Source organism: Melanotaenia boesemani, chromosome 1 (genome assembly GCF_017639745.1).
Source record: "Melanotaenia boesemani isolate fMelBoe1 chromosome 1, fMelBoe1.pri, whole genome shotgun sequence".
Taxonomy (NCBI): Eukaryota; Metazoa; Chordata; class Actinopteri; order Atheriniformes; family Melanotaeniidae; genus Melanotaenia; species Melanotaenia boesemani.
The window spans coordinates 2271496-2394510 of record NC_055682.1 but is presented as its reverse complement, the minus strand read 5'-3'; the positions used below and the strand labels follow the sequence as shown (position 1 = coordinate 2394510).

Here is a 123015-nt window from a genome sequence, read left to right as displayed (position 1 = left end):
GAGGCATTCAGGGACATTCTGGGACATTTAGAGAAATTCAGGGACATTCATGTACATGTCCGGGTGTAGCTGTCCAGGTGTAGCGGTCCAGATGTAGCTGTCCAGGTGTAGCTGTCCAGGTTTAGCGGTCCAGGTGTAGCTGTCCAGGTGTAGCTGCTAACTGCTGGGATAGACTCCACGTCTCCAACAGATAAACATGTTTTACCTCCATCCTGACTCTGAATTTCCTAAAGAAGCATTTTCCTCTAAGTTCATGTTTCTCTCCTCTAGTTTCAAACAAGCTCTGGAAACATCATGGAAGGAGATGATTGATTGATTGATTGATTGATTGATTGATTGATTGATTGATTGATTGATTGATTGATTGATTGAGATTTTGTGACTATTGAATATTTATTAAGATGATTATTATTATTGCTACTATTATTTTTATATTTATTATCATTAATAAATCAAATAATAATCAATCAAATAATGAATAATTAAATTATTCACATATTTTAAATTTTAAACATGTACTAAATTATATTATTATTAGTGCTAATGAAATAATCACTAAATAATATTTAATTTATTTATTTTATTTTATTTTATTTTATTTATTTTAATATTTTATATTAAAACTTTCAATAAATATTTTTATTATTCATGACAATAAAAATCCAACAATAATAAAATTTTACGCAACCATAAAATACTTTAAAGCTGAAGTGAAACTTTCTCTCAGTTTAACAGCTGAAGCTGAACTTTAATGAACCGCGACTCTGATGCTGGACCTCTTCCTCCCCAGCAGCTGTTTTACCCAGAAACCCCTGCGGCTGCATCACGTGACAGGCCTGCAGCGCCGAGCCAACATGGCGGCTGCAGATCAGCAGCGTTAACACTGCAGAGGAAAATGATTCAAAACAAACAAAGAGCAGCACGAGATGCAAAGAGAACAGACTGAAGACAAAAAAATAAAGAAAAGAAGCAAGAAGCTCAGAAAGTAAACGAGCAGGAAACAAGAAAAATAACGATGAAGAAATAAAAAACTTTATTGTCCCTCCTGAGATGTTCTGCTTCATGTTTCAGAATCCATTCAGACTTTAGGTTCAGGAGATGATGATGATGATGATGATGCTGCTCATGAAAAGTCAGAGGCTCAGTGTCGCCACCTGCTGGACACAAAACTTCACTGTTGAACTCGTCATAAAGACTTGGGTGTAATTTTTTTCTTTCCTTTATTGAGTGTTTCCAAACAGAATGTTTACAATTTAAAACAAGTACAACATGCAAAATATAATCACACAACGATCAGAAACAAGAACATAGAAACAGAAAGAGAAAATGAACAGAACAGAGCTCAATGAGATATTTAGAAAGTTTGCAGATGAGCGGTTTCAGGCAGCTTTAAGTTATTTCAACGCTCAGACTTTTTAAAGGGAGAAAAAGAGGATTTCATTTCATGTGTGTAAAACTTTCATTAAGTCATCAGTAAGTTGATGTTAAATGATTCCTTCTTAGTGGAGTCAGAGTTTCTAAATCTAAGGTCAGACTCAGAAACCCTCCCTCAGATGTTTCTTCAGATCTATCTGAAAGTCGGAGCAGAAGTCAGACACATGCACACATCAGACGTTCCACACTTTCAGTCATTTAGGAAAAAATTGCACTTTTCACTTAAACCAGGATGTATTTATAAATGAGACAGTTAAGAGAATATTGTAGCGGTTCCATAGTGGTTATGTTAAGAGCAGTGTTATTTGCCCATGGTTCTAGCTAATGTTACAGGTGTTAGAATGTTTGAGGGGAAAAGGAGGGGGAGTAGTTTTCTTTTTTTTTCTCTCTCTGGGTTTTGGGTGTACGGCATGGTTACGGCCAACAGTAACCGTTATTCAGAGCAATAAAGCTGTCATTCTCGGAGAAATTTCCACCTGTCCTTTACACGTCCAGCAGGACGTTACAATATTTATGCGTCATTTTGAAGAGCAGCTCTTTAACCTTGCTGCGCTGTATGAGTGTCCAGCGAAGAGCAGATCTCCAGGTTCCCGCCTTGTCTGGTCCTGCCTCCGTCCTGGACTAGACAGGATGAAACCAGATTTCTCCAGTGACCATAAACCAGCCTTGTTAAACAGTAAATCCCACAGAGGCCTCGCTCCGTCCGGTGTTCAGCTGTGTTACTGGCATCCTGGGGCAACAGTCTGACCACGTCTCCATGACAACTCAACCCCTCTGGTTTCACTGGCAACCCAGCGAGATGAACCCTTCCCATCTGGAACCCGTTCAGGATCCAAACTGCACCCCTACTGGGACAGATGCTGCAGCACCGCAAAGGACAAGAAAATAAAAGTTCTGCAGTTTATTTCTAAGTTTGATTTCCAACAACTCATTTCTATTCTTTCCAGGTTCCTCTGTGTGGAGTCAAACCTACAGAGCCGTACCCCCTTTATCTAAAGTTCATTATGGTTAATAAAGACCCAATAAAGTACTTATAAATATAAATATAAATGGCAGCAAAACATATCTTAACTACACATTCACTTATTTTAATATAAATACATGAGACACTTTTTACATCATATAAGATACACCTGTTTACACTTTTTAATTAGACATTTAGAGAAATATGACGTCAATATGCCTCTTAGATAAATAATACATGCAGTCTCTGGTCCCTTTTCCCCAAACCTTGTAAATATATATTTTTGATATTTCATAAGATGAAGTCAAATTTAATCTGATTTATCCATTATTTATATATTCACATAGAACCTAAACTGAACTGGCCTGCCTGCAGTCCAGACCTTTCACCAATACACAACATCTGGAGCATCATGGAAGCAGAAATCCAGCAACCAAGGTCCAGGACTGTTGACCAGCTAGAATCCTGCATCAGACCAGAATGGGACAACATTCCTCTCCTAAAACTCCAGCAACGGGTCTCCTCACTTCCCAGATGTTTCCAGACATGTTAGAAGTAGAGATGCTACACCATGCTGAACACCACCCTGGAACTACTTTTTACACCATGCTGAACATCACCCTGGAACTACTTTTTACACCATGCTGAACATCACCCTGGAACTACTTTTTACACCATGCTGAACATCACCCTGGAACTACTTTTTACACCATGCTGAACATCACCCTGGAACTACTTTTTACACCATGCTGAACATCACCCTGGAACTACTTTTTACACCGTGCTGAACATCACCCTGGAACTACTTTTTACACCGTGCTGAACACCACCCTGGAACTACTTTTTACACCGTGCTGAACATCACCCTGGAACTACTTTTTACACCGTGCTGAACATCACCCTGGAACTACTGTTTACACCATGCTGAACATCACCCTGGAACTACTTTTTACACCATGCTGAACATCACCCTGGAACTACTTTTTACACCGTGCTGAACATCACCCTGGAACTACTTTTTACACCATGCTGAACATCACCCTGGAACTACTGTTTACACCATGCTGAACACCACCCTGGAACTACTGTTTACACCGTGCTGAACACCACCCTGGAACTACTTTTTACACCATGCCGAACATCACCCTGGAACTACTTTTTACACCATGCCGAACACCACCCTGGAACTACTTTTTACACCGTGCTGAACACCACCTTGGAACTACTTTTTACACCACGCTGAACATCACCCTGGAACTACTTTTTACACTGTGCTGAACTACTTTTTACACCGTGCCGAACATCACCCTGGAACTACTTTTTACACCGTGCCGAACATCACCCTGGAACTACTTTTTACACCCTGGAACTACTTTTTACACCGTGCCGAACATCACCCTGGAACTACTTTTTACACCCTGGAACTACTTTTTACACCCTGGAACTACTTTTTACACCGTGTTGCTGCATCAGATTTTCCATCACATGGTAAAATGTCTCTGTTTCATCATCTGAAATGTTGTTTTTCTTCTACTGGGAATAAAATATGACCTGATGGAATTTAGAAATCTCAGATTGTTAATATTTTCTGTAACATCTGCTGAAATATGACGGACAAACCAAATTTTCTTTGTGTTTTCTGGACATCCCAGCATTTAAATAATAATTAAGAAGTGAACTAAAACAGGAAACTTTCTCTACTTCTTTTTCGTCCTGCCTGCATTCTGTTTCTACTTGTTTCATATGAACCCGTGTGTTTTGTGTTAATTTAAATTAAAATAAAAAGTGAATAAAAACATAAACAGGGAGGTCTAGTTTTCATCTTTTATTGGTTAGGTCATCCAGCTACCTCACCTTCAAATAGTTACATTAAAATTCTCTTGAATTAAATTAAAATATCCTCAAATAAAACACAACTAAAAGCAAAAACTCATTCACACATTTCACTTAAAAAAGCAAGAAAAAAAAAAAATCAAGTTTCCTCCTAAAAGGCTCAAACCACGACATCAAACCAGGAGCTGAAATGTTACACACTGAATCTATGACTCTGTAAAGATGCTGCAACAAAGACCTGAACACACACACCGCTCAGGTGTGTCCTCCCATCTTTAAATCTCTCCGGGGTTTCCCCTCGCTGTCTGCAGGGGCTAAGTGAGGGCCGTGAATGGATCTGGGTGGGGGTGGGAGCCGGTGGGGCCGGTTCCTAAAAACCGAAGGTGTTCTCGCCGCTGTAAGCCACGTATAAAAAGCCGTCCTCGTCCTTCTCCTTGTCGTACAGCTGCCCCATCGTGATGCTGGAACACGGAAACACGCCGTTAGCACCGCTGGGCGACACGGCTTCAAACAGCCAATAGAAACACATAAAACAAACGACTCGGGATCATTACTGACATTTAAGGACAGAGGATCAGAGCAGTTTTTTGCTGGTTGGTATTCTTGATTCAGGACAAAAACACACAAAAATATGGAATAAATTAATGTGTTAAAAGTGATTTTAGTAGCAGCTACATGAAGGCAGAGGAGAAAGTTATTCTCATCCCACAGAAAGGAATTAGTTTTTGGGATAAATTTGTTTAAATAAACGTTAGAACATTTAATTGTCATTGAGACTGAATTTCTAAAGACTGAGTTTCTTATTTAACCCTTCAGTTTCTGAGACCTTTTCCATCATTAATGGTAAATATTTTGTTAAAAGCTCTGTAGACCACAATCTGCTACTTGTCTGCCTGGTGGACGCGTAAAGCTCTTTGGGCTCAAACTGCAGCTAATGCTAGCTTCTTTGCACTAATGACCAACGTCATCCTCAGAATGGTTACCATGTGACCTGAACAAATAGTTAACAAGACAAAAACTGGGCGTGAAAGCTCAGGGTGTGTGGACCCCGGGACCCTGACCTGGACTGAGGCACCGTCTTGTCCACGAACAGGAAGATGGCCTTCTCCGACGGCAGCTGGATGCGTTTCCTGATGATCCACATGAACTGAGCCACTGTGATGTCCGAAGGGACCAGGTACTTCCTCTTGTCGATGTCCACTATCTGTGATCCAGACACCTTCTCAACAATCACCTGAAACAGAACCAGGCAGGAACCAGGTCAGAACCCGTAGGCTCTCCAACCTCTATGAGCATCACATGCCGTTCACTCACCGGGACCCTGTCAGGGTACTTGCTGCGGATTTTGGCGGACTCTATGCACCGATGTTCTGCAGAGCACAAAGAAGCAATCTGTGTTTATCAGGTCGACGTGAACAGAGAAATACAAGGTTCTGAGTTCCAGAAACTTCAGCCTCGTTTCCACCTACGGGTCAGGTCGGGGTGGGTCAGGTCAAGTTAGGTCAGGTCAGGTCGTGTCGGGTCAGGTTGGGTCAGGTCAGGTTGGGTCAGGTCGGGGCGGGTCCTCCTCCTTCGGCTCCGAGTCATGTTCTGGTTCTACTCTAAGGAAGGCGCTGCGCTGGCGTCATGCTGTTACGTAGCTGAGGCATCTACTGCTATCCGACTGATGCTCCGCTTCTATGGTTGCTGTGGAAACGCGACAAGGTTACAGTTTACAGACCACATCTGCACCCTAACCGTCCCGACCTGACCCGAACCCATTGGTGGAAACGAGGCTTTAGAGAGAAGCTGCCTTCTCATTTAGCTTTGAAGCATGTTGGATGTTTGGATGAGAACCTGAACAGAACAAGTCAGACTCCTGCTGTGAAGGACAGACATCAATACCAGGAAGGATGAGCAGGATGCTGCCGTCCATCAGTGAAACAAGCTGTGAACGACGGCACTGTGGATGTTAGCACGACTTCTCGTTAGCTCTGACAGCGTTTACTTCAAGTTCTACATTATTTTAGTTCTAAGTTTGATGCTTTAGCTGCTGATTTAATGTGTGTTTGAGTAATAATGTGAAGCTGAACGATAAAACATCTGAAAATCTGTTATACTAATAACTAAGATAAAAAATCCATTTAAAGGGGACATGATGCAGATGTCTGATAAAAACAGAGGTGGTAAGTAGATTTTATTTATACAGCACTTTTCATACAGTTTGGTAGCTCGCAGCGCTTTAAACAGGAAAAGAAATAAAAGCTTAAAGTCTGCGTTTTTCTCAATAACAGGCAGAAATCTAACAGGATTAGCACACAGTATAAAACTGCACTGGGAGGAAAGTAAAGTTAGGAAAAACAACATTAAAAACAAACTAAAATAAATAAAAAACATTAAATTGATGCATGAAAAAACAGACTAAAGAAAGAAGAAAAAATTAATAAATTAAAACAGACAAAATAAGAAAGAACAAACTAATTAGATGAAGATTTTAACAGAGCGAAATACAACTAAAGGTAGAATACTAATAAAAATACTTGAAACAAACTAAATTAGGATGAAAATCTTCTACTGTCCTCGGGGCGTTCGTGGGCCGTAGGAAGAGAAAATTCTCTCTCCATGAACTCCACTTTGCTGATTATTAAAAGACCTCGTCAGTTCAGATAAATACTCCAGACTTTGTGGGAGTTTATTATAAAATAAAAAATCTAGAAAACTAGAAACTGACAGCGTCTCCACCTGCTCAGGAAACTTCCGGCTTTCTGTGTCAGTGAAGACGTTTTAACTGTGGTGTAAAAATCACCGGGTCTGTCCTCGCCTTCCATATTACCTCCTGGTTCAGCCTCCTATCAACACAAAACTCCACCGTGTGATCAGTCAGGCCAGTAAAATAATCACCTCACCACAGACACCTCCGTCCCACCCACTTTACACCTGCTTTCAGGGAGACGTTACAAAGTCCCACTGGCCCGAAAAACCGTCTACAAGAATCCTTCATTCCCTCTGACATGACCGTTCTGAATAATATTAAATATTATTATTAATATTAAACAGGAACAAGTCGTCTCACCGTTTTCTTTCTAAACTGAATGTTTTAAATGTTTTTTTCTTTTTAAATGTGAGCCCTGTCAAAGAAGAATTTCTGTCACTGCTTGGGAAAAAGTTCTGTCCATCTATCTGTCTGTCCGTCCGTCTATCTACCTGTCCATCCGTCTGTCCATCTGTCTGTCCATTTATCTGTCTGTCTGTCCATCCGTCTGTCTATCTACCTGTCTGTCTGTCCATCTACCTGTCCATCTATCTGTCCGTCTATCTACCTGTCCATCCGTCTGTCTGTCCATTTATCTGTCTGTTTGTCCATCTGTCTGTCTATCTACCTGTCTGTCTGTCCATCTATCTGTCTGTCCGTCTGTCTGTCCATCCGTCTATCTACCTGTCCATCTGTCTGTCCGTCCGTCTGTCCATCCGTCTGTCCGTCTGTCTACCTGTCCATCTGTCTGCGATCAGACCAAATGCTGACTTCCAGCTGATCTTCGTAGCCGAGGTTAGTCTGCAGGACTGAGTCCATCCCAGAGTCGGAGAACATGGAGCTGCATCGTGTTCTTACACTAACGCCAGAGGTGATGCACATTTTAAAGAAAATACTGTTTTTAACTCACCTCTGGTTATTTTTAGAAATGGGTTAAGAATAAGTTCTGGTGCCGGAAGCACCAGCGCTTCGTCTGACCTTTGTGGTCAGATTTTGACTTAAAGATATTAATTACAGCATCTGTATGGGAAAGATTTCTACAAATTCCCTCTAAATCAGCTCCACAGCTGGACACAGGTAATCTGTGATCCATCTGCCAAGTCTGAGGTGGCTCAGATACACAAACGTGGAGAAAACCCAACATGGACCAGTAACACGTCAGCTGCAGGCCCAGATTCCTCTGCTGGGATGAAGGTGTTGTTGCGTCAGTCCGGACACACGCCAACAGTCACCTGGTACCTGGAAAGACTGGAATCAATGAATGATCGGTCGTCAGAAGCCCGGAGGCCTCCTCCCCGTCCCGGTGACGCCTCTCCGGCCTCCTGTTTACATCAGGAGCAACAACAAGTCGAGCTCGAGTCACCGCTGCCGCCGGGACTCAGGCCGGACTGGAGAACACGTCTCCGTCCGGACACGAGAGGAAAAAACACGGTGCTTTGTTCACCTGGACCGTCGATCAGGAGATCTGGTTCTGACATGAGCTCCCAAGACCGTTACCAGCCATTTTTAACCTGTTAACGACCCAAACAAAGCCTGAAGCCTGAAGCCAGGCCAGACCGAGCCGAACCGTGTGGACGAGACTTTCTTCACATGAAACCCCAAATCACTTCCCCACGGGCCAGTGAAGAGAGTCCGATTTAAAAGTAGACCTGCGTGGACATGTTTACCACTTTTCCTCCCTCCTCCGTTCTTACCCAAGGAGTGATCCTCTTTGAACATCCATTTCATGTTTGCCGTTTCCGGGATGTTTCGGTTCGAAGCAGCAGAATTTTCTAGGTTTCAGTTACGGTTAATAAGCGCGTGAACCGCGTCGCGAGCTCGCCTCTCACTTTAAACTCTTCAGCTGGCGAACAGAGGACGCGGCAGCTGTCAACACTTAGCAAAACAACAAAGCTCGAGCCTCTTCTTCACCATCAGCCTGCGCAGCTCCGCCCCGCGTGACGTCACCACGGACCGTTCCACTCCTGAAACAGCGCGGGGGGGCGGAGATCAAAGCTGCCGCGATACCGCATTTAAACGCTTAAATACGCGAGATAAAAAGCGCTCAGATGACTTTTATTATTGTTGAGCTTTTGCGCTTTGTAGCAGCTTTTTGACAAGTTTCCTGGAAGAAGTGTGAGGTCATACCTGCTGAACATAAACAACCCGATGGATCAGACCATATGAACACCATTACGCTCTCAATGCGAAAGCTGCATGAAATTAGAAACTTAGAGGATAATTTTTAAAATTCAATTTCCTTATTATTAAAAAAAAAGTGCACAGCATGTTTCCAGTGGTACACTCCAAAGCTTTTCTAGTCTAAGATGAAGTACAAGGCAAAGTAAAGATGAACTTTTTTGTTCCACTAGGGGGCATTTGTCTGCTGCAGCTGATAAATGATAAAATTCACACACAAAACTAAAACTCAACAAGTATAACAACAGATAAAATACACGAAAATACACAGGATACACAAAAACATGTAGTTAGTAAAACCAGTAAAACAGTGATTAAATGCATTTAAAAACTATATAAAAGAATAAAAATTGATAAAAAAAAAAACAAAAAAAAACAAAAATAAGGCACAGCCATTAAAAAATAGGGTTATTGATTTGTCCCTGGCTTTATCTGTTTGTGAGGCCGTCTAGAACAGCAACACCTTTCATGTTAGTAGTACTCATCCAGTCTTTATTCCTTCATATTTAACTTTGCTGTGACTTTTAACAGTGGTTTAAATTAAATAGATATTCATGTCTCAGACTTTCTCTTGAAAAGACAGAGTGGTGCTGATGCTGGGAGTCTGCTGCTCAGGATAAAGGAGACTTCTGACTCAACTGGTGACAGATTAGTGCACATGTGGGTGGCCAGTCCCATTTTAGACATTTTCCTTTGGGTGAAGCGAGTTCTGTCAATAACTTCATATTGTATAAGCTGCAGACTGGTGTTAGTAGTCATAGAGAAGATTTCATTATTATTATTTAATTATTATTTTTTTAAACGCTTGTCTCAGGTCATTTCATTTAATTTAGTAGTTATGGGGAAGGTATTTTAACAGATTTGTACCCAGAAGTTAGCTTAATTTAATTTATTTTAATTTAATTTAATTCTTTTGTGTATTTATTTCCATCCATCCATCCATTTTCTGCCACTTATCTGGAGTCGGGTTGTGGGGCAGCTACCTAAGCAGGGAAACCCAGACTTCCCTCTCCCCGGCCACATTCACCAGCTCATCCGGAGGGATCCCGAGGCGTTCCCAGGCCAGCCGAGAGATGTAGTCCGTCCAGCGTGTCCTGGTTCTTCCCCGGGGCCTCTTTCCGGTGGGACGTGCCCGGAGGCATCCTAACCAGATGCCCGAGCCACCTCATCTCGCTCCTCTCGATGTGGAGGAGCAGTGACTCTACTCTGAGCCCCTCCCGGATCACCGAGCTTCTCACCCTATCTCTAAGGGAGAGCCCGGCCACCCTGCGGAGAAAACTCATTTAGGTCGCTTGGATTCACAATCTTGTTCTTTCGGTCACTACCCACAGCTCGTGACCATAGGTGAGGGTAGGAACGTAGATTAACCGGTAAATCGAGAGCTTTGCCTTTTGGCTCAGCTCTCTCTTCACCACGACAGACCGATGCAGAGTCCACATCACTGCAGACGCCGCACCGATCCGCCTGTCCATCTCCAGCTCCATCCTTCCCTCATTCCTGAACAAGACCCTGAGATACTATTCTATTTTGTAGAATCCTGTGAAAATATAAACCATGTTTTTGTTTACCTGCAGGTTAAGAAGCTGCAGGTTATCTTCATCTTCCTCCACCACGTTTGACTGTTGTGTTACTACAGCAGCCCAGAAGGGACAAACTAACACTGGCTCCCCAGGAGGCCGTTTACAGATTGTCCTGCGCACCTGGATGTGGAGGATGAGGAGGGCTCTCCATCAAAGCATTCTCCTCTCTGAACCTTTAAATCGTGTAAATCTCACGAGTCAAAAACAGGATTTTAAACTGTTTTATTTCAGCTTTACAGAAAACATTTAAAATCTCAGACACGATAACAGAAAGAGCCTGGTGGTGAAGAGGAGGTCCTACTTCTCGCCGTCAGTGGACGGAGCTTTGGTCTGGTTGTCAGGTGGTAGCGGTTTCCCGAGGTGGTGTCCCGTGGTGAGGCCGAAGGGCCGCGACTCCAGCTCCTCCCTCGCCTCGGGCAGGAGCAGGAACCCCCCCTGAAATGTGAGGTCGAAGAGCTCGCAGGGAGCAAAGGTCAAAGGCTTCTCTGCCAGCAGGCCTTTGAGCCGCACTCGCCATCCGTCCAACATGGCCGTGCGCGCTTCGGGGGGACAGTGATCCGGACTCCAGAAGATCTGAGGAGCCAGAACCTGAAATCCACAGAAGTGCAGAGTCCCGTTCTGGAAGAACAAACAGAGTTGTTTCTGAATATTCACAGACTGTTTCCATGACGTTTCCATGACATTCTGCCTCCTCCTCCTTCATTACGACCTGACACAGCATAAAGTTGTTCATTCACATCAGTTTGTCTCTGTACACTGGACTCCAACGGCCTCAACGGTCGGTTTCTCTCACCTGCAGAGGCCACAGAAGCACGTTAATGTCTCCGTTGATCCCGTCAGGACGAAACATGGACTGAGTTCCTCCTGTAGTGAAGGACAACATGGCCTTCTTGTCCTTGAATGAAAAAAGAAGAAGTTCGGTTGTTAAAACTGTCACAGAGAAAAATATGGGGCTATTATTGTAGCAATATTATCTACAAATCCGTGTTGAAAGTCACAAATGCATACAGAGAGTCGTGTATCCGTATCTTAATTTGTGTGTGCACAGTTGGATTCGCAAATGTGTAAATAAATCCACAAATGTGTGATGAGATTTCTGTGTCTGTACAAGAATCTGCAAATGTGTAAAACAACTTGTGTGTAACCCGGTTTGCAAATGTGTAAAAAAATTCCACAAATCTGTATTTAAAGTTGCAAATGTGTAGACCAATCTGTAAATGCGTGCTAAGATCTGCACATGTGCAGACCGATCTGTATCCACAGAGAGACATGAATGCCTGGAGTATTTCAGCTACAAGACCCAGAAATACAGACAAATCGCTGGTTACGAGTCAAGCAGCTTCTGGATTGGCTCTCTCTACACACGTGGATTTTGCTACACTTGTTCCGTGAGAAATCCACAAATGCGTGTCAGGATTCGTATCCGTAACGCTTGGGTTTGCGTGCCCTGACCGCTGGCTCACAGGCTGCCTCACTCCGGCTGCCGTTGGTTCGCTTGCTCTGCTGCTGGCGGTAATATAATTACTGCGGTCAAGCCAGCCGCCTTTCGTTTTCGCGTAGTCAAGCCAGCCGCTCCTACATTTTCAGTGCGCACCTACCGTCAGTTTACGGTAAATGCAAGCGTACTGCTGCAAGGAAATTATTTCCGGTTCACAAAATAAAAGCACGAATTTAAATGTGTATTATCAAGTGATGTTTTAAGAAACTGATTCACGTTAACTGTAAACTATCGGGGTATACTGCTAACATTTACACTAAATAAATACCTTAGAATGTATGGAGTTGAAAACAGTTTTATCTATCTATCTATCTATCTATCTATCTATCTATCTATCTATCTGTCTGTCTGTCTGTCTGTCTGTCTGTGCTAATAAACATATACTGAGGCCTTAAAGCAAATACTAAGTGGTGTATGTTGACCATCCTTGATAGCACTATCATTCTAGACTGCTTTGGGGTCAATAGGTCACATGACCTGGGAGTTATTGTAATAACTTTTGAAATAACATGAAATATATATGTGTGTGTATATATATATATATATATAATACATTTTATTTAAAAACTCCTTTCAAAAAACCCAAGTACACTTTACAGGAGAATGAAAACATTTAAAAACATAGGAGAGAGAAGTATACAAAAAACTAACAAGCAAAGCACTAACAAGCAAAACAGACGACAACAGTGTAATGGTGAGTGAAAAACTAGATGGCATAGGACTGTCTGAACAAGTGTGTTTTCAGTTTAGATTTAAAGAGAGGGAGAGAGTCTATGGCACGAAGATCAGGGGGGAGGGAGTTCCAAAGACGGGGAGCAGAGCGGCTGAATGCTCTACTCCCCTTAGTGACAAGGCGGGCAGGGGGAACAGAAAGTTGAAGAGAGGTGGAGGAGCGGAGTGAGCGGACAGGAATGGAAATGTGTAGAAGCTCAGATATGTATGGTGGAGCCTGATTGTGAAGTGCTTTGAAAGTGATAAGGAGTATTTTGAAATTAATTCTTTTTTTTATGGGAATCCAGTGAAGTTGTTGCAGGATGGGGGTGATATGATGAGTGGAGGGTGTCCGGGTGATGATTCGAGCTGCAGAGTTTTAAAGGAGCTGCAGTCTTTGGAGGGCTTTGTTGGGGAGACCAAAGAGAAGTGATTTACAGTAATCAATTCGTCAGGTGACAAGGCTATGGACGAGAATGGCAGTGGTATGGGGGGTAAGAGACGGACGGAGACGGGAAATATTTCGCAGATGAAAATATGCTGACCGAGTGATATTATTAATGTGGGACTGAAAAGAGAGTGTGCTGTCAAGGACAACACCCAGACTCTTTACTTGAGGGGAGGGAAGGATGGTTGAATTGTTGATGGAAATGGAGAAACTATTAGATTTGGAGAGAATATGGGGCGTGCCTATCATTAGGACTTCTGTTTTAGAACTGTTGAGTTCTAGGAAATTGGAAGAAAACCAAGAATGAATTTCTTGGAGACAGTGGGTAAGGGAGGTTGGTGGAAGTGAGGAAGATGGTTTGGTAGAGAGGTAAAGCTGGGTGTTGTCCTTGTAGCAATGAAAATGAATATTATGTCGACGAAAAATGAAGCCAAGTGGAAGAATGTAGATGATGAATAGTAGGGGCCCCAGGACCGAGCCCTGGGGCACACCAGCAGAGACAGGGTAAGGGTTGGATTTGTGTGATTTAAGTTGAACAAACTGTGTGCGGCCAGAGAGGTAAGAAGTTAACCAGGTGAGAGGGGTGCCGGAGATACCGATAGATGACAGTCTGTCAAGAAGAGTGCGGTGAGAAAGTGTCAAATGCTGCTGTGAGGTCAAGAAGGATGAGAATGGATAGTAAACCAGAATCTGAAGCTATAAGGTCATTGGAGATTTTGAGGAGTGCCGTTTCAGTGCTGTGGAGGGGACGAAAACTGTACTGAAACTGCTCGTAAATATTGTTTGTGATGAGGTGGTTATGAAGCTGAGAGGCAACAGACCTTTCAAGAATTTTGGAAATGAAAGGTAAATTGGACATAGGGCATAAGTTATTAAAATTAGTGGGGTCCAAACCGGGTTTTTTCAGGATAGGTGTAACTGTAGCCGTTTTAAGTGCAGGAGGGACGATTCCGGAAAGTAAAGAGGAATGAATGATGTTGGTAATGAGAGGAGCAAGAGAGGAGGAACAGGTTTTGTTTTTTGTTGTTGTAATTAGGTTACACATGTTAAGGAAATGTTTTTGTTTTAAAACTATTTGAAAAGTGCCTTTAAGATAGTTTGATATTGATGTGTAAATAGTTACAGTAAATATATATATGTTTACCATTTTTGGTCATTTAAATATTATTGTCTTTGTTTATTTGTTATTATTATTATTGTTGTTATTTTCAATTTTATTGGTACTATTGTTGTTCTTATAGTGATGAGGTTACACATGTTGAAGAATTATTTTTCTTTTAAAACTATTTGAAAAGTTCATATACCATTTGACCATTCTATTTATTTTATTTAATTTTATTGTTCTATTGGTTTTAGATCTACTTTACTTCCAAATATATATTTTGATAGACATTTTGAGAGTGACATGTGTAAATAGTTAAATGTATATATTAACTATTTTATGGTCATTTCCTAATTCAAATTGTTATTATTACTAGTATTATTTTTATTTATTATCATTGTGTATTTATTGATGTTGTTTTTGAGGTCATTTTAATGTTAGATATCATTATCATAATTTTTTTCCCCACAATGCTTAAGTTACACATGTTGAAGAATTGTTTTTGTTTTAAAAAGGTTTGAATTTGAGATATCTGAAGTCCTTTTACTGTGTGACCACTGTATATATTGTATTTCATTTCATTATTCTATTGGTTTTTGATCAAATTTACATAACAAATGGGAGCATTTTCGGCTCAATAGCTTTGAGGTCATGTGACCTATTGACCCCAAAGCAGTCCAGAATGATAGTGCTATCAAGGATGGTCAACATACACCACTTAGTATTTGCTTTAAGGCCTCAGTATATGTTTATTAGCACAGACAGACAGACAGACAGACAGACAGACAGACAGATAGACAGATAGATAGATAGATAGATAGATAGATAAAACTGTTTTCAACTCCATACATTCTAAGGTATTTATTTAGTGTAAATGTTAGCAGTATACTCCGATAGTTTACAGTTAACGTGAATCAGTTTCTTAAAACATCACTTGATAATACACATTTAAATTCGTGCTTTTATTTTGTGAACCGGAAATAATTTCCTTGCAGCAGTACGCTTGCATTTACCGTAAACTGACGGTAGGTGCGCACTGAAAATGTAGGAGCGGCTGGCTTGACTACGCGAAAACGAAAGGCGGCTGGCTTGACCGCAGTAATTATATTACCGCCAGCAGCAGAGCAAGCGAACCAACGGCAGCCGGAGTGAGGCAGCCTGTGAGCCAGCGGTCAGGGCACGCAAACCCAAGCGTTACGGATACGAATCCTGACACGCATTTGTGGATTTCTCACGGAACAAGTGTAGCAAAATCCACGTGTGTAGAGAGAGCCAATCCAGAAGCTGCTTGACTCGTAACCAGCGATTTGTCTGTATTTCTGGGTCTTGTAGCTGAAATACTCCAGGCATTCATGTCTCTCTGTGGATACAGATCGGTCTGCACATGTGCAGATCTTAGCACGCATTTACAGATTGGTCTACACATTTGCAACTTTAAATACAGATTTGTGGAATTTTTTTACACATTTGCAAACCGGGTTACACACAAGTTGTTTTACACATTTGCAGATTCTTGTACAGACACAGAAATCTCATCACACATTTGTGGATTTATTTACACATTTGCGAATCCAACTGTGCACACACAAATTAAGATACGGATACACGACTCTCTGTATGCATTTGTGACTTTCAACACGGATTTGTAGATAATATTGCTACAATAATAGCCCCATACACTAACACATCAGCTGCATCTACTTGAGCTAATCCAAGCGAGGCTTACATAGCCTGGCTATGTGGAGGTCCTGAGGAACGTAGGAAGCCCTGACGAGTGGATGGTGGAAAAGAGGAGCAGCAGGAAAAGAGAGCAAACCGAGAGCTTCATTTTCTCAGCAGCTGAACAAAGAAAGCTGATGGAGATCAGTGACGTGCGGTGGGTTCATGGCTGGTGAGGCACCGACTCCTCTGGAGTCACATTTACATTGTAAGAACTGAAAAGAGCTTCTTGTTTCTGTAATGACAGGTTACGCCAGGAGGAGGCGTTGTACACGGGGTACGTGGTGGAGAGAAGAAGAATAAAAGATTGTCTTGCAGAATCCTTACGGTTGTTGTCCTTGCGTACGGGGTACAGAGGAACAATACATGGTGTCAGAAACCCGAATCCACGACAGACAGAGTCCAGTGGTGCGGACGACTACCGGAGCACCTCACCGGTACAGAGACCATGAGAAGAGAGGATAAAGAGGAATGACCGAGCCGGCAGATGCTAACAAGCTAGCGACAAGCTAAAACAGTCAACATGGACCACATATTCACTATCACGCCACCGGGACCGTTCGACTTCGAGCCCAGTTCCTGGCCCGCATGGATCAAAAGGTTTGAACGTTTTCGACTTGCGTCGGGATTAAAAGATAAAAACGGCGCTTATCAGGTGAATTCTCTCATCTACACAATGGGCGATAGGGCCGATGATATCCTGACATCACTGCAGTTAGCAGAAGATAAACTGGATGACTATGATGAAGTGAAAACCGCATTCGATCTGCACTTTGTGGGAGTGCATAATGTTATTTTCGAAAGAGCCAAGTTTAATAAAAGATGTCAGGAGGCCGGCGAATCTGCAGAAAACTTCATCACCTCAGTGCACAAGTTAGCTGAACACTGCAACTATGGCGTCTTACGTGAGGAAATGATCCGAGACAGGATCGTGGTCGGCATACGTGATGCAAAACTGTCAGAGAGACTACAGCTCAACCCAAAGCTAGATTTAGCTACAGCCATACAACAAGTGAGGCAACATGAGGAGGTGAAAAAGCAACAAACAGTCCTGCGGTCAGCTCGTACACCAGGACAAATGGATGCAGTGTCCCACAATAATAAGAGACAAAGTTATAAGAAGTCTCCCCAAACTGTAAGTCATTCCCGGTCGCAGCCTGCATCTCCCAAGTCAAAACCGTGCGGAAGGTGTGGAAAAACCCCCAAACATCCATGGACTGAATGTCCAGCAAAAGGCGTTGAATGTAGAAAATGTCAAAAGAAGGGACATTTTGCAGCTGTGTGCAGATCAGCTCAAAAGCTAGAGTCGATAGAAGAGGACAAGGCAGCAGCTTATCTGGGAGCTGTTGAACATCCACAGTCATCTACATGGACTGAAATGCTCACCATAAATGGCAGCCAGCTGCGCTTTAAAATAGACACAGGTGCATCAGTGACTGCTATTCCGGATTCAGAATACACAGAAGACAAGTATGGCAGTCACACAACTTCGTGCAGACCCCTGCTGGGCCCGGCCAACCAACCCCTGGATGTTAAAGGACAAGTGCATGCTGTCATTCAAAGAGGGACTAAAAAGATTGAGGAGGAGATTTTTATTGTGAAGGGCCTGACAACTCCTTTGTTGGGGTTCCCTGCCATTCGCAGACTCCACATGATCCCTCAGCTCCATAGTGTAGCAGATGCAGAGTCACTTTTCCGCTCAACCTACCCAGATGTTTTCGAAGGGTTAGGCAAGCTAAAGGGTGAATATAAGATCCAGCTGAAAGAAAATGCACCCCCCTACGCCCTCTCTGCCCCCAGACGAGTTGCTATTCCCCTTCGCACAAAAGTCAAAGAGGAACTAGATCGGATGGAGGGGATGGGGGTCATAGCACGTGTTGAAGAACCAACAGAGTGGTGCGCAGGCATGGTTCCCATAGTGAAACCGACAGGGAAAATGCGGATCTGCGTGGACCTTACCCACCTGAACGAGAGCGTCATCAGAGAGAGACACATCTTACCAGCAGTGGATGAAACACTAGCCAAGTTGGAAGGTGCCAGAGTTTTCACAAAGCTGGATGCTACATCAGGCTTTTGGCAGGTACCACTCCATAAAGATTCGATGCTGTTGACCACATTCATCACGCCAGAGGGCAGATATTATTTCAAACGCCTACCCTTTGGGATATCATCAGCCCCTGAACATTTCCAAAAGAGGATCTCTCAGCTGATAGATGGCATCGATGGTGTCCTGTGTCATGCTGATGATGTCCTTGTCACAGGAAGGGACCGAGCAGAGCACGACGACAGGCTGCACAGAGTCCTGCAGAAGTTCAGAGAGGCTGGACTCACCCTGAACGACAAGTGCCAGTTTGCCCTGACAGAGATCCGCTTTCTGGGCCACGTCATAAATTCCCATGGCATCAAGGCGGACCCGGAGAAAATAAAAGCGATCCTTGAGATGCCGGAGCCTAAGGATGTGGCCGACGTTCGCCGTTTTATGGGCATGGTGAACTTTGTGGGAAAATTTTCACCACGCTTACCTGACCTGACGAAGCCCATCCGCGACCTGTTGAGGACGGAAAACAGCTGGACATGGGGAGCACCCCAAGAAAAAGCATTTCTAGAGACAACAAAAGAACTGGGGTCAGAGATGGTGTTGGCCCAGTACAAGCCAGATCATGAAACAATGGTTTCAGCTGATGCCTCCTCCTACGGACTAGGAGGAGTGTTGACACAGAAACAGCACAATGGTGAGTGGAGACCCGTTGTCTTCATTTCCAGAAGTCTGACCAAAGCTGAATTAAGATATGCCCAGATAGAAAAGGAGGCTTTGGCTGTAACCTGGGCTTGTGAGCGCCTGCGAGGATACATAAGTGGGCTGGACTTTACCATAAGAACCGACCACAAACCGCTCATAACACTCCTGAAGTCCAGACCGCTGGATGATCTCCCGCCGAGGATCATCAGATTCAGGCTCCGGCTCCTCAGGTTCACCTTCAACATTATCCATGTTCCAGGTAAAAACTTGATAACAGCAGATACCCTGTCCCGAGCGTCGCTTCCAGCAACAGCCACAGAAACCGAGCAAGACCTGGAAAAGGAATGCAAAGCTTATCTGGATAGCATTGTAGAAAGTCTGCCAGCCACGCCAACAAAGCTGGAGCAGATTAAGACTGCGCAAACCTCAGATGATGTATGCAAACGTCTCTCTCGTTACGTTGCAAGAGGCTGGCCTGAACACAGACGTGATGTGCATGAACTACTACTCCCATACTGGCCTGACAGGTCGGTCCTGCATGATGGAGGAGGTCTGCTCATGAAAGGCGAGAGACTCATAATCCCTGAAAGCATGAGAGCCGACATCCTCCATAAACTGCATCAAGAACATCAAGGGGTCAGCAAAAGTCTTGCCAGAGCAAGGGAGTCAGTCTGGTGGCCAGGCCTCACATCAGCAGTGAAGCAAATGATTGAAAGATGCGGAGTCTGTGCACGAGAAACCCAGACACGGATGGAACCCCTGCTCACAACTGATCTGCCAAGCAGGCCATGGCAGAGAATAGCAGCTGACCTTTTCCAATGGCAGAATGGACATCATCTAGTCATAATAGACTACTTCTCACGTTACATTGAAGTTTGCAGCCTACAAGGGAACACCTCAGCAAAACAGACCATCGCAAGATTTAAGGCTGTGTTTGCCAGGTTTGGATGCCCCGAGGTGCTCGTCACAGATAACGGCCCACAATTCTCCTGTCATGAATTTGCACAGTTCGCCCAAGATTATGACTTCCAACACGTGACGAGCAGCCCCCGTTACCCTCGCAGCAACGGGGAGGCTGAACGGGCCGTCAGAACTGTAAAGTCTCTATTGATGAAGGAAGGAGACTTTCACAAAGCTCTGTTGGCCTACAGGGCCACTCCATTGGCACATGGGCATTCTCCGGCTCAACTCCTGATGGGGAGGAGAATTAGGACCCCAGTCCCGGCGTCTTTGGAACAACTACGACCACAGTGGCCAGATCTCAAGAGGTTCAGGGAAAAAGACGCAGCAATGAAGGTGCAACAAGAACACACCTTCAACCAGAGACACCGCACTCGAACCCTGCCACCTCTCCAGCCTGGTCAGCAAGTATGGATCAGACCCACACGCACTACAGGGACTGTTGTGGGTCCTGCAACAACACCACGGTCATACGAAGTGGAGACCCAAGATGGAGGACGGCTACGACGGAACCGTTCACATCTAAGGGAGGTACCACGGTCCCCAGCACCACAGGACAATGTGACACAGGATGGGACAGTAACTAGGTCAGGGAGACTGTCTAAGGCTCCTGTTAGACTAGACCTATGAACATACACAAACAGTTAACACAAAAACATGAGAAGAAGAGAAATATGGTGATTGTCTGCATAAAAGTAGAGTGTTTTGATTAGAGATTATGTTCTTGTTTTGTGAACCAAGAGTAAAAGCTACAAAAGAGCTTGTTAGTTGTAAGAAGTCTTTCGTTAGTTCCTGTAATTACTCTTGATGTTTTGAATAAATCTCAGGACACTACTGAAGTTATATCGTAGAGAAATGAGTAAAGTAGCCATACTGTTTATTGCACTTCATTTTCATAAAGGTTCTGAAACAGTTAAACATTATCTAAAAGGGGGAGATGTAATGACAGGTTACGCCAGGAGGAGGCGTTGTACACGAGGTACGTGGTGGAGAGAAGAAGAATAAAAGATTGTCTTGCAGAATCCTTACGGTTGTTGTCCTTGCGTACGGGGTACACCACCCTTGCACCACCCTTGGGTAAGTTCATTATGGTCAAAACCAGTACTAGTGGTGGGATAACAAGAGCCTCTACCAGAGGTGATTGTGTAATACCTTTTAGACGCACTACTTTCAGCCAGCAGGTGTTATCAGTCAAGGGTTCAGAAATCTGGAATAATGTCCCAGCTGCAATAAGAGTCTCGACCACTTTCAATACTTTTAAAATGAATTTGAAATGATGGCTCAAGGGGAACCAGATCTGTGGTGTTGTGCTCTTATGTAAATGTTACTGTTGTATGTCATGATTGTGTTTTATTGTGTTGTTTTTACCATGTCTTATGAATTGTCTTTGATAATTTGATCTTAGTCGGTATATTGTGCGAAGCTGTAATGTCATATAATGTTTTTATCTCTTTTACCTGCCAGCAACTACAGATGTAAAGTAGCCTTCAGGCTAATTCTGGCATATTTACATTTATATGTTCATAAATATGCAGTGTCCCTTCAAAATAAATTAATAAAAAAAAAGAAAGAAAAAAGAGAGTACTGCCTGTCTCACCTGTCTCACCTGTCTCACCTGTCTCACCTGACCGCACGTCACTGCTGTATAAGATGTACTGGCCCTGCTCAGTTTATTAATTACCCAATAATCAATATACATCATCATATTTTGTGAATATATCATTGTGTGTGTGTGTGTGTGAGCTACATTAACTCTGTTCCACCAGCAGCAGCATCTTACCAGCAAAGTGAACCTGCAGCAGGTGGAAATAAAGAACCAGAACATGTCTCAGAGTGGGAGGAATCTTTGTTCTAAACGTGTTGAGCTGTAAATATGTTGCTCTGTAGATACCGAGACAACGTCAGAGACCAAGACAACGTCAGAGACCAAGACAACGTCAGAGACCAAGACAACGTCAGAGACCACTGCTACTGGTGGTCCTCCCCCTGAAAACCGTGGGTCTGGTGGTCTGAATGAGCTTTGAATGAAGCGTGCGCCCTCTGCAGGGTCATTAATAAAAGGCCAAGCCATGGTAACCAGAAAGGAACCCTGTCTCTATCTATCTCTATCTTTCTCCGTCCATCTCTTTAGACCAGCTTTCTCTTTCTCTCTTTAAACACCCTCGGCCTGTATGGACGGGGCTCAGCTGATCCCAGTTTTACTGCCAACCAGAGGCAGTGGAGGTCGGGTTCCTGAACCTGGGGAGGGTTAATAAGGTGTTAATTAGTTTAATGAATGTTCTTTTTCTTTAATGTCAGTACGTGTGTAGTTGTGTTTCTTTAGTTAAACTGGAGCTAACAGATTTATTGATTATTCAAGGCAAAGTAGTGATGTGATAACAAATGTTTTCTTTTTTTTCTGTTTAGTTTGTTTTTGTTTGTTTGCTTGTTTGTTTTTTTCTACTTTTATACCAGAACGAGGGCGGGAGTGCAGCCTTCTACCAGGTAGAACTTTCTTTAAGGAGTCTGTATCAGACCACTGAGACACAGCTAAGCTAAGCTAAACGATAGCCTGCCCCCGAGCAAGCTAGTTCTGGTGCATCAGTTACCATGGTTACTCAGCGGGCATTCAATAAGCCACGTTGATGGAACGGAACTCTGGCTTAAATGAGTCAGACTTATCAAGATAAGCCCAGCTTTACCTTCATCCAGCTTCGTGGAATAACCCCTCTGGTTTAATTTCTTCATCTAAAGGATGCATCTGTCCCTAAAACTCTTCCTCTCCTAGCCTCCTCTCACCATCTGATTGGTCACCATGGTGATTCACCCGGTAAGAAGTAAGAAGGAGAGTTAACCCTGAAGTTACCACCATAAGAGAAAGTCCAGTTTCATAGTACAGGCCTCTGATGTTTACATCCTGATCAGCTGATGTAAATCCTGATCAGCTGATGTTTACATCCTGATCAGCTGATGTAAATCCTGATCAGCTGATGTAAATCCTGATCAGCTGATGTTTACATCCTGATCAGCTGATGTAAATCCTGATCAGCTGATGTTTACATCCTGATCAGCTGATGTGGTGTTGGTTACCTGGAAGATCCCGTTTTTGTACATCTTCTGCAGGGAGAAGGCGAAACCCTGGGTCAGCACTCGGTCCATCCAGCCCTTCAGGATGGCGGGGACACTGAACCAGTACAGAGGAAACTGCACAACCAAGACCACACATGTCACATGATCTCTCTCTCTCTCTCTCTCTCTCTCTCTCTCTCTCTCTCTCTCTCTCTCTCTCTCTCTCTCTCTCTCTCTCTCTCTCTCTCTCTCTCTCTCTCTCTCTCTCTCTCTCTCTCTCTCTCTCTCTCTCTCTCTCTCTCTCTCTCTCTCTCTCTCTCTCTCTCTCTCTCTCTCTCTCTCTCTCTCTCTCTCTCTCTCTCTCTCTCTCTCTCTCTCTCTCTCTCACACTCTCTCACACACACACACACACACACACACAGGTGACGTGTGTGTCATATAACCTTCTCTTAGAATTTTTTAATTGGATGGATGGATGTTTGGTTTCTAGATGTGCTTTGTGTTGCCTTCAGCATGAAAAGTTTGATCCTCTTCGTTACCGTAGCTGTTGACCTGCAGGACCAGAGTTTGACACCTCTCCCATGGAGCATGAATGGGCCTATAGTATTTAAGACTTCATCGCTGGATACGTTAGCTAACACTCCACCTTGGGCTCTCGGTTCTGAATCGTTACCTCCGTTTATAAAATTGTTCTTAATTAACTGGATTTTATTTGAGCAAGATTTTAGCTTTTTAGGGGTTTGCGACCACTTTCATCCCATTTTTTCATTTAAATCCTTCTCCATAACTTTCTCTATAGGCTAACAGCTAGCTGAGTGCCTTCTTCTGTTTATTGGAGTTTGCTAAACAACTGAATGATGCATTAACGCCACCACATGGTGGGGAGCTGCATTGCAACAGCGCTTCCTCATGGATACCAGGAATATCTTTCAGGTCTTTCACTGATAACGTCTGCGGCTCTCTAGGTGCCGCTCATGGCCTAAACATGGCTCCAAGGTCAAAAGCTCTGACATCAGGGGCGTGGTCTCTGTCACCTGGAAGATGATGAGTTCAGCCTCCAACACTTTGCGCTGCTCGGCTGTGATGTCATCGCTGAGACGCCCCTCTTTCCAGGCCAGCATGGTCTCGTCTCCGTACTGGAAAAGACTCGGGTTCTTCAGGTCACCTGGACACAACACACTCGTTCAGGGTCACAGAACTAGTTGGCATCGTCGCCACCTGAGCTGAGACCTAGGGTAAACCATAGCCTGATACCTTCTGCACCCATCACCACAGCCTTCCCATCAAATGCACCATTTAACATGTTTACAATCTCACTACGATATGACAAGCCGGCCTCATAGCATGAGGAAAAAAAAATGTGAAAAAAAAAAAAAACTATTTTTGGTTGTGAGCCTAGTTTTCACACAAACTAAATAGACTGTTAAACAAACTGGAAAAAAACACACCTCAAGCATGCAAATATGCACAAAAGAACCCATCACTGCTCTTACAGACTCATCTTGTAGTCATAAAATCATGAATGACACATCTGAGGTCAAACTTTTTGCTCCTAAAACCCTCACTTTAAAAGCATTCCCTCGACTTCCACTTGAAGGAGCTTGGATTAATCTTAGACTAGAACTTTTCGTTGAAGTCATCCTTTCTCAAAGCGATGCTGACAAGCTGGTCCATTCAGCCTGGACTACTGTGAGGATTCTCCCTGAAAATCTTCCAGCTGATCCCAAACTCTGATGTTACAGTTCAGACTGGAACGTTCGTTTTTCTCCTGTTCTTCTGGCTCCCAGAGAAACTTTGAAAACTGTTTTAAAAACTTCTCCTGGCACTAAAAGGTTCCCGATAGCCACACAAGAACCACAGACTGCAGGTTTCCTTTCTAGTGGTTCCTGGAATTTCCAGGTCCAAACAGGAGGCAGAACGCCTCTCCTGCAGAACCGGCTGCAGCCAAGACGGCAACAAATATGCAAACAGTGGTGTTTGTTTACAACGTTTCTTCTTCTACTGTTTCTGGAACGTCAGACAATTCCCAGCATGTGATTTATTCCATTCAAACGTGATGCATGTTAACACGTGATGCTGGGAATAACTTTTCCTGGATCCATGGAAACCGTACATGTCTGATTGGAACTGGAACCCGAATGAAGAAAATGTTAACGTGTCAGTGTATAAACATGTAAACATGTAAACATGTAAACGTGTAAATGTGTAAACGTGTAAACGTGTAAATGTGGAAATGTGTAAACGTGTAAACATGTAAACATGTAAACGTGTAAACATGTAACCACCTCCATCACTAGAACATCCCTTGCAGCACCAGAGGAACATGTGAGTCTGTGTCCACACTGAATGTGGAGGAGGATGAAGGACTCACCGATGATGTCATCCCGTGTGGCGCTGGCTCGGAAGTCCATGGCGTACAGGTCGGACACGGAGACGCTGAATCCCTGCTCCGTCAGCTGCTGGACCGCCACGTCCCGAGCCGCCGCGTTGAAAGAGCCCGAGCTCTGGTGGGCGAACACGATCAGAGCTGTTTTCTGAGCTGACACACACAAGCACACACACATTTCATCCATGTTGGATCCGGTTTCAGCAGCTCAGGAACAACTAGAAGTATAAACTCATGTAAGACCCAGCAGCTGGATGCAGGATTTCCATGGCAACGGGATGCATGGCCTGCAGCTCAGCTGTTTCAGAGTTCCGACATCAGAACCGGACTGAACCGGACTGAACTGGACTTAACCAGACTGAACCTGACTGAACTGGACTGAACTGGACTTAACCAGACTAAACCGGACTCAACCAGACTGAACCAGACTTTAGTCTCTCTTGTTTTTAAATCTCATGAAGTCTATTTAAACTCAGAACGCTCCTCTATAATTCAGTTTTGTTTCCAACATTTTGTCCTTGTGGAGCCTTTGGAGTGACCTAACACCCAGTAAAACTTTATTTATAAACACATCTAAAGCAGAAACAAAGCCGACCAAAGTCCATTTACTGCTTCTACAGAGAAAAAGTTTCTTTTCGTTTATCAGAGAAGTTTTAACCCTTCGACACCTGCTGCCTCAACGAACTGCTGATGGAATTTATTTCTTTTTCTCTAATTAACCGATTTTATTTATTTATTTGATTTTATTCAATAAATAATAAATAATATTTATTGATTAATTATTAATATTTAAATATTTATTTGCATTTAACTTTTTTCTCCAATGTTTATTTTGTTTTCTGACCTTTGATTATTTTATTTCTTTTTATCTCATTTTTTATTTGCTTTTGCTCATCGTTTATATATATATATATATATATATATATATATATATATATATATATATATATATATATATATATATATATATATATATACACACACACACACACACACACACATTACATTATTTATATATTTAATTTATCATTACTTATTAATTGTTATTTATTTATTTCATATTTACTTGCATTTTAATTTTTTCCAGACTTTTTCTTTTAGTAAATTTTTTAAAAAAGGAAAAAATGACGTCTTTACACAGATTTTTTTCCCCGTATTTATTTTGTTTTCATATAATAAAGACCCAAATTTATTTATTAAAATGCATCGTATAAAAACCTAAAATGCTGCGTTCAGGTGTTGCAGAAAGACAGATTATGAACCTGGAAATCCACCTCTGTAAATAGTTGTTTTCCAAACTGTTGACAAGTAAACATCATTAATTATCAGACCAAATGTAATCTTGATACCAACAACTGTGTTTAACCTTGTTTTTAATTATTAACGCTCCTGATGCTTCAGATAACAACGTTTGAATGTTTGAACATTTTTAACTAAGAATCTTCTCTTCGTGAAGTCGCTCCTGTGTTTTTCCTTTTATTAAAATCATGATTTATTTTTAGCATTCTACCAAATTTAATTTATCTTTTTAAATATTTTTTAGTATATTGTGTTTTTATTTCATAAAATCAAATCAAACTCAGAACCTACGTCTCTAAATCAGTTTTTTTCCCACATTTCTAAACTGTTAACAGGTAAATAGAATTTATTATCAGGTCATATTTAGGTAAATAATCACAGCTGTGTTAAACTTATGAGTTAAGAATAACGACAAAAAAGTTTTAAAGCTTCTGATAAACAGAATTGTTTATAGGAACTAGTGCCGCCATAAACCGAGCAAAGTCCTCCAAGACCTGTTTGTCCGGAGCAGTCAGCAGATCTACAGGCAGATAAGAGAAAGCAGTCTTACCCATGCTGAGTGAGCCGGACCTCTCTGCAGAGCCAGCCTGCGTCCCGAGCCTTCTTATACACCCTGCAGCCCTCCTAGCGTGAGAAACTCGCTAAGATCGGATATCAGGAGGATTGAATGTGTCTAGACGTCACAACAACGTGCTGGAGGAAGAAAAAAGAGCTGTCAGAGTGCAGGACTGGTTTAGGTCGATGTTGTGAGAGGAGGAGGAGGAGGAGGAGGAGGAGCATTGTGGAGTCTCTGATAAGAACCTTGTCACTTGGCCTGGAAAAGAATGTTTGGGTCACTTTCAAGGGATTATCCATCAGGGTCATGGGGCTTAAACGCTTTATTCTTACTTCATTCACCTTGTTAGGAGGAAAGTGTGTGAAGGCATCAGGTCAGTGAAGGCATCAGGTCAGTGAAGGCATCAGGTCGGTGAAGGCATCAGGTCAGTGAAGGCATCAGGTCGGTGAAGGCATCAGGTCGGTGAAGGCATCAGGTCGGTGAAGGCATCAGGTCGGTGAAGGCATCAGGTCAGTGAAGGCATCAGGTCGGTGAAGGCATCAGGTCGGTGAAGGCATCAGGTCGGTGAAGGCATCAGGTCCGTGAAGGCATCAGCAGACTTTCATGAGTGACTGGCTGGTTGTTAGGGTGATGGAAGCGGGTGGAGCAGAAGGAAACCTCCACACAGGTTACAGGGATAAAACACAGAAATGGGCTAGTTGTTGGTTTAATCTGAGACGTAGAGAAAAGTCTGAAACTTTGAAAGGAAACGGATCCATATTTGAGACTGAGTGTATTTTTCTTCATGTACATAAAATTGAGCAAAAACTAGAAATAAAATGAATGTTTGGTAGATGATTTCTTTCCTTTAGTAATTTCAGTCAGAGTTAGACATGGGAAGTAAATAAGTAAATAAGTAAGTAAATAAGTAAGTAAGTAAGTAAATAAGTAAATAAGTAAGTAAATAAGTAAATAAGTAAGTAAGTAAATAAGTAAATAAGTAAATAAGTAAATAAGTAAATAAGTAAGTAAATAAGTAAGTAAGTAAGGAAATAAGTAAGTAAGTAAATAAGTAAATAAGTAAGTAAGTAAATAAGTAAATAAGTAAATAAGTAAATAAGTAAGTAAATCAGTAAGTAAGTAAATAAGTAAGTAAGTAAATAAGTAAGTAAGTAAGTAAGTAAGTAAATAAGTAAATAAGTAAGTAAATAAGTAAATAAGTAAATAAGTAAGGAAGTAAATAAGTAAGTAAGGAAATAAGTAAGTAAGTAAGTAAGTAAATAAGTAAATAAGTAAGTAAATAAGTAAGTAAGTAAGGAAATAAGTAAGGAAATAAGTAAGTAAGTAAGTAAATAAGTAAATAAGTAAATAAGTAAGTAAATAAGTAAGTAAGTAAATAAGTAAGTAAGTAAGTAAATAAGTAAGTAAGTAAATAAGTAAGTAAGTAAGTAAATAAGTAAGGAAATAAGTAAGTAAGTAAGTAAATAAGTAAATAAGTAAATAAGTAAGTAAATAAGTAAGTAAGTAAGGAAATAAGTAAGGAAATAAGTAAGTAAGTAAGTAAATAAGTAAATAAGTAAATAAGTAAGTAAGTAAATAAGTAAGTAAGTAAATAAGTAAGTAAGTAAGGAAATAAGTAAGGAAATAAGTAAGTAAGTAAGTAAATAAGTAAGTAAGTAAATAATTAAATAAATAAGTAAGTAAATAAGGAAATAAGTAAGTAAGTAAGTAAATAAGTAAGTAAGTAAGTAAATAATTAAATAAATAAGTAAGTAAATAAGGAAATAAGTAAGTAAATAAGTAAGTAAGTAAATAATTAAATAAATAAGTAAGTAAATAAGTAAGTAAGGAAATAAGTAAGTAAGTAAGTAAATAAGTAAGTAAGTAAATAATTAAATAAATAAGTAAGTAAATAAGTAAGTAAGGAAATAAGTAAGTAAATAAGTAAATAAGTAAGTAAGTAAAGTTTATTTTGAGCACATACAGAACCAAATGTACAGCCATGAAAATTCGAAACACAAAAAAGAAAAATGAAATAAAGTTCATGCTTGAAAAGGGGCGGGAAGAAGTAAAACTTATTAAACCCCGCCCCTGTGAGGGGTTGTAAGATTCCATTGATAACTTTCTTTACAACAGCCATATCAACACCATCACAGTCTACAGAAGTTTTATTCTTACATTTTAGACCTGTTTCAGTTCTTTTTCCTCCACTGCAGTGAGAAACACAGAACTTATGTTTCTATCAACCAGACAGGGATTACCCAGTACCCGGAAGGTTTCTGCCAATCCTGGTCCAGTTCTTACAAAGGATTTATTAAAACAAGCAGCCACATCATTCATATTGTAGTTTTCTGTTTCATTTACAATAAAACATGTAGGGTAGCTTTAATTGAGGGGAAGATTTTTTATTACTGTGTTCAGGATTTTCCAGATTTTTCTAACGTTGTTCTTGTTATTATCTAATAGATTTTTATATTATTCTTTCTTTGCTGTTCTAAGGATATTTATTAACTTGTTCTTATATTTTTTATATTTACTTTCAGCCTCTTTAGTTTTTTGTTTTATAAATTCTTTGTAGAGTGAATTCTTTTTTCTACAAGCATTATGCATTCCCTTTGTTCACCGAGGAAGACCCACATCTATTAGTTTTTATTCACTTTCTTTAAGGGACAGTTTTTGTCATAGAAATTTAAATGCTCTCAAATTCTTCATATGCTTCATTTAGGTTATTATTATTATTATTATTATTATATACATTATCCCAGTTGTGTGCAATTAGGTCATTTTTCAAATCCTCTATTGCTTCAGTTGTTCTCAGTCTTTTGTATTTAATTGTTTAAACATGATCAATAAACCTGCCGTCATTATTAAACACTGAATGCTGGTAAATGGTCACTGATATCACTTATTAAAATTCCACTAGTTGTATTTTTGAAGACGTCGTTGGAACATATGTTGTCAGTAAGTGTTGCACTATGACACGTCATCCTGGTGGGTCGGTGATTTTAGGGTACAAAGTCATGCTGTATAATTTCTGGATGAACTCTTCCGTCTTTCTGTGTTCCTTCGCATTAAGCAAATCAATTTATTGATTTATTGAAGTCCCCACAGATTATTATAGGTTTGTTTGTTTTAGCTGCTAATAGTTCCTCCACCAAACAGTTCAACACACGAGCCTGGTGACCTGTACATGCAACTTATAATCAAGTTTTTACTTTTTCCCTGTAAATTTCCACTGATACACACTCAAGCATATTGTTTATCACCACCGACATGTTCTCTATAACTTTAAATTTCATGTTCTTGTCCACAAATAATCCAACTCCTCCTCCACCTTTGTTTCGGTGTGTGTATGAATTCATACCCATCCAACTCAGAGTTTGCTCCTTTGTCCTCAGTAACCATGTCTCTGAGACAGCAGTAATACTGAATGGTTGTTTGAACTGGTTTAAAAAGTTATTGATGTTAGTGAAGTTTGAACAAAGACTTCTACTGTTTACATGTATTACTGATCATTTTTTAACCTTGTTAATTTCATTATATTGTTCGTCAGTATTATAACAACATTCATTACTTATAGAGGTGAAGAAGTTGTTATCTGGGTCAACATTACATTCCATATCCTGTCTGGTATGACCGGTGTATTGAAATGTTTGTAGCTGCACGCCGTCCTGCTCGTTTCCTGGAATATATTACTATTGTCTTCAAGTGAAGATGACTGACTTCTTTGGATGTACGCCGTAGTTTATGCAGGAGGTTCTTGCCTCATTTTGCAGATGAGGTTTATTGATTCTTGTCCAATTCCTCCAAACTTTTTACCATCAGAACTTTTGCTTCTTCTGGTGATCCATTAAGCTTAATTAATATTTTCCAGTTTGCAGTCCAGGTGTGTTGAATTTTTTTTTATTTTCCTCAAATATCTCACCTTTTTGGTAATGTCTGCATTGTGCTTTGTCATGTGCTCATTGATGTAAACATTTGTCCCTTTAAGTTTCCTTCCTTCTTTCAGTAGATGAAAAAATAAAAAAAAAACTTTCCCAGTCTGGAACGTTCCCATTCCTTCTCCCAACACGTCCGAGGCGGTGAGGGGAAAGGTGATGAAGAGTTTCAGGGTCTTGGTTGGTTCAGGTCAGGACTGCAGTCCAGAACCAGTCCAGAACCCTCTTCTTCCTCAGCCGTGCAGCTGTAACGCAGCAGAATGTTCTTCACCATGCTGAAAACCCCAGACCATCAGAACCCCGATCCCACCCCAGACCGTCAGAACCCCGATCCCACCCCAGACCGTCAGAACCCCGATCCCACCCCAGACCGTCAGAACCCCGATCCCACCCCAGACCGTCAGAACCCCGATCCCACCCCAGAACATCAGAACAACCCCAGACCATCAGACCCCCGATCCAACCCCAGACCATCAGAACAACCCCAGACCATCAGACCCCCGATCCCACCCCAGAACATCAGAACAACCCCAGACCATCAGACCCCCGATCCAACCCCAGACCATCAGAACAACCCCAGAACATCAGAACCCTGATCCCACCCCAGACCATCAGAACCCCAATCCCACCCCAGACCACCAGAACCCCGATCCAACCCCAGACCATCAGAACCCCGATCCCACCCCAGACCATCAGAACCCCGATCCAACCCCAGAACATCAGAACAACCCCAGAACATCAGAACCCTGATCCCACCCCAGACCATCAGAACCCCGATCCCACCCCAGACCACCAGAACCCCGATCCAACCCCAGACCATCAGAACCCCGATCCCACCCCAGACCACCAGAACCCCGATCCAACCCTGTCTGTAAAGGCTCCTGTTTGATCTCTCATTGCTCTCTCTCTCCTCCATCCAGCAGCAGCAACCACAACTTGGTAAAACCAGTTTTTGGTTATTTATTTATTTTACATTATTAATAAACAAAAATGATCTATCTCATACTTCAACCTCCATTCACCAAGGCTGGAATCAACTATTTCGGGCCTTTTGAGGTGAAATGTGGGAGGAGCAAGGTCAAACGATATGGTGTATTGTTTAAATGTCTTACTATTGTTGCCCATTCACCTGATACTGAGTCACGCATTAATGCATCCAGAAAGGTTGTTGCAAGGAATCTGTTTTGAGATCAGATAATGGTACCAACCTGGTGGGTGCAGCAATCAAAAGTCAGGGGTCAGAAAGCCAAGTAATCCAAATCAACAACCAAAGCAGAGTACCAGACGGGGAGCAGGCAGAATCAGAATCCAGGTCCAAAGTCAGATCAACGTCAGGCGGGCGGGCAGGCAGGGTAATACAGGCTGGATACGTGCAGGGAAGAACCAAGACGATCTGGCACTGAAGGGATGTTACAGAGCTGTATAAATAGTGCTTGGGACAGGTGGAGCGCATCAGCCCTAATCAGGAGCTGACGGAGATGAGGCATTCAGGGCGGCTGGAAAAACTGAGCCTCACACCACAGATCATGACACTAACTGATCCTAAAGGAGGATGTGTACGTCAGGAAGAGATGGAAGCAAGTACAGTACTTGTCAGACATCTTTTGGAAACAATTTACAAAGGAGAACCAAGAGAGAAGTGTTCAGTTACCAGAAGAAATGTGGCGCCCTCGTAGTACCGAATTGAATAGCCCTGGTTTAGAGGACACTTTCTGATTCAGATGGACTCGTCAGACGTGTGTCTAAATCTAGTATACTAGAAAGGCCGGTAGATAAGTTGTTTGTTACTTGAAATGGATGTGTAAATGTAGATGTTCACATTAAGTGATGTACGTCTATGCACAGATTTAACATATGTTATATTTGAGTCCTTGTGCGTTTAATTAAGAGTAAAGTTAAAATAGACTTGTGTTGTTAAAACTAGTACAATGCTGTGTTCACATATAGTTATAGCACTCTTGAGTTTGAAATTAAAGAACACTTAAATGTTAGAAGATGTAATTGTTCTGCCCTAGCTGCTAGCGCCTAGCTGCTAGCATCTAGCTTCTAGCACCTAGCTGCTAGCGCTTAGCTACTAGCGCCTAGCTGCTAGGGACTAGCTGCTAGCGCTTAGCTGCTAGCGCTTAGCTTCTAGCACCTACCTTCTAGCACCTAGCTGCTAGCGCTTAGCTACTAGCGCCTAGCTGCTAGGGACTAGCTGCTAGCGCCTAGCTTCAAGCTGCTAGCGCTTAGCTACTAGCACCTAGCTGCTAGGGACTAGCTGCTAGCGCTTAGCTGCTAGCGCTTAGCTGCTAGGGACTAGCTGCAAGTGCTTAGCTACTAGCGCCTAGCTGCTAGGGACTAGCTGCTAGGGACTAGCTGCTAGCGCTTAGCTACTAGCGCCTAGCTGCTAGGGACTAGCTGCTAGGGACTAGCTGCCAGCGCTTAGCTGCTAGCGCTTAGCTGCTAGGGACTAGCAGCAACAGTTTGGGGCCAGAATGTAAGCACCATTTTTGTGATGGTTACAGTTTTGTTAAGGACCTTTGAAATAATTTGTTTGTGAACAGATTTACATTTATTTATTTATTAGCTTTTTCTCTTCTAATCTAAAATTGTAACAGGAACTGATATTTTACCAAAACCATTTCAGGCAGTGAATATCATTAAAACATCTGAACTCTAAAACCAGTTAACCCTGAAGCTCAGCATTGCTGGAATCAGGTGAGCCATCAACATTGTGTTGTTCAGGCTCTATGAGCTTCGATACGACAAGAATGTGTTTTTCAGGAATTTCATCTGTTCAGACATGCCAGGTCACACAGATTAACATCGTCACTGGTCAGCTGTAACACTGATGAAAGAAAAAAGTACAATAATTAATTTCTGAGTCTGAAGATCCAATCAGCTCCATGTGAGACCAAACTGAGCAGCTCTGTTCTGATGTGATAAGTACAGCCTCCTCCAGGTTTCAGGTTTTAAGATAATAATAATGATAATACGGATTACTTGGTCTTTACTAGACCTTAAAACAAGTATCAGATTAACAACCATGAAGTCCAGATAGTTTCTTCTCAGGATTAGCCTGACCTGGATGAATCTCCACCAGCATATCCAAAATATTTCCAGACTTCCAGCCCAGTCTCAGGAGGAATGGGATGCAAACGGAAACGTTTGTCCACCCATCTAGTCCAAAGTTTTTGACAAGTTTTGGTAGGCAGTTGATTTGTGTTGGTTGGTGGCGACAAATTACAAAATCACATTCAGCTGTTTTCTGACCTAAACATCTTTCTTTATTTTAATTTGTTGTTCATTGAACAATTTTCCAAATAAAAGCACAACTTTCTTCATCCAAAGAAGGAAAAACAAACGGTGGTCACAAGAAAAGATAATTTCATTAAACTATGACGTCGTGGGACCACCAGGGGGCGCTGAGACAGATTTGGCTATGTGTGTGAAATTATTTCTGATGACAGACGCTCAGTTAACACAAGAAACAGAAAGTTGTGAAAGAACCACAAACACACAAAACAAGCATTAAGAGGCAGAAAAGGGGGGGGGGGGGGGGGGGGGGGGGGGGGGGGGGGGGGGGGGGAGTGTAAACACAACCTCACGTGACACAGAATGACAACAGAAGACCATGAAGAGGTCAGAGGTCACGTGCAGGAGCCCAGTGACAGCAACACACATCAAGACGTCCTCATATGGACATTCAAAGCAGCAGCTTTGGCTCCACCTGCTGGACAGGTTGTGAAACTGCAGTAGAGATGCTTCAGGTCGACGGTTTCAGAAGAATCTGGCCTTCTTACATTCTCTTCCTGTTTACACGACAGATCCTGTATTTCAGTCCAGTCTGAAACCTGCTGCTCATCCTCACTGAGACAGTGGACATAAATAAAAACACAAAGGAACTGAGATGTACTGCAGAGCCCCTCCACTCCAATCTAAGCACTCACCCAGTTACAGCTGGTTTTCACACAGTTCAGCTCAACCTTTAGCATTTAAAACAGACAGAAACACAGTCATGCTGGTCCGAAATGTCAAGGATCAAACCACAGAACCAAGGACCAAACCACAGAACCCGTCCCCAAGGACCAAACCACAGAACCCGTCCCCAAGTACCAAACCACAGAACCAAGGACCAAACCACAGAACCCGTCCCCAAGGACCAAACCACAGAACCCGTCCCCAAGGACCAAACCACAGAACCCGTCCCCAAGTACCAAACCACAGAACCCGTCCCCAAGGACCAAACCACAGAACCAAGGACCAAACCACAGAACCCGTCCCCAAGGACCAAACCACAGAACCCGTCCCCAAGCACCAAACCACAGAACCAAGGACCAAACCACAGAACCAACGACCAAACCACAGAACCCGTCCCCAAGAACCAAACCACAGAACCAAGGACCAAACCACAGAACCAATCCCCAAGGACCAAACCACAGAACCAAGGACCAAACCACAGAACCAGGCCCCAAGGACCAAACCACAGAACCCGTCCCCAAGGACCAAACCACAGAACCAAGGACCAAACCACAGAACCAATCCCCAAGGACCAAACCACAGAACCAAGGACCAAACCACAGAACCAGGCCCCAAGGACCAAACCACAGAACCCGTCCCCAAGGACCAAACCACAGAACCAAGGACCAAACCACAGAACCCGTCCCCAAGGACCAAACCATAGAACCAAGGACCAAACCACAGAACCAGTCCCCAAGGACCAAACCATAGAACCAAGGACCAAACCACAGAACCAAGGACCAAACCACAGAACCCGTCCCCAAGGACCAAACCACAGAACCAAGGACCAAACCACAGAACCAGTCCCCAAGGACCAAACCATAGAACCAAGGACCAAACCACAGAACCAAGGACCAAACCACAGAACCCGTCCCCAAGAATCAAACCACAGAACCAAGGACCAAACCACGGAACCCGTCCCCAAGGACCAAACCACAGAACCAAGGACCAAACCACGGAACCGTGCCTGACCCAGAGTTCTCCTCCACAGGTTTGTCCTCAAGGTTCTGCCTGACCCAGGCTATCGTGCTTTCGTCTTCCATATGTGATGGAAACTGTAAGTCTGTCTGCAAAGCGCTTCGCTCAGAAAACCAGGTTAATCGTTCCTTGTTGAATCGGTTTTGTCTTTCAGCTTGGTGGCATGGTTCGGTCAGACCTCTATTACACAGAAAAACTCACTAAAGCAATCTTTTTACTTGCTGTTATATTAATTTATAGCTTAAGTATTTTCTGTTTTAGTCTCTTGATCTAGTACCTGTCTCGTCAGGTTCAGTGTTTTGTTAGTCAACACCAAATGCTACCATTGTTTCTGCAAAACAAATCTACCCACAGGCATCAATAAAGGAACCTTGAACCTTGTCCCCAAGAACCAAACCACAGAACCATGGACCAAACCACAAAACCAAGGACCAAACCACAGAACCTGGCTGCAAAGGACAACACAAAATGAGCTATTAATCTGAATCAGGTGGGCTGAAACAGGGAAACATCTAAAACTTGCAGGACAGCGGCCCTTGAGAACCAGAGTTGTCTTCCCTGTTTTAGAGCATCCATGATGCAACACAGCAGAGCATTTCTGTCAAACCCCTTCACAAACAATACACCCTTTCAACTGAAACAAGGATATCAGCTGGTACAAGAAAGTGTTACAGACAGAAGAAATACTCTCATTTCCGCAATCAAGCTCATCTGGTTCTGCATCTTTTCTTTTACCTGACAGAGAGATCTTTGTCTTCTCATTCCCAGTGAATACTTTCACTTCACGGCCAGCCTGCATTCTAGCAGCAAGATCAGAGTTTAAAACGTGGCGCAAAATCAGTAGCTAGACGCTTCTCCTCTGTTGTTCCCCGGTGGTGGAACCATCTACCAAACTCCGTCCGGTCCGCAGAGTCCTTATCCACTTTTAGAAGCAAGCTAAAGACTCAGTTGTTTAAGGAGCATTTCCACACTTAGCTTAACTCTTCTACTCAGAATGAGGTAGAAAGATTTGTCCAGCTCTTTGGCTCAACCAAGTACTGAAGGTACTTATACCCAAGATGATGTTGTGTGATGAAATCATGATCTTGTATTTAAACAAAATTACTTAAAGAATATATATATATATATATATATATATATATATATATATATATATATATATATATATATATAATATATATATATATATATATATTTATTGTATGCACTGCCTCCAGCTCTACATGACAGCACCTGGTCCAACTGGACTCCAGCAGTCTGACTACCACTAAATTATGACATCCATCTTGTTTGAATTCTTGCTTGTGTTGTTCTTACTCTCAGATTTAAGTCACTTCGGATAAAAGCGTCTGCTAAATGACTGTAGAATAGAATGTAGAATAAAACGCAGACATCAAACATCTGACATCCAAACAGGTGTTCAGGTGAATGCAGGTGAACTCGTTGCTGCAGCAGCTGAGTTGCACCAGCTCTCGCCTGGTGAAAGAAAGGTCTAAATCCAGATTTGTAAAGCTTTATAGTGAGGGGGAGCGGGGAGGAGGCAGCGGGGACCTTTCATCTCCTGCTGCTGAAACGCTGCCAACACACCTTCAGGAATGTGTGCTTGCTACACAGAAACTAGAGGACATGCCTGCAACGACGAGCTGGTGTAAAGATTAAACATGAGATTAATATCTGTCACTCATTCAAAAATAAGAACACATTCCTGGGTTCACTACGACAGGAAGGGATGTGGAGGCCTTGGTCTTTTTTCCTGTTCTTTATTGTCATTTGCTACCTGATTATATTTGTGTGTTATATAGTTTAAAAGGTTGCATTCTTTCAGATCCTCACTGAACATAAAACATACATAGATTACAGACGATCACACACTCGCTCACACTCACCCCCTCCCCACTTCCACACACCCATATGCTGAGGTCCACTTCTCTGTATGCACAGAAATGTTGTTTGTTCTCTTTTTTTTGTTGCTCTGTTTCCTGCTTTTTATTTGTTGGAACATGTTTCTCTTCAGACAGTTTTTTGTCTTATCTTTGTTTTTGGATTTTATTTTTTGTTTGTTTGATAAGTAAAAATAACATATTTCTGTTTTTATAACTTCGCTAAAAGACCAATAAGCTACATCCTATTTGTTCAGACCTGAACTCATGTTCAAAACAGTCAGTTATAACTTTTCAGCCTCAATCAGAAATGAAAACCCTGCCTGTCTGTCAGGAAATCACTGTAGGTGTGTCTCACATGCAAACCATAAAACAAAAAACCCAGATGGTAAAATAACCTTTGGTCCAGGACCACCATATGGGGCCCACAGGAGACTTGCCATAATCCAAGCCAGGCTGGCAGCTGACATCTGGTCCATGTGGACCGAGCAACATTTGCCAGTGCCGTAACTGAGCCGTAAGCGCCAGAAGTGGCCCGGATTCGGCCCAAACATGCCCCGCTATCTGGAAAAAGAAATACAAAACACACAGTTAAGTGAAATAAAAAAAGAGAGAAATAAAACTGAAATTTAAGGAGATTTTGTCACTGCTTGGGGTTTTGATGGCAGCAGAGTAGACAAATTCCTTTTAACCCTTTTTCACGTACTCACTGAAATATTGTTGTGTTATTATAATGTTGGAGGATATTACAAAACTTTAAAACTTTTATAGAATTATACAGTAGTAAGTAGTCCGGATTTTCTTTCTAGCTGCTACTGAGACAGTCTACCAGCAGCAAATCTGGGTTCAGGGTTGCAGAGGAACAACTTGAAGCAACAATCAACAGCATGTTCACAAGGAAGGACGAGGCTCCTTAAAGGCTGATAATAAGTTGGAATCAACCCCACATATCTGAAAGCATGACACAGGGATATCAGAAACATACTTGCAGTAAATACTCTGCAAGCTCAGCTGCTTTGTTTGACTTTGTCTCATTTGGCAGCTGTCCAGAGATTTACGGAGTTATTTACAGAGAGTTACCGGAGCCCAGGTTAAAATATCTCCTGAGAAAGTCCGGACTCGGCACTGCCAATATTCCCAGTCTCATTAAACCTCTCCATAATATGTGTGGGAAATTTCAGGACTGACCAGTAAAAGAGGAGTGAGGGAAGGAGTGGGAGAGATGCTGCAGATCGGCTGTTTAAACCCAACACGACAACCTGCTGCTGCTGTGTAACAGTTTTCTGGGTTTGAAGAAACTCTTTTACTTTTCTTTGCATAACATAATCAAATTTAGCTAAGTATATATACTTAGCAAAATGTGAGCTTTATGACTTTGTTTCTGATTTCAGAAACTGATGGTGCATTGTGGGAAGATGTTGATGAACCAGATCTCTGGGAATGCCCCAGAAACTCAGTTTCTACTAACAGAAAGTCCCGTGTCACATAGCTGTGGTTCCTGCAGCTGATGTCTGGCTTCCAGCTGAGAATCAGAGCCGACAATCCAGTCAGATAAAAAGGTAAATGAATCTGAAAGATGCTAAAAGCATAATCTGGCTGCACATGATTGGTCATGCAAACAAATGTAAAGCACATGATGGCTGTCAGACTTACTGCTGCCAGTAGGTGGCGCTCTGGCTGTCAATCATTCCTGATCTGCAGATGAACTGAAACGGGCACATGTGCTGATGTTTGAGCTGGAGCAGCTCGTGTATCTTTAACATGTTACAAAGTGAAAACTTGGGACTCGGAGCCTCTACGGTGAGGGAAACGCGTGGTTCACCGGGCAGGGGAATCGAACCGCTGACTTTACCTCAGCTGAACCCAGCCATCCACCACAACCTAACCTAACAACAGAATTAGATTGTTCTGGTTTTGGCCATCTGAGTTACACACCGACTGCAGAGCTTCCACAGCCACACACACCTCAGAGGGATGATGTAACTATGGGAAAACACTCGAAGGCCAGTGACTCAGCTTCCAGCTTCTAGGTGAGGGCGGCGGCCTCAAAACAGACAGACAGGAAGTTGTTTGGCTGTAGATCAGAGAAAAAAGGAAGGAATTCCACTTTCACTGAGCGAGTTCATAACATGTCAGGAAATGACCGGCGATCTTGTTTGCATTTGATAAATAAATAAATGTTAGATTACAATCACATTTTAAGGTCATAAAAGTGTGTAAATGATCATCTTTCCTGTCGCGCCACCAGCAGGTCAACATTTCAGCTTAATACACAGAGAAGAGCCTCCGTCACCTCCATCAGGACCTGGTTCACCCACCCACCCATCCCTCCATCCATCCCTCCATCCATCCATCCCTCCATCCCTCCTCCATCAATCTATCTCTCTATCCCTCCATCCATCCCTCCATCCATCCATCCCTCCATCCCTCCTCCATCAATCTATCCCTCCATCCATCCCTCCATCCATCCATCCCTCCATCCCTCCTCCATCAATCTATCTCTCTATCCCTCCATCCATCCATCCCTCCTCCATCAATCTATCTCTCTATCCCTCCATCCATCCATCCCTCCATCCCTCCTCCATCAATCTATCTCTCTATCCCTCCATCCATCCATCCATCCATCCATCTATCCATCCCTTCCCCCATCCACCCATCCCTCCTCCATCAATCTATCTCTCTATCCCTCCATCCATACCTCCACCCCTCCATCCATCCACCCATCCCTCCATCAATCTATCTCTCTATCCCTCCATCCATCCCTCCATCCATCCATCTATCCATCCCTTCCCCCACCCACCCATCCCTCCATCCATCCCTCCATCCCTCCTCCATCAATCTATCTCTCTATCCCTCCATCCATCCCTCCATCCCTCCTCCATCAATCTATCTCTCTATCCCTCCATCCATCTATCCATCCCTTCCCCCATCCACCCATCCCTCCTCCATCAATCTATCTCTCTATCCCTCCATCCATCCCTCCATCCCTCCACCCATCCCTCCATCAATCTATCTCTCTATCCCTCCATCCATCCATCCATCCATCTATCCATCCCTTCCCCCATCCACCCATCCCTCCTCCATCAATCTATCTCTCTATCCCTCCATCCATCCCTCCAACCATCCCTCCATCAATCTATCTCTCTATCCCTCCATCCATCCCTCCATCCATCCATCCATCCATCTATCCATCCCTTCCCCCATCCACCCATCCCTCCTCCATCAATCTATCTCTCTATCCCCCCATCCACCCATCCATCCGATGGCTCAAACCTGATGCTGCATCAAGGTAGAACGTGACCTGCCGGATGAGAACCTGGGTGTAGGAGCTGGTGGTGTAACAGAGGTATGAAGTCCTGCACTGTTCTGTGTGGCTGTGTGACGGCAGGGCGTTTAACTATGCATGTGAGGACTTTTACAACCGTGGTCATGGAGGAAACCTCTGAGGAGGCCCCATGTTGATCAAATAGAGATGGAGGGATGTGTGACAGAGCAAAGGAGGAAAATATGATCAGCTGGGTGAGAAAGGAAGCAGGAAGATGAAGCGAGGGTTTCACAGCACGGAAAAGGAAGCAGAAAACAAGGTGGAGCAGATTACACAACATAGACCTTTTTGTTTCTGAGTCACTTCTGAAAGTTTAAAAAAACCCAACATTTTTCACAAAAAGCTAAACAGGCTGAGTTAAGTGTTTTTCCAGGATAATCTCACCTGCTCTTTCTCTCTCACACACACCCAAAGCTTGTCTGCAGGCTGGAACCTCCTGCCATCCACACAAGAGCCATCACCATGGCAACAACCCTGCAGACCGAGCAGGTAACGCTCCCAGCATGTAGAAAATCAAATAAACCAAAAAGCAAAAAGAACGAATAAGAGCAACAAGCTGTCACAATGCCGTGGACGTGAAGACCCAAGTTCAGGCTTAAGAAGGCGAGAGGTTTTAATAAAATAAAACTAAACTCAACATAACAACAACAGGCACAACTCTGACATGGAACGGGCTGCATCGTAAACACAAACAGAAGCAACAATGGACTCGCCAGGAGGAGCTGAAACCAACGGCTTAACTACACGATCAGACCAGGCGAACTAATGAACAGCAAACAGAAAACAACACAGGACTGAACATGAACATAAATACAAGAAAACAGTAAAGCAAAGAACGTAAACCATGAATCACAACACAAGTATGTAAGTATAGATAAGAAATTCATGAACTCTGTGCTTTGGCTAAAGAAAAGCAATAAAACTGAAGAACTTAACAAAATAAGTGGTTTTCAACTAAATGAGTACATGACTACATAAATAACAGTCTGCAGGGACGAGGCTTCGCCACAACCTCCAGTTCCAAGGTCAAGTTATGTAGCACATTTAAAGCAAGCCAACAAAGTGCTGCACAGATCTGCAGATTCAAAAGCAAAATATATTATAAAACCTGATCAAAAAAACATAACGACTAAAAGGCCGGCACCAGAGGACATCAGGGTCCGAGAGGGCTCATAATTTAAAAGCAGGGTAGATTAAGAAGAAGGCCATCAATACATTTATTAAAGAACCTTAAAATCAATCCTGAAACACACGGGGGGAAATGCAGGGACTCTGTAACTAGCGTAGTGTGTTTCCACCCTGTCAGTGGCGGATTCCTGTGTGTCTAAATACAGGCTGCAGAGGTTTTATATGCAGCCGGCTCAGATGGGGAGGAGTCAGCCGACCTGTTGCATCACTGCATCTGACTCTGGGTTCTGTTTATTCAGCTTCACGTTCCACAAAGTGTGATAGATTTTCCCCTGCTGGAACCATGGCAACTGCAGATACTGTGTGGATCAGAGCATTACAAAACACAAAAGATCCACATTCCTGCAGGCTGAAGCTACGAAAAGCAGTGAAGGAAACTCCCAGAGAGCCATGACAACAATAGAAATACATCCAGTAAAAATGACAAAAACATCTTTAAGACAAAGCTTCTGAGACGGAGACTGGTGGTGGCAGCATCGTGCTGTGGGGCAAAGCATGGTGGTGGCAGCATCGTGCTGTGGGGCAAAGCATGGAGGTGGCAGCATTATGCTGTGGGGCAAAGCATGGAGGTGGCAGCATCGTGCTGTGGGGCAAAGCATGGTGGTGGCAGCATCGTGCTGTGGGGCAAAGCATGGAGGTGGCAGCATCGTGCTGTGGGGCAAAGCATGGTGGTGGCAGCATCGTGCTGTGGGGCAAAGCATGGTGGTGGCAGCATCGTGCTGTGGGGCAAAGCATGGTGGTGGCAGCATCATGCTGTGGGGCAAAGCATGGTGGTGGCAGCATCATGCTGTGGGGCAAAGCATGGTGGTGGCAGCATCATGCTGTGGGGCAAAGCATGGTGGTGGCAGCATCATGCTGTGGGGCAAAGCATGGTGGTGGCAGCATCATGCTGTGGGGCTGGGAAAAAGGTCAGAACTGAGGGAATAGAGCTGATTTAAAAACAGTATATTCTTTTCCGAAATCTTTCAGTCAGCTTCCGTCTCTATCAAAGCATCAAACATGTACTAATTCCACTTATTTTAACCCTTTAAATGCAAGTCTGTTGCATGTCTTCACCTTTATGAAAAAGAATGAAAAATATATTTTCCATAAGTTTTTCTTTTGCATTTTCTAGAATTCTTTTATTTAATAATTCTTTAATTAGAAACACTGCTTTTGATCTTTAGACGAAATAAATTTATTTTTTAAATGGAAGCAGTAAAATCATGTCATTAAATTGGCAATTAAAGGGTTACAATAATTTGAATAATTACAAATTTGATCATTTTGATTAGGAACAAAGTTGATTTGAGCAATAAATAAATAAATCTGTAATGTTTAGATAACAGCTTTTGGGTGAGGCTTTTTGTCCTCAAATGACCTTAAAAGGTGGTAAATTTGTCCTGTTGACCTTCAGGAAAAAGTTCACTCAGAATATCAAAGATCTTCAAGAGAAAAACTGTCTTACAAAAAAATAATCTCATATGAGGAAATACGACCAGAATGGAGGCCAGAAAATTCAGGGAAAATCACCTGAACGGACAAAAAAGCCCATAATGACGTACAAGGGTTAAACCAGGCCACGTTGGTACTAAGGGGCCCAAAGTGGACCAAGAAAACCTCCCCCCACCATGACACCAGCAGCAGCCTGAAGCGTTGATCCAAGGCAGGATGGATCCATGTTTTCATGATGTTTCCAGCAGATTCTGAGCCGAGCATCTGAATGTGGAGCTGAAATGGAGACTCATCAGACCAGCAACGTTTCTCCATCTTCTATTGTCCAGTGTTGGTGAGTGTGTGTGAATTGTAGCCTCAGTTTCCTGTTCTTAGCTGGCAGGAGGCACCCGGTGTGTCTTCTGCTGCATCCTGGTCCAGACAACTGCTGCTCTGGATATTTTCTCTTCTTCAGACCATCTCTGGAAACCCTGGAGATGGTTGTGGGTGGAAATCCCAGTAAATACTCAGACCAGCAACCATGTCACATTCAAAGTCTCTTAAATCCTCTTTCTTGCTCATCCTGATGCTCAGCTTGAACTTCAGCAGGTCTACACGACTGAGGCGATGCAACAAATAAAACTCATAAAAACTCATCATGAACGAAGGACTTTTAGTAGAATCACAGAATGGAAATTCTGTCATTTCAAATCATTTAAAGAAATAAAAACTAAAACCAGAGGTGATGTGTTAGGTGTCGTCCTGGTCTGATGATGATGATGATGATGATGATGTGAACAGGGTGATGAAGAGGACTGTTTCGATCCAGCGGAACGCTGAGTTGTTTCACACAGTACCAGACATTATGAAGGGAGGTTCATGAAGTCCTTCCCCCGAACATTACACGCTTCAGAATTACATAAATCTCAAGTTACAGTATTTTTTTAGTGTCCGGTCTCCTCCTGGTACAATAACTTCCTTTCATCTCGTGCATGGCCTGGACTTTCTGTTTCTTCAGACTCAAGCATAAACCAGCACAAAGAACGCGGCTGAGTATGTTTTCTAAATCCAAATGATTCAGATATAAAGGTTGGTACGTAGTAAATACAGAGTACATACAAAGCTGATACTAAAAACACAGTGAATGATCATATGATTTTCCTGACAGTGCAGATTAACTAAACATGGACAAGTTGCACACGCTCATTCAAAGGCTGAAAGGAAGTGAATGAAGTTCACCTGTACAGGTGGATATGTTTTTATCTGCTATCGATCACGGTAGTAGTTTTTAGCTGTGTCCATAGCGACCCGACTGACTGAGCTCAGTAGAAAATGAAACTGTTCAGCTTCATGATAAAATGGATTTCAGGGCAGTTCCAGGTTTTTTCGTTGTTATCAGCTTCCTTTAGCCGGGCCGAAGGTTTGTAAAAACTACCTGCTGCCTTAACTTTTCTTTTAAATTGCTGTTTATATTCATTTGCTTTTTTATTATATTCCATTTTATTCTAGTCTGACTTTGAACATTGTTTTAACATTTATTTGCTTTTCCAGCTACTGAAAGCTTTAAACTTCTACTCTTTGTGGATTCTTTTGCTCTGCGTGTGTGTACAGGTTGTGAATTTCCTGCTGAGTCATCGTTGGCTGTAACACGTATTTATCCTCCACTGCAAAACTTTTTAAGAATTTCATTTTACGGATGTAAAATTTGAGCAGTTCATTTCAACCCTTGGGATGTAAGGCTGATGGAGGCAAATCATCAACTCAGCTTCAGTGGCAGAACAGAGTCACGATGACGTCACGGGGGAGGGGCAGTTTATCCTACGTCACCCAGATTGAGGAAGTTTGTTTTCGGGGATATTCCCATAGAAACGCCGGAGACGGTGCTCGGACCTGCAGTTCTAACGGTATATAAACGCTCCAATGGAGCGGCCGGCCACTCTCCCACCTGTCCGGCCTCAGGATGACTCGGATCCGCCTACAAATGGTAAATGTGGTTTAGACCTGGACCGGTTTGGCTCGGCACGGCGTCTCTCTCACGTCTGTTTGTGGCTCTTTGCAGATCAGCCTCTGCGCCATGCTGCTCCTCTCCACCCGCGCCGGCGCACACCGGCCCAAACCGTGCCGGGATGCGGCTCACCTGGGCGCGCACGAGGACAGCTCCCATTGGACCGGGGACGGGTCCAGGTGCATCAGTGAGAATGAGCTGAGACGGCGCGAGGAGAAGTTACAGAACAGGTATAACAGAGTGACCTCCAACCAGGTGGAGGGGATGCGCACGTGCGATCAGCTGAAGGAGAGCAGGGACACGTGCGAACAGGCGGTCGATGATGTGCTGAAAGGAGAAAAGAACGAGACGAACCTCCGGTCCCTGTCACCGTGGGAATATTGGTGAGTACGGATCCCGGAAAGGGACAAAACCCCTGACTGAGAACAAGGAACAAGAACAATAATAAATCAGTTTCAGTTCAAAGGGGACATTTATGTTACAGCTAATTATTATTATAATTATTATTATTATTATTATTATTATTATTATTATTATTATTATTATTATCATCATTATTATTATAGTGAATTAATGAAGAATACTTTATTTATCCATTCTGGGAAGTTGAAAGTAAATACAGTATTTAAAAGTAAAGTACAACAGAGCAGCTTTAAGTACAGTTATTATTATTACAGCATAGCTCTACTATTATATTTACTATTATATTATATAAACTTCTGTTTTTCAAGGCATTTCATTGTGTTTGTTTCTTTGGTTTTATTTCCTTTTTATTTATGTTGAAATAAAACTCTGAATCAGCCATAAAGCAGGTGCGCTTTAAGAGCGAGGTAGCTAAATTCAGGGAAATGTAAGTAGTTTATATACAGTGTGTTAAAGATGTTTTCATGAACTTTCCCACATTTTGTCCCGTTCCAACCACAAACTTAAATGTATTTTAGTTATAGTTTTCTAATTTCTTTTACAAATAAAAATGAGGACAGTGTGATGTCCATTTGTATTCTGAACTCCTGAAGAAGCACTAAATAAAATGCAGCTGACATCAGAAGCCACCTGGTCGTTAGCCAGAGCCCACCTGTGTGGGATTCATGCTCAGAATAAATCCAGCTGTTCTTGGAAGGCTTCAGCGGTTGGTTAGACATGATCAGTGTATAAACAGCATGATGAAAAGCAAGAGACGCCCCTGACAGGTGTGGAGTTTGCAGCAGATTTAGGTTGTAAAACAAGGCCGAACATCTCAGAGCCACGTTCAGTCCTTCATCTGAAAATGGGAAGAACATGAAACAACTGCAAACCTGGACGGAAACCAGTTAGAGGCTGCAGAAGACTTGAGACGGGGACGGAGGTTCACATCCAGCTGGGGATGCAGTGGAACGGATGACCCAGTCAAAGTCCAGACCCGAATCCAACCGACAGTCCGACTGGTCCACAGATGCAGTGCTGGTAGAGAAAAACAAAGGTTGTCCTCGGAAGGACTGACCTGGGAGGCTGAATATGAGCCACACTCACATCTTTATTTGTTGGAAAGTAGTTGAAAACCATGAATCATTTTCTGTGTGTTCGTCTGTCACATAAAATTCCAAATAAATACACGGAGGTCTGTGGCTGGAACGAGACCTTTCAGCAGGGGTGCTGCTAGACAAAGGGGTTGCTCTGGGGCCCAGGCCCCTCATTATTCAGGTCACATTTTCTAGCATAAAGACCTGCTGCATTTATGTAATGAGCACCAATAAGTTCCACCTGCTTCCCTTTGCTGAAACGACTGCTTCTGCTGACAGTTTCTAATCTAATCTAATGTATAAATTAAAATGGATTCAAATAAAAAGCTTCCAGTTGAATATGAGGTTATTGTGGTAAATGCAGTCAGATTATGTTGTTTCGATCTCACGTGAATTTGGAGGTTCGCTTTGAAAAACCAGCATAATAAAATTCAAGCAGACTTTGATCATATTTATTTATATTTGCAGAAAAATATATTTATTAGTGATTGTTGGAAATGTGCTCCAACAAATATGCTGAAAAAAATGTTGGAATTTAATCTCCAGTAAAATGTCGCTGAGTCATGTTTTGTATTGAAGCTGCTGTCTGTGATCTTCTACAGCGTGTCTATAAAACATGCAGGATGAACATCTTTCTGGTGGTGCAATGAATTAAATAATATTTATTTTATTATTGTTATTACAAAAAGCCATTTTCAAGATAAAATAGTTCATTATAAAACATTAAATCTGACTCATCTGCACCGACGGTAGGTCATAATGGCCAGACTCTGCCTTATTCATCCTTCATTATGGCCTTTCATTTGGGATATTCTCTATATTTATGATCAGTTTAAACTCCCAGTGAAATAAAAGAAGATAACGTGGTGTTAACATGATGGTTTTTGGGTCTGTTGCCTTCAGGTTTTCAGGCAGAGCGATGGCAGCAGCATCTTCCCGATCCTGAGATTCCAGGAAAGCATGTCCTGGTTGATCTCTGGGAAAGGGATGAAATATCCATACCAAGTCAAACTGTCGTTACGGCGACGTCTCTGAGTAAAATAATTAGTGGTAATAACTTTGATGAATTTCTGGTCCTAATTAATCGTGTTGCTCTTAAACGTGCAGCTGATATCAGCTCAGACTGTTAGTCCAGGTGAGCTGCTCACCTCTTCTCTCAGAAACCAGGAAGCAGCTGCTTCTCTCTTCATTTCCTCTCCTTTATTTCCTCTTCTGGTAGACAGATATGACTTTTCCTGCCTGCTGTGGTGTCCGATCACTCATCGGCTACCGGTGCAGGTGTGGACTAAACCACTGTGCACCGTTTTAATGGTGTAGAGGGTCTTCAGAGACCATCCAGAATTATTGTAAATGTGGACTTCAGCACAAAGTGGAGATTTTATTTTCATGAAACTTCCTTATTTTAATTCACTTATTTGTGTGATATGACATGTTATTTGTTCTTGTCACTGTTATATCATCGTATCCCTCATTGCTGGATGGTTCACTCCTGGGATTATACCAGGGAATAACGAATAACAACGTCTCAGGCAATGGAACCTGGAGGAGAATGAAACAGAGGAACCATCATGGAGGACAAGCCCTGCATGGGATGTACCACCGAGAGAGAGCTGAGGGGGTGGAGATGAACAAGTCCTACTGGTGGCTAGAGAGGGCAGTGGAGGTCCAGATCTACCACACCAGGCAGGACCCCAGGTCTACCACACCAGGCAGGACCCCAGGTCTAACACACCAGGGAGGACCCCAGGTCTACCACACCAGGCAGGACCCCAGGTCTACCACACCAGGCAGGACCCCAGGTCTAACACACCAGGGAGGACCCCAGGTCTACCACACCAGGGAGGACCCCAGGTCTAACACACCAGGGAGGATTCCAGGTACAGGCTGTGCAAAGAGGCCCCTGAAACCATCCAGCACCTCACAGAGGGTGAGAGATACTGGCAGGCAAAGAAAACATGGAACTCTGTAACCAAGTAGCCGGCATGGTGTACAGAAACATCTGTGCAGAACATGGACTGGAGACCCCTAGGTCACAATGGAAACACCTCCCAAGGTGGTGGAGAATGAGAGGGCTAAGATCCTGTAGGACTTCCAGATACAGACCAACAACATGGCCAACCAACCGGACACTGTGATCATGGAGGACCCGAGCTTGAGATGAACAGCCAGCCTGGGATAGATTGAAGAGAGAGAGGAAAATGTTCATTATTTACAGTAATAATATAATAAGGCTGTCTTGATGTTGTGTGTGTGCTGGGAGCAGTGCTGGTTTCCAGTCTAACTGCTGCAGGTAGGAAGGACCTGTGTTTGCGCTCCTTCACACACTTGTGGGGGAAAAGGTTCATCAAGGTTTTTGCCTTTGTGAATCCATTTTTACACACTAATTTATTTCGGATTGAACTTTGATTATTAGATAGTAAAATTTCAGAATGAGGAGCTTGTGGTGAAATCCGAGAAGTAGAAATACTCGACTACTCTCACCATTTGTAGCATCTTCCTACTTCTGACTTTACTCTGGTAAAAGTAGCTCCTCTGTAAGAAATGCTTCAGCTTACAGCTGCAGAAGTGAAGCTTTATAGAACAAACAACAGAATAATTATTCATCCAAAGTATTTAAAAAAAAAAAAAAGTACTTTTGTGTGAGATGAGGTGTAATGAAACCTGATGCAGGGCTGGATCTTGATTAGTCACAGATGGACTTCTGGATGTATTCCTGCCATGTTTGCCTCGTGAGTTTGCTGATCTCCTGTCTGATTGTCTGGTTTCAGCATCGACCGAGACGTGGGCAGGTTTCCAACCGATATCAGCATCGCCAGGTGTCTTTGTCAGGGCTGCGTCACCGACCAGAGCAACAACATGGACTACAACTCGGTGCCGGTGTGTGGTCAGATGATGGTCCTGTGGAGGAAGAAGTGCCCACAGAATCCAGACAAATATGTGGTCAGAAAGTACTTCATCAGCGTCCCTGTTGGTTGCACTTGTGTAAGGCCCGGCTACACCAGCAGTCACAAGTAGAAACTGCTCTGTTCTCGTTTGCACCCATGTGATTTATTGCTCTTTGCATCACCACATATCACTAGCTTATGATTGTTTGTGAAGCATATTTTATCCAAATAGGGCTTTCAGGAGGCTGCAGATCTAAGAAAGGTTTTAATGGATGCTGGAGTAGATCATAGAGCCCCAACAACCATGAGGAAGTTGCTGTAAAAATCTATGCAGATCCAGCAGGTAACATTACCTGCCAACAGCGTACCTGCTAACGTACAGCTGCATGTTGGCAGGGCCGTTGGTGTGTCACAGTTACCTGCATTATCTACCTTAAAGACTAAAGTCTCCCCATCTTAAACAGTCTGAAGCTTTACATCTCCTGACCTACGCTGCTGGTATTATTACCGCCAGCAGGGGGCTCTGTCACCGTGAAACGTCACGCAGGTCAGCTTATAAATATCAGTCCTTCCAGGACCTCCTGATGTTGTGATTGCTCAACATCCTCGCAAATTCGTCACCTCTTTCGTGCATCTTTGACAGATGTCAGCACGTCTCCACGTTAACATACACTACCTCGTCAAAGTTTCTTCCATCTTTCTGGTTAGTAGCCTGCAGATGTGTGTTGCATCTGCCGTCGGTGTTCAGGGATGATTTCGCTTCGCTGGTTGAGCGGCCACCTCGTACAGAGACCACAGTCCCCTAAAGGCCCATTGCTGGATGCAGAAGTTGGGTGGCTGGCTTTCCTTGTGCTGCTGTTTGAACAGTAGTTGCAGCTTCTAGATCATTCTGCTGAACAGTGACGTTCTCTCCCGGTTATTTCAATAAAGAATGTGGACATACAACATGTCTGCATACAACAGGGCTGCATGGTGGTGTTTGCTGCAACAGCTCTGTTCTTCTTCCAATGTAGCGTGGGTTCTCTCCGGGTTCTCCGGCTTCCTCCCACCATCCAAAGACACGATGTTAGGTTAACTGGTCGCTCTAAATTCTCCCCAGGAGAGAGTGGTTGTTTGTCCCTCTGTGTCAACCCTGCGATGGACTGGCGACCTGTCCAGGTGCACCTGCCTCTCACCTGCTAAATGCTGGGATAGACTCCAGCCCCCTGCGACCCTGAATTGGACTAAGCGGTACAGAAAATGAATGACATAGAAAAACCAAAATTTTACATAAATTTCAGGTACTTTTGCAAGAAGAAAAACACTAAAACAACGTTTCACAAAATCAGGCATTTTAGGTTGCAACAATCACAACATACCGCAGTGAAATCCTGGAGGGACTGAAATGTGCTGCTGATGGTGGCGTTTAGACTAAAACTGAAGAGAAAAAGCTAATCTACATTCCTTCAGTTGTTCTTCAGTCTACATAACAAACATTCCTCTTATATGCTGCTCTGCTCCACAAACGCTGAATCACAGTTTTGCTTCAGTGTTTGGTCCAGTAAAGAAACAAGCTGGTTCATCCATAATTACCTTAAAACTATAAATGTTGTATGCACCTATGTACTTTTTTTTAGCTAACAACTGAGTATTTTTTAATGTTTTATAACCATTTAAATGTTGATAAAAGTGTTATTTAAAGATGAAGAATTAGTTATCAACCTGCAGGTCTGGAAACAGGAGACAGGACATGCAGGCACAAGCTGGTAAAAAAAAAACTGAACTTTCAATAAAACACATTAACCCAAAACCTCTTTTTAGGGTTCAGATGATCTGTGTGGGTCAAAAACCTTTATAAAGTAAGTGTGTCATCAAACAGCTAACGCAGAGATGGCGAGACTATTTTAAGATGCTTTTGCACTTGTTAACTTTTTTTTTATAGATAAACAGTGTTTTGAACAATCTGAAATATGACTAAAGCCATATTTACTCAGAAAGTAATATACTAGTTTGACATTAAGGGAAATTAGATTGTTACCTCATCACAGCTATGATGAGTAGCTTAGCTTAGCTTAGTTTAACTTAGCTTAGATTAGCTTAGCTTAGATTAGCTTAGCTTAGATTGGCTTACCTTAGATTAGCTTAGCTTAGCTTAGCTTAGATTAGTTTAGCTTAGCTTAGCTCTGCATGAGGACTGGAAACTGTTAGCCAACACAAGCAGAAAAAGAAGTGGAGCTCTGCTTCTTTACTTGACTTATAACACTAAGATAAACAGTTAAAACACTTGACTACAAGCCAGATTCCTGGTTTCAGAATGTAGACGCAACATGAACTGGTCTAAAACATGAATGCGTAGAAACTACAGATTGATTGTGTTAGCTTGAGTAGCATCAGTCATATTTCTATTGCAATCTGTTTCCTGTGTTCACGTGACGTCGCATCCTCCTCAGCAGTTAGTGGTGGTCAGCCAGCTCATTGTAGACCAGAGTGGAGAACGTGCTCTTGATCTTTGGAAAACACCCTAGTAGTTTTTGGTTCTTCCAGGTCTTCAAACTGATGGAGGTTGCTCATGAAGTTAAAAAAAAGTGTATCAAACTAAGGATTTTATGAGAAGACGTAGAGAAAAGTGTCTTGTGATCCTTCGGTGGCATCAGAAGGAGCTGAGTTTTCAAGTTTTACTTCATGAAAAGTGTTGGACCGTTCCTTTAACAGGGACGGCATTTGGCATGTGCACATTCTGTAGAAGTCTACACAGATCAGAGGAATCTGGTGACTCAGCTTCATCACACAGAGTTTTTTAAAGAATATGTGGTTATTTTACTGTAAATGTTTATTTTTATATTTGTAATTCTTTATGTATTTATTGTGAAGACTCCTGTGAATGTTAAAATATTTAAACTGATCGTGGATCGTTGCACTGAAGGAGGTGATCTGGTGAGCTTTGTGTTTAATACAACCCCTCATCCTCCTCACAGTTTGAAAATAAGTGAACTATGAGATGTGAAGTCAAACACTCCGGCTCTGTCGATGGAAGCCTTTACAACTATTAACTCAAAATAAATGTTTTAAAAAACTCAGCTGCCTTGTTCCATCTTTTCTGGTCTCCCCTGCAGATGGGATGTAGTGCTCACCTAAAAGCAAAGATGGCTGAGAAAAAATCTCACTTTTTACTTGTAAACAAAGTCAGTAAAAGCTCCTCGGCTGTGATGCATGAATGACCCTTTTTATTTACTTATCTGCAGTAATTTCACTACCCTCCGAGTACAAGTACATTCATCTATAACTTAGAGCCACTTTGTGTGTAATGGGGTCAAAAATAAAACACCACATACAAAATAAATAAACATTCAGCAATTAAAATGAGTAAATACAAACAACTCCAATCCAACGAAAATGCAACCTAAAGTGAAAACGCACACCTCATCAGCTCCACCTGTTCAGCTTCCCGTAACACAAATATCCCATCAGCCAATCACAGGGCAGCATGTAGACGTGTTGAAGTTCAAGCTGAGCATCAGGATGAGGAAGAAAGCAGATTTAAGAGACTTTGAACGTGGCATGGTTGTCGGTCTGAGTATATGATCAATAGCAGATAAATACCTGACAAACAGACATATCCACCTGTACAGGTGAACTTCATTTCAGCCTTTGAATGCACGTGTGAGCTTGTCCATGTTTAGTTATTCTGCACCACGCTGTTATATAAGATAATTCACCACAAAACAAGCATCTGAACCACAAATGTAAAACTCAGTGTTCCGCTGGATCTAAACAGTCCTCTTCATCACCCTGTTCACATCATCATCATCATCATCAGACCAGGACGACACCTAACACATCACCTCTGGTTTTAGTTTTTATTTCTTTAAATGATTTGAAATGACAGAATTTCCATTCTGTGATTCTACTAAAAGTCCTTCGTTCATGATGAGTTTTTATGAGTTTTATTTGTTGCATCGCCTCAGTCGTGTAGACCTGCTGAAGTTCAAGCTGAGCATCAGGATGAGCAAGAAAGAGGATTTAAGAGACTTTGAATGTGGCATGGTTGCTGGTCTGAGTATTTACTGGGATTTCCACCCACAACCATCTCCAGGGTTTCCAGAGATGGTCTGAAGAAGAGAAAACATCCAGAACAGCAGGTGTCTGGACCAGGATGCAGCAGAAGACACACCGGGTGCCTCCTGCCAGCTAAGAACAGGAAACTGAGGCTACAATTCACACACACTCACCAACACTGGACAATAGAAGATGGAGAAACGTTGCTGGTCTGATGAGTCTCCATTTCAGCTCCACATTCAGATGCTCGGCTCAGAATCTGCTGGAAACATCATGAAAACATGGATCCATCCTGCCTTGGATCAATGCTTCAGGCTGCTGCTGGTGTGATGGTGGGGGGAGATTTTCTTGGTCCACTTTGGGCCCCTTAGTACCAACGTGTCCTGGTTTAACCAGCACAGCCTACCTGAGTATTGTTGCTGACCATGTCCATCCCTTTATGACCACAGTGGAGCATCTTCTGATGCTACTTCCAGCAGGATAATGCACCATGTCACAAAGCTCAGATCATCTCCACCTGCTTTCTAGAACATGACGAAGAGTTCACTGGACTCCAACGGCCTCCACAGCCACCAGATCTCAGTCCAGTAGAGCAGCTTTGGGATGTGGTGGAACGGGAGATTCTCATCATGGATGCAGCCGACAAACCTGCAGCAACTGTGTGATGCTGTCATGTCAATATGGAGAAAACCTCTGAGGAAGGTTTCCACCACCTGCTTCATCTATCACACCAGGATTAAAAAGGTCCGACCCGGTACTAGAAGGCGGACCTGATGAAGAGGACGACCCGGTACTAGAAGGTGGACCCGATGAAGAGGACGACCCGGTACTAGAAGGTGGACCTGATGAAGAGGACGACCCGGTACTAGAAGGTGGACCCGATGAAGAGGACGACCCGGTGCCAGAAGGTGGACCCGATGAAGAGGACGACCCGGTACTAGAAGGTGGACCCGATGAAGAGGAAGACCCGGTACTAGAAGGTGGACCCGATGAAGAGGACGACCCGGTACTAGAAGGTGGACCCGATGAAGAGGACGACCCGGTACTAGAAGGTGGACCCGATGGAGAGGACGACCCGGTACTAGAAGGTGGACCCGATGGAGAGGACGACCCGGTACTAGAAGGTGGACCCGATGAAGAGGACGACCCGGTACTAGAAGGTGGACCCGATGAAGAGGACGACCCGGTACTAGAAGGTGGACCCGATGAAGAGGACGACCCGGTACTAGAAGGTGGACCCGATGAAGAGGACGACCCGGTACTAGAAGGTGGACCCGATGAAGAGGACGACCCGGTACTAGAAGGTGGACCCGATGGAGAGGACGACCCGGTACTAGAAGGTGGACCTGATGGAGAGGACGACCCGGTACTAGAAGGTGGACCTGATGGAGATGTGGATGGAGAGCGCATTGTATGTATAAACAGTTAAAAAGAATTAATAATAAATTTGTGTATCCTATGCGATACTAGATGCATGTGTTGTTTACTCCATCTGATGGAACCAGGAACTTGGAATTTCCAAACACTGGGGGAAAAACTAAAAACTCCACACACTGTTGCTTTTCCTTGTTGAATACTCAGGTAACTTCAGTGAATTACATTATTACCAACGGAGACTAATCAAAGGGATTCGGGACTCTGCAGAGGTTTTGGGTTAATCTCCAGGAAACCTTGGAGAGTGATTGTCTTCCATCTTGTTCTTTGTTTGGTGTGTGGTCTTTCTGATTGGAGACGTTTGGTCATGGTTAGAAATAATTGTGCTGCACCTGGCTGATGGCAGAGGTGGATCTTCATGTAGGTGAGTCTTAGAACAGAGGAAATCAGAAATTCCATAGTTAAAGTGACATCCTGCTCTTATCAAGCCCCTAAACAGCAGCTGTGGTTCAGGTTTACCTGTTTCATGTTTAACTACATGACTGTTGAGTGTAACAGCAAAATTAAAAAGCCATCCTGGCACCCCACTCCTGAGATCATCAGATGCAGCATCATTCAAAGAGGGAATCTCTGGACCGCTGATCTTGTCTGAATTCATCATCCAGAACTGCATTGTAGCTCTGATGGACCAAAGAAAATGTTTCAATAAGAAGCTGAAAGCTAGCTTGGTTTTCCTGAGCTACATGTGGTTGTATATTTGTTTTTAAAGAGGCCCAGAGACAGATGTTCTGTTGCAGACCAGTGAAAATAAAAAGGGGTTCTTGAGTGAAAAGCGAACAGGACTCTGTGGAACTTTAGCTCCATCTAGTGTTTGTATCTGGAACGACAGCATGCACCGCAGCATCCTCTCAGCAGCAGCCAGATCACTTGTTCAGTCAAGCCTCAAAATGCTTCAGCATTTTCAGCAAAGTGTGATCGCAGCATAAAATGAGTGGAGTCTGGGTCCTGAGAAGTGGTTGTAGGAAGAGGTGATGTTCACTGAGCTGCGTGTGAAACAGGTTTCTTCTTAAACGCAACTCCACTTTTCCTTTAGTCCTCCGGAGGAATAGGATGCTGATGAGATCTGAATCAGCCTGTTTATGTTCTCCCACAACAGTCTGGATGTAAACCCACCGGACGGGTCTGAGACCAGGAGAATGGAGGTTTGGTTTTTGTGGTGAACATATCAGTGCTGCAGTGATGGGAGACTGTTCACTGAGGAAGAGAGGGAGGCTGGAAGCTGGAAAAGGAACAGCTGGACCTGTGAAGAGCAAGATGAATCTGCTCAGTGAAATCTGGGTTTCTACACATGATGCACCACAAACTGTTTCATGGCATCACAAGTTCTGAGGGATGAAGACCTGAATCTGTCCATGAGTCCATCCATCCATCATCTGAAATCTTTCTTTCTTTTTATCCTTTTCTACAGCACTTCGCTCAGCTTTCTTCTTCTTTATTTGGATCCCCATTAGCGAGCAGCAACCAGCTGCAGCTGTTCTTCCTGTGGTCGTTTTGTTAAACACAATCTAACTCTATGAACATGTACATGCAATACGTTTACCTCAGTAACGCCATCTACTCTTGATAATGTGCTAAATGATTTCACTCAGATGCTCCTCTATAAAAAACAACCTTTTTGACTGAATTAGTTTTGGCTTTAGGTAATCTAAAAATTTTTCCAGCTGTGTGTCTAGTACTGTACCATGTATGTTTATACTGAAATTAAGGTTTTTCTGTAGTATCACTGTGTTTTTGTTACAGAGATACGCTTAATAAAAGTGAGTAGTGAGTAAAATAACCTGTCTTTAACCAGTAAATTGTTATGCACTGTAATAACAGTTGTCCTGTAATTACATTTAAGGAATTACACGTGCTGCTCGATTTTGTCATATTTCATTTGATGTGCTGGACCAGATAACTGAACAATAATTCAGTTAAAAATGATCAATGATTGGATTATTTTGCATCTTCACTCACTACAGAACTTTTTTTTTTATAAGGCAAATACACCCTCAAAAAAACACCTGACATCTCACACACGCCCACCTGGTCACCGGGTCGCATTTTACACATTAGCATTATTTCATGAACAAAACCTAAACCAGAAGCCTACTCTGTGGAAAAACAGCTTTGGGTAGTAATTAAGAAGGTTAAGCAGCAGCCAAGTCCTGAAATATCGTTAATAAAGTTAATATTATTATTTATAAAATAACATTTATAATAATTATTATAATTTAAATATAATTTAAAATAGTTTTTTATAATAAATATTTTATTATATTTTTTATTCTTATTTTAAAATGAGTTGTTCCATTAATGCTTGATAGAGGGCGCTGTTTCCTAGAACAACACCGGAAGTTGACAGTGTGACGGCCGCCGGAAGTAAACAAGCCGCTCGCGGACAGCTCTGCTGTTGTGTGGATACAGCTGGAATCCGGTCGTGTTTCGGTCTCTCAGCTGCATATTTCAGCAACAATGGCTTCAGTTCAGCACCTGAGAGCGTTTATCAGCGCGCGACTAACGGCTGCTGCTGAAGAAATATTCACCGAGTTTGAAAAAACCATCGTTCAGTACGAAGAAGAGATGGTCCGCCAGCGCCGCCTGCTGGAAGCCAGCTGGAAGCCTCACATACACCTGCGCAGGATAGGTACGTAACACCTGCTGGTCTGCAGTGCGCGCACATTTACCTGGAATAAAGCTTAAAAAAGCAGACTGACAGAAAATCTGCAGTCTCCACAGTTTAATGTGACATGCTTGGAATTGTATTTAGTATATTTGATGCATAATGTGTTGTTGATTCAGATAAATCCGTCTCCTCTTGTCTTTTAAATATATATATATATATATATATATATATATATATATATATATATAAAGGTATGTTAAATCATAATTGTTTTAAACAGGTTAATCACAAATTTAAAATCATTTCAAAATGATTAATCACCATTCGCAAGTTTTTATGATCCGCCCATTTTTACTGTATTGTATCAACAGAACGAGCCGATGGTACAAATATTTAGTGTTAACTTTGTTAGGGTTAATATATATGTGTATATATATATATATATATATATATATATATATATATATGTATATATGTATATATATATATATATATATGTATATGTATATATGTGTATATATATATATATATATATATATATATATATGTATATGTGTGTGTGTGTGTGTGTGTATATATATATATATATATATATATATATATATATATATATATATATATATATATATACTGTATATGTGTGTGTGCTCATCTGATCTGAACACATCACACCAGTTTTGAAATCTTTACACTGGCTTCCAGTCAGTCACAGAATAGATTTTAAAACCTTCTGATCATTTACAAATCCCAGAATGGTTTAGGCCCAGAATACATCTGTTATATGTTCAGAGAATATAAACCTAGCAGTGCTCTATGATCCAAAGACTCTGGTCATCTAGTCCTATATATATTATATATACATATATATAAAAAAAAAATATATATTAAATACCCCAATATGTAAAACCCTAGAAAGGAAGTGTCAAACTGTATATGACGCTCTTGACGTCATTCTAGGCAGCTGATACATTTATAGTAATGACATTGTTAGAATTTAAATCTCCCACATTTGTACATTAAGCTTATTTGTCTAACTTGCACATTTTAAGTTTAACCCTCATATTATGTCGATCCTGTTAATTATTAAAATTGTTTCTTTTCTCTGCTATATTTATGTTTGACTAGTTGAACTTTTTTCTTGTGGCCCTCGCCCCCTTTAGACCTCCCACAGCATTACCTCTGTAAGGAGGAAACTCCCTCTAACCAGCTGCTCTGCAGCCAGGAGAAGAACCCCAGCACAGAAGAAGAACCCCCCCACATTAAAGAGGAAGAGGAGGAACCCTGCACCAGTCAGGGAGAGGACCAGTTTGTACTAAAGCAGTATGCTGATACCTTGATGGTAGCCCTGGTTACTCCCACCCATGAGGAAAGTAGCTACAGTAAATCAGAACCACAGAGCAACCAACTCCTCTTTCCTTTAATTAAGAACCAAGATCAGAGCGGAAATGGGTACGAAGATGAAGCAATGAAGGGACAGCATATAAACGGAAGCTGCAGTAGCAAAGAAGGCAACGTTTCCATGTTGGAGAGTCAACGTAATACTGATAAAGGTAAAATATAGAAATAAGAAGTCTGTGTAAAAGCCTTGAATATTGCATTACAGATTATATTACATATATGTTGCAATACTTCATTATCAAAATAATATGGAGGAATAAACCATATTGTTGTACAAAAAAAGACAAAGAAAGAAAGCTTTGAAATATAAACTGACTTTGTTTGTCTACATGACAACTACCAGAGATGAGATATACCTTTAAAAACAGTACCTATAAGGCAGGCAGCAACCCACATAGGTGAGAAACATTCATGCAGAACAAGTAGGATAAACAGCTGGACCACGTAGCGCCAGTAACAGCTGGACTGGAGAAACCAGTAGGAATGAAACTAGAGCGCACCCCTGGATTCAGTGTGCAGCCGCTGGGTTAGTTCCACACATGCTGGTGATGGTAATGGTGACATGTCTGCCTGCTGATCATCTGCTTCTTTAAAAGGCTTCTTAACTAATTCTATGAGGACAGTTCTCACTGGAACAGACTAACTGAAATACTCTGTCCTCCGCCGTTACCATAGTTCCTCAGGGATCGATACTGGCACCTCTTTATAATTTACCTCTTTTCGTTGGCTGTATCTTCCTTAAATGCATTTCCACTGCTATGTGGATGAAACCCTGCTCCCTCAGATCCTCCTCTCTTCATCTTCACCTTCTCTACACCTCGGCATCCTGGCAAGCAGGAGATTTAGATTTCTGTTTCATGTTTTCTGTCTCTGTGATTTCATTGTTTGGTGTCTTGAAAGGCACCTTTGAATAAACGCCCTCAGTGAGCAGAGCATCAGGGGTAACTGGACCTTTCATACTTTAAGGTTCACTCATGTATCTGCTGAACCTGAGCAGTTTAAACTAAAAGCTAAACGGATCTTTTTATGTCCCTTTTCCTTCCAGATCTCCCACTGCAATATGTCTATAAGGGAAAGTTTCATTCCAGTCAGCCCCCCAGTATGGACCAGGAGGCAATGCAACCATCACATGTTAAAGAGGAAGAGGAGGAGCTCTGCACCAGGCTGGAAGAAGAGCAGTTCATGCTGAAGCAGGGGATTAATCCCCTTCTAGTGACTTCTGCAGAAAGTGACCACAGTGAACCAGAATCAGGCAGGGACCAGCTCCCGGCTCAGTCCTCTCAGGAAGGAAGCAGGAATGAAAGCGCTGAACCAACTAGAGGAGCGGAGATGAAGGATCACGCCAACCCCAGTGTGACCAGTCAGAGTAAATGTTATGCTGACTCCGGGTGTGGGACTGTAAAATGTGGCGTTTGTGAAAAAATCTTTAAGAATATCTCAAAACTAAGGGCACATTATGGAGTGCACACAGGTGAGAAGCCATATTCATGTCAAACATGTCAGAAAGCTTTCAGATGTAGCGCCGGTTTGTTGGGTCACATGAGAACCCACACAGGTGAGAAGCCTTTTTCTTGTTCCGTATGTGGAAAGCGTTTCCGGTACAGCGGTAATCTGACAGCTCACATGAAGATCCACACAGGCGAGAAGCCTTTTTCTTGTTCTATATGTGGAAAATGTTTCAGACATAGTGGAAATCTGACAACTCACATGAAAATCCACACCGGTGAGAAGCCATACCTTTGTAAAACATGTGGAAAGAGATTTTCTCAAATGGTGACACTTCGAAGGCATGCACGAATCCACACAGGTGAGAAGCCGTACCCTTGTAAAGCATGTGGACAAAGTTTCCGTAGCCATAGAAGTCTAAAGTCACATATGACAACTCATGCACATGAGAAGTTATATTCATGCACAGATATGACACTTCATTCCTAGTGGGAAGTCGTGCCAGCACACTACAACTCAATGAGCTGCAGTCCTGAACCGTTTGGAAGGAAGACGTAAAGGCGGCTTCATACTCGCGCGGCGTCTGCGTGCGGTCGGTTACGGCGTAGCTGATGCTGAGTGAAGTGTAGAAACGTTCCAGTGCTCCTGGCAAATCAGCGTTTTTAAAAAATGATTTTTGCTTTTATTTATCTTCATTTCTTTTTCATGTTTGCAAGTATTTTGAAATTACGTGCACTTTTACAGCATTTTGAGTCGCACTAAAAGACAGTAGAATAAATCTGAATGTTTGTGTGAACTTCGTTTATCGTTTCTACTGTTCTTTCATCTCAAGTCTGTTTCACTGTTTCTCCAGGTGATGTAGTCTCACTTTGGCTGTTTTTTCATTTGTTTGCCAAGAGCTGCATTTACTGTGTTGTTCATATGCTGCTTGGCCACAATAAAGTTGCCGCCTGGGGGTAACTCAGCAGACAGGTGGGGCCTCCTGCTGGATCCTGGCTGCAGCTGGAGGGCAGGGCAACGTGTCCAGATGTTCAGATATATCGAGACTTTTTCACACAGGATGTAGAATATAGGAATATCTTTAAAACTATTTTCTTTTTACGTTTTTTACGGTCATTTAAAGTATTTTTCATTCATTTTGTTTTAAGAGCATTTAATTTACTTTCGTTTCAGTCAGCTGTTTTAATGCACACGTGCCGATCTTTAATAAAAGTGCATTTAGCCCTCAGGGCTGTAAATCAGAACTGTCTCTGGTTACTTGACTGAAAAAATGATGGTGATATATATGAAGTTTGGTTCATATCGTCCAGCCCTATTCAGCTACTGCAAGTTAGTTAATTCTATTCTATTCTATTCCATTCTACAGTCATTTAGCAGACGCTTTTATCCAAAGCGACTTACATTTGAGAGGAAGAACAACGCAAGCATGAATTCAAACAAGATGGGACGTCATAATTAAGTGATAGTCAGACCGCTTTTGAGTCCAGTTGGACCCAGGTGCTGTCATGTAGTGTTAGTGCAGTGCATATAATTGTTTTTGTTTTTTTTTTTGTCATTTTATTTAAATACAGGATCACAATTTCATCACACAATATCAACTTGGTCATAAGTGCACACAGCTTCTTCAGTACTTGGTTGAGCCAAAAAGCTGGACAAATCTTTCTAACTCATTTAGTTAAGCTAAATGTGGAAATGCTCCTTAAACAACTGAGTCTTTAGCTTGCTCTTAAAAGTGGATAAGGACTCTGCGGATTTTGGTAGATGGTTCCACCACCGGGGAAGAACAGAGGAGAAGAGTCTAGCTACTGATGTGGAGCCACCTTGTGGTGGGAGCACTAGGCGTCTTTCACTGGCAGAGCGTAACTGTGGAGAGGGAGTGTAGCTCTGGATTAAGGAGTGGAGGTAGACCGGAGCCGTTTGGGTTATTGTTTTGTAAGCCAGAAGCAGAGCTTTGAATTTGATGCGTGCTGCAACTGGAAGCCAGTGGAGAGCGATTAGCAGCAGAGTGACATGAACTCTTTTTGGCTGGTTGAAGACCAGACGTGCTGCTGCGTTCTGGATCATCTGCAGAGGTTTAACTGAGCATGCAGGCAGGCCAGCCAGTAAGGAGTTGCAGTAGTCAATGCGTGAAATGACCAGAGCCTGGACCAGGAGCTGGGCCGTGTGTTCAGTCAGGTAGGGTCTGATCCTCCTGATGTTGTAGAGAGCAAATCGGCAAGATCGAACAACCAAGGCAACATGGTCCTTAAATGTCAGCTGGTTGTCTACCATGACACCAAGATTCCTGGTAGAAGACGTAGGCACAAGCGTGATAGAGTCAAGCTGCACACTTATCTGTGGCGGTAAAGAAGGATTGGCTGGAAAGACAATAAGCTCAGTCTTGGACAGATTTAGCTGAAGGTGGCGATCCTTCATCCATGCGGAGATATCAGCAACATGCTGATATTCGCATTGAGACGGTTGTGTCATCAGGTGGGAAAGAAAGGAAAAGCTGAGTGTCATCTGCATAGCAGTGGTAGGAGAAACCATGAGAGCTAATGACTGCACCGAGTGAGGAGGTGTATAGTGAAAAGAGAAGAGGGCCAAGCACCGAGCCCTGAGGCACCCCTGTTGTCAGCCCATGTGATCTGGACACGCCCCCTCGCCAAGATACTTTGAATGATCTCCCTGTGAGGTAGGATGTAAACCACGAGAGGACAGATCCTGAGATGCCAAGCTCCAAGAGTTTGGAGAGCAGTATATGATGGTTGACCGTGTCAAAGGCAGCAGACAGGTCCAGCAGTATAAGGACTGAGGATTGACCAGTGGATCTGGCAACCCGTAGGGAATCAGTAACTGACAGGAGAGCAGTTTCAGTAGAGCGGCCTTGCCTATAGCCAGACTGATATGGATCTAACAGGTTGTTGTCTTGTAGGAACTGTGAGACCTGACTGAAGACGGCACGTTCTAGTAGTTTAGACATGAATGGAAGCAGTGAGACCGGCCGGTAGTTTTCAACCTGGGCTGGGTTGAGTGTGGGTTTCTTCAGCAGAGGGTAACCTGAGCTTGCTTGAAGGCAGAAGGAAAGACGCCGGATTTAAGAGAGGAGGTGATAATATGGGTTTCTGCAGTTTTGATTGTAGGTAAAATGCTCTGCAGGATATCAGAGGGAACAGGATCAAGAGGACAGGTCTTGGGTTTTGAGCTGACTAGAAGTTTAGAGACTTGGTCCTCATTTAGAGAGGGGAAGGAGCAGAGTGAGGCACCAGTAGCTGGTTTGGTAAGACTGAGTTGGTCAGGCTCAGTGAATTGGTTACTGATGGTAGCGACCTTTTCAGTGAAGTAGGAAGCAAACATTTCTGCAGTCAGCACAGTGGAAGGCTGAGCAGGTGGTGGAGATAGAAGAGAGTTAAACGCCATGAACATGTCGTGTGTTGGGAGCATTGTGGATCTTGTTCTGATAAAAGGTTATCTTGGCCGCCTTTAGGCTGGATGTGAAAGTTTCAAGTTTTTGCTGGTACTCAGACAAGTCAGTGTGTTCTTTTGATTTGCACCACTTTCTTTCAGCCGCCCTGAGTCCGGCTCTGTTATCCCTTAGAACCTCTGTGAGCCATGGACTGGGAGGGTTTTGTCTGGCTGGTTTTGACACCAGAGGACAGAGTTTGTCCAGAGAGGAGGCGAGAGAGGAGCAGAGTGTTTCTGTAGCCTCATTAACAGACAGTAAGGAGAAGTCTGAGTGGGAAGGGAGGGTAGAGTAAACCTCATCAGACAGCTGTGTAGGTCTGAGGGATCTCAAGTTTCTGCGGTAGGACACCATTTTTGGAGCTGCTTGATTGACATGAGGAAGGAAGACAGAGAATTTAACCAGGAAGTGGTCTTAGAGATGCAGCGGGGTGACGGACAGGTCGGCTGTGGAGCAGTTTCTGGTCAGCACCAAGTCAAGAGTATTACCAGCTTTGTGTGTTGGAGGAGTCTGAACCAGTTTGAGATTGAAAGAGTAGATGAGAGCCAGAAAGTCAGTTGCTGGGGTTTGCCAATGTGAATGTTCATGTCTCCCATGACGATTAGTGGTGTGCCATCATCAGGAATGTCAGAGAGAATCATGTCCATTTCAGAGACAAACTCATCTATACTGCCACCCGGAGGGCGGTAAATGACCAGAATGTATGCAGTGATGGGTGTAGAGACCTTTACTGGTGATACTCAAGTGATGAGCAGTTAGCCATAGGACGGACAGAAGTTAAGTTCCACTTTTTAGAAATAAGAATGCCTGTTCCACCTCCTCGTCCAGCTGATCGAGGTGTTTGGGTAAATTCTGCATTGACAGAAAGGGCAGCTGGTGTAGCTGTGTTTTGTGGACGGATCCAGGTTTCAGTCAGGGCTAGGACCTGAATGTCTGAGAGATTTATCAATGAACTGATAAATTCTGTTTTGTTAACTGCAGACTGACAGTTCCAGAGACCAAAGGTAACAGAGGGTGTGACTGATGTGCACGCCATTGGAAAGGACAGGTTTTGCGGATTGCGGTGTCTATGGGTGACACGTCTTGGTCTGTACCATGTCTGACAGGGATGGGTTTGAAGCACATTGTGCGTTAATATAGTTGTGAGGAGGTTTAGGCCCGTGCCTTTGCTCGGTGGACTTGCAGGTCTTTACCCTCAGTGGTCTTAACCCGACGTGGGCTGACACAAAGGCTGACGCCTCGCTGACGCTTCAGCGTACCATGTGTGGAGAAGTACCTGGAGCTGACACAGCTGAGCACACTTTGCTTGATTGCAACCGGCTGAAACCGCCTCTATCTGCTTCGCCCTGAGCAGTACACAGTGGGTGTGACCCGCGTCACGGCCTCAACTGGTTGAAGAGAGAAGGTGCTAACGACAGAGCCCCACACCAGCAATGTAAACAAAAACCCGAAGCCAAGACAGAAACTCAAGCAGTAAACTCACCTAACTGACTGTACCAACCCTGACTGAAATCAGTGCTTGTTAATCCCAACTGATGCAACGAGCAGCTTCTCAGTCTTAAACAACCATGTGGAAAAGATGTTAGTCTGTTTAAGAAGGGTCAGATTGTCGGCATCAAGCATCTAAGGAGAAGCAGAAACTACTAGAACTGGGTTCAGAATGTGGTGGAAATTCTTTAATCAGTAAGAGTCTGGTAAAGAATCAATGAACAGATGTTTATGGAATCGTGTACAAGAGAGATGCAGTCACACAGAGTCAGTAAAGCCTGAGCGAGGCTGTCCTGGCTGGAGCGAGAGGCGGCTTCCCTAAGACTTCTGAAGACTGGCAGACTGTTGACCTTCTTTCTCCAGCTGGGGCGAAGGTTTGACATTTGGAGACAAACAATGGAATATTCCACGAGCATCTGTTCATGGTTGTCTTAAAGTCACTGCTGGTGTCCCGTTGACACGCGAAGAGAAGCAGGCGTGTACCTCATGTTTGCACTTCTAGGTACGATGTGGTTTTCCACTGACATGCAGAGATGATGCTGCTTCTGAGGTAGCAAGAAGGTTCAATAACAGAGGTTACAAAAAGGGCTCCGTAGCACCAATGTTCAATAATGTGATACATAAGAGCAACACAATAAAATTTCTTCTACAAGAACCGTCCAACGCATTATTAACACCTGGAAGGATGGTGGGGAATCATCGTCTTCCAGGGAGAAATGTGGTCAGAAAGCATCCTGAATGATGACGATCATGAAGGTCCATTTATGCTGGACACAGAAGACAGTTTCATATGTAATTTGGTTGGTTTTCAGGGAGCGTAGCGGTCCATCGCTTGACGCAGAAGACGGAGTAATACCACCGGAAACCACAGGGGCAGTGCTGAGCAGAACAGCTGACATGCAACCAGTGAAAGAAACAAACCAGAGAAGAAGAGGATCAGGAAGGGAACCAAAATGCAGAAGAAAGAAGAAAAGCACAACAGTAGAAATTGCGTGAGCTTACGAAGAAAGACTATATGCAAGTATTTAGGGCGTGTTGGGCGGTTGGAAACAACTTTCTTAGCGACAATTTACCGCCGCTAAACGGCATCTGAAACTGATGTTGGCTCGTGGGAGTGAACTCCAAACTCAGCACTGCCCCCTAGTGAAGGAACTGACTCAACCATGGCAACTCAAAACGCACACGGACGCATGACAATGTTAGAAACACGTCTCTATTTATGTAGATGCTGTTGTGGATGCTGCACTGATGCATGATGGGTGGAATGAGTACTGTTGTGGAGATATGCTGGATGTTTTAAGAAGTCGGCAGAAAAATTCTATCTCTAGTTTCTGTGATGAAGGGGGTCCTAAGGAGGGGCATTTGTCTCCTGTCTGAAACATGTATTTAGCCAGATGTTAATAAGGGCTGAGGTAGAAATCCAGTCAGGTGTAATAAGGAAATTAAACTCCAACTGTTTGCTTTTGAGACTGAAAATGAGACGTGTGTATGGTAATGTCAGACAAACGCAAGTGGAAGGAAGAGTTGCAAAATGGATGTAGCTGTGGATGGAGCAAATTTGGAGGAGCTCAGAAAGTCCATAAGATCCATAACATGATTGGAAACGGTGGGACTGGAGTCACATGACTGGAAACGGTGGGACTGGAGTCACATGACTGGAAACGGTGGGACTGGAGTCACATGACTGGTTCTGGGACCGGGAGCCTGGATTCGTTGAAAGGGAAATGTTACATTGGAGTTGCACAGAGGAACCAATGCTGAGTTGGGATCAATGTGAGTTTGCAGGTGAACTGCATTATTTTCACAAGAACAAGATCACTCCTGATGATGTCCACCACTGCAGTGTTGTCAGAATAAATTAGGAGAAACATCCTGGACCATTCATGTCTCCAAAAAATTGTGGCCACAATAGTGAAGTACAGCTGAAGAAGCAGTTAAGAGGTTCAAAGCCTCCCAATCTGACAGCTGCTACACAATAGTCTTTGCAAGAAAGAGTTCCTGTTCATGTTACATGTGGTAGAATTTCTGTACATATAATTTAATACTCTTCCCTCCCCCATCCTCCCGTCTCCCCTGGGTAGGCTGGGTGGGGCTGTGTTCATCTCAAGTATCTCTCACCCTGCTGTGAGGTGCTGGATGGTTTCAGGGGCCACTATGCACAACCTGCACCTGGGATACTGCCTGGTGTGGTAGATCTGGGGTCCTCCCTGGTGTGGTAGATCTGGACCTCCACTGCCCTCTCTAGCCATCGGTAGGACTTGTTCATCTCCACCACTTCAGCTCTCTATTGGTGGTACATTCCATGCAGGGCTTGTCCTCCATGATGGTTCCTCCATTTCATTCTCCTCCAGGTTCCATTGCCTGAGACTTTCACTCAGTGCTTCATCCATTGGAGCATCTTCCTGACGTGTTCATGGAGCTCTGAAGATTCATCCTGGATTGTGGCCCTGATGCTCCCTAGTCCTCGGCCTCCCTCTGTGCTTAGCGTAGAGCCTCTGGACCCTGGATCTGGGATGAAACCTCCATGCATGGTGAACAGCTTCTGTAGAAGAAATTTCCTTATTATACCCAATTACTTCATATAATTAATTCATTAAGAGTTCATTACTCACATCAATCATCATTTTTTTTAGATTACATTTATTCATTGATTATTAGTACATTACATTTACTAAACATTTTCCATTCATTTTGAGCCACTCTTATGTTTGATTTATTTTATATCTTGTGCATTATCTCCTATATCATAGCAAATGTTCTTTTCTGCTCTGACTGCGATGTGACCCCGACCTCAGACCTTGGTTCTGGTACAGTCTGGTATTTGGTGTCTGTAGGAGACAGTTAGTCTACAAACATAACTGAGTTTCTTCAAGATAACACAGGTTGTTTATGACACAGGATGACCCCTGTCAATGACACAGCGGTGGAAAACTACCCACTGACTACCTGTGGGTCAGATGCGATGCTCTACTTGGTCTTTATTTTTCTTTTCTATAATTAACTTTGTTAAACTTTGCTCATCCAGACTCTTGGTCATTAATTTTTCTACAACATAACGCACATAGATCTGATGCATTTCTCCCTTCATTAAACGTTGACAGGAATAATAGACACAGATATTAATATTGTGAAAAAATGCATCTAATAATAATTTATTTCAAAACAGTAGAAAGAGAAATAGAAAACATCCTTGGCCCAAAATGATCCGATCTAAAGTTCATTTTAAGTCCTTTAACCAGCAGCTCCAGCTGTTCTCTGGTTAAGAGTCTACAGCATGTAACGGACGGAGAGGGTCAGCAGCAGCAACCGAAAGCAGGAAAAGCAGACTTTTTACTAGCTGTTTGAAGTAGAGTCGCTAGAGGGGTCTGAAAACTCGCTAAGTACAGCGCCAGCATCACTCAGTTGGCATCACTGTGTTTGCAAAGCTCTGACGTGTGCATCAGCGTGATCGGTGTACCAGGAATTCTACAGCATATAACATGACCAATGGACCAGTACCTCCTTATTAACACTCCAGAGTCACCCACACATGTTCCTCGTGTGTCTGACATTATATTAGTAGTTTATTTCTTGTGTTTGTGTCTTTCTCCAGACGTCCCACAGCATCATGTCTGTAAGGAGGTGCATCTTACTGACAAACGGCTCAGTCACCAGGACAACTCCAGTCTGGATCGAGACAAACCACAGCTTCTACAAATTAAAGAAGAACAAGTGGATCTCTGCACCAGTCGGGACGAAATGCAGCTTTTCCTGAAGCAAGAGGCTGATTTGTGTTCTCTGCCTCCAACTTGTGAGGAAAGTGAAGAAAATGGACAAGAACCAATCAGTGACCGGCATCTCGTTCACATATACCGCTTCCCCGAGAGTCAAGATCAGGAAGAGAATATGCATGAAGGCCCTGAATTCACCAGAAATAGAGCTGAAGCCAAAGGATAGATGTCAGAGAGCCACTAGTCGTTAGAAAGAAGACTACTCTCCCGCAGTAGAGTCAGTGTAATTCTGACTCTGTTAACAGCTCTGTAAAATGTGAAGTTTGTGGAAAAACCTTTAACAATAAATTCAAAATAAGAAACATTACAGAATCCACACTAGTTAGAAACCATATTCTTGTGAAATATGCAGCAAATCCTTCAGAGAACGAAAGTACTTGTTGAACCACACAAGAACTCATACAGGTGAAAAGCCATTTTCATGTGAAACCTGCGGTAAAAGTTTCAGTCATTTATCTGTTCACAAGAGAACTCACACAGGTGAGAAGATGCAGCTTTGCAAAACCTGTGGGAAAAGTTTGTTTATAATAGTAGCTTAATATCTCACATGAGGACTCACACGGGTGAGAAGCCGTATTCATGCCAAACGTGAGAAAGGTTTCAGCAGCAGCTCTCATCTGTGGCGGCACGAGAACTCACACAGGTGAAAAGTGTCGTCCAGAGAAATCTGCTGGAAAGGAATGAAGTCAGAAGCTGATTCTGAGGCGACTGCAGCCAGCCTCTGGTAATATTTTCTCATCTCCTCCACCCAGCAGCTCCCTCGGCCTGTTAACTCCACAGCAGGGGAGTCGAGCTCAAATACGCAGCGGCCGAAAGGAAAAGTCGGGCCGGACTGGTTCCATGTTAATTAAAAACCTGTTTAAATTAACCTTTTGCACAAATTAAATGTGGAACTAAGAGCCGGTTGGTAATTGCATAAAACAACATTAATCATCAAATAAATGAATTTAAAAAACATATCGGCTGTGTTTCTTTCTTGTGGCTCTCTATGCTTTTTTCTTTTTTAGAGTAATTTTAAGTGAAAACATTTTTTCTACAGAACAGCCAAAAAAAGCAGGTGGAACATAATGCTGCTCATTTCATAAACATAGCAGGTCTTTATAATAAAACAAAATATCTAAGTAATAGGGGCCTGGGCACCTGTAGAGCCCTATATCTAGCAACGCCCCTGTCCTCAGGCTAAGTAGACATAACTTATTGATCAAAAAAGTCTTTTTTCAGGTTCAACAGATAGATTCCGAATAAACGCAGCTGTCAGCAATGTGGCTGATTTATTTCTGCACATCTGAGCTGAACAGTAAGCCTCAGTTTTAAGATGGCAGGAACTCCTGATGTTTAAACATCAACACGAAAACTTAAATCTAGCAGCAAAAACCAGTAACATTCCTACACATACAAGATCCACCAACTCTACATTTTCTCTCTTTGATAGTACCCGATGATACCTGATATTACCTGATATTACCCAATATTACCCGATAATACCTGATATTACCTGATATTACCCAATATTACCCGATAATACCTGATATTACCTGATATTACCCAATAGTACCTGATTTTAACTGATATTACCCGATAGTACCTTGTATTACCTGATATTACCCGATAATACCGGATATTACCTGATAGTACCTGATATTACCTGATATTACCCGATAATACCGGATATTACCCGATAGTACCGGATATTACCTGATAGTACCTTATATTACCTGATATTAACCGGTAGTACCTGATATTAATCTTTCTTCCGGCTCTCAACCGAGGCAGACGCTTTTTCTTCTCCCTCCCTCTCCCACTCTGCCCTGCTACTGTCCTGTCATCTCTCTGAGCCTCTCTCTGCATTTCCTTCCAAAACTTAAATCTTGAGATATGGATCTGATCAGTTGGTCCCTAAATGCAATCGACCAAATTTATTCGAACCGGAAAACAGGCGTGGGGGAGCCTGCTTGCCCTGGCGGAACGTTTTCGGCTGGATATGTGATGGATTCCTGGGGAGTGTGGAAAGTCATGTGTCTGTCGATTCTTTCTGTCGAGGACGCTGAGGACATCTATACATTCGGATTCATGATAACTGGGTTTCTGCTGTTTGGAGCGGGCGGTTTCCTGGCATATCGCAAAATTCGGACACTGTCGGCAGTCACTGGCAAGCTGCCGGATTTCTGTGCTGGTGTGTGCCGAGCTATGAACAATCAGGCTGTGGCGGTACAGGAGCTGAATCGTAAACTGGAGGCTATTCCAGTTCTGGATGGCAAACTGGTTGCGATTTCTGGGCTTGTACGTGAGGTGGTCACCAACTTGGAGAAGTTGTCAGCTCGGCTGGATGGAAATTGACCCAAAAATTCGGATGATTGGAGTCGCCAGTGGGACCACTGTAGAGACTCAAGGCAGATGAAACAGCTCTGGCCTGAACCAAAACAAATGCTGTTATCAAATTTGGCTCCCTGTGCTGGCCTTGAATGGCTGGTTGAAAGCTCCCTGGAATGTTTTGTTGATGGACGCTCAGTCCCCCACCCTCCCCTCACCCTCTTCACGGGCGATGGACTTCAACCTGGATCAGCCCTCAAGGATGCCCCACTATCATCAGGTGGCAGAGACTGTGAGGGAGAACTGGGGCAAAGTTCATATGCTCACTTCTACGCACACACATACATGCACCACACTCAAGTACACCACTACAGATACATCCCCCTGTGATTCACTGCCTGGGCTGCTCCTTACCCCGCTCCTTCCACTCCCTGGCGGCGGGTCGACTGGACTGCGCTCGTGTCAGCTGCGTCCGGACTTGCTGCGATGGGAGACCCCCCCCTCCCCCCCCGCCACGTGTTTCTGATGTTGTGATTGTCTGAGTTTTGTTCTTTATGTACTGAGGAGTGTTTTTTGTATCTCAATAATGGGCCCTTAGGCCCAGTGTGGAGATGCCTTTTTTTTATCCTCTCCAGCTACATCTTACTCCCCTAATGTTACCTTTCACCTATATCTAAGATAAGGAGCGCTGTAGAAACGGCTGCTCCGTCAGTATGCCTGTTCCTGTTGTGTTATATGTTGTTTTGTCTAGTCTTGGATGGGTTGTACTGAAAACATGAATTTCCCTGCAAAGGGATTAATAAAGTATTTCTGATTCTGATTCTGATTAACCGGTAGTACCTGATATTATCTGATAGTACCTGATAGTACCTGGATATTACCGGGTAGTACCTGATATTACCTGATACTACCCAATATTACCTGATATTACCTGATAGTACCAAATATTACCTGATATTACCTGATAGTACCCGATAGTACCTGATATTACCTGATAGTACCCGATATTACCTGATATTACCTGATAGTACCAAATATTACCTGATATTACCTGATAGTACTCGATATTATCTGATATTACCCGATAGTACCTGATATTACCTGGTAGTACCCGATAGTACCTGATATTACCTGATAGTACCCGATATTACCTGATATTACCCGATAGTACCCGATAGTACCTTATATTACTTGATATTACCCGATAGTACCGGATATTATCTGATAGTACCTGATATTACTCAATAGTACCCGATATTACCTGATATTACCCAATAGTACCTGATATTATCTGACAGTACCCGACAGTACCTGATATTACCCGATAGTACCCGATATTACCTGGATATTACCCGGTAGTACCAGATATTACCTGTTAGTACCTGATATTACCTGTATATTACCCGGTAGTACCTGATATTACCTGATAGTACCTGATAGAACCTGATATTACTTGATAGTACCTGATATTACCTGGATATTAACCGGTAGTACCTGATAGTACCTGGATATTACCCGGTAGTACCTGATATTACCTGATAATACATGATATTTTCCTGGATATTACCCGGTAGTACCTGATATTACCTCATAGTACCTTATATTACCTGGATATTACCCGGATATTACCTGATAGTACCTGATTTTTCCTGATAGTACCTGTTAGTACTTGGGTAGTACCTGGATATTACCTGATAGTACCTGATATTACCTGGATATTACCCGGTAGTACCTGATGTTGCCTGGATATTACCCAGTAGTACCTGATATTACCTGATAGTACCTGATATTTTCCTGGATATTACCCGGTAGTACCTGATATTACCTGATAGTACCTTATATTACCTGGATATTACCCGGATATTACCTGATAGTACCTGATTTTTCCTGATAGTACCTGTTAGTACTTGGGTAGTACCTGGATATTACCTGATAGTACCTGATATTACCTGGATATTACCCGGTAGTACCTGATGTCGCCTGGATATTACCCGGTAGTACCTGATATTACCTGGATAGTACCTGATATTACTTGGATATTACCTGATAGTACCTGATATTACCTGATAGTACCTGATATTACCTGGATATTACCCGGTAGTACCTGATATTACCTGATATTACCTGGATATTACCTGGTAGTACCTGATATTACCTGATAGTACCTGATATTACCTAGGTATTACCCGGTAGTACCTGATATTACCTGATAGTACCTGATATTACCTAGGTATTACCCGGTAGTACCTGATATTACCTGATAGTACCTGATAGTACCTGATTTTACCTCATAGTACCTGTTAGTACTTGGGTAGTACCTGGATATTACCCGGATATTACCTGGTAGTACCTGATATTACCTGATAGTACCTGATAGTAGCTGATATTACCTGGATATTACCCGGTAGTACCTGATATTACCTGATAGTACCTGATTTTTCCTGATAGAACCTGTTAGTACTTGGGTAGTACCTGGATATTACCTGATAGTACCTGATATTACCTGATAGGACCCTATATTACCTGATTTTACCTGATAGTACCTGTTAGTACTTGGGTAGTACCTGGATATTACCGGATAGTACCTGATCGTACCTGATAGTACCTGATATTACCTGGATATTACCCGGTAGTACCTGATAGTATCTGATATTACCTGATATTACCTGATATTACCTGGATATTACCCGGTAGTACCTGATATTACCTGATGCTACCTGATTTTTCCTGATAGTACCTGTTAGTACCTGATATTACCTGATAGTACCCGATAGTACCTGATTTTACCTGATAATACCTGTTAGTACTTTGGGAGTACCTGGATATTACCCGGTAGTACCTGACATTACCTGGATATTACCCGGTAGTACCTGATAGTACCTGATATCACCTGATAGTACCTGATATTACCTGGATATTACCCGGTAGTACCTGATATTACCTGATAGTACCTGATTTTTCCTGATAGTACCTGTTAGTACCTGATATTACCTGATAGTACCTGATAGTACCTGGATATTACCCGGTAGAATGTGATATTACCTGATAGTACCTGAGTTTACCTGATAGTCCCTGTTAGTACTTTGGTAGTACCTGGAAATTACCTGATAGTACCTGATATTACCTGAGTTTACCTGATAGTACCTGTTAGTACTTGGGTAGTACCTGGATATTACCTGATAGTAGCTGATAGTACCTGATAGTACCTGATAATAGCTGATAGTAGCTGATATCACCTGATAGTACCTGGATATTACCTGTTATTACCTGATAGTACTTGGGTAGTACCTGGATATTACCTGAAATGCTGGTCTTGATAAAAGACCTGCCAGTTTCAATCCAATCCAGTTAGTTTACAGAACAAGTTATTTACAAAACACGTTTATCTATAAATACACTAAAACATGGGACATAAACACCAAAAGTCAACAACACCTCCTATCTCTGGCTCCTACCCAGAATCCGGACCTTGATGGGTCCGATGAAGGGACGGAGAACTGTTCCTGGAAAGTCCTTGAAGGATCCTAGAGAACTGTTCCTGCAAAGTCCTTGAAGGATCCTGGAGAACTGTTCCTGGAAAGCCCTTGAAGGACCCTGGAGAACAGTTCTCCTGGAAAGGCCTCGAAGGACCCCGGAGAACTGTTCCTGGAAAGCCCTTGAAGGATCCTGGAGAACTGTTCTTGGAAAGCCCTTGAAGGACCCTGGAGAATTGTTCCTGGAAAGTCCTTGAAGGATCCTAGAAAACTGTTTCTGGAAAATCCTTGAAGGACCCTGGAGAACTGTTCCTGGAAAGTCTTTGAAGGATCCTAGAAAACTGTTCCTGGAAAATTCTTGAAGGACCCTGGAGAACTGTACCTGGAAAGTACTTGAAGTATCCTGGAGAGCTGTACCTGGAAAGTCCTTGAAGTATCCTGGAGAGCTGTTCCTGGGAAGCTATTAAAGGACCCTGGAGAACTGTTCCTGGAAAGCCCTTACCTGCAAAGTTAAGGAGAGGCTGTTTTGGAGGGAGTGGGGAAGTGGACCGTGTTATCTGTCCTGTACCAGGTGGAAAAGGGGCTCTGGTCATAACTAGAGTAGTAAAAACATTCTGTCTCTGGCCTTCAGAGCCTCATCAGATTCCTGTGGGTCTGTGTGATGCTCTTCTAGGTCAAGTTTCATTTCTTGTCTTGATAAACTTGATTATTCTTCACTCATCCAGACTCTTTTCTGTGTTTTTTTTCTGTAACAGTTTAGAACGGGATGAAGAATAAAAACTGCTTCTGCCTCCTTTATTGCATTTCTATTTATGTTTGAGCAGGTTTTAGTTAATAATTCTCCATATTTCCTATTTTCCTGTAAATATTGTTGTAGAAAAATGAATTACTAAGAGCCTGGAAGAGTGGAATGTAATAATGTTTATTGTTAAAAGAGCAATCGATACTCATGCAAGGAAAGCGTCACCCGGCTGGAGTGAAGTCAGAGGAGACTCGGAGACTAGAGGAGCAGTTTTCTTCTTCTCTGTAGTATGCAGGGGTCACATGACCAGATAAGGTGAAGGCAGGGTTAAATCCTTCCTTCCTCAGGACGCTGGGTGAAAGTCGTAAATGTCGTAAACAACCTGTACGATCTTGGAGGAGTTGAGCTATGCTTTACATTTCTATCTCCACAAATACCAGTCAGACCTCAGCCTCGAGGTTCTAAAAGAAGATGGAGGTCACCCCTCCCTCTCAGAGGAGATCATGTACAAGATTTAAAGTTACTGAACATTAAGAGTGGATTAAACCGTAACGTAAAATGTATAATGTTTAATAAGATGTCATATAGTAACAATGAATAAATGTAATATCAAAGAATGATTCGTGTGATTAATGAACTCTTAATGAAGTGAATATATGAAGCATTTAAGTATAAATTTCTTCTACAATATCCAGTATAAAGATTTAAGATCTTTAAACTTTAAGGAGTCTCTCGGCTTAAGCACACATATATAAGAAAATAGAAATATAAGAGTCACATAAATAAGTAAAAAATAAAGATAAAATCTATAAGAACCTCTCTATGTTTACAGAGAACGCTAAAGAAAAGAGAACTGGATCCAGATTTTTGTGCAGTTCTCTCTGTATGTGCATATTCTCTGTTTATTAAAACTAATATCAGACAAACGTTTGTCGAATCTCTTTATTTGTCTACAGTTGAACCTGCAGGTGGCGCTATAACCATGTAAAGTACCTGTACTGTCAGTTCCTGAAAGGGAAATTCTTTTACTTTGGAAAACGGAGCTTTATTTTGAAACAGGAAGTTGACTCTCTAAGGTTCTCATCTGCAGCAGCGACACACAGAACGTGCATGGTGAGCTGAGAGCACATGCTGAATTAGTGGTGGTGCCTGAAGCTGGAAAAGGACTAGAAAAGAGGGAAACATAAAGTACTGGCCATCTCCAGGGAAGCTACTGGTGGGAAAACCGTTTTATGTTTGGTTTTGTTGTTAGTTCAGAGGCTTGTTGTTAAATGTATAAAAAATGTTAAGCTAAGTTAGTTTTGCTGATTCTTGTGCTAGCTTAAAGGGGCAGCAGCATGTGGCAGAGCGTGCAGGCTTATTAGTGTTGTTGCCTATAACTTTGTTTAAGAATATTTTCTGTATGTTACATGTTTAAATAGGAAAAGTAATTATATTTTGTGTTCTTTTGTGTTGTAAAGGTTTACAACCTGATCTGATCTGACCTGATCTTCAACTTTCATGACTGTCTGGCATCTAAATGTCAAAGTAAAGAGAAGAAAAGGAAAATAAAGGATGTTGTCGTCTGAGTTGATCCAGCTAAATCTGTAGTTGGCCAAGGCCCTTTTTCAAGTTTGGGCAGACTTTAAGTTAGAATCCCAGGATAACTTGACAGTACCTGCCAGGAGTTCTACATACAGCAGCTGGCGGTAGAAAAATGATGCAGCTGTTTACGGGAGAAGTCTTCACCCGCCACGCTTCGCTCTGACTCTTCACTCCTAACACACGAAAGCAGGTAAGACTGTTTCATCATTCTGTTATTAATAAGTTTTCTGTTAGCTGGAGGCTGTTTGACGCGAGCTACCACACAAACCCCAGAAAACAGCTGTCAGCTTCTGTTGTTTCCATAAGAAGCAGAAGCTCGTGTGAGGTCAGAAAAGCCTGTTAACGTGAGTCTGTTTAACATCTGGAATGAAATGAAAAGGTTTTTTAAACTCAGAGAGCAGAGTTCCACAAAAAAACCTTTTCCATGAGAAGTAGATGCTGTTTCTGTCCGACGATCCACTTCTCTGGAGAAGCTGCACAGAACTGGCTTCAGATATATTTTATTCTGTAGAGAGAAACACGACATGTTTCTGTCCTTCTTCTGCTTTGGCTGCTCAGGCCTGAAGGAGAGACCTGTAATGGAAAATCATACAAATAATTCTTATTCTTGTGTGATATTTAGATGAGACGTGTAATCTTGCACTTTGTGTTAAATCCATGGCCTTCTACTTTTTGCTGAGTAGAACGACTTGTACCCTGCAAAGCTTCTCTTTCTTATCTCATCCCTGTTAGCACTTTCTATCTGTGTTCTTCACAAACTCTGTAACTCATCAAGGAGAAGAGAGAAGAAGTGTGTTAAAAAACCAGTTTGAGCAGGTTCTGAAGACTTGTCATGCCAGTCTATATTAACCAAGCCCTTCTGGACGCGCTCAGCCAAAGCTGTTTGACTGTGTGACTCTCGTTGCTGATCAGCTCTTAATAAAATACTTTGTTTGATTCTCACTAGTGTGTGAACTTTGATAATAAGATTTCCACTACAGGGGTGTAGATATTTGGAGACGAATCCCAGATCAGATGGAACCAGATTTACGGTTGGCAGACCACAAAACAAAAGAAAAACTGAATATTTGAAATAAATAATAGTTTAAAAACTATTTTTTGCTTTGTAAACTCTGTATTTAAACTCTCTTCAGCTCCCAACTGATATGTGACATGAAAATAATCATTTCGACCATTTTTTCCTTGAATTCACACGTACAACATATTTAGTGAAGCGGGAAGGGTCACCTGTTACACTCCTAGTTTGTCTGTATCTGGCTTATCCTGCTTTTGGCCTCAGATTTTGGTCTGAAACCATGACAACCAAGGTCAAGTCTGAGGACGGGTCTGAACAACAGCCTCTTTATCATTTCTTTAACTTTCCTAACCGGTCCAGAAGAAGAGACAGCAGGGAGGACGCTGATAAGGCGGGTTGAGCTTTGTGAAGTCGTCCAGCTGTGATAGAAACTGTGTACCATCATCACAAAAACAGACTTTCCTGTTTAGTTCAGTATCATTTTAGGTGTTAGCTTATAGGCATGAGGAGAGGCTTCTTCTTTCACCTCCCCCACAGCGAGCCACAGATGGGTGGATGACGGTTATTCCTTCAGTCTGCAGCTTCATGGGTGGAGTTCTGTTAGTTCACTTCAGGTTTCCTGTAACAACGCAATACAACTCAGGCTGATCCAAAGATAAAAAAATATATAAATATATCAACAACAAATTATTCTTCCATTTATCACATCAGATGATCACTTTAGTCATAACCAGCTCATTATTTCCTAATCCTGAACCTTAAAATAAAGGTCTAATTTGCCCCCTTTTCCTGGCCAGTGCCCCAGCTTGACCCCCCGAAACTTTTCTGGACACGCCCCTGCAGAGCTGCAGTATAGACCCCGTCTACCACCTGTCAGCTCTGGGTTGTGTCTCAGAGCCTGTTCTCACCACATTCATGGCCCCTAAAAGATGAAGCCGTTTATCCAAAATCTGCACAGCACCAGTAATTTCATCATATAACGGGTGAAATTTACAGCCGACACTAGCAAACCAAAAGTTCGTACTGAAAGGTAAATAAAATAAACGCAAAGACTGTCTAACGGAAACAGGCTGCTGTTATCAGCACGCTTCATTCTTCAGCTTCACGTGACAGTGACATGAGGCTGATCAATTTTTCATTACGTCCAATAACATTACTGAACAATAAGCCAGAGACTTGGCTTCTCCAGGACTCTCTGGATATGACATCACAACTCTGTATCCCCATGACCCTGAATGCCTCATGCACTATACCTCCGTTAGTCATTCCAGGTGTCTTTTCTAAAGCAGCTGCTCAGTCTGCTCTCTCAGGATCTCACAGGGCCGGATTAACGGCAGCAAAGAGGTTCATAAGAACGCTGTGATCTTTTGGACTTTTCCACAGTAAAGAGTTTCAGGGTTAAATGAAGAAACTGGAAGTTTGAGCTTGTGTTTGTGGTAAAGCCGACAGGATGCAGCTGCACACATCATCTGTTTATAGAACAGTTTCTCAAATGATAGAGATGTTATTTACCAATACGCCTGTTCTGGACAAGTCTGGAGGGGAAGTCGACATGAGGGGACATCTTCAACGTTCAACGCAGTGTTCCACGGAGTGTTTAGTGAAAAGGTTTGACATGAATTTAGTCAGAGATTATTCACATTTAACATGTTTAAAATATGTTCTTTTAAAATATTTTAAATTAGACTCCACCAAGGCTGCCCTGTGCTTCATGTCTTTTAGGGACATTATTTCTAGGACCAGTTAGGTGGTGGGTGGATCCGGTTTGGAGGCCTCAGGATTGGGTCTCTGCTCTTTGCAGATGATGTGGTTCTGTTGACTTCATCAGGCCGGGATCTTCAGCTCTCACTGGGTTGAGTGTGAAGCGGCTGGGATGAAAATCAGCACCTTCAAATCCGAGACCATGGTCCTCAGCTGGGAAAAGGGTGGAGTGCCCACTCCGGGTCGGGAATGAGGACACTGCTCAACAATAGGAAGTGGGTGTGTTTCTAAAAATATTAAACACATCTTTTCTTTGGATTTAATTTTCTAGGAGCTGTATGATCAACCCTGACGAACCGTGATCAGAACAGAAAACATCTCCAGACCGAGAGGCCGTCATCATGGGCTTCAACTGTTCAAAACCTCAGAGAAAGGAGAGGTTTGAACATCCTGAGGTATCCCCCTTCATGAGGGCCAGAACCGTGACCAGGCCTGTAGCAGATAAACAGACTGAGACTGAAGGAGGCGTCACCAAAGAAACACAAACAGAGGAGGGAAACCTGTGGATGGAGTCCAGAGCCGTGATCAGGTTTGATATGCAGACTAAACCTCTGCAAGTCCTAGATACTCCATGGACTCCTACAGAGCTCTACAACTGGTTAAAGGAGGCCCCTGATCCTTTTACTAAACCCATATACTTCCATAAGCATCTGCATCTCTTCTGCATGGCATATGAACCTCGTCCTGCTCAAGTCAGAAGCTTGTTGGAGTTGGCTTATAACTCCAAGTGGGAAAAGGTGGAGAAAGACTTTTGTGTTCCAGGAGCAGACACCGATGCTGACTGGCTGGATGCTGATGCCATGGCAACATGGCTGAAGACCGTCTGCTTGGCCTCTGTTAGCACCACTGCCATGAGCGACCCAGGTTTCTTTGCTAGAATATATTGTAATCAGGAACCAAAGGAATCAGTGACACATTTCATCTCCCGTTTTCAAGAAATGAAGGACTCTGCCTGGGGGGAGGCTTATGCTACCTTCGCCACTTCGTTTCTCATGAACAGCTTACAGTCCCACGTAGCAGAGTTGTTCAAACTCAAGGTTATTTGCTGGGAATCGCTCAGCCTTGTACAAGCCATTTCCACGTTAAAAGCAATGGACTCTAAAGGCATGTTTGAGTCAAAGAGAAAGACCCTGGGTCTGATTAATGATCACTGGGCTGCTCTGGAGGATTTCAGCATTGAGGAGCTGCCAGCCCCGACCTTTAACAGTCGTCCCCGGAGGGCTAAGAGGAGAGGGCGGTGCTATCACTGCGGCAAGTTCGGACACTGGATCAGAGAGTGCAGAGCTGTTACTCAGCAACAACCCCACCCTGCTTTAGGCTGGCAGTACCTGGACTGAAGCCGAAGAGGCTGGAGCTTCGAAGGGAGACCCTACTTCCCATGAGCTCCCAACCGTGTGTGTGTGTGTGTGGTTTTTGTTAGAGAATAAAATAAAAGAACATGAAAAATAAGGACTTGGTAAAAAGCTTTGAATAGTTTTAAATGCTTGTCTTTTAGATCTTTAGGTAAACAGATTTGAGGGCATCTGTGGAGCTCACCCCTGTACATATGTATAAGCATTTAAATCTGTACTGATGTGTGAAATCAACTGTAAACTTTCAATGATAAATCAAATAAAGCAACTACCAAACATGGTTACTCATCATCATCATCATCATCATCGTTGTCGTCATGAGTAGAAGTTGGACTTTATTCATGTATGAAAAGAGAAAAACTGAATTTTACAATAACTCTTGTAACTCCTGATAATAGCGGAAGCAGTGAGTTAAATTCATGAAGGAAACACTGAGTTTGGTGTGCAGGGTCAGCAGCGTGGGCGGACTCAGCAAGGATTTGGTTTTACTTACTTTTTGGAAAATCACTGATGCAAAGATATGATGTGGGAAGATTAATCAAAACAAGTGAACCTCCTCAGACTTCAGTGAAATCTGTCTTTATAGGCTGGATTGTAGTTGAAAAGTTCAGCAGGTGTGTGTGGAAGGTTTCTGTTCAGCACAGGAGCTGGTCTAATGCCGTCCTACGTGCAGGACGTTGGTCCTGTCATCAACCCACCCCTCCCTTATCTTCACGGGCAGATGAAACAGTCCAAGCTCCTTCTCTACTTTCACAGAGCAGTTCATGCTTGTGGGCAGAGTGATGTGTCATTTCCCAGATCAGCCTGGCACATCCTCACACCCTCCTCACGGCTCGCTGCTCCCTTTACTTAACTCACACTAGTTGTATACAGATTGGATGAGCAAATAAAAGATATATTTGCAAAATGTTACCTGTAAGAGTAACAGTATTACTTCATTAACATACCATGGGTAGTTAAATCGTTCACATTTGTCTCCACAGATGCAGCTCATGCTGCGTCTGAAGTCTTATTTATCAGGAGACTCCGAGTGTTAAAGCACTGTCCAGGTAAAAACCGACGAGATGAACCAGAAAAGCTTTATCACCAGGTACAGTAAAGATAATTTTACAGTGCAAGGAATTAGTTGTTCCATATATATATATTCTACCAGAGGCTTGGGAGCTTGAGGGTTCTGTGCAGTATCTTTGCTGTTCCTAGGACTGCACTCTTCTGGACCGAGATGTCTGAGGTTTGTCCTGGGATCTGCTGTAGCCACTCTTCCAGTTTGGGGGTTCCTGCCCTGAGTGCTCCGATGACTATGGGCACCACTGTTACCTTCACTTTCCAGGCCTTCTCAAGTTCTTCTTTCAGGCCTTGGTCTTTCTCCAGTTTCTCATGTTCCTTTTTCCTGATGTTGCAATTGCTTGGTATTGCGATGTCAACCACCAGCCCCGTAAAAAGTCTACTCTCAGTGGCAGGGTAATAATAATAATAATTATTATTTTATATACATATATATATATATATATATATATGTATATATATACACACACACACACACACACACACACGTATACACACACAGCCAGGCCTTGGGTATCAAATCATATATATATAAAAAAAAACACAAATGTAAGAATAAAGTATAATTATATATGAAAATAAACATGTAAAAATGTCTTAAAGAATGTAAAAATAATTTTCATTCTTTTCTTTTTTCTGTCAAAAACATGATGTTATTATATAAACTATTAAGCGATTTTTTAAAAAAATATTTTTTTAACCGCTGTCGCTCAGCTTGGCCCTGCTCTGCCTGCTAGCTTCTATTTTACGACGCTATCTCAAACCTGACGGCAGCTGGTTGCCATACCAACCACCAACATGGCAGCTGCATCGCAGCTCCCCGGCGGTGGAGCGGATTTAACGAGCAACCTGGAGGGTTCGGCAGCGGATGGAGATGTCGGGACGCCACCGGCGGCCGCGCGGGAAAAACCGGTGTGTCTGGTGGTCCTGGGTATGGCGGGCTCCGGGAAAACCACCTTCGTCCAGGTGAGCTCGTGACAATGCGTGCGGCTAACAGAAGCTAACTGCGTGAATAATGCTATGGTGTCGGATGGTTTAGCATGTGACTGTGTTTCATTTGATTCCGGTTCTACGCGGCTCCGTCTCTTTCCTGAAGCACCCACAGCAGTCTGTCGCGGTTGGAACATTTCACGGATTTATTGGAGGGCTTTTTTATTTCATTTTTTTTTATTTTTGCTGGTTATTTGCTATTGCTGTTATTGCTGTTAGCATCGGTCCGTCTAGGTAAAAGTCTTCACTCAGTCTCTACATGCTCCTCTCCTTTCATTACCTCCTGTTCTTCTGTCCCAGTCTTTCCAGAGAAGATCCACCTGTGCAGGTGTGAAATGTAAACATGGATAACATTTCATAAAGATGTTTTCTTGTGTGTTGGTCTGTACTTTCTTCTTCTATGACAGATGGATGTAGAACATCCTCCTGCTCAGTGACATCATGTCAGGTGCGTTTTGTGTTCTGACCTCATTGTGTGTCTTGCAGAGGCTGACGGCTCATCTTCACTTCCTGAAATCTCCACCGTACGTCATTAACCTGGACCCCGCCGTCCACGAGGTTCCCTTTCCTGCCAACATCGGTGAGGCCCAGGCTGTGTCCGAATGTCCGCCCTACTCCCTCACCCCTCCTTCACTACGTAGGGCTGCACTACATAGTGACTCATTCTCTTGGCAATTAGGACACAAAGCTGCCTATTTTTTCGTCACCGCAAACCACGTGACTACCGCCGTCACCACGGCAACCACAACCCGCGTCAAGATGTCATTCCAATCCAATCCAAAGTTGCGTGTAATTCTTTTTTCATTATGTTGTATTTTAGTCTTTGTTTGCTTACAGGTAATTTCGCGTAGCTCAATTTTTTCGCCTCCTTGCGCCTTGTTGAGCTTCTGCCCGCAATGCATTGTGGTCTATATTGACCCGTCTAGTGGCCATCGATGCTCACTATTTGTCAGGATGCATTGTGGGTAATTTTAAGTGCCCTACTTTTTTCACTCCGAAAAAATGGCGTGACCCCTATACAGGGCACTCTGTAGGGAGCAGGGTGCACATTCGTCCAGTCTCTTTGCTGGACATCACTTTAACAGAGCACTGCTTCTTCTACCGTTGAACTCTGCTAACGGGTCCAGCTGTTTTGTCCCCACTGCTCTCCGTAGCTTCAGTCTGTCCTCTCGTCTGCAGACATCAGAGACACGGTGAACTACAAAGAAGTGATGAAGCAGTACGGCCTCGGACCCAACGGCGGCATCGTGACATCACTCAACCTGTTTGCGACACGCTTTGATCAGGTGACTCTGATGTGATGTTTGATGTCTTAGACACTTTACATGAAGTTGGCATCTTCATTTCATCCTGAAGAACCCCTGGAAACAAAATCCAGTTTTTATTTTACTTTGTTTTTAATCAAAATGCAGTTTGTTTAAATTGTTTAATTCAATGAAATCTCCCCTCCCCCCATCATCATCACCAACAGCAGCAGCAGGGTCATCATCATCATCATGATGCTTATCGGTGCTACAACTGAGGCTACGTCCACATGAACATTTGTCTTTTTCCTGCTGCATTCCTCCCATAAACAATAATAAAATAAAAAACCACGTCCACATGACACTGCAGATATGAGCGAAACGTCGTCAGAGTAACAGATCCAGCCTCCTCCCAGAGGTCGTGTCGGCCAACCAAAATGCTGACAAAAAATCTAAAAAATAGTCGCTTCTAGTAAATCCAGATTTGTGGAGCATTTTAAACGTTAGCCACGCTCCCGCTGATGCAGGTAAACCCGTGGAGCGTTTTAAACGTTAGCCACGCTCCCGCTGATGCAGGTAAACCCGTGGAGCGTTTTAAACGTTAGCCACGCTCCCGCTGATGCAGGTAAACCCGTGGAGCGTTTTAAACGTTAGCCACGCTCCCGCTGATGCAGGTAAACCTGTGGAGCGTTTTAAACGTTAGCCACGCTCCCGCTGATGCAGGTAAACCTGTGGAGCGTTTTAAACGTTAGCCACGCTCCCGCTGATGCAGGTAAACCCGTGGAGCGTTTTAAACGTTAGCCACGCTCCCGCTGATGCAGGTAAACCCGTGGAGCGTTTTAAACGTTAGCCACGCTCTCGCTGATGCAGGTAAACCCGTGGAGCGTTTTAAACGTTAGCCACGCTCCCGCTGATGCAGGTAAACCTGTGGAGCGTTTTAAACGTTAGCCACGCTCCCGCTGACGCAGGTAAACCCGTGGAGCGTTTTAAATGTTAGCCACGCTCTCGCTGATGCAGGTAAACCTGTGGAGTGTTTTAAACGTTAGCCACGCTCTCGCTGATGCAGGTAAAGCTGTGGAGTGTTTTAAACGTTAGCCACGCTCCCGCTGATGCAGGTAAACCCGTGGAGCGTTTTAAACGTTAGCCACGCTCCAGCTGATGCAGGTAAACCCGCGGAGCGTTTTAAACGTTAGCCACGCTCCCGCTGATGCAGGTAAACCCGTGGAGCGTTTTAAACGTTAGCCACGCTCCCGCTGATGCAGGTAAACCTGTGGAGCGTTTTAAACGTTAGCCACGCTCCCGCTGATGCAGGTAAACCTGTGGAGCGTTTTAAACGTTAGCCACGCTCCCGCTGATGCAGGTAAACCTGTGGAGCGTTTTAAACGTTAGCCACGCTCCCGCTGATGCAGGTAAACCTGTGGAGCGTTTTAAACGTTAGCCACGCTCCCGCTGATGCAGGTAAACCCGGGGAGCGTTTTAAACGTTAGCCACGCTCCCGCTGATGCAGGTAAACCCGTGGAGCGTTTTAAACGTTAGCCACGCTCCCGCTGATGCAGGTAAACCTGTGGAGTGTTTTAAACGTTAGCCACGCTCCCGCTGATGCAGGTAAACCCGTGGAGCGTTTTAAACGTTAGCCACGCTCCCGCTGATGCAGGTAAACCTGTGGAGCGTTTTAAACGTTAGCCACGCTCCCGCTGATGCAGGTAAACCCGTGGAGCGTTTTAAACGTTAGCCACGCTCCCGCTGATGCAGGTAAACCCGGGGAGCGTTTTAAACGTTAGCCACGCTCCCGCTGATGCAGGTAAACCCGTGGAGCGTTTTAAACGTTAGCCACGCTCCCGCTGATGCAGGTAAACCTGTGGAGTGTTTTAAACGTTAGCCACGCTCCCGCTGATGCAGGTAAACCCGTGGAGCGTTTTAAACGTTAGCCACGCTCCCGCTGATGCAGGTAAACCTGTGGAGCGTTTTAAACGTTAGCCACGCTCTCGCTGATGCAGGTAAACCCGTGGAGCGTTTTAAACGTTAGCCACGCTCCCGCTGATGCAGGTAAACCTGTGGAGCGTTTTAAACGTTAGCCACGCTCCCGCTGATGCAGGTAAACCCGTGGAGCGTTTTAAACGTTAGCCACGCTCTCGCTGATGCAGGTAAACCTGTGGAGTGTTTTAAACGTTAGCCACGCTCTCGCTGATGCAGGTAAAGCTGTGGAGTGTTTTAAACGTTAGCCACGCTCCCGCTGATGCAGGTAAACCCGTGGAGCGTTTTAAACGTTAGCCACGCTCCAGCTGATGCAGGTAAACCCGCGGAGCGTTTTAAACGTTAGCCACGCTCCCGCTGATGCAGGTAAACCTGTGGAGCGTTTTAAACGTTAGCCACGCTCCCGCTGATGCAGGTAAACCCGTGGAGCGTTTTAAACGTTAGCCACGCTCCCGCTGATGCAGGTAAACCCGTGGAGCGTTTTAAACGTTAGCCACGCTCCCGCTGATGCAGGTAAACCTGTGGAGTGTTTTAAACGTTAGCCACGCTCCCGCTGATGCAGGTAAACCTGTGGAGCGTTTTAAACGTTAGCCACGCTCCCGCTGATGCAGGTAAACCTGTGGAGCGTTTTAAACGTTAGCCACGCTCCCGCTGATGCAGGTAAACCCGGGGAGCGTTTTAAACGTTAGCCACGCTCCCGCTGATGCAGGTAAACCCGTGGAGCGTTTTAAACGTTAGCCACGCTCCCGCTGATGCAGGTAAACCTGTGGAGCGTTTTAAACGTTAGCCACGCTCCCGCTGATGCAGGTAAACCCGTGGAGCGTTTTAAACGTTAGCCACGCTCCCGCTGATGCAGGTAAACCTGTGGAGCGTTTTAAACGTTAGCCACGCTCCCGCTGATGCAGGTAAACCCGTGGAGCGTTTTAAACGTTAGCCACGCTCCCGCTGATGCAGGTAAACCTGTGGAGCGTTTTAAACGTTAGCCACGCTCCCGCTGATGCAGGTAAACCTGTGGAGCGTTTTAAACGTTAGCCACGCTCCCGCTGATGCAGGTAAACCCGTGGAGCGTTTTAAACGTTAGCCACGCTCCCGCTGATGCAGGTAAACCTGTGGAGCGTTTTAAACGTTAGCCACGCTCCCGCTGATGCAGGTAAACCTGTGGAGCGTTTTAAACGTTAGCCACGCTCCCGCTGATGCAGGTAAACCCGTGGAGCGTTTTAAACGTTAGCCACGCTCCCGCTGATGGAGGTAAACCTGTGGAGCGTTTTAAACGTTAGCCACGCTCTCGCTGATGCAGGTAAACCTGTGGAGCAGAGTCCTTAACTCAGAAACTAGGTTTGTTTTCATGCATGCGTACATGTGAAAGGAAAAATGAAACTCAGAACCTACAATGACAGTAAATCTAGCTGCATATTAAATGTTAAAGTTTAATGTGGGAACTGTGTGTGTTTTCTTCAGGTGATGCAGTTCATTGAGAAGAAGCAGCAGAATCACCGGTCAGTCCTGTAGACACGAATCCTCTTTCACTTCAGATACTGTTTTGTTTTCTTTTGACGTTTTTAATAGAAGAAAAGAAAAGTCACCTTCTGAGGAATGAATCTGATTTCACTTCAACCGCTTTGCACTCTGTTGTATGTTTACTTGTATTTTAGTTTTTTGGATGGTGTTTGTATTCTGTCTTCTTACCTGAGTTGGAGCTACAGATGAAAGTTAGCATTCTTTGCTATATTAGCATGTTTACATCAAGCTAATTTGGACTGATGTTCATAAACCTGCTCTGTCCCAATCAAATAAAGAAATAACTCAAATAAAAAAAGAATAAAAAAGATTTTTTTCTGTAAATTTGTCTCCACCTGCAGGTACGTCCTGATCGACACTCCGGGTCAGATCGAAGTCTTCACCTGGTCTGCGTCTGGCACCATCATCACCGAGGCGCTGGTGGGTCGGCTCGCTCGGCGGTCATCTGTCGTTGGATATGAAGCATGTGTGTTCATAGTCGGTGTGTTTGTGTGTCTCAGGCGTCGTCCTTCCCCTGTGTGGTGATCTATGTGATGGACACGTCTCGCAGCGTCAACCCCGTCACCTTCATGTCCAACATGCTGTACGCCTGCAGGTATTTGGAAATCGTTCTGGTGAAGCCATAAATCTGAGCTCCCAAATGAACGTTTCATCACTGCTGTGAGCTTCCTGAATATTCTCTAGACCGCTGTGCAACACTGGACCTGTTTACATGAAGTAAAAACTCTGATGTATTTTAGACTTTGGATAAGGGATGGATATTAACGGATGATGTAATGTGGGCGTCGGTCACTGTGATGTCACTTTCAATGGTGTGTTTGAGTAATTTCAGGTGAACTCACCTCGACTGATGTCTGTCTTCCAGTATCCTCTATAAGACCAAGCTGCCGTTCATCGTGGTCATGAACAAGGTGATGTCATCGTCTCTTTCACCGCGCTGTTCCAGGAGGAGGAGATAGCCGTTACCTGTTGTTTACTCGCTAAATCCTGAGTTTAAATCCTTTATTTTAAAGTTGGGTAGAAATGCCGTGGCTTTTATCTAAAGCTTTTATATTTGACCCTTTTCTGGTTGAGAATATTTACTTTTCATTTCATAATGTATTTGTAATTTGATTTAATGTGTACGTGTGCCGGTTTATTTGCCCATTGGGGACAAATAAAGGAATGTTTGATTGTTTGCTATGTTTGTTTATGTGTTGTTGTTGACTGTTTCTCGTGTTGGTTTGTAGACTGACATCATCGACCACAGCTTTGCAGTGGAGTGGATGCAGGACTTTGAGGTCTTCCAAGATGCTCTGAACCAGGAGACTTCATATGTGAGCAACCTGACTCGGTCCATGAGCCTGGTTCTGGATGAGTTCTACACCAACCTGAGGGTAAGATGGCTGCCGCAGAGCAGGGATGGCGGTTCATTACCAGATCAGCAGCTTTGGTGGTGCATTTAGGAAATACTTAGACCGGATCAGACTGGTTTGCCAGCGCTAGTTACCATGGTAACTACCGGTAATTACCAGCTCAGACTGGTAAACCAGAACTTCCTGGTGTGTGGATGGTGAAAGCAGCTGGGACTGGGCGGGGACGAACGAGCACTGTGATTGGCTAGAGTGTGTAAAGAGGCGGGTCTTGGAGGAATTTATTATTCCTCAGTGTTGCCAGCTACAAATACAACTTTGTGGGTGTATTTAGCGAGTTTTCAGACCCTCTAGCGAGTTTTTCTGGTGTTATTTGAGACTTTTGGAGACGGAGGTGAATGAAGGGAGTTTATCTTCCCAACGAGGAGCGGTGCTGTGCAGACCCTCTCATACGAGGCTTGGTCTTCTCGCAGCAGCAGCTGCTGCATTCACACGACGTTCACCTCTGTTTCATGACCAGGCTGGAAATGAAACGTAAAAGGACCACTGTGCTCCTCTTAAAAAAAAGTTAGTCTGGAGCCCTGAAAAGGCCAAGGCCATTAATGACAAGGTGATGGAACTTGGCGCTCGACAACCAGCCTTTTTCTGTCGTCGAGAACCCAGGTTTTAGTAAGTTAATAGAATATTTTGAGCCACGTTACACCCTTCCAAACCGACGCTTCTTCTCTTCCCTTCTCTCCTGGCCCTCAATGACATCGTTGCCACACACATCCACCGCTTGATAAACAAGAACGGTCTCCATGTACGTTTTAGCACAGACACGGACGTTCGATGTCAGTCCGGTCAGCATGCTAAGCTTGACGGCTCAGTGGTTGGCTCAAGATTTCAACATGCAAAAAGCATGTTGAAAAAAAAGTTTTTTTTTAATCATGCAGTCAGAGCATTCACAGTTCTGTGAACCTTTTTGAGGAAGCACTTTATTTTGTTAATTTGATTTGACACAGTTTGTCAGTACATTTAACTTCATATTCGAATCCAAATAACTTTGGAGATAAACCAAACATCTGCTACACAAATCTGAAGGGATGCACTTTGTTGAATGGAATTGTCTTTTGCTGCTGTTATTTACAGCAAATGGCCACATTTATGTGCTATGACATGAAAAAAATGAACATTTAAAGAGCCCAACCTTTTTGATTGCTGTTAGAAATAAGCCAGAGCTACTTAAATATCAGTTTTTCATCACTGCATCAGCACAAACTGCAGATAATACTATAAACATAAAATATGAACTTATTGGTATCAGCCAGGACAAGCAGAAAATGATCGGTTATTGGCATTGGTTGAAGTTTTTCATATCGTGCATCACTAGTGAGGAGGGAACGAACTCGGACATGTGTTCGGAGGAGATCAAAGTCCTGGAGACCCTCGGTTTACAGTCGGACTGTACATCGCTTCGTTGGTCCGAACCAGGAGACCCTCGGTTTACAGTCGGACCATAGATCGCTTCGTTGGTCCGAACCAAGGGACCCTCGGTTTACAGTCAGACTGTAGATTGCTTCGTTGGTCCGAACCAGGAGACCCTCGGTTTACAGTCGGACCATAAATCGCTTCGTTGGTCCGAACCGAGGGACCCTCGGTTTACAGTCAGACTGTAGATTGCTTCGTTGGTCCGAACCAGGAGACCCTTGGTTTACAGTCGGACCATAGATCGCTTCGTTGGTCCGAACCAAGGGACCCTCGGTTTACAGTCGGACCATAGATCGCTTCATTGGTCCGAACCAAGGGACCCTCGGTTTACAGTCAGACTGTAGATTGCTTCGTTGGTCCGAACCAGGAGACCCTCGGTTTACAGTCGGACCATAGATCGCTTCGTTGGTCCGAACCAGGAGACCCTCGGTTTACAGTCGGACCGTAGATCGCTTCGTTGGTCCGAACCAGGAGACCCTCGGTTTACAGTCGGACCATAGAACCCTTCGTTGGTCCGAACCAAGGGACCCTCGGTTTACAGTCAGACTGTAGATTGCTTCGTTGGTCCGAACCAAGAGACCTTCGGTTTACAGTCGGACCATAGATCGCTTCGTTGGTCCGAACCAAGGGACCCTCGGTTTACAGTCAGACTGTAGATTGCTTCGTTGGTCCGAACCAGGAGACCCTCGGTTTACAGTCGGACCATAGATCGCTTCGTTGGTCCGAACCAAGGGACCCTCGGTTTACAGTCGGACCGTAGATCGCTTCATTGGTCCGAACCAAGGGACCCTCGGTTTACAGTCGGACCGTAGATCGCTTCATTGGTCCGAACCAGGAGACCCTCGGTTTACAGTCAGACTGTAGATTGCTTCGTTGGTCCGAACCAGGAGACCCTCGGTTTACAGTCGGACCATAGATCGCTTCGTTGGTCCGAACCAAGGGACCCTCGGTTTACAGTCGGACCATAGATCGCTTCATTGGTCCGAACCAAGGGACCCTCGGTTTACAGTCGGACCGTAGATCGCTTCGTTGGTCCGAACCAAGGGACCCTCGGTTTACAGTCGGACCGTAGATCGCTTCGTTGGTCCGAACCAGGAGACCCTCGGTTTACAGTCGGACCGTAGATCGCTTCGTTGGTCTGAACCAGGAGACCCTCGGTTTACAGTCAGACTGTAGATTGCTTCGTTGGTCCGAACCAGGAGACCCTCGGTTTACAGTCGGACCGTAGATCGCTTCGTTGGTCCGAACCAAGGGACCCTCGGTTTACAGTCGGACCATAGATCGCTTCGTTGGTCCGAACCAGGAGACCCTCGGTTTACAGTCGGACCATAGATCGCTTCGTTGGTCCGAACCAGGAGACCCTCGGTTTACAGTCGGACCGTAGATCGCTTCGTTGGTCCGAACCAAGGGACCCTCGGTTTACAGTCGGACCATAGATCGCTTCGTTGGTCCGAACCAGGAGACCCTCGGTTTACAGTCGGACCATAGATCGCTTCGTTGGTCCGAACCAGGAGACCCTCGGTTTACAGTCAGACTGTAGATTGCTTCGTTGGTCCGAACCAGGAGACCCTCGGTTTACAGTCGGACCATAGATCGCTTCGTTAGTCCGAACCAAGGGACCCTCGGTTTACATTCGGACCATAGATCGCTTCATTGGTCCGAACCAAGGGACCCTCGGTTTACAGTCGGACCGTAGATCGCTTCGTTGGTCCGAACCAAGGGACCCTCGGTTTACAGTCGGACCGTAGATCGCTTCGTTGGTCCGAACCAGGAGACCCTCGGTTTACAGTCGGACCGTAGATTGCTTCGTTGGTCCGAACCAGGAGACCCTCGGTTTACAGTCGGACCGTAGATCGCTTCGTTGGTCCGAACCAAGGGACCCTCGGTTTACAGTCGGACCGTAGATCCCTTCATTGGTCCGAACCAAGGGACCCTCGGTTTACAGTCGGACCGTAGATCGCTTCGTTGGTCCGAACCAGGAGACCCTCGGTTTACAGTCGAACCGTAGATCGCTTTGTTGGTCTGAACCAGGAGACCCTCGGTTTACAGTCGGACCGTAGATGGCTTTGTTGGTCCAAACCAGGACACCCCTGGTTTACAGTCAGACTGTAGATCGCGTCGTTGGTCCGAACCAGGAGACCCTCGGTTTACAGTCGAACCGTAGATCGCTTTGTTGGTCTGAACCAGGAGACCCTCGGTTTACAGTCGGACCGTAGATCGCTTCGTTGGTCCAAACCAGGACACCCCTGGTTTACAGTCAGACTGTAGATCGCGTCGTTGGTCTGAACCAGGAGACCCTCGGTTTACAGTCGAACCGTAGATCGCTTCATTGGTCTGAACCAGGAGACCCTCGGTTTACAGTCGGACCGTAGATCGCTTCGTTGGTCCGAACCAGGAGACCCTCGGTTTACAGTTGGACCGTAGATCGCTTCGTTGGTCTGAACCAGGAGACCCTCGGTTTACAGTCAGACTGTAGATTGCTTCGTTGGTCCGAACCAGGAGACCCTCGGTTTACAGTCGGACCGTAGATCGCTTCGTTGGTCCGAACCAAGGGACCCTCGGTTTACAGTCGGACCATAGATCGCTTCGTTGGTCCGAACCAGGAGACCCTCGGTTTACAGTCGGACCATAGATCGCTTTGTTGGTCTGAACCAGGAGACCCTCGGTTTACAGTCGGACCGTAGATGGCTTTGTTGGTCCAAACCAGGACACCCCTGGTTTACAGTCAGACTGTAGATCGCGTCGTTGGTCCGAACCAGGAGACCCTCGGTTTACAGTCGAACCGTAGATCGCTTTGTTGGTCTGAACCAGGAGACCCTCGGTTTACAGTCGGACCGTAGATCGCTTCGTTGGTCCAAACCAGGACACCCCTGGTTTACAGTCAGACTGTAGATCGCGTCGTTGGTCTGAACCAGGAGACCCTCGGTTTACAGTCGAACCGTAGATCGCTTCATTGGTCTGAACCAGGAGACCCTCAGTTTACAGTCGGACCGTAGATCGCTTCGTTGGTCCGAACCAGGAGACCCTCGGTTTACAGTTGGACCGTAGATCGCTTCGTTGGTCCGAACCAGGAGACCCTCGGTTTACAGTCGGACCGTAGATCGCTTCGTTGGTCCGAACCAGGAGACCCTCGGTTTACAGTCGGACCGTAGATGGCTTCGTTGGTCCGAACCAGGAGACCCTCGGTTTACAGTCGGACCAGTGTTTTTCTTCTTCGGTTTGAAGCAGAATCTGAATGCACGTTCACACTGCTCCAAATGAACCAGACTATAGGTGTGTCCCAATTCAGGGTCTGCACACTTCTAAGTGCGCAGACTACGTAGGCTACAGAGTGTCCTCCGTAGTCTACACACTTCGAAGTCTGCTTAACGTTCGTGAAATGGGACAGCCTACCTAGTCTACAAGAATTTCCCATAGCAACAACACAGGACGTTTAATCACTTAAACCTCAGAAATCACTCGTAGGAAACGTCAGTAGACGCTGAACACGGAGCGGCAACACCGACAGTTAAAAAAAAAAAAAAACGGTTTGAGGCTCTGTTGTTTTCCAGCCGGTACACACTTAATTAACCCCTTAAAAGTATTGAAGTTTTAAAATATTCTTTGTTGGCTTTAAAAGATTTGTTCACCCCCTGTAAATCAATCATCAGAAGGAAGAGTGTTCAAAAATCCACATAGCCAGTGACGTTTTTTGCTGCTTTATCTGCCGCTGCGTTTCCTCTGGCTTGCCTGTCCTGGCTTTTCGTGTGCGCTCTGACTTTAACAACTGCTACTTCTGTGGGTTCTAAGAGAGCCTGTGCCAAGTCCTTCATGAGTTTGGCATGTTTATTGGTTTGTGAGTGGATGTCAGATATCCACCTTTTTCCCACTGTGGAAGTTCCATATGTACAGCATTTACAATGTAAGCAGAATCTGAAAAAATATTCACTCTTCTATGTTTTGCATATTTTAAGGCTGCAATGATAGCTTTTAGTTCAGCTTTTTGTGCTGACTTGTGTTCATCTGTAATGATTTCAGCTAGGACAGTTTCAAACTGTCCTTCTTTTCTCTGTGTATTTACATCTTGGACCACTGCAAATCCGGCCCTTAACTCCCCCTGTGCGCCCCTAAAACAACAACCATCTGTAAAGAGTGAGAGATCAGGATCAGAAAGAGGTGTGGCATACAGGCCAGGGCGAAAAGATGAAAGAGAGATAACTCTGGGCACACAGTCATGTGATTCTCCATCAGGGAAGGCCTCAGCAGCATTAGAACGGGTGCTCTCAAAGGTGATATGGGGCTGACACACAATGCGGGAAATTTTTGTGTGTCTGAGAGGAGAGAGAGTGAAAGCAGAAGAGTCCAACAAAGCTCTAACTCCATGAGGAGTGTGTACAGTGAGAGGATGACACTGAACCACAGGAGCAGACTTCACCAGTAGAGCAGCGACAGCTGCAGTTGCGGTGACACAAGTTGGCTGTCGGACCTCCATGGGGTCAAGTGTGACACTGTCATAACGAAGGATATTGCGTGATCCCTCCTTAAGTTGATATAAGACAGAATGAGCATGTTTTCCTGACAATGAGGTGTCCAAGTGAAAAGGTAAGGAGTAGTCAGGTCTGGCCAATGCAGCCGCAGAGGCCAGATCCTTGTTTGAGGGAAATGAAGGCTTCCTCAGCTGTAGTAGTCCATGAGAGTGTGGCTTTAAGATTACGGTGACCAGCCTCTGTGACCATGTCTCTGAGAGGACTGGTGCGCTCCGTGTATGAGGGGATATGATTTTTGCTATATCCCACTAAGCCAAGAAAAGAAAGCATGTCCTGAACAGTAAGAGGTTTGTTAGCATGAAGAATGGCATTTCTGTGATCAGGAGAGACAGTCAGATTCTGGCCAGAAATAAGACGTCCTAAAAACAGAACTTCAGGTCTGCAAAACTGCATTTTATCTTTTGAAACTTTGAAGCCACCATCTGCCAGTTTCTGTAGCAGGGACATGGTGAGGTTAAGACAGCTTGTCATATCCGTTCCAGCCACTAGGAGGTCATCTACGTACTGTAAGAGAGTGGTACCTGGAGGAATATCCAAGTCCTCTAGAAAAGTTCTGAGACATTGGTTAAAGATCCCAGGGCTCAGAACCCAGCCCTGAGGAAGAACACGATAAGTGTATTGCTGTCCTTCGAAGGTGAAAGCAAAGAGAGGTTGAACTGATGGGTGGAGAGGAATGTGAAAGAAAGCATTCTTCAGATCAATGACAGAGAAAAACTGGAACTGGGAGGTGATGGAGTTCAGGCAGGTATAAGGATTAGGGACTGCAGGTGGTTTGGTTTTGGTTATCTGGTTAATGAGTCTGAGGTCATGTGCCATTCTGAAAATGTCAGTTCCTGGTTTGGGGACAGGGAGAATAGGAGTGTTCCAGGGAGAAGAGGTAGGATAAATAACCTGTTTAGCTTTAAGATCAGCAATGACAGGTCTCAATCCAGCCATAGCTTTTTCAGAAATGGGATATTGAGCTCGAAAGACAGGTTTGGGGGACTCATAGTTGAAGGTGACAGGAGACACTTTCATAGGGGTCCCCACATCACCAGGCCCCTCAGCCCACAGGGAAGAGGGCAGAGTGGAGCAAAGGAAATCTTTATGTGGATGGTCAGTTTTTTCACAGCCATGCTGTCTGTCCAAAAGAAGAGTTTCAGGTGTAGCTTTGTCCTGAGTGAGGGAACAGATTTTGTACAGTAAAGTGGAGGGAGAAAACAAAACCTGGGGCAGCTGAGTGTTTACCCAGTCAGAAGCATCTGAGGCCTGCTTACACATAGGGCCTAAATCTTTAGCAGAATGAGCAGGACTGACTGCCAGAGTGACATGAGGTGCTGCAGAAGGAGACATTTCATAAAAGGATAACTGTTCAGGGGTTAAATCAATTAAAGCAGCCACACCTTGGGGGCCCAAAACAATGCCAGAGCCAGACAGGTCCCAGGTCCCCACAGCCTCATCTGTCCATCTGTGATAATAATCAGTGCTGGTGTCCCAGCGATCATATAACATAGTACAGTGAGGAGGGTCAGGAGGGGGGCCGTAGGGAGCATGGTGATGGATCCAGGGGGACCATTGAGCATACAGGGTGAGCAGTGACTGTGGTGAAGGTGTGAGGTCATCCAAAAGAAGCCAGAATATACGTGCATGTTCAGTTTGCATGCTGGGTGCAGAAGCAGGAGGGGTGGAAAGAAGCCATTGTCCATGTGAGGCAGAATGAATGAGACCAGAGTTGCAGTCCACTATATTTCCATTAGGGAATCTGACAGTCACTCCATCTGGAGAACAAAGAATTTCTGCTCTCAGCTTAGTGAGGATGTCTCTGCCCATCAGTGGGACTGGGCAGTGTGGAGAGGAAACATAGCAATGTTCAAAATGATATCCAGCTGCCTCGGTGGGGAGAGAAGCAGTTAGTGGCAGATATCAGTGGACCGAAGTTCAGGTGAAACAGAGGTTAAAGTGGACCATTTTGCCCCTGAATCTACCAAGCAAGTCACAAACTTTCCACCCACTCTGTCGGTCATCATGGGCTTTGCCTCCTCCCCCATGACTGGATAGGTTCCTTGTGGGCACCCCTATTCGCGGTCTTCCCCCGTCCCTGTTCCAGGAGGCGGTGCTGCAGAAGCATAGGGTGCCTGATGTGGGAGTGGCTGAAGGAAGGGACACTCCCTCTGCCAGTGTTCAGTCTGTCCACAACTGTAACAACCCTGACGCCCAGATCCACCCCTTCTCCGCCCACCCCGCCTAGTACAGCCCCCATTGGACCGTCCCTGAAAGCTACCCCGCCCTCTGGGAGGGCCAGAGTAGGTTGGATAATAGGACTGATGCATAGCTGGGGGAGGGGCCTGTGGAGCTACAGTCACCGGGGCCTGAAGTGGAGGAGTAGGGGGCGTGGCTACCATCTGTTTTTTAGCTTCTTTGGTCTTTTTGTCCTTATTAACTTCCTCTCTAAGTTTAGCAAGCTGTAGTTTAAGCACAGTGACTTCTATGTCTTCTTTCTGATGTTGCTGGTCCTTCTGCTTTTTGTCATACTGATTAAGATGATGCTTAGCAAACATGCAATAACGCTCAAAAGCTTCTGAAGGGAAAAGGTCAGGCTGGTCCCCTAATTTGTCCTCACCCTCAATAGGGAGGCCAGGCTCAAACGCCTGCTTAAACCATGAACAGTGGACCTCACTACAGCTGGGGTGATGCCCCACCCTGTCAGTGTATGTAGTAATGCATCTCAGTACATAGTCCTCTGGTGTCTCTTTGTCATCTTTCTGGAAAGTCATTTTAGCTACATCACCCACAGGAGGGGGAAATGTTCTGTCAAGTGCAGCTGACCATGCAGTAGCATAAGGTCCCAAAGGGGTGTCATTAGGATGAGTAAAAGTTCCTGCCAAGTAATCAAGTTCCCTGAGAGTCAGAGTGGATGTACAAGAGGCAACCATCCCTCGCACATCTCCCAGAGCCAATTGAGTCCCTGCAGTAAGAGAAATCATTTTGTTCCACCACATCAGTCCCCCAGAAGTGAGAGCAGGTAACTTAGAAGTAAGAGAATGCATATCTGTCAAAGAATAAGGCTTGTAAACTGAGCCTCCAGCTTGGTGTTGCATCAGAGGAAAATTTCCTCCAAGTCGCTGTGGCATGTTCTGAAAGTATGGTGGGCCCAATTGTGGCTCGGTGAGAGAGCTCTGCGGTTCCACTGAAGAAATGTTTTCTGTGCTTTTAAAAGTAATCAAGTCAGAAGTGGCCATGCTGGCAGAGGGAGCGGGGTCCCAAGAAGGATGCCACGAAGAAGTGGAGTCATGAGTAACCTGTTGGTGGCTCTGTCTAGAAATGTCCTCCATCTGCTGCAGAAAGGGGTTCGTGCTGGCTTTTACTGGAGTGGCACTCAAAACTCCTGCCACTGTCATAGAAAATGTTCCGTCTGAACCAGAAAGTGGTTCAGTCTGGGAGCAAGACGTGTGCTCAGTCTCCTGAGGGTGGTCTATAAGCTGACTAGTAACATTCCTTCTGCTAGAACTGTCCCTCTTATCCTGCTCCATTGATGTAGAATGGAGAAGTCCTGCAGGACTCAGTGATGGATACAAGGTAGTATGAGAAGTCAAAGAGTCTGCCCAAGCCTCCTCACAATCCAAAAATCCTCCTTTTACATTAAGGATGGGCGCCTGAAGAGCAGGGCTTGGAGAGGTCTGATAAGGAGGTGGACCAGGACGGGAGGGAGAAAAGCTCGACCCCCCGTGTCTGCTACGCTGGTGTCGCTGAAGTGCATACAATGCTGTTGCAGTAATATAGATATGATGAATAAAAGCTCTCCAATTCTCGGCTTCTTCAAATTTTTTCTTCTTCTTACCCTTATTAATCCTACTCGCATTTTCCATGTCTTTCTTAACAACCTCATTAGCTCCTTCTGCCTCAGATCCTGCACATTTTAACCATATCAAAACTTTCCGAGGGTCAGGGTTTACCACATTCACCTGGCTTGTCTGCATTTTAGTCACACAATCTGACCAAAAAGAATCAAACTCTTTTTCTTTGCCTGCAATGCCTGACTGGGCTTGATTTTTTACACGAGTTAAAAAGTTATCTTTCTTGCCCTCCGCAGGAGGGACTTGCTCTGCTGAAATAGACATGTTATAAAATATGGACTCTGATGTATGTGAATGGATCTTGTCCCCGGGTTTGCTACCTTCACACCACCTGCGAGATCACAGATCAACCTACTTCACCAGACCACTGGCTTATGTTAACACCGCTAGGTTTCCACCAGTGCGATGCTTCAGTCAAAATGTTCACTCAGCGTCCGGTGTGATATTCGCAAAACCCGGTTTTAATTCTCCACACAACAGAAGTCAACAATCAATACAGTTTTCCCCACAGAGCAGAAAAATTTATCCAGTAAAAGTTCTGCTGTCTCAATCCCCTACTGTCCGGAATTAAATGAAGACAGCGGAGAGTTTTTTTTTTTTTTTTTTTTTTTAAAACACTTAAAGCTCTGTGTTTAAAAGCCTCCCCACAATACAATTCTCCCACAATGCAGAAATATCACAATGCCACATGCAAAATCAGCATAGCAAAATCAATGAAGTTCTCAATGGAAAAATGTCACAATGTCACATGCAAAATTACCATAGCAAAATCACTAAAGCTTTGAATACACTCACAATGCAGAAATATTACACTGCTGTAGACAAAATACCATAGGAAAATCACTAAAGCTCTGAATACACTCACAATGCAAAAATGCCACAACGCTGCAGGCAAAAATCACCACAGAAAAATCTCTAAAGCTCTAATAACACTCACAATGCAAAGATATCACAATACAGTATGTAAAATACCATAGCAAAATAAGTGAAGCTCTGATTTACACTCACAATGCAGAAATATCACAATGCTTTAAGCAAAATCACCACAGCTTCTCAAAACACTTCTGAAAACACTCACAATGCAAAAATATCACAATGCTTTAAGCAAAATCACCACAGCTTCTGAGCTGCTGCTGTCCTGTTCTAGAATAGGACAGCGCAATCCCACACTTTTAGGTTATTATCTTCAGTTGCTCTATGTTCTGTGTATCAAAGCCACCACAGTTTGCTCTACATACAATTTATTTATATATATATATATTTTTTCTTCCCCACAATTATTGTTGTAATTATATATCTATCTTAATATTTATATTTGGATTCATAAATTATTATTCATAAGACATTAGACAAACATAAAACATACAACGGGGTACCCCAAAACTAGAAAGGGACTGGAACCCTTTTTACTCACAGGAGGACTGAAACCTCCTGCAGTGAGGACTGGCACCTCACTTTTACAGGGACTGAAACCCTGTTTACTTGTAGGGGACTGGCACCCCTATCCTTAAAGGGACTGAAATACCCTTTTTACTCACAGGAGGACTCTAACCTCCTGCGGTGAGGACTGGCACCTCACTTTTACAGGGACTGAAACCCTGTTTACTTGTAGGGGACTGGCACCCCTATCCTTAAAGGGACTGAAATACCCTTTTTACTCACAGGAGGACTCCAACCTCCTGCGGTGAGGACTGGCACCTCACTTTTACAGGGACTGAAACCCTGTTTACTTGTAGGGGACTGGCACCCCTATCCTTAAAGGGACTGAAATACCCTTTAACTTTTTACCATATAATGAATTGCTTTCCTACAGACTGGCTTTTTACTCACCAGAGTGAGGGTTCAGGATGTCTGATAAATTTGGTTAAAATCAATCTGCAGTATTCAGTACATTAAGTACAATAGGTTACTGCTTACCTTTGTTGTGGTGGGCCCAGACTCAGACAACCCGAATCCTGCTCTGGATGCTCTCCGTTGCCGTTCTTAGTGGATCACGTCGTGGGTCACCAATTGAAGTTTTAAAATATTCTTTGTTGGCTTTAAAAGATTTGTTCACCACCTGTAAATCAATCATCAGAAGGAAGAGTGTTCAAAAATCCACATTTTTAAAAGAAGGCAAAAATACCAGAGTTTGAGTAGAATTGACAATTCTTTGTTAAGCCAGTAATAAGAAAACAATACATATCTTCTCGAGAAGGAGGCCTGTTAGCTTAGCTTCTGATCACTAATACACAAAGTGTCGGGACCCTTCGGTTCAGCCAAAAGACCCGCCTAACTAAATTATCCTCCTCATTTATAGTGATACAAAGCATTGTGGCTATGTGCGTGCATGTGGTGCGCATTCATGTGAATGTGTATTTTGCAAGGTGGTCCATCCTTCTTCCGGGAATTTGATTCCTCCAGGTCCTTCGTCTGAGATGCGTCAGAGCTGAAAGGAAAAAGATACTATGCTCTGCTTCACTATCTTTTTCTGCCCTTCTACTGACTCCCTTGTACTTTTTCTCACAATATTCACACAAAGGCTATTCTTTTAATGATTTCTGAGTTACTGGGAAATTCCGTTCTGCTAGGAGTGAATAGATAAGCAAAGAGATACAAAAATATTTACGATTTACTCCCTAGTGGCCATCTAGAACATTGTCAAGGCCGCTAATGGTCAGCTGTTTTCTCAGTATTGAACTCAGTAACCTTATATGAGTTTATGTGAATACACTATCTGTAACCTGCAAAGCAATGATGACAATTAAGCTGTAGTTCTATTAAAAGCAAAGCCTAATGCACGTTACTAAAATCTAAGGATAAAATGTAAATGAATAAATGAATAAGAATGCTTAAATGAGTAAATGAATAATAAATGAGTAAATGAATCAAAATGCTTATAAAATATTTGCAACAGTATCTGAATATCAAATATTACCGAATTTTAATGTCACCCTTTAACAAACATGCTTTAAATGTACTTGGTTTTGTAACGTTTATACTAAAGTGTAGTTAAAAAAACGAACTTTTTTTTAAAATAAAACTTTATTTAAACTTAATAAGACTCTTGTGAGGTTGCTGATTCGCCACCGTCCTGTGCGCAACGAATTATGGGAGAAAAGAGGCCGCGAAGGATGCATCACCAGCATCCTTCGTTTGAGGCCAAACAAAGTGCGGATTCGAAGGGTGGATTCGGAGGGTCCTTCAAATTCTGTGAATTGGGACAGTACTTCGCGCACCGCGATGACGTATGTGGCCGACGAATCCGCACTTCGAAGTGTGCAGACCCTGAATTGGGACACACCTTATCTGTGGAAGTGGACCAAACACAACCAGTGTGAATGTTTTTTTTGTTTTTTTTTTAATTTCAGCCAGACGTGTATTTTTGCTGCGTGTTGCGGTCACATGATCAGAACCATAGTTTGGACCAATAAATCTTCTTGTCTTCCTGTCGCAGGTGGTGGGCGTGTCGGCAGTGACAGGAAGTGGCCTGGACGAGCTGTTTGTTCAGGTGGAAGATGCTGCCAAGGAGTACGAGAGGTGAGATCTCCAGCCAGCTCTGCATCGCTGTTCCTGCTGTTTTGGTTTTTTTCTTTCTGACCTCAACCTCCTGCCTCCTCAGGGATTATCGGCCCGAATATGAAAGACTCCGCAAACAGCTGGTGAGCGTTTTCTTGTGCTGGGATTCTGTTTGTCCTCAAGTTGTCTGTGTTTGACCGGACTTCCTGTCCACCAGGCGGAGACGCAGAGCAGGAAGCAGCAGGAGCAGCTGGAGCGGCTCAGGAAAGACCTGGGAGCCGTGAACATGACCAGCGCGCCGCCTTCAGGTGCGCTGTTCGATGCTCCCGCCGCACCAAACCCTCGTTTTTTTTAGTCCGCTAACCTTCTGATCACTTCTTGTCCACAGAGGACGCCGACATCGCGGGACCCAGCGACTTCATCATGACACGCGGTAACCCTGACGACGGCGAGGAAGAGGAGGAGGACAGCGACACAGATGACATCGACCACAACGGTGAGAGAAGAATTTCACAACTTATTAGAAAAATAGCCAAATCATTTGGAGAATGTAAAGTAAAAAAAGTTCAATAAATAAATAAACATGAAATAATCGGTGGATGTGTTTGTTTAAAAACTGAAAGTTTGTTTTTGATTCAGATTTTTCCGATTTTATAATGTGTCTCATCCTTTTTATTCCCCCTCACTGAGCTTGTTTGGTTCTGGTCCGTCTTCTGATCGGATCGATAAATGAACTTGAAACATTGATCGTTCAGATCCGACGGAGCGTCCCAACACGCTTCATTGGTGGGAAAAAAGGCTGTTTTCTGAATTAATGAGGTAATAAAAGAACAAAACTGAAGCAACAAGCCGACGAGCAGAGGTCTTCATCTGCTTTTTTAACAACTCTTTTCTTTAGCTGTTAGAATATCTCGTCAGGAAAGTAGAAAAAAATACTCATTAGTTCAGTAAATGACATCAGAGTCCAAAACAATAAAAAGTCCAATCTTGGTTTTCAGCTGCGGAGGAGAGCAAAGAGAAGGACGCCTTCGGGAACTTCCTGAAGGAGAGAAAGGAAGTGGTTCGGGCCCGAAACAGGAAGTGTGTGGTGCCTGATGTTCCCTGACCCCCAGACCTCTGATCCCGAACCTCTGGTCCCGGACCTCTGGTCCCGGACTGGGACGAAGTGAACTGTTGTGGAAGCCATTCACCTCTGCAGGGTACAGACTATCTCCTGAAGCAGAACCTGTCTGTGTTGAACTGACCTATCAGTGACCCCCGACCTCTGACCCCTCCCACTCATCAGAGCAGCTGATTGGCTGCTTCTGCCCTGACTGAAAATTCTATTTTTATAAAAGAAGTCTCCTGTTTGCTCCGTGTGGACTGTAGTTAGTGAAACACTGAAAAGATTCCTGAGCTGCAGAATAACGACGAGCTTTAGGTTCAGATCTGGATCTGGATCTGGATCAGACCTCTTCTGTTCTCACTGTTAGAACACAAACTGGATTTTTGCTGCCAGTGGAAGTCTGCAGGTGTTCACGTGGTTCTGTTGGGACTCTGGTTTTTGTCATTTCTCAGTCCAGCTTCGGCTCGGATCAGAACCTGGTCCCGGTAGAACAGAGGGACTGGAAACAGGAGGTCTCAACATCCACAGGTGTCCAGAATCTTCTCTGACACCAGTTTTGGTTTGAAGTTGTTCCAGATAGATTCGTCTTCTCATCCTAAATAATTTACTTCACTTTTTTGTTAGCGCAACTTTTTCTTTTTGTAAAATGGCTTGTTGTTACCTTTCCTGCAGTTTGGTGTAAAACTCGTCGCATTTCCTCCTGATCAATAAAGGTTCACTGAACCGGGATGAGGGAACTAAACCTCTCCATCACTGGGGAGGAGCACCATCAGTCTTGTGCTCCTATGTTTACGTACTCTGGCAGAATATGTGCCAGATTCAGTTGTTTTGGGTCATTTTTCAGAGAATATGAATGATAAAACTAAAAGTCTGTTGTGTTTGCTCTTAAATCATATTGACCCTCATCAGTAGTTAACGTCTGCTTCTAAACATGGTTTTTTCCTCCTTTTACATCAGAGACAGCTCGAACTCTTCTCAGGTCGTCGTGGATGGAACTCTGTTTTCCTCAGATGGTAAAATGTTTTCTATAAAACGCCTCCAGCATGAGCTGCACGTTTAGATCTCCCAAAGATACAAGGTCAGGAGGCGGAGATGAACCTTTGTGTTTTCCTGCTGGAGCCGGCGGCCATGTTGGAAATGTATTTATCATGTGTTACATCCTAATTCTTATAATGCTCTGAGTCAGCAATTTAAGGTAAAATAAGACAATAAATAAAAAGAACCGTGTCAAGAAGTACTTTGTAAAGGTTAGAATACGTTATAAACATTCGATTTTTCATAAATGTAGGACTTGTAGAAATTTTGACAAGTTTGTGCATGTGTAGCGAGTGAATAACTCGCTGCGTCTTGCTTTGCCACCAGTTTCACTGTAGCAGGAAGAAACTACTGAGAAAGCTTGTCTGATGTTACTGTCCACTTTTCAGTCACCACAGCCCGCACGCCTCTGCCCTCGCGCCGCTGCCCGCGCGCCTCTGCCCGCACGCCGCTGCCCGCACGCCTCTGCCCTCGCGCCGCTGCCCGCGCGCCTCTGCCCTCACGCCTCTGCCCGCACGCCGCTGCCCGCACGCCTCTGCCCTCGCGCCTCTGCCCTCGCGCCTCTGCCCTCGCGCCTCTGCCCTCGCGCCTCTGCCCTCGCGCCGCTGCCCTCGCGCCTCTGCCCTCGCGCCGCTGCCCTCGCGCCTCTGCCCTCGCGCCTCTGCCCGCACGCCGCTGCCCGCACGCCTCTGCCCTCGCGCCTCTGCCCTCGCGCCGCTGCCCGCACGCCTCTGCCCTCGCGCCTCTGCCCTCGCGCCGCTGCCCTCGCGCCTCTGCCCGCGCGCCTCTGCCCTCGCGCCGCTGCCCGCGCGCCTCTGCCCGCGCGCCGCTGCCCGCACGCCTCTGCCCTCACGCCGCTGCCCTCACGCCGCTGCCCGCACGCCTCTGCCCTCACGCCGCTGCCCGCACGCCGCTGCCCTCACGCCGCTGCCCTCACGCCGCTGCCCGCACGCCGCTGCCCTCACGCCGTCCACACCATGCAGAACGCAGACATGAGATAAATGTGTATGTGCTGACGTGCACGGTCATGTCTGAAGGTAAATAAAACTTTAGACGTGAGAAATCTGAAAACAAGTCTTAAAACATTGGTTTCAAAGCTTTGTTTTCCTTTTCAATCTGATATTTGCTTTATAGCTTGTTTTAATTTAATTTTTGTTTCTACTCCAATGTGCGGAGTAGCTGGAGCGTTAATTTAGTTGTTGTTTAATGACAATAAAGCCTATTCTATTCTACTCTATTCTGTTTGAGCTAGCAGAACTGAACTGTTGCCTGCACCTCTCTGCAGTCTTGTGTCTCTGAATTATAAAAATGAAACTTTTCTGTGTTTTATCTCTTCGGTTTTTATTGTTTTCAGCTGAACGCTCATGATGGGGAACACTGGTCTCTTCAGGGTCCAGATGAACCTTTTCCAACTAAAACTACTTCCACCAGCCTTCCCTCTTCCATTTTATTGCTTCTCCACTTCCTGTTTGGCTGGTGGAGACCAGGACACTGTAGGAAAAGCTCTTTATTTCTGTAATCTTTCACACCCAGAGGATGGATCCGTCTGCATGAATGGTGGCTGTGTTGTAGTTCCAGCTTTCAGCCAGCAGGTGGAGCTCTGGATGAGGATTAGTTTGGAAGGTTTTCTGTGTTAGTGACTCACCTTCGCTGGTATTCAGCCCACACCGCCGTCTGTCCTCCTGCAGACTCACAGTCACGACGCCTCGCCAACGTTCATCAGCCACACGACTGCAGGCTCCTCGTTCTCGATGGACCGGTTTCAGCTGGTTTCATCTGTTCTTCTAATCAGGGAATTTGAGAGTGAGTCTTGTGATCAGAACTCCTCAGTGAGACTTCAGCACAGAGACATCCTCTGGTTTCTGGAGGAACTTGGTCATAAATGTGATTCCATTTTATCTCCTCATGTTTCCTGCTTCATCTGCAGAGTTCGGCATTTCCAGGGCCGTGCAGAGACCTTTGGAGGGTCACATGGGGCACAAATCTGAAACTCCAGAAACTGACCTACAGTTTAACTGCTTGAATTGCAGCAACCACATTCATAAAGAATGTAACCGGAATTGTCCACACCTCAGATCTGTTAGGAAGCAGAAGTAGTCTGTTTCACCTGATGGGTACGGGGCGGACCTGAGGTGGAGGTGGTTGGCGAGGAGGCTGTGGTGCCTCTACTGATCTGAGTAGACAGTAAAAACAGCTTAAGACCAGTATGAAAACGGGTCAGGGGTGTAAAAGGTGAGAAGGATACAACCTCTCTAGGGTGGTCGGGGGCAAGGATTTCAGATTGAAAGGCAAATGTTTACAGTTACACTAGGAGGTGAGGAAGCAGCATGATGGAAAGCATCCACACCAGTTTCCAGCCTTCCACCGGCTCGCATTGCTTATCTGATAGAAACCGCGTGTCCTGTTTACAGGACTTCAGAGATTTTAAAGGATCCCAGCCAAACCCACTGATCTGGAACAGGAATAAGTTGGTTGCTCGGTGAACATCGGTCCTGATCTGCATCGAGGACACACAGCTGGAAACTGAAGAGCGACTCGTCACGTTTAGCTCCGGGTTCTTCATCTAGACACAAAAAGAAGCCTGACAGACTTTTCCCAGCTCAGGGTGGGGTGAAGGAGCGGCTTCAACTTGGACAGGTGTGTCCAGAGTCAGACACACACACACATCAGTCATGTTGCAAGAATCCACCGTGCACAAGCGAATCCTGCTGCAGAACCTCCTCCCCGGCCCAGCAGCAGCTTCTAGACCACCGTCTCCGGCTGCTCGGCTGCAGGAGGCCACGTCTACGTGGATCAGGTGACCTACAGAAGGGAGATCTGAACTATATCAGTTTGTTTTGTTATTCTGGGCCACACCAACTTTCACACAACACCCACACCCCCAAAAAAGGACAAAACATGACATTGGGCATCAAGGTCTTTCTTTCTTTCTTTCTTTCTTTCTTTCTTTCTTTCTTTCTTTTGAAGATACTGCACTGGGTGTTTCTCCTCATGTTTTCTTTTACTGTTTGCTCTTTCTCTCCCTCTCTTGTTAGTATGGGTAAGGTGAGGGTGGGCATTTTAAATATTAATGGAGGGAGGGATCAGCAGAAGAGAGCAGTTATTTCTGAGATGATTTTTGTCTCCTGAAAGTAGGGGGTTTGAGCTGTCCGGTGCAGTTTCAGAGGGGTATTAGACAGGGCGCCCCCATCTCTGGAATCCTGTACTCTAGTTCTTGAGCCCTTTTAACTCAGATAAGGGCCAGACTGTCGGGTCTTCTGCTGCCAGGGATGCCTCGGCGTCCTCCGCTGGTTGTGTCTGCCTACGCAGATGATGTCACAGTTATTGTACGGAATCAGAGAGATGTAGAGCAGCTCAGCTGGAGTTTGGAGCTGTACCAGAAGGCCTCTTCAGCTAAAATTAATTGGAGGAAGAGTGAGGCCTTACAGGTAGGGCCGTGGGCGGACCAGGGTGTTCCTAATTTACCGGGGAACCTTTGCTGGGGACGACAGATCTTGGGTGTGTTTTTGGGTACCCAGGAGTTTCAGGAGCAGAACTGGGAGGGTGTTGTGGACAGAGTGTGTGCCAGACTGTCCCAAGTGGAAATGGCTGCTTTCCTACAGGGGACAAACCTTTATTGCGGCCTCGACCCTGTGGCACCGGCTGATGGTCTTGACCCCACCGAGGGGCCTGGTGGACATTGCATCTCATATCAAAGCCTTTAGGTTGAAAACGGCTCAGCGGCTGCTGTACCACTCTGGACCTCCATGGACTGATACTGCCTGTGTACTGCTGAGGCAGGCCGGAGGCTGGAGATACGATAAACCAGGGTCCATAGATTCGCCTGGTCTGACTCCTTTCTACAGGTCTGTCCTGCAGACATGGAGAGTTTTCATCAGAATGTGGGTCCTGGAGGAGCCCCTGGTTGGTAACAGCCTCATCACTCCTCAGGCTCTGGACTCTGAAAGCCTGAGATCCAGACTAAGGGAGGGGGGCTGTGTGAAGCTCGGTGATCTGCTAAGGACTGAAAGGACTGATGCATTTGTGGGAATCTGGGGGTGCAGGATGTCTGTTCGGTCAGAGAGGACTGCTTGTTTTTGTATTTCTGAGGGTTGTTGGTTCTGGTTCAGTAGTTTCTAAGTACTGTTCGGTGTGAAGGGTTGGAAATTTAGTTTATTAATGATTTGTGTTTTCAGTTTTAAGTTTCTTTTCTTTTTCTCTGTTGTTGATTTTGTGGTCAATTTAATAAAAGTGTTTTTGAAACTCAATCTTTCTTTCTTTCTTTCTTTCTTTCTTTCTTTCTTTCTTTCTTTCTTTGGGTCATGACATCACAGCTGTTGAGCTTATTGCAGTGACCTCATCGTTGGTGACTTCACCCTCTAAACTTAGAAATGATGTCACCTTTTCCAGATATTCTGCTGCTGTTTGTCCTCGAAAGCATCCAGCAAAAGCCCCGCCCCTATTCTATTCTATTCTATTCTATTCTAAAATGTACTTTCTTCATTCCCATCTGGGGAAATTCAGGTGTCCAGCAGCATCTATTCATGTGCTGCAGAACCAAAACTCTTCAGTAAAAGATGTTTTGTTTCTGCTGCATCCTCAGCGTGGTTTGACTTTGATGCCCCCCCTGCACACACACACACATACACACACACAGGCGGTGTGGCTGTGAGAGCTCACAGCTCATTGGCTGCAGGTGACATCATCATTTGGGATGTGGAGGTTTCTGCAGCCTCTCACTCATGTTGCCACCTACATTCACACACACAAACACACACCATCCTATGTGCGCACATACATATATTACATGCATGTCCACACACGATCCATCATCACCTCAAGTCCCCATCCAACATGTCTTTGTGTGACAATAACAAGTTCTTTCACACACACACACACACATGCGCACACACGCACGCACACATACACACATGCTGCAGCTGCATTACATCATTGGGTTTGCTCTGAGAACATGTTGTCCTGCTGCAGTGCATGATGGGAGCTGTAGTCTTCGGCTGTTTTAGGTCTGTTTTATGAATTGTTTTTATTTTGTTGTAAGAAAACATTTTGTAGATGATGGAGCATCTCTGTCTCTGTCCCCCATCCCTCCGTTACCCCGTCCCCCGGTCTCTCCATCCCCCTGTCCCCGGTCTCTCCGTTACCCCGTCCCCCCGTCCCCCGGTCTCTCCGTCCCCCTGTCCCCGGTCTCTCTGTCCCCCCGTCCCCGGTCTCTCCATCCCCCTGTCCCCCTGTCCCCGGTCTCTCGTCTCTGAGACGATGTTTAGTTCTGAATGAGAAGCTGTGCAGCAGCAGGTGGAGGCGTTCTGTGTTTGTGTGTCTTCCAGTCACGATGAGTAACGCCTCGCAGTCAGCGTTTAAATATAGTTCTGACATTTCCTCAGAAACATCCATCCAACAAACCGGATCAGACCGGATCAAAGCAGATCCAGCTGCACGCTTTCTCCTCATGTTCATCTTATTTCTGTTGGAGAAGGTGGACGAGGTCTGATCCAGAAACTTTGTGAGGGTCAAAGGTCACACCTCCTCTTCCCATCCACCTTCTCCAGCTCTTCCCAGACACGATGATGATCTGTTCAGCAGGCCGGACTTCGCCTGAGCCGCCTCAGCAGGGTTCTCCTCAGGTTCTCCTTGTTTAGGTTCTCCTGCGTTAACATGTTTGATTTGAGGTCATGTTTCTACCAGGCGGCAGAAACATGATCGTTCCTCTGATCCCCACTGATGATCTCAGACCTCCATATGTTCAGGTCTGAGAAAGCAACGTGAGCCCACCTGATCCCACATCCTCCCGCAGGCGTCCAGGTGAACAGAGCTGAGCTGAAAGCTGAACCGGGTCATGAACCAGCTAGGTCAGCAGGGACTGAAGCTGCTGAAATGAACTGGTTCTGGTCTCTGATCTGGTTTCTAACAGCAAGTCTCCAGAACCAGGATAATACAGAATCTCTCAGCAGGAGTAGGAAGACCTCCCGACCCCCTTCAGAGGAGCTGAAGGAGTGAAGAAGAGGCTGATGTGTTCGGTGGCACCTGGGAATCCAGATTTCTGGTGTCCAATAGAGGACTGACCAGAAGTCAGACCTGGATCAGATTTCTCACATCAGGACTTTGTTATAAAAGAAAAAAAGCAGCGAACAGTAAAAGTAAAATCTTTAATCTGGTTTTCTTCTTTTTAGTGTTTTATGCGCATTTATATCACAATAAACCTTTTTCTTCCCACACGCAGCTGCAAACATGGAGCTTACTGGACCCGCCTTCACTGCTTTTAACTTCTGGTTTTAAAGTTTTGAACCAAAACATTTTGACTAGTTTCTCCTGCCCAACGCTGATGGAAGCCAGCATTTTATTTACAGGAAAGCGGTGAGAAGACGTCGTCTCTGACGGCCGCTGCTCGGATGCGAGTCTCAGACCGAGTTCCTCGAGATGGTGAAGAGGAAACACGTCCAGGTTGGTTCCCTCAGGAGGCGTCACACCAGGTTTTACAGGATTTCTGGATGCTTTTTCTCTGCTACAGGTGACAGCAGGTGTGTTTCTCTGCAGTTTGTTAACCACACGCAGCCCTGAGGCGCTCAGAGGACGTTTTTCCCTGTATTTTAATCTGTGTTTCAGTGAAAAGACGAGTTTCCAGTGAAATCCTTCAGCTTTCAGTCAGTGATGAGAAGGATTCCTCCGAAGTAAACCCACACCTCCCCCACCACCACCTCCCCCCTCCCCTGGACCAATCACGGCCCAGCATCCCTGCAGGCCAATCAGAGCGCTGCTGGGTGATGTCATGCAGCAGCTGCTGTGTGGTGCTGATGCTGCTGAGCTGCAGATCTTCGGAGAACAGAGACGAGAGCGGCGTGGCTGCAGGGTGAGTATCTGCAAACGTTTCTGCTTCATCTAACCTCAACTTTCTGCAGCATTTTACTCCAAAGAGAAGAAACAGCTTCCATCTGTTCGCTTTCCTCTTTCATTCATTCATTCATTCATTCATTCATTCATTCATTCTTCTTTCACTCTTCCTCTTCTCTCTGTCTGCTGCATCACTTTCTTTTCATGTTTGCGCCTTTTATTGCATTTTCGTTCACTTTGAGGTCGACTTTCTGTCCTGCAGGAGGTGATGCGATGCTGATAACAATGACATCATTGTTAAGGACATCTCTCTCTCTCTCTCTCTCTCTCTCTCTCTCTCTCTCTCTCTCTCTCTCTCTCACACACACACACACACACACACACACACACACACACACACACACACACACACACACTCAACGTTCTCTCATTCGCAGCTGTTCTCAGCTGCGACATGTTTGATGAGATTTTTTAATCGTAGTTTTTCTGCAGCTTTAGTCTGAACGTGTTTGAGCTCCTGGAGGACTGAAGAGGAGGTTTGAGGGATAAAAGATTTTCTGTTTGAAGACAAGTAAAAAATGATCATGGAAAATGGCTCAACAGATAAATTCAGAAAGGAAATCTTAGTTTGTAAATGTTCGTACTTTCTTGGATTGAGCTGAAATGTTTGCAGCTGATGAGGAAAAGAGGGAAACTAGCAGCTGCTGGATCTTTTCTGACCCAGTATTCATGTTTGTGCAGCAGCAGTTTTTACATTGTGGCCTTCTCACTGCAGGTTGTTGTTGTGCATGAATGAATCATTTCCTGTCTTGTTCATCCAAAGTGAAGAGTTTCCTGGTTTTCTAAGTTATATTGCAAATCAGTTTGTTTCTTTTTTATTTTGGGAGCTGAAGATCTGAAGATGAATCTGTGGCTTTAAGCTCATGTTTCTGCAGCTTTCTGCTGTGAATGAGAGGCGGCTGATTCATCCTTCACACTTTGGGTGGATTATTTTCATGTGCTGAAGTGAAGCCAGAACAGCTAATTACTCTGTGAATGACTCACACTCACAGAAAAAGCTTCATCGTGAGCTAAATCTGACCTTTAGGCCCAACAGAGAGCAGATATTTTAGTCTCAGAGCTGCATCTGCAACCACATTTAAAATATGCTGAATGTAGATTTTTATTTTTCCACTGGCCCAAATAAAACAGAAACAAGTGAGTAGGTTTACACTCAGAAACTCTGATGGGTTTTCTTTGTCTCTGGGTTTTCCATGTTGTTGTGAAGATGATGATGATGATGATCCGCTGACTGATCAGTGTGTGTTTGTGCCTTCAGGAACAGACTCTACCTCACTACAGAGAACAGCAGCAGGATGACGCTCGCGGGTAAAACTCTCATTCTTATGGCTTCATTTTGTGGGCTGAGTGAGTCTCTTCTGTTTGAGCCTTTGCTGCAGTTTAAATAAATGTTTTGTTTCTGAATATTTAGCATACAGAGAGAAGATGCGAGAGCTCCCCCTGGTGTCCATCTTCTGCTCCTGCATCCTCCCAGAACCCAGAGAACCATCAGTGGACAAGAAGGAAGGTCAGCACCACCCAGCTGAGCTGCTGCAGCTCACAGACAAATTATCATTATTACCATGAACGTTCATCTGAAACCTGCCAGGATGGGTTTAGGTTCAGGACCGAGCCCTGCAGGATTAAGCTTTAAAAAAAAAGAGAGAAAATTATTCTTTAAATCTGAAATCTTTATTTAGCCCTGTAACAAAGTGTAAATATCTATGTATATATATATAGATAGATATAGATATAGATAGATAGATAGATAGATATTATTGTTTACTGCAGTGAGATTTGTGAAAATAGTTGTAATATAAAAAGTGTCCACCAGGGGGCAGAAGACCAGTATCAGATTGTGTACAACTGGTTTTTAAGCAAAGTTTTTACCATGAAATGATGCAGAATGTCTCAGCTCCCGTAGTCCACTGCTGTCCTCATCTGACCCAGTCTCGTGGAGGACTGGGACAGTTCTGGTTCAGACCCGGAACCCGATAAGTTATCGAAGCTCGGGCTCATCTCATCTCCTTCCTGCGTTCTCTTGCAGCAGGCGTGGTGGACTTGAACCTGTGCAACATCCGGGACATGGAGGTGATCGAACTCAGCAAGCGGGTGAGCGGCCAGGCCTTCGAGGTCATCCTGAAGCCGCCCACCTTTGACGGCAGCCCCGAGCTGAGGGCCACCACGCCTCCTCGGCAGAAACCATCACTGGAGGAGATCCAGAAGAAGCTGGACGCTGCCCAGGAGAGGAGGAAGGTGAGTGGGGGGATTAAAACTTCCTGTTGTTTATTTGGCTACATTAGAGGTGTCAAACGTATGGCCTGGGGGCCAAAAGCAGCCTGCCAGAGGGTCCAATCTGACTGGTGAGATGAATTTGGTAAATGTGAAATATCTCCACCTAAATGACTCTGAAATACTGAATGTTTTACTTTACGTTGTGGATCCATTGTGATCTGGAATTTTAATACACATGTAAACATGCTAAAGAAATAAAATATGCAAAAAAAGATAAATAATCCAAAAAAATCTAAAAGAGAAATATAAAGATTATAACAATAAAATATTTTTCTAACTTTAAAAATATATAAAATTCATTAGAACATATTAAATTATATAAATATATAAAATACATACAATAAAATATAAGATATGAATAAATAAAATAAATAAAAATGTAAATGTGTAAGTGAGGGAAAACTTTTCAGGTTTAAGTTTCAGGTTGTTCATATTTTCTAAAATAATTCAATTAAATTTAAATATCTTGATGTTGTAAAATGCAGATTTTCTGCTGGTTTAAAATCCTGTCAGCGGTTTTAAGAAACTCTTCTCGTTTTTCTCTCTGATTGTATTGCATGTATGTTTATTACACCAACCACAGGCCAGCTTCGTATCTCACTGATGTAACGGAAACAGCTAAACATTCTGACTTTATTTACGAGCTTCACTTCTATTTTCTGACTGGATTCTGTCTGAAGACCATAACAGTTGAACCTTTGATTAGAGACTTCATCCACACTCTGACTCCCTCTAGTGTCAGGAGGCGGAGCTGCTGAAGCACCTGGCCGAGAGGAGGGAGCATGAGCGGGAAGTGGCTCAGAAAGCTTTGACCAAAGAGTGTCAGGAGCATCGCGCCGACGCCGACAAAGAGCAGCGGCGGATGCACCTGAACGCCTCACAGGAGAAGTTAGAGGAGGAGGTGAGGCTGATTCTGCCCACGACCACGGAGTCTGTTTCAGGAAAACTTTTGCTAAGTTTGTGTTTTTTCTGTGTTTTTCAGGACAAGCACAGTGTGGAGGTGAGGAGCAGGCCGAGGTGGAGGGTGCACTCTGAGTGGGATGAAATGTCAGCTGTAAACAGGATTTAAAGCAACTGATGTTTATTTAAGAAGTTTGAGGCACGTAGCGAAGTCAACCCAACGTAACCGGAAAAGCGAGTTGAAACTGGCGCTGAAGTTTTATTCAGCTTTATTTACTGTAAACCTGCATAGGCCCCAAGCACTTATTCCAGCGTAAACCTGCGCCCCCACAGCAGCTTTATTCCAGCGTAAACCTGCCGTCAGCGGCGCCCACAGCAGCTTTATTCCAGCGTAAACCTGCCGTCAGCGGCGCCCACAGCAGCTTTATTCCAGCGTAAACCTGCCGTCAGCGGCGCCCACAGCAGCTTTATTCCAGCGTAAACCTGCCGTCAGCGGCGCCCACGGCAGCTTTATTCCAGCGTAAACCTGCCATCAGCGGCGCCCACAGCAGCTTTATTCCAGCGTAAACCTGCCATCAGCGGCGCCCACGGCAGCTTTATTCCAGCGTAAACCTGCCATCAGCGGCGCCCACGGCAGCTTTATTCCAGCGTAAACCTGCCATCAGCGGCGCCCACAGCAGCTTTATTCCAGCGTAAACCTGCCGTCAGCGGCGCCCAAGGCAGCTTTATTCCAGCGTAAACCTGCCGTCAGCGGTGCCCAAGGCAGCTTTATTCCAGCGTAAACCTGCCATCAGCGGCGCCCACGGCAGCTTTATTCCAGCGTAAACCTGCCGTCAGCGGCTCCCACGGCAGCTTTATTCCAGCGTAAACCTGCCGTCAGCGGCGCCCACGGCAGCTTTATTCCAGCGTAAACCTGCCGTCAGCGGCGCCCACGGCAGCTTTATTCCAGCGTAAACCTGCCGTCAGCGGCGCCCAAGGCAGCTTTATTCCAGCGTAAACCTGCCGTCAGCGGCGCCCACGGCAGCTTTATTCCAGCGTAAACCTGCCGTCAGCGGCGCCCACGGCAGCTTTATTCCAGCGTAAACCTGCCGTCAGTGGCGCCCAAGGCAGCTTTATTCCAGCGTAAACCTGCCGTCAGCTGCGCCCAAGGCAGCTTTATTCCAGCGTAAACCTGCCATCAGCTGCGCCCACGGCAGCTTTATTCCAGCGTAAGGTGGTGAGCCAGAGGTGAGATGCGTTCAGGGCCATGACAACAGTGAATGTTGGTGGAAGATCATCGAACAGAAAATCTGATATAAACAAACACTTTTAGAAAATGTTAGCAGCCAGTTAGCTTTAGCATCTCATTAGTTAGCAGTCAGGTGTGCTGACCCTCCGCTCTGCTCTCTGCCTCCAGGTGTCTTGATGGCCTGATCACAACACAAGCTGAACCTTATCTGGAAGCCATTTTTGAGGGCTGTTGAGCAGATTTATGTGCTGGAAAGCTGGCGCTGCTCCACCTGGGAGAACTGACAGGAAGTGACAATGAAAAGACTTAGAGATGAAGAAGAAAAAGAAGAGGAGGAGGAGGACTGAGGGCAAGTCTGGCTGCCTGACCTCCTTTGTGCAACCCGGACTCTTTTCAATGAGATAACTCTTTATAACGAGATCGCTGCAGATTCAATCATCACTTGGCGTTTTGCAGGGTTTTTTTCTGCTTTGTTGCCATGCCAACAGTGCCAGCGTGTTCTTGTATGTGTGAGATTGTGTACGCATCAACCAAAACACCCAATCCTGAATTAGACCCAACAGGAACTGGATCCCGACACAAAGCAGCGTCCAGTCTGGGTCTGGATTTACAGCTAATCTGGGTGAAATGGCGCCACCTGGTGGACTATTTAAATTCTTTATCACTTGCAGCTCAGAGATACCTGGTTTTCCATCATCAGCAACCAGAGGAGGCCTGCTGGAGATGAAACAGCAGACAGAGAACTGGTTTTAGACTCTGGATGGACTCAAACAGTCAGAAATATTAAACACATTGAGGATGTTTCCGTGGAAGTGTCTCCTCTGTCCTGCATTCACCCGAGGAAACAAAACACCTGAAAATATCTGTTGTGTTTTTCCACATAATCTGACATAATCCGTCATGGCTCCATCGGTTCTCCATCATGTCTCCATCGGTTCTCCATCGTGTCTCCATCGTGGCTCCATCATGTCTCCATCGGTTCTCCATCATGTCTCCATCGTGTCTCCATCGGTTCTCCATCGTGTCTCCATCGTGGCTCCATCCTGTCTCCATCGTGTCTCCATCGTGTCTTCATCGGGTCTCCATCGTGTCTCCATCGGTTCTCCATCATGTCTCCATCGGTTCTCCATCATGTCTCCATTGGTTCTCCATCGTGTCTCCATCGGTTCTCCATCTTGCCTTCATAGTTTTGTTATTAGATTGTGAACTTCGAGGTCTTTCAGACCAGTCCTGAGACTTCAGCCCCAGGTGCTGTAAGAACTTCACTGCAACTTTATTTATAACGCACTGTACAGAACACAGTGCTACGATGTACGCTTAACATCCAGCCCCCACTATGTTGAAACACTAGTTCTATTCATGTTTGTATAATTAATCATTCTTAAGTGAATTCTCCTTTAGTTTTCTGTTCACGCCCCCCCCCCCCCCGAGTCCCTGTTTGGGGTCTGGGTTTGGGTTCAGCTCAAACTGGTGAACCAGAACAAACATTCATGCTTTCTGTGTAACTGGCACAAAGCTGTAGGACATCCAATAATGAGACATCTCTCTGAACTGCTTCTTCATGAATGTGTGTGTGTGTGTGCTGTGTTTACAGCTGCTTTTCACTATTAAGTGTCAGGATGTGTTTATGGTGTACAGAAATCACAATATATTTTAATTCCAAGAATAAAACAACAGCACTTTACTTCTGTTTGCTTCGTTTTTATTGACTCTGCAGCTTTGGTAAAAAAAATAAATACATCAAGATAATTTCACAAGTACCTGCTGAAGGTCATAAAAGACTTAAATAAAACTAAGTTAAATAAACCTAAACCATAAATATGAATCATCTGGTCAGTGCGTAGTTTCTGCGTAAAATGATGTCACCTCACGGCGCAACATGCAGGCGACACTCAAAAACAGCAGGATGACATCATCGTGTCCATGACAACATCATAACAGTATGCCGTAGAAAAGTCTTTAAATGAAACCTTCTACTTTTGTTGTTCATCTTCAGTATTGTAATAGTTTTATTTTGGCCCAGTCAGGCTTCCTTATGGAGGCCAGTCCTGACAGGAAGTAGACTGCCCCCTGTTGGTCTTTGCTACTGGACTTGAACCATGGGCCGCACGCAGGTGCAGCCCACCGCAATGAGGCGGCTCTCCAGGCGGAAGTGGTAGCTGTGTCCCACCTTCGGCTTGATCCGTCTCAGCACCAGAACCTGGTGCTTGATGGGCACAGACCTCAGGTTCTGGTCCTCCTTCCCCTCCAGGTTCAGGCAGCCGGTCAGCAGGCAGTGAGCCTCCGACATCAGCGGCGTTAAGAGGGAGGAGTCGCTGGTGACGCTGTGGACGGAGACAGAGGAGGGACAGTTAAACATGGCTTCCTCATTTGAAGGATTTTGGTTCCGTCTGGTTCTTACTTGTACGTCCACGGAGAGATGGAGGCGTTCTCCAGCGGGCGGAGGTTTCTGGGGTGAACCAAAGCGCTGGGGTCCAACAGCAAGGGGACGGTTTCTACTGTTGCACCATCAGTGGACATCCTGTGGGATTTTGTTGTTTTCGGCATTGCTGCAGCATCAGCCATCATCATCATCATCATCATGACAGCACAGGCAGCCTGACGAAGAAACGTTTCAGTTACTGCTTACAACTTTTTTAACCCTTAAAACTTATTATTATAAAAAATAAACATGCAAACTTAATAAAATCCCCCAAATGATACATTTTAAATTTAAAAAATGAAAAAGAAAAGAAAAATCTCACTTTAAGCTAAAGAAATACATTCATGGTGATGGATTAATAAATAAATAATTAGTGTAAAATAAATAAATATAATTCCTTCATGATGGTAAAAGATAAATAAAAACTGTAAAATGAATAAATAATAAACAGAATCGATTCATGATGATGGATTCGGTTTTTCATCTTTACATTACCAGAGCTTTGCTTCATCGATCAGTTCATTTTGCTTTTGCTATGATTTGATTACTTATTAAATACTGACCACATCAGGCTTCAGTACATCTAACTCTGAGCTGGTTTGGATGACAGTTTATGTAAACGAACTACGTACGAACTTTTTCTGCAGACGTTTGTTTTCTCACCGTCGCTTTGGAGGAGCAGCTCGCTGGAAACATGCTGCTGGTTTGATTCCCCGTCCTGGCTGGACCGCTTTCAGACCCGTGTCGTGGCTGTTTCAGACCTCTTGGCTGGGCTTGGTTGGTGAAGGATCCTGAGGCTCCGCTGGAGATCAGGTCTGGAGGTATCGATCAGGTGCTGTGACTGGTAGAGGTGCAGACTGTCTTCTTCTTCTTTGCTGATGTTCTGGTGGACTCCACCTTTAGCCGCTCAGATTTTTATCCTGATCAGCACCAAGGTCGCACTTCCTGTGATGATGTCACCACCTGTCTTTCTCTCCCTGTCCATGTCTCTTTGATCCTCCTCTGTAAACCACAGCCACCCGAATTCATGACGAAGCCTGAACATTGACCCACTTTCATGCTCCACATGCAGGTTAAATCATCCTGCACGTAGAGACAAACAGCAGATTTTCTAGGTCAGATCATCGTCTGCAGCTTTGAGGCGAATTCTTTCATCGTCAGATTCTGATGAATTCTGCTTGATTCATGATGTTCGTGCTCCTACTTTTTAACATCTGAACTCTTGTTTCTTAAAAAGCAGAATCCCCCACACGGGTGAGAACTGAGATCTGGAACTTTGTAGTAGTTTAGTTTCACATTGCACACAACCTGGAATCAAAACATTTCATTTATTTCAACAGTTTTTGTTGTTTGAGTTTTATTTGTCTGAAGTTCAGTTGGTGTAGAAGAACCTGACCGGAAACCCACTCCAGTTTTGTGTCTCTTGGTTGGGTTTGAAATTAAATGAAAATAACGTATCTGTCCACTCCCCTGGGACCAATAAAGTCAATAAATACTTAACATATATATAAATGGTAAATGAGATAAATACACTAATAGTAAAAATTGGTTCAGACTGTAATGTGACTTTATTAGGTTTAGAAATAAAAGTACTTGACCAGGATGTAAAAAGTATTATTGTAGGAAGAAAACTTTGTTCTGCAGCTCTGTCATTTTATATGAAAGCTGCTTTGCATCAGTGGTTTCCAACCTGTGGTCGCCGACCCCACAAGGAGGCCCCTAAAGAGCACAGGGGGTCTGTGAGGTTTAGATTGTGCAGAGCTCGACCACAAAGCAGATTTGTTAGGATCTAATGTGGCCCAGTTATGGTAGTGGCAGGTGTGGGCCAGAACTGGACCACGCATGAGGAGCTAGCCTGAATGTCCCTTCTGGGCCACATGTACCGGTCATTTGCTGAGTTTTGGAAGTCACATGGAGTCAACGTCACCAGTCAGACCCACATATGAGCCAAACAGAACTGCAGTTGTGGGCCATATTTGGAATAACAACCAAATCCTGGTTGTTATTTGGATAAAACCCTCAGTTTGGGTTGTTCAAACCTTTTGCATAGGATCCAGATAACTTTAGTCTTATCCTGATCCCAACAGAAGGCGGATTTCAGGAGGAAACTGTGATAAAACTTCAGACTTGAACAAATAATAGTATCTTTGTATTCAGTGCATATGCTAATATTTCTATGTTGCACCTGGTTTGTTTAACTGTTACAGGGATAAAGCAGATAAAGTAGCAGAGACTCCTGTTAATCCTGTCAGCGTAGTACAGCAAGAATAAAACTTCAACCCGTCCCCATGAAATAAACCCTGAAGCAAATGTCAACAACAGTAGTTTTATATTTGTATAGTTTTATATTGGTTGTGGCTCCGATGGGAAGTCGTATAATTATACATAGAAGTGAATGTTCACCAAGGCTGTGTGTTGTCACAAAGTGGGAATTAATAACTCCGGCTCTTCTACCTGCTGCTCTTCACATTGTTTTAAATGCTGGAAATCCAGATTTGGTGATTCTGAAAAACGGGATTCTGGATCAGGGTGAAACAATCCAATGTTGCTTTGGACAACCAGAATAAAAGTAAGCTGGATTATGTGACCACAGTTCCTGAAAAATGGAATTCCCAACTCCGGATTAAATCTTTTAAACAACCGGCCCTGGGATGGTTGTTCACATGGAATGAGCGTTTGTGGAGCCTGAAATCTTTTGAAACCAGGCCTCAAAGTGAACGTATTGGGTCATCAAAATCTGCTTTTTGGTATTTACATGAAAGAGGTCTTCGAGGAAAACAGGTTGGGGCCTACGGGTTCCATCTATTAGACCCCATCTATCACTAAAGCCTCACACACCCCCACACACTGCACGCTCAGGGCAGACGGTCTGCTTTGCTTTTCTTTAGGCTCAAACATGGCAACATTTTTCTATAAAATTATTCTGCGTCTACAGACGTCTTTCCTGTTTCCTACCTAGTCATGTTCAGAATGATGGTCTGGCTTCTGTGCCGAACAAATTTGCTTTGCCAAGAGGAGCTTTATGGGTAAAAGGCTCCTCTTGATAATCTGATTATTTCTTTATTTGTTTGTTTGTTTACTTTATTCTTATTTATTTATTTATGTGGAATTATGGAATTTACATAGTCTTGCTGGACCTGGAGGGAAAGAAAAAAAGGAGAATATTGAAGAGAAATAAAAAGAAAAGTAGAAAAAGGAAGACGAGAAAAGGATCCTGAAGACAGAAGCAACAAGCTTCAATCCAACCAAACAGCAGACAAGCAGCTGCTACACCTGTACAGAAACACAGCAGAGAATTTCCTACAGCTGTTACAGGTAAACTAAGCAGACAATCATCAGGAGTTCCTAAAATAAATGAATAATTAATAAATAAATAAAGCTGATGGTCTGAGATAGAACCTCACATAATGCATCTACATCTAACCAGGATTCATCTGGTTTTTAACTGATTAGCCAGGAACCTTCCAGATTTGTTGCCATGTCTAAAGTTCTCCAAGTGAAGTCTTTGCTCCAAGAATCGTGTTTTTAACCTATTGTTTCACTAAGTTCAGGTTCAGCTTTG

The 123015-nt window shown here is 44.1% G+C and overlaps 9 protein-coding genes and 1 long non-coding RNA gene across 15 annotated transcripts; 6 read left to right on the top strand and 4 right to left on the bottom strand.

Moving 5' to 3' along the window:
• Positions 1-4208: 4208 nt before the first annotated feature.
• On the bottom strand, positions 4209-8892 carry LOC121645552 (gamma-aminobutyric acid receptor-associated protein-like 2). Its single transcript, XM_041994044.1, has 4 exons — positions 8657-8892; positions 5546-5601; positions 5293-5465; positions 4209-4692 (listed from the first exon to the last, which is right to left on the bottom strand). The coding sequence occupies exons 1-4, from the start codon at positions 8688-8690 to the stop codon at positions 4602-4604; spliced, it is 354 nt and encodes a 117-aa protein (XP_041849978.1). The 5' UTR covers positions 8691-8892; the 3' UTR covers positions 4209-4601.
• A 2033-nt stretch (positions 8893-10925) lies between these two features.
• On the bottom strand, positions 10926-27340 carry LOC121645470 (NAD(P)H dehydrogenase [quinone] 1-like). 2 transcript variants are annotated; one of them, XM_041993953.1, is made up of 6 exons: positions 27182-27337; positions 25318-25485; positions 23981-24111; positions 22968-23081; positions 11514-11615; positions 10926-11338 (listed from the first exon to the last, which is right to left on the bottom strand). In XM_041993953.1, exons 1-6 carry the CDS (start codon positions 27183-27185, stop codon positions 11018-11020), a joined length of 840 nt encoding a protein of 279 aa, XP_041849887.1. In that variant the 5' UTR covers positions 27186-27337; the 3' UTR covers positions 10926-11017. The 2 variants fall into 2 exon arrangements, with proteins under 2 accessions (XP_041849887.1, XP_041849892.1); XM_041993958.1 differs by lacking the exon at positions 22968-23081 and having other exon boundaries at positions 27182-27340.
• A 7777-nt stretch (positions 27341-35117) lies between these two features.
• LOC121641481 (basic salivary proline-rich protein 1-like) lies at positions 35118-36077 on the top strand. The gene has a single exon (XM_041987625.1). The coding sequence runs from the start codon at positions 35118-35120 to the stop codon at positions 36075-36077; it is 960 nt and encodes a 319-aa protein (XP_041843559.1).
• Positions 36078-46119: 10042 nt separating this feature from the next.
• Positions 46120-51368, top strand: LOC121645543 (interleukin-17C-like). Its single transcript, XM_041994036.1, has 2 exons — positions 46120-46278; positions 50163-51368. Exons 1-2 carry the CDS (start codon positions 46160-46162, stop codon positions 50407-50409), a joined length of 366 nt encoding a protein of 121 aa, XP_041849970.1. The 5' UTR covers positions 46120-46159; the 3' UTR covers positions 50410-51368.
• Positions 51369-58109: 6741 nt separating this feature from the next.
• Positions 58110-62460, top strand: LOC121645381 (zinc finger protein with KRAB and SCAN domains 8-like). 2 transcript variants are annotated; one of them, XM_041993813.1, is made up of 4 exons: positions 58110-58374; positions 59514-59692; positions 59780-59903; positions 60797-62460. In XM_041993813.1, the coding sequence occupies exons 1-4, from the start codon at positions 58203-58205 to the stop codon at positions 61684-61686; spliced, it is 1365 nt and encodes a 454-aa protein (XP_041849747.1). In that variant the 5' UTR covers positions 58110-58202; the 3' UTR covers positions 61687-62460. The 2 variants fall into 2 exon arrangements, with proteins under 2 accessions (XP_041849747.1, XP_041849738.1); XM_041993804.1 differs by having other exon boundaries at positions 59514-59903.
• A 6517-nt stretch (positions 62461-68977) lies between these two features.
• LOC121645428 lies at positions 68978-82495 on the top strand. Of its 2 annotated transcripts, XM_041993879.1 has the most exons (3): positions 77514-77638; positions 77883-78196; positions 81054-82494. In XM_041993879.1, the coding sequence occupies exon 3, from the start codon at positions 81124-81126 to the stop codon at positions 82117-82119; it is 996 nt and encodes a 331-aa protein (XP_041849813.1). In that variant the 5' UTR covers positions 77514-77638; positions 77883-78196; positions 81054-81123; the 3' UTR covers positions 82120-82494. The 2 variants fall into 2 exon arrangements, with proteins under 2 accessions (XP_041849822.1, XP_041849813.1); XM_041993888.1 differs by lacking the exons at positions 77514-77638; positions 77883-78196 and adding an exon at positions 68978-68989 and having other exon boundaries at positions 81094-82495.
• Positions 77791-95817, bottom strand: LOC121645612. Its single transcript, XR_006011459.1, has 4 exons — positions 95740-95817; positions 85174-85181; positions 83952-83956; positions 77791-77801 (listed from the first exon to the last, which is right to left on the bottom strand). It is a non-coding gene; the product is annotated as an uncharacterized LOC121645612 (long non-coding RNA).
• Positions 83968-105577, top strand: gpn1 (GPN-loop GTPase 1). The gene is made up of 13 exons (XM_041993835.1): positions 83968-84165; positions 84676-84769; positions 85369-85475; positions 88866-88903; positions 89267-89345; positions 89426-89520; positions 89791-89836; positions 90155-90301; positions 103543-103625; positions 103708-103747; positions 103822-103912; positions 103993-104100; positions 104603-105577. The coding sequence occupies exons 1-13, from the start codon at positions 83998-84000 to the stop codon at positions 104707-104709; spliced, it is 1203 nt and encodes a 400-aa protein (XP_041849769.1). The 5' UTR covers positions 83968-83997; the 3' UTR covers positions 104710-105577.
• A 2574-nt stretch (positions 105578-108151) lies between these two features.
• LOC121645457 (stathmin-4-like) lies at positions 108152-118715 on the top strand. 3 transcript variants are annotated; one of them, XM_041993935.1, is made up of 9 exons: positions 108152-108381; positions 112089-112182; positions 112345-112588; positions 113888-113937; positions 114041-114136; positions 114656-114864; positions 115640-115804; positions 115886-115903; positions 117200-118715. In XM_041993935.1, the coding sequence occupies exons 2-9, from the start codon at positions 112131-112133 to the stop codon at positions 117206-117208; spliced, it is 843 nt and encodes a 280-aa protein (XP_041849869.1). In that variant the 5' UTR covers positions 108152-108381; positions 112089-112130; the 3' UTR covers positions 117209-118715. The 3 variants fall into 3 exon arrangements, with proteins under 3 accessions (XP_041849869.1, XP_041849878.1, XP_041849859.1); XM_041993944.1 differs by lacking the exon at positions 108152-108381 and having other exon boundaries at positions 111917-112182; positions 114659-114864; XM_041993925.1 differs by lacking the exon at positions 108152-108381 and having other exon boundaries at positions 111926-112182.
• Positions 118716-118728: 13 nt separating this feature from the next.
• On the bottom strand, positions 118729-120401 carry LOC121645517 (interleukin-17F-like). Its single transcript, XM_041994011.1, has 3 exons — positions 120117-120401; positions 119433-119629; positions 118729-119355 (listed from the first exon to the last, which is right to left on the bottom strand). Exons 1-3 carry the CDS (start codon positions 120147-120149, stop codon positions 119115-119117), a joined length of 471 nt encoding a protein of 156 aa, XP_041849945.1. The 5' UTR covers positions 120150-120401; the 3' UTR covers positions 118729-119114.
• Between the last annotated feature and the right edge of the window lie 2614 nt (positions 120402-123015).

Bases quoted from the DNA above. Each gene is read 5' to 3' on its own strand.
- LOC121645552 (XM_041994044.1), bottom strand. From the start codon at position 8,690: ATGAAATGGATGTTCAAAGAGGATCACTCCTTGG. The intron at 5,602-8,656 runs GTAAGAACGGAG...TGTGCTCTGCAG, and splicing joins CAAAGAGGATCACTCCTTGG to AACATCGGTGCATAGAGTCC. The intron at 5,466-5,545 runs GTGAGTGAACGG...GTTCTGTTTCAG, and splicing joins AGTACCCTGACAGGGTCCCG to GTGATTGTTGAGAAGGTGTC.
- LOC121645470 (XM_041993953.1), bottom strand. The intron at 23,082-23,980 runs GTGACAGAGACC...TTGGTTGTGCAG, and splicing joins CTGAACTCATCATCTTCCAG to TTTCCTCTGTACTGGTTCAG. The intron at 11,339-11,513 runs GTGAGAGAAACC...TTGTTCTTCCAG, and splicing joins TGCTTCTGTGGCCTCTGCAG to AACGGGACTCTGCACTTCTG.
- LOC121641481 (XM_041987625.1), top strand. From the start codon at position 35,118: ATGTCAAGGATCAAACCACAGAACCAAGGACCAAACCACAGAACCCGT.
- LOC121645543 (XM_041994036.1), top strand. From the start codon at position 46,160: ATGCGCACGTGCGATCAGCTGAAGGAGAGCAGGGACACGTGCGAACAG. The intron at 46,279-50,162 runs GTGAGTACGGAT...GTCTGGTTTCAG, and splicing joins CTGTCACCGTGGGAATATTG to CATCGACCGAGACGTGGGCA.
- LOC121645381 (XM_041993804.1), top strand. From the start codon at position 58,203: ATGGCTTCAGTTCAGCACCTGAGAGCGTTTATCAGCGCGCGACTAACG. The intron at 58,375-59,513 runs GTACGTAACACC...CGCCCCCTTTAG, and splicing joins CATACACCTGCGCAGGATAG to ACCTCCCACAGCATTACCTC. The intron at 59,904-60,796 runs GTAAAATATAGA...TTTTCCTTCCAG, and splicing joins TCAACGTAATACTGATAAAG to ATCTCCCACTGCAATATGTC.
- LOC121645428 (XM_041993888.1), top strand. From the start codon at position 81,124: ATGGGCTTCAACTGTTCAAAACCTCAGAGAAAGGAGAGGTTTGAACAT.
- gpn1 (XM_041993835.1), top strand. From the start codon at position 83,998: ATGGCAGCTGCATCGCAGCTCCCCGGCGGTGGAGCGGATTTAACGAGC. The intron at 88,904-89,266 runs GTCAGTCCTGTA...CTCCACCTGCAG, and splicing joins AAGAAGCAGCAGAATCACCG to GTACGTCCTGATCGACACTC. The intron at 103,748-103,821 runs GTGAGCGTTTTC...CCTGTCCACCAG, and splicing joins AAAGACTCCGCAAACAGCTG to GCGGAGACGCAGAGCAGGAA.
- LOC121645457 (XM_041993935.1), top strand. From the start codon at position 112,131: ATGCGAGTCTCAGACCGAGTTCCTCGAGATGGTGAAGAGGAAACACGT. The intron at 112,589-113,887 runs GTGAGTATCTGC...TTGTGCCTTCAG, and splicing joins GAGAGCGGCGTGGCTGCAGG to GAACAGACTCTACCTCACTA. The intron at 114,137-114,655 runs GTCAGCACCACC...GTTCTCTTGCAG, and splicing joins ATCAGTGGACAAGAAGGAAG to CAGGCGTGGTGGACTTGAAC.
- LOC121645517 (XM_041994011.1), bottom strand. From the start codon at position 120,149: ATGTTTCCAGCGAGCTGCTCCTCCAAAGCGACG. The intron at 119,630-120,116 runs GTGAGAAAACAA...TTTCTTCGTCAG, and splicing joins GCTGCTCCTCCAAAGCGACG to GCTGCCTGTGCTGTCATGAT. The intron at 119,356-119,432 runs GTAAGAACCAGA...CTCCGTCCACAG, and splicing joins ATCTCTCCGTGGACGTACAA to CGTCACCAGCGACTCCTCCC.